At 34.4% G+C, this 117,217-nt stretch overlaps 3 protein-coding genes across 9 annotated transcripts; 1 reads left to right on the top strand and 2 right to left on the bottom strand.

Moving 5' to 3' along the window:
• Positions 1 to 3,920: 3,920 nt before the first annotated feature.
• LOC123548012 (G2/M phase-specific E3 ubiquitin-protein ligase-like) lies at positions 3,921 to 32,800 on the bottom strand. Its single transcript, XM_053524759.1, has 9 exons — positions 32,689 to 32,800; positions 23,356 to 23,441; positions 19,343 to 19,411; positions 18,708 to 18,844; positions 17,700 to 17,886; positions 16,967 to 17,077; positions 13,089 to 13,267; positions 10,646 to 10,866; positions 3,921 to 9,158 (listed from the first exon to the last, which is right to left on the bottom strand). The coding sequence occupies exons 6-9, from the start codon at positions 17,027 to 17,029 to the stop codon at positions 8,914 to 8,916; spliced, it is 708 nt and encodes a 235-aa protein (XP_053380734.1). The 5' UTR covers positions 17,030 to 17,077; positions 17,700 to 17,886; positions 18,708 to 18,844; positions 19,343 to 19,411; positions 23,356 to 23,441; positions 32,689 to 32,800; the 3' UTR covers positions 3,921 to 8,913.
• Positions 32,801 to 32,888: 88 nt separating this feature from the next.
• Positions 32,889 to 43,673, top strand: LOC123548025 (sulfhydryl oxidase 2-like). Of its 3 annotated transcripts, XM_053524757.1 has the most exons (5): positions 32,890 to 33,410; positions 34,083 to 34,221; positions 34,837 to 35,333; positions 37,111 to 37,137; positions 43,562 to 43,673. In XM_053524757.1, the coding sequence occupies exons 2-4, from the start codon at positions 34,086 to 34,088 to the stop codon at positions 37,114 to 37,116; spliced, it is 639 nt and encodes a 212-aa protein (XP_053380732.1). In that variant the 5' UTR covers positions 32,890 to 33,410; positions 34,083 to 34,085; the 3' UTR covers positions 37,117 to 37,137; positions 43,562 to 43,673. The 3 variants fall into 3 exon arrangements, with proteins under 3 accessions (XP_053380731.1, XP_053380732.1, XP_045191199.2); XM_045335264.2 differs by having other exon boundaries at positions 37,111 to 43,673; XM_053524756.1 differs by lacking the exons at positions 37,111 to 37,137; positions 43,562 to 43,673 and having other exon boundaries at positions 32,889 to 33,410; positions 34,837 to 37,078.
• A 30,318-nt stretch (positions 43,674 to 73,991) lies between these two features.
• Positions 73,992 to 113,772, bottom strand: LOC123546670 (sulfhydryl oxidase 2-like). Of its 5 annotated transcripts, XM_053524755.1 has the most exons (12): positions 113,487 to 113,772; positions 105,914 to 106,014; positions 101,356 to 101,504; positions 100,746 to 100,836; positions 94,714 to 94,850; positions 93,109 to 93,267; positions 84,465 to 84,594; positions 83,556 to 83,672; positions 80,854 to 80,992; positions 79,743 to 80,239; positions 79,294 to 79,320; positions 73,992 to 74,096 (listed from the first exon to the last, which is right to left on the bottom strand). In XM_053524755.1, exons 1-11 carry the CDS (start codon positions 113,737 to 113,739, stop codon positions 79,315 to 79,317), a joined length of 1,779 nt encoding a protein of 592 aa, XP_053380730.1. In that variant the 5' UTR covers positions 113,740 to 113,772; the 3' UTR covers positions 73,992 to 74,096; positions 79,294 to 79,314. The 5 variants fall into 5 exon arrangements, 4 of the variants coding, with proteins under 4 accessions (XP_053380730.1, XP_053380728.1, XP_053380729.1 ...); XR_008367379.1 differs by having other exon boundaries at positions 79,294 to 80,239; XM_053524753.1 differs by having other exon boundaries at positions 73,992 to 79,410.
• Positions 113,773 to 117,217: the final 3,445 nt, after the last annotated feature.

Genomic DNA, 117,217 nt, shown 5'->3' with positions numbered 1-117,217 from the left:
TGAACATTTAAAAAAAATAAATAAAAGGAATGGAAATATATATATGTATATATATTTATTTTTTAAGGGTGTGTGGGTGCGGGGGAACAGGAGAGGAAACAAAATTTCACATGTTGATTATAAATATTGATGGAAAATTAAAAATGAAAAACAAGAGGGTCATGATGACCCTGGATCGCTCACCAGAGTAATATGAGCTACATGTTTCTAATGTCAAACTGATGATTTTTAGAAATTTTTTGGAAAATTTTCCGATGTAAAATCAAGTAACCCCTGGGGCGGGGCCAATTTTACCCCGGGGTCATGATTTGAATAAAGTTTGTAGAAGTCTACTAGGAAATGTTACATATCAAATATCTAAGATCTAGGCCTTCTGGTTTATTTTTAGCAAATTTATGAAGATTTCCCTATGTACAATCAAGTAACCCCTGGGGCTGGGTCAATTTGACCCTGGGGGGTCAAGATTTGAACCAGTTTTGTAGAGGTCCACTAGGCAATGCTACATGTCAAATATCTAAGTTCTAGGCCTTCTGGTTTATTTTTAGAAAAATTTGAAGATTTTTCTATGTACAATCAAGTAACCCCATGGGGCGGGGTCAATTTGACCCCAGGGGTCATGATTTGAACAAATTTTGTAGAAGTCTACTAGGCAATGCTACATGTCAAATATCTAAGATCTAGGCCTTCCAGTTTATTTTTAGAAATGTTTTGAAGATTTTCCTATGTAAAATCAAGTGACCCCTGGAGCGGGGTCAATTTTGACCCAGGGGTCATGATTTGAACAAATTTTGTAGAGGTCCACTAGGCAATGCTACATGTGAAATATCTAAGCTCTAGGCCTTCTGGTTTATTTTAAGAAAATTTTTAATGATTTTCCTAAGTAAAATGAAGTGACCCCTGGGGCGGGGTCAATTTTGACCCCAGGGGTCATGATTTGAACAAATTTTGTAGAGGTCCACTAGGCTATGCTACATGTGAAATATCTAAGCTGTAGGCCTTCTGGTTTATTTTTAGAAAATTTTGAAGATTTTTCTATGTACAATGAAGTAACCCCATGGGGCGGGGTCATTTTGACCCTGGGGGTCATGATTTGAATAAATTTTGTAGAAGTCTATTAGGCAATGCTGCATGTCAAATACCTAAGATCTAGGCCTTCTGGTTTATTTTTAGAAAATTTTTGAAGATTTTCCTATGTAAAATCAAGTGACCCCTGAAGCGGGGTCAATTTTGACCCCAGGGGTCATGATTTGAACAAATTTTGTAGAGGTCCACTAGGCAATGCTACATGTGAAATATCTAAGCTCTAGGCCCTCTGGTTTATTTTTAGAAAATTTTTGAAGATTTTCCTATGTAAAATCAAGTGACCCCTGGGGCAGGGTCAATTTTGACCCTGGGGTCATGATTTGAACAAATTTTGTAGAGGTCTACTAGGCAATGCTACATGTGAAATATCTAAGCTGTAGGCCTTCTGGTTTATTTTTAAAAAAATTTTGAAGATTTTCCTATGTAAAATCAAGTGACCCATGGGGCAGGGTCAATTTTGACCCCAGGGTCATGATTTGAACAACTTTAGTAGAGGTCCACTAGGCAATGCTACAAGTCAAATATCTAAGCTCTAGGGCTTCTGGTTTTGAGAAGAAGATTTTTAAAGATTTTCCTATGTAAAATCAAGTGACCCCTGGGGTGGGGTCAATTTTGACCCCGGGGTCACCCTGGGTGACCAAGGCAAGTGGGCGACCAGGTGTGGACGCGCAACTTTACATGTTTATAATAAATGTTCACAGAAAAGAATGAAAGAAATTTAATGAAATTCTGCCAAATGGCAAGTTTGTTATGTACAAATACGTGGATTTTTAGACAATTAAAGGGCAATAACTCTGCAGTTACAAAAGAAATCCATACGAAATTGTGTGTGCACAACCACATTATAGTGCTCTAAATTCTGTTAAAGTTTCATAGTTATAGGTCAAATATATCAAAAGTTATGATGCAGAAATTGCCATATTTATAGTACCCTATATAGTTAACACTAGAAACTTCTAAGGGCCATAACTCTGGTGTTACTTGGGCAATCTGACTGAAACTTCACGGGCCGCAAGAACTCATAGTGATGAACACGTATATGAAGTTTTAAATAAATATTCCCAACCATTTCCTAGATATGGCTCCGGACGGACGGATGGACGGACGGACGGAAAGACAACACCAAAACTATATCCCTCCGACTTTCGTCGGGGGATAATAAAATGGGCATCTGTTCACAATAATCATAAACTTAGAACTGAAAACAATAAAACACCGCTGCAGTTGTGGTATGCTGGCGTTATTCAATAGGCGCGTCCCCAGTCCACTGCTATGAGGAATATATTCGACAGCAGACATGGATCTTTGGAAGAAAACAATGTTGACTGGGATTTATCAGATCCAGAAACAATACTAACCATTCCAAATATTGTGAATCCTTTAAATGAGGACAATTTTAGGCTATTGCAAGACAATATAAATGTACTTGGTGAGTCATCATCTTATGGAAAGGACATTTATGTAGAAGTATTCCAATTTATTATGAATGTGGCAGTGTAATAAATAGAATACAACATTTATTATCGAATGTAGTAGCTTCATATCATTTTGCCCTACTTGTTTAATAAATTGAATAATAAATGAGCACTTATGTCAGATCGTCACCCTCTCGATCTATATAGTTACGTGTATATCAACAAATCTAGTTTCCAGCCAATTTTGCACAATTTAATTCTTTGTCATGCTTTTCCTGGAACAACATGAATTCTGCACATCGTCTTGATGAGGTGATCATTTGACCAAAGTTTCATGAGAATTCTAAGGGTAAATCTTTGACCTTGAGCTGTGAACTTGACATTGAACTGACATGACTGACCCATGAACTATGCACATCGTCTTGATGAGGTGATCATTTGACCCACGCTTCATGAAAATCCTTCAAGGGGTTTAGGAGATACAGAATTCAAATCTTTGTCTTCGAGTTGACATGGCTGACTCATGAGTTCTTGATGAGGTGATCATTTGACCCAAGTTTGATGAACATCCTTTAATGGGTTTGAGTGGACATGAAACGGAAGGCTCAAACCTTTGACCCAAAGTTGTGACCTAGACCTTGAGCCGGCATGTCTGACTCACCAGTTCGGCACATGAGGTGGTCATTTGACCCAGGTGTTATAAAATTCCTTCAAGGGGTTTAAAAGATATAGAGCGGACACGAAACGGAAGGTTAAAACCTTTGACCTTGGGTTATGACCTTGGGTTGTGACCTTGACCCCACATGGCTGACTCATAAGTTCTGCACACTGTCTTGGATAGGTGATCATTTGATCCAGGTTTCATATGAATCATTTAAGGGGATTAGGAGATACAGAGCTGACACAAAATGGCTCAAACCTTTGACCCTAAGTTGTGACCTTGACCTTGAGCCAACTTGGCTGACTCATAAGTTCTGCACATTGCCTTAATGAGGTGATCATTTGACCAAAGTTTGATGAAAATCCTTCAATGAGTTTAGGAGAAACAGGGCGGACACAAAATGGAAGGCTCAAACTTTTGTCCTCGAGTTGTGACCTTGACCTTGAGCGGACATGGCTGACTTATGGGTTCTGCATATTGTCTTGATAAGGTGATCATTTGACACAAGTTTCATGATTATCCTTTAAGGGGTTTAGGAGATACAGAGCGGACACGAAATGGAAGGCTCAAACCTTTGACGTGGAGTTGTGACCTTGACCTTGAACCGACATGGCTGACTCATGGGTTCTGCACATCGTCTTGATGAGGTTATCATTTATGCTATATTTGAATTTAATAAATATCATTAGCCTATTTCCCAAGTCCCGCATGTTTTGTTACATTCACAATATTATATTCATAAATAAAGATAACACTTAACACTGAGTATTTTATGTTTTATTGAAACTAACTATTCTTAACTGGAATTAAACCCAAATGTTAATAACTGTAGAGAAACTTTAAGATCTAACAACATACAGGACAATACAAACAAAACCAGGTTTCTAAATGGGGACAGGGCTTTCTCCATAACTGGATAATACAAAATGCAGAGATCTCTGAACTCAATGTGATATGACAGTATGATCTTAAAAGGAAAACAAAGAATAATGAATACAAAATGCCATGTTCAAAATGTTTAATCATTGATGTATAACCTTGGCCTTTTCCCTGACATGCCTAATTTTGAAAAAATGTTAACATAAAAGTATTTGGAGTATTCATTTATTATAAGAAGCTGTGGCATCTAATATTGCATACTAAATGTATCACTTCACTTTTGCAAGATGTATCAACTGTCTTTAGGACATGAGCAAGGTTACTATGAAAACCACCCATGCATGTCACAGTTTTGAAATAAATTGATCTTTGACTCAGTGATCTTGATATATGGCAAGAGATCTGGACAAAAATGAATATCTTATGTCCCCCAAACCCCTGCAGTTATCTTAGCTAGGGTCTTGTTAATATGCGACAGAACAAAAATAATAGTCATCACATTTATGTCAAATATTGTCTGCATAAACAAACACAGTCATGTATTTAATAAACTAAAACACCGTGTGCCAGCTTTGAAAGCAAAAATATTGGTGGAACCAATAGATGCTCCCAAAAATAAATTCTGTTTGTGGAAGAAGGAAAATGTAAAATATATTTAGTGGTTAAATTATAAACAATGCATGAAGGCGAATTTGGAGATGAAAGATTTGTTATAATGGCTTTCAACAGGGTGGTATGTTACAAAGGAAACAAGAGCTTGTAGTACACGAAATGCCTCCCTTGATGCATTCAGTGATTGCACAAGGAACGGAAATATTTTGGTCACTGTACACTGAAGTTCTACAGCTCTTGGTCAATTTGACCTTAACCTTTCACTTATTGACCTCAAAATCAATAGGGATCATATGCCGGTGGTGATCAACCTCCCTATCAACTTTCGTGATCCTATGCCCAAGCATTCTTGAATTGTCATCTGGAAACTATTTAACTGTTCTGTGTCACTGTGACCTTGATCTTTGGCCTACTGATCTCAAAATCAATACAGGTCATCTGCTGGTCGTGACCAGCCTTCATATCAACTTTCATGATCCTAGGCCCAAGCGTTCTCGAGTCATCATCCGGAAACTGTTCTAGGTCACTGTGACCTTGATCTTTGACCTACTCATCTCTAAATCAATAGTGGTCATCTGCTTGTTCTGATCAATCTACCTGTCAACTTTATTGATCCTAGACCAAAGCCTTCTTGAAATATCATCCGGAAACAGATTTGTCTACATACCAACTGGCAGATCGACATCTGCAAAACAATATACCCCTCCTTTGAAGGGGCATAAAAATGAACTAAAAATGCTTTTGAAAAAAGAACAAGACTCATCCATGGGATATGATAAGAGGTGGTAAACAAGAGGGCCATGAAGGCCCTGTATCGCTCACCTGACCTATTGATTTAAAGATATCAACATTAACATTCTGAACAAGTTTCATTAAGATATGGTCATAAATGTGGTCTCTACAGTGTTAACTAGCTTTTCCTTTGATTTGAACCCGTGACCTAGTTTTTGACCCCACATGAACCAGATTCGAACTTGACCTAAAGATCATCAAGATTAACATTCTGATTAAGTTTCGTGAAGATACAGTCATAAATGTGGCATCTAGAGTGTTAACAAGCTTTTCCTTTGATTTGACCTAGTGACCTAGTTTTTGACCCCAACTGACCCAGATTCAAACCAGACCTTAAGACCATCAAGATTAACATTCTGACCAAGATTCATGAAGATATAATCATAAATGTGGCCTCTACAGTGTTAACAAGCTTTTCCTTTGGTATGACCTGGTGACCTAGTTTTTGACCCCCAGATGACGGAATATGTAATTCATCCAAGATTTTATTGAGTGTAACATTTTGACCAAGTTTCATTAAGATAGGTCTAAAATTGTGACCTCTAGAGTGTTAACAAGCTTTTCCTTTGATTTGACCTGGTGACCTAGTTTTGGAACCCAGATGACCCAATATCAAACTCATCCAAGATTTTATTAAGGGTAACATTGTGACCAAGTTTCATTAAGATTGGGCCAAAATTGTGACCTCTAGAGTGTTAACAGTCAAATTGTTGATGACGGACGGACGACGGGTGATAACAAAAGCTCACCTTTGAGCACTTTGTGCTCAGGTGAGCTTAAAAGGCAATTAAATTTATTATTGTATAAAGCTTCAACAACTTCTGTCATGTAGTGTGTGTTATGCTCTGAACAAGAAAATTAAACCAAGGGAAATAACTGATCGAGACATAATTAAACAAGGAAGGATTATGGGTCTTACACACTACACTCCCTCTCAATGTCAAATGAGTAAAATGACCCCAGTTACAACAAACTCCATCAAATAGCATTAGTTTTGCTCTTGATAAGAAAATCAAACTAAGGGAGATAATAAAAAAATAAACCAAGGACGAGTTATGGGTCTTTTGCAATGCACTCTATCATTGTATAAAACTTAATCAACAAATTTCATATAGTTTTTGAGGAATGCTCTCAACAAAAAATAAAACAAAGGGACAAATTAAAACAAGAGGGTCATGATGACCCTGAATCCCTCACCCGAGTGATATGAGCCACTTGTTTAAAATGGCAAAATGATGCTAAAGTATAAGGAAGTAGGTCATATTTATGGTCACTGAAAGACAGTTTTAAGATCGGTGTGTAAAACTGTACATGTCATCCAAATTTCAAGTCTGTATCTTAAAAACAAGAAATTTAAGTAGGTCAAGTTTACAGTCAGGTGTCCCCTAATCACTTGGGATCATCAGGTAATTATAATTAAACAGTCTAGGAAATATGATCTGAAAATTTTCAAAGTATTTATTCCTATATAACTCATATAACAAGTAGCTCTTTTCACGCCAGGGGAATAACTTGAACAATTCTGTTAGACATCCACTAGGCCATGCTTCATACCAAATATCAAAAGCCTATGCCTTGAACTTTCAGACAAGAATTTTTTCCCAATAGAAGTCTATGTACAATTTTGGACCCCAAGGCAGGGCCTCTTTTCACACCTGGGGCATACTTTGAACATTTTTGGTCGAGGACGACAAGGTAATGCAGTTTACAGCAAAAATATTTTTAAATTTTTTTTTCCCTATTCAAGTTTATGTAGAACTTGAGATTCTTTTCACCCCAGGGTTATATTTTGAACAATATTTGATAAAGGATCTCAAGACAATGCTAGATACCAAATATCAAAGGCCTAGGTCTTGTGGTTTTAGACAAGAAGATTTTAAAAGTTTCTTCCTATACAAATCCATGTAAAACTGGCCGGGGCCTCTTCTCACCCCAGGGAATTAATTTGAAGAATCTTTATAGAGGACCATTACATGATGTCACATGCCAAATATAAAAGCTCTACGCCTTGCGGTTTTGGGGAAGAATATTTTTAAAGTTTTTCATTTCGGTTGCCATGGCAACCAGAGTTTTGCATTGAATTCAATTCTTCGAACAATTTTGACAGGGGACCAACCAAGGATCATGTGTAATTCACCCCAGTAGTTTTCAAAATTTTTTTTTTTTGAAAATGTTGACGGATGGATGTCAGACATTGAGCGGTCACAAAAGCTCACCATGAGCAGCCTTTGGCTCAAATTTAATGAAAGAGTTACGGGTTTTACACAGAGCGTTTTCTCTCAAGGTCCTCTTATCATTGTATAATGTTTCAACAAATTCCTATTTATGATTCATAAGATTATAAACTGAAACAAATTTCACATTATTGACCCCTGTGACTCTGACCTTTGACCCAATGGAGGGTCTTCTACCCAAGCAGACCAACCACCATGCAAAATATGAAGTCTCTGTGATGAATGGTTAATAAGATTTTACATACCGAGGGGAAATAGTGTGGGGGCAGACGGGCAGACAGACAGGGCAAAAATAATATGTCTTCCCCAACTCTGAGGGGAGACATAATGTTGTGTTTGAAGAAGTAACAGTAGTTATTTTAAATGATTATCTCCAATATCCATGTTATCAAGTGCAGCAAATATGGTGTACTGTAATCCTGTTATATATGTTATTATAATGAGTAGTCATAACTCAGCACTAACTATAGACAGTTTAGACTCTTAGCCTCTGCACTCCTCCTAAATGACATCCATCAGTATATGAAGTTTGGAGTACTTATTTTAAATAACTTTTACAGAGGTAAACTGCTGACAAAAATTTAAGTATTAAAAATAAGGGGGCCATAACTCAAAAACTGCTATGGACAGTTATGACTCTTATGTACTACACTTCAGTGAGACTTTTGTAAATAAGAAGTTGATTGTCAATAACCTGTAGTTTTAGAAGTTTTACATTGTACAAAAGAATAAAAAAATAAAATAAAATAAAGTGCCAGAACTAAAACAACACAAGACATATAGTTATTTCTGTTGTGCACTGCAATCCAACTCAATGAGATATATATACTTATAGTTTGAAGTCAATTCCTTTCCAACATTTGGTGATATACTATTCCATTGTGGACAAAATGAAAACGCTGTAACTCAGAAATAACAAAGAGATAGTTATGATTCCTCCGCACTGCATTGCCCCCAATGAGATCTATCCACATAGCAGGTTTCAACTCAGTACCTCTTATAGTTTTACAGTTAAACTCTGGTACTGTCAAAATGACAGAATTCCAGATGGATAAGGCAACAACTACATGCTCCCATCAATTCCTGGAGCTTTTCACTTTTCCTCTCTAGTGTTGGTGAACAGTTACAAAGATAACATTTTCTAAACTTTATATATCACATACAATACAAGATATACTTTAAAATTGTTTTTATGGAAATTGCGACTTTTATAATTCTTGAAGTATACAATATTAGTTTATGCCATTCCAAATCCTGGCGAATTTAATATTCCAAAGTCCATGTTCTCTTTGAATTGTTCATAGCTGTTAACTGTTGGAAGCCGTAGGACCACTGAACACGTGTTTGCCTGTGGAAAATTCTTTTCACCACTGTCATAGACAAACTCTATTGATGGGTCTGGTGAAAATCCCAAATAGGGCACGTTGTTGCCTCCAGTCGCAAACACTAACACGTCTTCGAATGTCACTCCAACATTTCGTTCTGTAAAAATACAGCTTGTGAAAATAACCAAAGACAAATTTTAAAGGTACGCTAAATGGATTAATACGTGTAACAAGAGAGCTGCAAAAATAGAAATATCTTTCAAGAGAAAACCTTCAAAATTATTGGCAAATATTCAACTAAGGTATTTGGCTTATACAAGAATGTATTCTAGTTCATTTCACATTAGGGGCCACAAGGCTAAAAGAAAGATACTTCTACTTTTAGCCTTGTTACCCCTAATGTGTGATGAACTGGAACATTTTTGACTTGAGAATCACTAGACATACACCCAATATTTTGGCTTTAGAACTTGTTGACTTCTTTTAACAGTTTTGCTATCTGCAGCCCTTTGACCCCCAAATATGCAATGGAGTTTAGATAAAACCTGGCAAGTTTCACTTAAATCTGGCAACGATTTTTTTCCTTATATAAGTGGTGCTTAATATCGGACCCATTCACAACTGCAGACAGTATGTAACAATTTTCAAATTGGGTCCACCAGACCCATTCACAATTGGTGTAAAAACCTCTAACAAGAGGGTCATGATGACCCTGAAGCGCTCGCCTGAGTATATTGAACCACATGTTTCCAATGGCAAACTGATGCTAAAATATTAGAAGGTAGATCAGTAGGTCACATTTATGGTCACTGAAAGACAGTTTAAACATTGGTGTGCAAAACTGTATATGTCATCCAAATTTCAAGGCTGGATCTTAAAATAGAGTGGTCACAAGCCGAAGTTTACGCACAGACACACAGACGACGTAGACCTACAGACCTAGTTTTTGACTGCAGTTGACCCAGTTTCAAACTTGACCTAGATATCATCAAGATGAATATTCAGACCAACTTTCATACAGATCCCATGAAAAATATCGCCTCTACAGAGGTCACAAGATTTTTCTATTATTTGACCTACTGAACTATTTTTTGATGGCACGTGACCCGGTTTCGAACTTGAACTAGATATCAAGGTAAACATTCTGACCAATTTTCATGAAGATCCATTGAAAAATATGGCCTCTAGGGAGGTCACAAGGTTTTTCTATTTTTAGACCTACTGACCTAGCTTTTGAGTGGTTAAGGTCACTGACTTCAAATCACTTGCCCCTCATCGATGTGGGTTCCAGCCTCATTTTGAATTCTTCATGTGAGGAAGCCATCCAGCTGGCTTACGGAAGGTCGGTGGTTCTACCCAGGTGCCCACTCGTGATGAAATTATGCATTCCATCATTAAACATTTTGATTCACAAAGTATTACAACAGGGAAAAAATTCACAATTTTGAGAGAAATAATGCTAATTTTTACAATTTTTCCAGTACTGGATCCATTTTTTAACAATTTTGAGAAAAAAATCACTGTATGGTCTGGATTACTAGTGCAGTCAAACTTGGTCAAACAGATGGATTAACAATACATGTAAATAATATATCTCCCTAGGTACACAACAGAGAATGCATACATGACATTATAGCTATATACCCTCTATATCAAGCAGATAATCTCTCCAGTATGCAATGGTGCGTTCTTCCTCTCTCCTTTTGTTGCTTCCTATTTCTGAGTATTCAATTTTACTGAAGACAGCTTCCACCTGGTCTGCTGTCAAATTTGTTGTCTGACCTTGGCAGAAAACCTCACTGAATTGTGTACTGTGCTCTTTCATCAGGTCTAAAAGACCAAATGTCTGAAGACCTTGCCTCAGTCTGCAATAAAGACATTCCATCTACATATTCAACTGCCCCTCACTGGTACATTTGTCACAAATAAGGGGCAATAATTCAAATGTTTGCAGTCTTAAGGATGTACGAGCGTTTTTTCAGGATATCCGCCATTTTGAACAATGTTTCTCCGAATAGTGCTTTCTAACAAAAGTTTTGCCAAAAATTAATGATAGATAATTAAAATATGGCTAATAATGTACCATTTAAGCAAATAAATTTTACTTTTTGCGAAATTTTTTTTTTTAACCCTTATTTTTGGCAGGTATTTGCCTAAAATTGACGTAAGATTTACAATGGGGTAGGGTTAAGTAATGTCAAATATCTATTAAAGTAGATTAGATTTGGTTTTGAAATTTTCCTGACTGATACATATAATAATGAACTATAACTGAAATAAAAGTTTTCAAGATAGCACATTATATTATCTAGAAAACATATATCAAAACAAAAAGAACAAAAAATATCAAAATTCACCAATTTTTAACTGGTTTTTCTCAATAAATCTCTTAGATGCACGGTGACCCCAACTTTTTTTCTTTCCATTTTCAAGCATTTTTGTGGTTCATTAAAGCTGCAAAATATTTTGAAAATCTTAACGTCAGAATTTTTTTGTAGATGTAAATACGTTTTTTCCATTGACAATAAAGTGGGTGGGGTAATTATGTCAATATGTGCAAATGAAAGAGAATTGTTAGTGACATTTATGCTTATATAATACTGGCATCACCTTGTATTCATATTAACCTGTAACACCTGAAATCCCTATAACATTAAGTGGGATATTATATGTTTCATAAAGTATCATCATTTTTCTAATTTTACAAAATTTCAGAAATGCTTAAGCAGTGGGTGAAGAAAATGCCCTATAAAATTAAAACGAGTCCGGTGACCTATGTTTTTTCTTCTCTTGTTTGTCTTGGAAACAAATGTTCTTCAAGTTCACAAATTAAAGTATGAAAAAATTCTTTACGTTAGAAAAAATTCGCTCCTACATCCTTAAGTGGGGAATATAGCCTAAACTAACATTTTATGATAATTCTTTATGAAGTATTCAGTATTCTAGGCCATACACTATAAGCTGGCATCACAAACAAAAAATCTACTACTTTGGCTATTTCAAGGACCATAACTCTGTAATAAGCTCTAAAATTCTCAAGAAAAATGCAAAGTGCGCAAGTTCACAGCATGACAAAGACTCAAGCAATGTTTCATAAATTTACATCAAATACTTTTTGAGCTAGGCACATTATTAAGTGAAAATGTGCATTTTTGACTGTTTTATGGGCCATAAGTTTAAAAATAGGGGGTGGAGTCTGTCTAAAAATAAGAGGTGCGCAAATTTATATCATGATAAAGACTTATCCATTTATGTCATATACTCTTTGAGCTAGGTGCATCACAAGGTGAAAATGTGCATTTTTAACTATTTCTGGGGCAATAACTGTAGAAATAGGGGACGGAGGCAGGCAAAAAATAGGAGGTGAGCAAGTTCATATTATGATAAAGACTCATGCAAGGTTTCATTCATTTATATGAAATACTTTTTTGAGTTAGATACGTCCCAAGGTAAAAATGTGCATTTTTAACTATTTCAGAGGCCATAACTCTGAAAATAGGGGGCGGACCCAGATAAAAAAAATAGGAGGTGCACAAGTTCCTATCATGATAAAGACTCATGCAAGGTTTCATCAATTAAATCAAATACTTTTTGAGCTTGGCGCGTCACGAACTTCGGACAGACAAGACCAAATCTATATGCCCCCACCACTCACAATAAAAGACAATTATATAGACATATACAGATACATAGATTGGATCATTTTTATTTACAGTGAAAAACAGAGTACTGCTTAAGTATTCTCTTGCCCTAAATGTAAGCAAAGTGGTTTCGGCTACTACAAGCTATTGTGATTCAGCATTGTCTTGAATAGTTAATCTATTTTTTTATAAATAATTTTGCACAAAAGGTCAATAAACTTAACTAATAAATCAAGATTTCATAGATACTGGCTACTATTTGATTTTAAAGTAAGCTAACTTATCAACCCTAACATTACATGTACTTGCTTGCTCAATATAACATCTTTAAGGATAATGTGTGTGTGTGTTCAGGTTTAACATCTTTTTCAACAATTTTTCAGTCAAGATTGCAAGTTAATTGTAATGTACAAGTTTATGAAATTTATAAAAGATCTAGAACATACTGTTGAATAGCTGGAAGATTCCTCCCAATAACAATAAACCTGACTACATCATCTACCAGTTTGTTTCTTGAATTTTCACTAAAGGATATCACTGGTTTGTAGCAACCAGCTGACTCAAATAATACATAATTCTCATCCAGCATTTCTTGAATAGCATCACAGGAGGTGGCTTCAAGGAGCTAGTAAAAAAGAAAGAAAACAAAATTTAGATTGCGAAGTGTTATTACCTTATATCTGTCTCTTATTTTCTAGTTTATCTGAAAGTATTTGTCCCCTTTTAATACCATACAAATGTGCAACAATGTGTAATATTGTGCAATTCATACAGCAGGATATTTATCAAAATTTTAAACCAGTCTCAATATTCCATAATAAAAACCAAGACTATTCTAGGCAAATACCCTGACCTATAATAGCTCATATGGAAGCTACATTGTCTTCAGAGTCTCAGTGGGCAATTACTAAAAACTTGATCTGCATTCTTTCAAAACAAAACAAGATGTTCATGATGACCCTGAATCGCTCACCTGAGTAATGTGAGCCACATGTTCAAATGGCAAACTGTCACTACAATATTAGAAAGTAGGTTAGTAGGTCATATTCATATTACAGTTACAGCCCAGGTTGTCCTAAAGCTTGTGTGGACAAGTGAAATTTGACTAGAATTTACTATATAACTATCATACGGACAAGTACAAAATAGCAGTTGACAAAAAAGGACAAGCAAGTCAAAATCAGATTTCGCCGCCCCTACTTTTTGGGGGTGTTTTAGTGTTAACAGAGAGATTCTCGCGCTCATGTGCTGTTATAACATCTTTTTATACATGCGCGTTACGTGGTAAACCATAAACATATTACGGCACCAAAACAAATAATTCAAAAGGAAATGATGTCAGCGTGAAAAAACAACGTAGACATGGAAATTCAATGATGCTGAGGGACGCATAATAAGTGTTGATATTTAGATAAAATTTTTTTTATTTCATTATAATATCTAAACAAGAGGGCCATGATGGCCCTATATCGCTCACCTGTTATCATTGCACTTGAGGACAAGAAGGTCCTCAGAAAAAATATCTAAGTCCAAAGGACAGTAACAACAAAGGGAAGAAATTTAACCAAAAAGAAAAAAAAATTCTTACAAGGTACAGATATGTCAAAATACACCTAAAAATTGGAGGTACCATCCATGTTGTATCACAGAAATGTGGTCTCGGTTCTTCCCTATACTATATAATAATAAAAAAGTTACTAAATATAAGCTATTTATAGTAACGTAAAAGGAAAGTAATTAAAAAAAAAAAACTATTGTAAGTGAACAAAAGAAGGATCTGCCAAATAAATCTGTTGACATAAATGAAATTTCAGATCAGTATCTTCATTAGTTACGGAGATATACCCATTTTAATTTGAAATAAAGGGAGGTAATTTGACATAAAATCAGTCCATAGTTATCTATCCTGATTGGCTCCATCCAACTAATGACAATAATGAAATTTCAAATAAGTCCTATAAGTACTTACTGATATAAATCCATTTTGATTACAATCAGGGGAGGTAATCAGATATAAAAATAACTCTGAACCTACGCTTGGATCTGATTTGTCATGGAATCCAAGAATTATTGTTGTCGAAGTAATTTTGGAAGTTTGTATCCAATAAAACCATAAATGAAGTCTCTATATGGCTGCAAAAGCCAAAATAGCCAATTTTGGACCTTTAAGGGGCCATAACTCTGGAACCCATAAAGAAATCTGGCAAGTTCAAGAAAAGAACCAAGATCTTGTGGTGATACAAGTTGTGTGCAAGTTTGGTTAAAATCGAATCATAAATGAAGCTGCTATTGTGCAGACAAGGTCAAAATAGCTAATTTTGGCCCTTTCAGGGGCCATAACCCTGGAACCCATCATGGGATCTGGGTGGTTCAACTAAGGAATCAAGATCTTATGGTGACACAAGTTTTATGCAAGGTTGATTAAATTCAAATCATAAATGAAGATGTTATTGTGCAGACAATGTCAAAATAGCTAATTCTGGCCTTTTCAGGGGCCATAACTCTGGAACCCCTACTGGAATCTCGCCAGTTCAAGAAAGGAACCAGGATCTTATTGTGTTACAAGTTGTGTGCAAGTTTGGTTAAAATAAAATCATAAATGAAGCTGCTATTGTGCAGATAAGGTCAAAATAGCTAATTCTGGCCCTTTCAGGGGCCATAACTCTGGAACCCATAAAGGAATCTCGCCAGTTCAAGACAGGAAACAAGATGTTATGGTGATACAAGTTGTGTGACAGTTTGGTAAAAATCAAATCATAAATAAAGCTGCTATTGTGCAGACAAGGTCAAAATAGCTAATTTTGGCCCTTTCAGGGGCCATAACTCTGGAACCCGTAATGGGATCTGGCCAGTTCAAGAAAGGAATCAAGATCTTATGGTGATACAAGTTGTGTGCAAGTTTGGTTAAAATAAAATCATAAATGAAGCTGTTATCGTGCAGACAAAAAATTGTTAACGGACGCCCGCACGGACGGACTGACAACGGACGCACGGATGAAGGGTGATCACAAAAGCTCACCTTGTCACTATGTGACAGGTGAGCTAAAAATGTATGAAAAGTTTCATAGCTACAGCTTTTGTAGTTTTCAAGAAAAAAAAAACAACAATTGCTCCAGACTAGCTCTGACAGTCTTGAGAAAATTCGACTAGAATATGTTTAGTAGATTTTTTTCAAAATTAAGATGAGCTTAATATTAACAGATTAGCATTTACCACTAAATCTTAGCACAAGATTCTTCAAGATGAAAGAAACTACTATGAAAATAAAGGAAAATTACTATAAAGATTCGTCTCAATTCGGTGACAACATCAACATATTTTCTATCATATGTAATACTATGTCAACACATCACTGGCTAAATTATACAACTGTAGCCTTTTAGAATTCACTGACATGTATTATTATTTCCCACGTGCAAAATGTGCATATGTGAAAACAATATACACATGATCAAATGGGATTTATTTATTTACTGTAGTAGCAATATCGGGTTTCGGCCCCAGTTCTAGCAATCTTCTAGCAAATGAAGCTGCTGTTTTTAAATTTTTTAATTTAAAGAACAAGTTCTGTGCTGTACGTAGTGTCAGTATCAGATGAACAGGCTGGAGCTTGCAGTGAGTGAAATATGCAACCATCTGTAATACGAACAACATGTATATACAGTGTCTCTATGCAAATTATTCATTAGTTGCCGTAAGTTCTGTTTAGCAGGTGCAACCAGTATTTTAACCATCACATATTAATAAGAAATTGAAAAGTGGGATTATTTCAGAAGGGTTTGACTGAATTACAGTTAAAGATTGATCATATGTGGGGGCATAGGATGAGAAAAATACTAAAGTTCTCTATGCTTCTGAGCCATCCAAACATAGACATTATAATGAAAATGATCTCGAACAAAATGAATTGCCAGAGTGGGCCCGGATGCTTAAACCACTGATGCCTCAGCAAAAGGTGTTTCTCAGTAACTGGTCAGCTGGCAACTGAGAAATGGCCAGAAACCATTCGTTATTCTACTTTGATCATATAATAAACCTTAATACTCAAAGTCAACTCATGTGCAATTTTATCTGTAAGATTAGGCCAGCAATGCTTAAATTGCTTTTAATGAAACACGATACTTAATTTAAACAGATAAAGTTAAATACAACCTTTTAACTGAAAAAAAGGAGAAAAACTAAACTTTTGATTATAAGCTTTACCCTGTCATGTTTAAGGCATCTTTGTTCATGTTTTATTTCTAAATAGATATCTATACTTATTAATCCTGACAGTTAAAACTGTCCCTTCAGTGATTCCAACAACACATATAACTCGGTATACCTCACATAATCTTTTCTGATCTTGTAATGTTGCTTTAGGAAGCTCCTTCCTAGTCTGTTCCATGGTCAATCCTACAATATACTCTTTACAGATCTCTATCAGCTGCTGGGCCTGCAAGTGACAAGTTCAAAGCTCAGACAAGTGAGTAGATAAAATTGAACTGCACCATGAGAAAACCAACATAGTGCATTTGCGAACAGCATGGATCCAGACCGATCCATGCTGTTTGCTTTCAAAGCCTATTGCAATTAGAGAAACCATTAGCATACAGCATGGATCCTGACCTGACTGCTAGGATGCGCAGGCTGGTCTTGATCCATGCTGGTCGCAAATGCGGCTCAAATATGCATATGCATAAGTCCAATTACATATGAAACATGGAAAGAACTTTTTTCTGTTCAACACTTGTATTAACTAAGACAAAACTGAAAAAGTTTCGGAAAAAGCAATAAAAAACAGATACCTTACACATGTATAATCATACACTGCATTATTCCTATTGACTTCTTTATATAGTTATATAGATTCAGTATGCCCCTATATCCATTGTGTTAAGCATCAGTTATTATAAAGTTAGAATTATCATGCATGTATATTTTTTATGTCATGCATGTATAATTCTTTATGTAAGTCAAATATGTATATACTTTCTTCAAAGCTTTCCTGCTTGTATTCTTCCTTTTGTTTTTTAACCCCAAGAAATAATCAAAATATTGTTTTACATGATACTAACCTCAGCAATTTCTTGTTTAGTATCAACCACTAACAATGGTACACTGAGAAGAATAGATCTAAATTTGTCTGTAGCCTCGGCAAACTTGCCAGCTGTTGTAAGATTATACGCCACTTGTAACTGTTGTACCAAGTTGTTCAGTTTGAGGCCCACAGCTAAAACACCATTTCTACCACCTGCCTCCTTCCTGTAACATACATCATATTGTTCTGGTTTCAATGTTTGAATGAAGATACACAAACAGCTGACAATAAGTCAAATGTTTTTGTAAATGGGCATGAAGACATACTAGCTACACTGTCTACTAATGATGAACTATTTTAGCAACAGGCACTTGTATATAGTCTCAAACCCGACAAGTTGATAGTTTTCTTTATGTGTAGTCTGTACACATTCCTTACAACAAACACGGACATAAATGTATTTTTTGGTGTTCTTTGTACATATTTTGTGTCATTTTTTCGAGTCACACCGACACAGATAGCATTTAGAGTTTTGATATTGGAGGACAACCACAAATACCCATCAAGATATTATTTTGATCATGCTTGATGGCTATGCAAGGACTGAATGTATTATACCAGGTGAGACAAACTCACAACAGTGTGGGGCAAGTGATTTTAAGCCAACAATCGCAACAACCTGGCCAAATAGGCTTCCAAACCAGGAAAGATTAAGAACAAGAGCTGTCACTAATGGTGACAAATGCCCCCGCAGCACCTTGACCTTTGACCTGGTGACCCCAATATCAGTAAGGGTCGTGTACTCAAGTACTATCAGCATGTGAAGTTTGAAGGTCCTGGGTGCAGTAGTTCGCGAGTAAAGTGCCTTCATGCAAAAAGTTAACGTTGTGACGAACGAACGGACAGACAGTTGAAAACTAGAAGGGAGGCATAAAAAGGGAAAATGTTTCAATGTTATGAACATAAAAAAAGCATACCATTTTCTATGTTATGAACACAAAGGACCATAACAAGTTTCTCTGTAAGAAACACAAAAAGAGCATACCAGTTTCTATGTGGATATCCAAAGAGAGGCTATAAAGATGGTAACCCTTGGTAACATGTCCTACTTCTACTGTATGTCTGTAGGAAAAGTTGTTTGTATTCTTCAAAGTTCACCACGCCCACTTGGTCATGTAACAACTACAAAAGAAGACAATGCAAATGGTAGATGACTGTCAAACACATTATAAACTGGTTATCATAAATAACATTTGCTTACAGCATATTCTTTATTTACTCAACCATTACACATTTTGTATAAAGAAAGTAAGTGGATGAAATTGCTGAAGTCATGCCTTCATTTTAATAGCAAGTATATATGGTAAAATACTGTACTGTGATTTTCTCGTCAAAGTAAGGAGACTTTGCCTCAGATACAAAGCTTTCTATTTACCTTTACACTGCTAAATTTCTAAAATAGACTGGTCTAACATTCAATTTGGTCAGTACCACTTACTATTATAACGGGGTGTTCACTGAAAATCTACCGACTTAATAGCAATTAGTGCAGACAAATAACAGCCTGACTATTATTGGTCTGCACTGGTTGCAAAGACAGAATCACTTGCTGCCAGCAGGCTAAAAGTTTATTACATGACAGGGATAAGCACTGAATAAACAACAGGAGAAGGAACTCACCCTCATGGCAGTCTCGTATGATCCTGCCAACACATGATCCACTGGTAACTGTGAGTTGTTGCATCATACCTGAAATAATGAATAGCACATAGAGGATTCAGTGTTCTAGCTATGCCGTTCATACCAATGCAATTTAAGACAAAGATATTCCTAAATATACAGTACAGCAGAAAAACGAATACAGACTCTTTTAGTAAATTGCTTTAAAGCAGTAAGTGTCTTCATTAATTAATTTAATGTAGATACTGTATTCAGTGTGACCTTGACCTTTGATCAAGTGACCTCAAAATAAATAGGGGTCATCTACTCTGCATGTCCAATCATCCTATTAAGTTTCAACATTCTAGGTCAAGTGGTTCTCAAGTTATTCTCCAGAAATGATTTTACATGACCAGGCCCCTGTGACCTTGACCTTTAATAGACTGACCCCAAAATCAATAGGGATCATCTACTCTGCATGTTCAATCACCCTATGAAGTTTCAATATTCTGGGTCAAGTGGTTCTCAAGATACTGATCGGAAATTGTTTTCCATGTTCAGGCTCCTGTGACCTTAACCTTTAACAGAGTGACCCCAAAATCGATAGGGGTCATCTACTCTGAATGTTCAATCATCCTCTGAAGTTTCAACATTCTGGATCAAGAGGTTCTGAAGTTATTGATCAGAAATGGTTATCAATGTTCAGGCCCCTGTGACCTTGACCTTTAACAGAGTGACCCCAAAAACAATAGGGGTCATTTATTCTGTATGAACAATCATCCTATGAAGTTTCAACATTCTGGGTCAAGTGGTTCTCAAGTTACTGACTGGAAATGGTTTTCAATGTTCAGGCCCCTGTGACCTTGACCTTTAACGGAGTGACTCCAAAATCAATAGGGGTCATCTACTTTGCATGTACAATCATCCTATGAAGTTTCATCATTCTGGGTCAAGTGGTACTCAAGTTACTGATCAGAAATGGTTTTCAATGTTCAGGCCCCTGTGACCTTGACCTTTGATGGAGTGACCCTAAAAACAATAGAGGTCATCTACTCTACATGACCAATCATCCTATGAAGTTTCAACATTCTGGGTCAAGTGATTCTCTAGTTATTGATCGGAAATTGTTTTCAATGTTCAGGCCCCTGTGACCTTGACCTTTGACGGAGTGACTCCAAAATCAATAGGGGTCATCTACTCTTCATGACCAATCATCCTATGAAGTTTCAACATTCTGGGTCAAGTGGTTCTCTAGTTATTGATCGGAAATGGTTTTCAATTTTCAGGCCCCTGTGACCTTGACCTTTGACAGAGTGACCCCAAAAACAACAGGGATCATCTACTCTTCATGACCAATCATCCTATGAAGTTTCAACATTCTGGGTCAAGTGGTTCTCTAGTTATTGATCGGAAATGGTTTTCAATGTTCAGGCCCCTGTGACCTTGACCTTTGACGGAGTAACCCCAAAATCAATAGGGGTCATCTACTCTTCATGACCAATCATCCTATGAAGTTTCAACATTCTGGGTCAAGTGGTTCTCTAGTTATTGATCGGAAATGGTTTTCAATTTTCAGGCCCCTGTGACCTTGACCTTTGACAGAGTGACCCCAAAAACAATAGGGATCATCTACTCTTCATGACCAATCATCCTATGAAGTTTCAACATTCTGGGTCAAGTGGTTCTCTAGTTATTGATCGGAAATGGTTTTCAATGTTCAGGCCCCTGTGACCTTGACCTTTGACGGAGTGACCCCAAAATCAATAGGGGTCATCTACTCTTCATGACCGATCATCCTATGAAGGTCAAGTGGTTCTCTAGTTATTGATCTGAAATGGTTTTCAATGTTTAGGCTCCTGTGACCTTGACCTTTAATGGAGTGACTCCAAAATCAATAGGGGTCATCTACTTTGCATGTACAATCATCCTATGAAATTTCAACATTCTGGGTCAAGTGGTACTCAAGTTACTGATCAGAAATGGTTTTCAATGTTCAGGCCCCTGTGACCTTGACCTTTGACGGAGTAACCCCAAAATCAATAGGGGTCATCTACTCTTCATGACCAATCATCCTATGAAGTTTCAACATTCTGGGTCAAGTGGTTCTCTAGTTATTGATTGGAAATTGTTTTCAATATTCAGGCCCCTGTGACCTTGACCTTTGATGGAGTGACCCCAAAATCAATAGGGGTCATCTACTCTTCATGACCAATCATCCTATGAAGTTTCAACATTCTGGGTCAAGTGGTTCTCTAGTTATTAATCGGAAATGGTTTTCAATTTTCAGGCCCCTGTGACCTTGACCTTTGACGGAGTAACCCCAAAAACAATAGGGGTCATCTACTCTTCATGACCAATCATCCTATGAAGTTTCAACATTCTGGGTCAAGTGGTTCTCTAGTTATTGATCGGAAATGGTTTTCAATGTTCAGGCCCCTGTGACCTTGACCTTTGACGGAGTGACCCCAAAATCAATAGAGGTCATCTACTCTTCATGACCAATCATCCTATGAAGGTCAAGTGGTTCTCTAGTTATTGATCTGAAATGGTTTTCAATGTTCAGGCCCCTGTGACCTTGACCTTTGACGGAGTGACCCAAAAAACAATAGGGGTCGTCTACTCCAGCAGCCCCACAACCCTATGAAGTTTGAAGGTTCTAGGTCAAATGGTTCTCCAGTTATTGCTTGGAAATGAAGTGTGACGTACAGACGGACAGGGCAAAAACAATATGTCTCCCCCAGAGGTGGGGGGAGACATAATTACTGAAACATACAGTTACAAATGGCAATTACTGAAAATTACAGAAACATACAGTTTCAAATGGCAATTACTGAAACATACAGTTACACATTTATAAGAAATGAAAACTTCGATTTTCATAAGTATAGTACGGTTTTTTTATAATGAAAACATTCAGTTGATAACATTTATAGACACACCCACACTTTATGACCTTTACAAATACTTTAGGTTCTTTGAAGATTTGTACAAAATGTTTTAATAGCACTATATTTCAATGTCTTTAAGGCTGTTCTGGAGCCAAAATCTGTCCCCATTCCCCTCTCTAAAAGAATGTTTTCGCCATTTTGAACAAAAAGTGTTTTTTGAACATCTTCCAACCAAAACTCTTCAAAAATAATGAAATTTTCCCCTCCGAATGGGCCTGATTTCAATAGGCATAAGGATAACTTCTATAAAATATTCTGTCAATCTCCTACAACATTCTAATCAGCTCCATACTACAGACATGACTCCCTCATCATAAATAAAACATGCAAACTTCTCACTTTTAAATAATTAGACCAATCTGCAATAAATTATTTATTTGGGTTTTACGGCGCACCAACACAGTATAGGTTATATGGCGCCAAACAGGACTACAAATTTTGGTTCCACATCTCATTTACATAGAAATAAAAACATGAGGTACCAATCTGCAATAAAACTATGTAAAATAGAAGTAATGAAAATTGCTAATTTCTGGGAACATTATTCGCTAATTTCACATGTAAGAACAATCCTTTCGTGAAAAGTAACAAAATCAAATCAGAAAGAGTTCTAAATGAAGAAGAAATTTCATTTACAAAGACCAGGGCACATATTGACCAATATTCAGGCTGTTTAAGTCAGACTTTGCAGTGCCAAATATTTCAATTCTCAATAACTTTACTCGCAACCTCTACAAGACTTAAGGTAATGAACCTGTAATGACATTCCTCAATTTTCGCGTGATAACGTGTTCTCCTTAAGCTTTTTCAGCCTTCTCCATCTGCTAATGTAGTTCATATCAACAACCAGCTGGGATATGCCGAAATCGCAATAGAGGCAAACTAAATTGTACAGAACCTGCCATATGTCATTATGTGTCCATTACTCAAGATTCCAGAAGTCTGAGTCTAGATCTCAGACTTAATTAATGAAAACAGACCCTGATGTTGTTGCAGAAGTCTTTGCCTTGTAATATTATTTAGGTATCTGTGTGCTGAAACTGTTATTTTTTTGCCTGTCTTGTACAAAAAATTTCTAAAGCTTACCATGTTTACTGATGAGTGCTACATGAGACATATCATTGGACCAGATAACACTCTTCACCTTGGATATCTTCACACTTGCCAGACTCCTGTAGTTAAATAGAAAACATTCATCATCAGACCTTAATATCACCAAACTTTCACATGTATGTATGTATGTATACCAGATTTATATAGCGCCCTTTTCATGATAAACATGGTCAAAGGCGCTTTACATATAGCAAACGCAGCCACACGGCGCGAAATTAAATTTTGTGGTTTTTACCAATATGGCTATTTCAGGAATAAGGTCAGTAATTCGGTCGAAAATGTGCTTCCGTGGTGTAGTCGAAAGAAGTCCATAATAAATAGATCCTAATTTTCCCATTTTTTGCGCAAATTCGTGTAGAACGAGTGCTTTAATCACCATTTTTCACTACTAGAATACATTCTGCATGAAATAAGACGGTTTTCATGTTCATACAACCCACATGGCAAGTTTTGCAGATCGAAACCGGAAGTAGGTGTTTATTGCGCGGACGAGAGCAAATATGCGCCATTTTTAGGGTAGCAGACCACAACTGACTGGCATTTCACTAGGAACTACATAACCCCCTATTTTCTTTTCATTTTTTCGTTAATATGTGATAGAACTTCCATGAAAAATAGGTGTAGGAAAAAGTGATGTTCTCTAAAGACACATAAAAACGACCTGAAGTTGTCGTTTTTTATATGAAACAAAGAAGGATTTGAATTACTGACCTTTAACCTTCATGGGGATACGAATTTGTGGATGTCAAATTGTGAACATAAAATAAAATGGAAATTTTACTTGCTTGTTGGAATTTAATTTCGTGGATGGACTCAATCAAGAAATCCACGAAAAAGTAGTCCCCCAAGAAAATTAATGATTTTCGCAGTATCTAGCTCTAGTGGCATTCAAACTACTTCTGCATGTATTCTTATTGTGACATGACAAATAATTCACCATCCCCTTTCCAATATCTTACATTCTCGGTCTCTGCAAAAAACAGCCCCATTATAATTACTAAATGAAATGTTATACATAATTTAGTACCTTAAATTCCACTCTCAAAATGTAAACAACAAGATTATTGACAGCGTGACTCTCGTGTTACTGTAATTAACTTCATCATTAGAATATTGTTTTTCATTATGTATTAAAGAAATTAATTGCTTCTTCCAGTATCAAATTTTCACTTCTACTAGTCTTACGCACGTAAAGCAAAAACTTCACTGTAATTACGAAATCAATATCATGCTGGGCAGGATTGATTCTGCCTTCACTGTCAGTGTAGATCATGATCAGCCTGCACATCCATGCAGTCTGATCAAGATCTGCACTGTTTCCTATTTTGATTAGCACCCCTTAAGCAGTTAATGGTACTATCCAAATTGTAAGATGGACACATTCATTACAGAAATTTAGCAGGGTAAGGGTTAATGGGGAACTAATTTCCATGGATTTTGTTGTTACGTCAATGCAGGAAATCAAATTCCACTGGAAAAAAATATTTCCCACTCATTTTATCTTAAACAGATAAAAATCCACAAATTAATATCCCCACAAAATATTTACTGCAAAATCACTAATATTCGTGGGGGCAAAAATTCCTTGATGAAATTAAATCCCAACCTACATGTTAAACTCACATTAAGGTAGTTCTGCACATTCGGATCAAAATTTTTACTAAAATGTAGAATTTGATTAAACCCCGATTTTTCAAAACTTCAGATTATACCTAGAAAATTCAGCAAATAAAATAGGGTCGTGTGCTTGAATTTTTTGCTAGACTGATTTGAAAAAGTTCTAATAATGGGAGTCTATGGGAAAATCGCAATTTTCATAACATTTTTGCAAATATAGGGTAAACTGATCTTAAGTCGGACGCGATCGAGAGTCGGACGATTTTGACGGTCATTTTCATCTTAATATCGCTATAAGACCGCAAATAGCTTTTCAACAGCCAAAAAATAAACATCTCATTTGTTATGAGTTGCCTTTCTTTGTTACATGACACACTTCTGCTCTTTGCCTCAATGCAGAACGTAAACAGTACAAATCGCGGGATTTTTAAAAATCAATTCAGATGAAAATCAAGTTTCATTTGACTTTAACCTCGTTTATTTTCTGCCAGGAAGCATAACAGACACCTAACATGCAGCAAATAGACAGACATGGCATCAATACAAAGGAATAAATAATTCTTTCATCATACTACTTTGTTTTTCACAGGCTGTAGGCCCTAAAATGAAAGCTAGCAAATCGATTTAGACTCGGACAGAGAAAATATGCAATTTGATATAGAGACGGACAGTGTCCGACTCATTATCAACATCATATTCAAATCACATCTTTCTTTTGTAGTTATTTTATGTAGATAACTTTCATAATTAGCACTAATTTTCTAATTTGCAAACACGAATAGAAGAATAAAAAATAAATTACAGATCTACGTATATGTTACCATTTCCTTGAGGCCATACCAAATTGATTAGTAGTTCTTCGGAAAATTTTCAAAAAAAATAGGAGCGAGCGAGTGAAATTTTTTTTTTTTTTTTTTTTCTCAATTTTGATTTTTTCAGAGGCGGGTAGCTTTTACATGGAGCGAGCGGGTATTTTTTTTTTTTTTTTTGTAGTTATGATTATACATGAAATTAACATTTACAGTGTGACTAAGACAGTAGATAGCTTTTCTGTATGTTTTAAAGACTACATGAATGGTTTTGCAAATAAATTCTTGCTAAAACTCACTGAATCATTTCGTTTTTATTTTGTATTTATAATTACTGAGGGATGAGTGTCTTATTTTTAATTTTGATTGTTCTACATTAATCTGAAGGCGTGCCCATTTAACGGCAGAGGATGAGGAATATTTAAGACAAAACAGGCACCCAAGTGGAATAACATATCTTCTGAAACCCAGTTAGATGGCTTCGACACATGAGCAACTTTGTGCCCCTAGTGAAACTCCAAACAGTAGAAGTGAGGGGAAAGTAATAAATCACTTGACCAATGAGACCAAACGGAGTTGGGCACACAAATGCTTCGACATTGCTCGAATCCATTGGAATAATTTCTTAACAGATAAGCTTAGCTTTTAAAAGTTTTTGTGGTAGAGGTTCATTTCAGTCAAAAATGATAACAGACGGACAAAAAATGATCCCAGTATGGCCACTCTTTAAAAGTGTTATTTGTTGTGCTTTGACTGACCAAGAAATTTTGAGTTGGGAAGGTCTGTTTTTCAGATTCTTTCTTTCAATCAATTCACAGCCAATTAATATACAAACAGGGAAAATTGGGGTTACAATATGACAGAAATTATTTTTTATATCTACACAACTTATTTGAAAAGCTAAACATTTTTTAAAAATGAATATATGCATTTTGATAGAATATCTGACTGCCGTACTAAAGAAGTTACGTTCAAAACGATTTGGGCCCGAGACAATGTGATGGATCAGTCAGGATCTGTGAACAAACTTTTTTTTTCAAGAAAGCACTGGCTTTGGCTCTAGATCTAAAATATTTAACTAAACACACTGATAACAAATGGTTTGAAAACTTTATCTGAACAATATTTCTATGTTTAATCCAAATATTTTCAATCGGAATCCCCGTGACCGTGCAGGTATCGAGACAATACTCCTCTGGGACAATACACCCTTGGACTTTACTCCTCCAGGTCTTTACACCCTAGGACTTTACACCTCCCTTATTTATATACTATAGATATCTATTGTGTAGGCAGTAATAATTATTGATTATTTAAGTTGAAATTGATTTGATTATATAGAGGGAGTTTGTCACACTTACACTGAGTAATTGATAATTAAAAGTTAGGCATGTGGATATTAATCCACTGTTGATGTTAATGAAATAGATTGAAATTGTTTGGGAAATAAAAGTTAATTGGGTATTTTTGTAGGCTCTCAACACAAAATATTTAGCCAAATCTGACTGATATTTTCCAAATAGATTTTAATTCTTTTGTAAATGTTTTAAAAATGAATGCTGGTTCAAAATTCTGTCTTGTTGAAATTTGTTTTTTTTTTTCAGATTTATGTATTATTCAGCTTTCTGATTAATAACTCATTTTTTAACATATTTATTTATAAATATTATATTTTAATTAATAACTCATTATTAAACATTAATGTGAATTGTAATTGACCAATTTAGGATTATTTGTCAAATATTGTGAAGGTAGAAAGATTATATATTAAAAATGATAATTAAAAGGTGTTTGTCAATGCATTTTGTATCAGTCATTACATTTTATAAAACAATATTAAAATATTTTTTAATGTATTATGAAGTTATTTAATTTAAAAGATAATATACATATATTTGAGACAACATTTGTCTGTTTAAAAACTGATCTCATTGCTTTATGATATATATTGTCCAAAATAGAATAATTAATTCTAGAAAAATATATTGTCTTAAATTACATGTTAATATTATCTTTCACATTCCTGTGAAATTCCAATTCAAGCAAGTGTCACTGTTTGATAGTAATGTCACATTCCAGAGATGCTATTATGTCTAGCAATTAGTTAATTCCCACATATCACATGCCTATATTGTTTTATTAAAGTATACATGGAAAAAACTTAAAGAAGGAAAAGAACAATTTCACTTTTTTTAATAATTTTCATAATTTATCATTTCATTCTCATGTAACACTGTAACAAATTAACATATAAAAATGTACTTATATGTATATCTAATAATCAATCATGCACTTCACATCTTAGAAATTTTACTCATATTACTCATAGTCATTTTTAGCCAAGATATCCCAAAATACACAGTCCTAACAAATATATGTTTCTTAATTTATCTGAAGTGTTCGCTTTCTTAAAGTATGTATGCTGGACCTAGCCCAATAGTTTGTACGTGACGCCACACAGACTGTGCCCAGTGGAACGTGCATCCCTTGATCTGCAACCTCGGGAAAACGTCTCTGATTGCGCCCCAAGCAGCTGTAAAAATAATTATTTGAATAAGTCACCCATGTTATATATCAGTATATGGTTGCATAGAAATTATTATAGTAAATGTTATATTATATTCTTATACTCCAAATTTAAACAACTTGTGTTGTATTTCTAGCTTTATGACTTTTGGTTTTTAAATCATTATTACACTTACCAGCCAAAAAGTCGAGTCTCATAGACAGTTATGTAATTACCAGTTTAAAGTTACGTAGATAAAAGTGTTTAACACTTTTGAATATCAGTTATTCTATACACATGATACATGTACAGTACTATTATTTTTGAATGTGAGAGATTTTCTCTCCTCAGCAATGAATGATGTAGACAGTGGAACTTCAGACATAGAAACTTCTGTAATTTCTGGTGTATGATGGATAGGCTCATCAATGTCAATGCTCTCATTCAGTGGTTGGGGCTCTGGCTCAGGTTCTGGCTCTGGTTCTGACTCGGTTACTGGCTCAAATGGCATGTCATGCACGTTGACGGACTCATTGAGTGGATCACCCTCGGTGTCGCTGAACTGAACGTCCATGACCTCTTCCTCACGAAACATGTCTTCAGCTTCATGGTTGTGAGGCGCAGACTTACACGGATCGCAGAGAAAGTCGATGTCTCTGTCCTCCTCAACAATTTTCTTGTATTCATTACGTGAGACCCCTACAAAATAATTTAATTCTATTGTGACTTTGTTGACTTAAGGTGGTTAATCAGATTTTTGTCAACTAATGGATTTTCTAAGTCCAAAGGGGGGCATAATTTGCTCAAAATACATGCTAAGAGTTATAGAACTTGACCCAGTGAGGTTGGTAATTGACCTAGAAAAAGTAAAAATAAGTGTCAAATCTATATGCCTTTTAGTAATAGCTGTATGTACTTGCACGCAAAACGTTAACCAAAATAGTCGAGCTAAAAATTCATAAAAAGTAATAAATTATTCATTTCCAATAGTGATCTTACTCTGTAATATGTCTTTTTGTTCCTTACAAAAAATTTCTAACAGAATATATAATAACTGAAAAATATCAGCCACCTTTAACAAAATGTAAGATTCTCATTTCATGATGCACACGATAATATGAGGCAAATACAGTGTTTACCATTTTATCAGTGATACTGTCCGTAAGAATTGACCTGGCACACTTAATCTTCGCCAATATTTTCGGATGTTTTAGTTAATATACGCAATGACTGTATTTTCAAAATAGCATGTTACAACGGTTAAATATGACAAAATTCAGTAAATGGACCATAAAAATTACGATACGTTTGATCCGGTAAATTGTTAGTTTGCACATAAAACTAATAAAAACAGATCCGGTCAGACATCGGACTCGAACCCACAACCCTGAGGAAATAAATTCCACTTTTGTACAATAAAATCAATAATAACTCCCGAAAGAACTAAAAACTTAGTGGAAAAAAGGTAAATAAGGAAAATAATATAGGTATGTGCTTTATGTTATCAAATTAACAATTTAAAGAGACTGATGTAATGCGACGGAATGTGAGAATAAAATTAACTACTGTAAACCACATTTTCAGAAGTAGATAATGAACCATTTTCTTATTTCAGTAACAGTAAACAATGAAATGGAAATCTTTAAAGGTGGTCAATCACATTTAAACAACATTTAATGACATTTTTCTCTTGCGTTTCTAATGAATTTCATCTAAAAACATAATTTTTAAGGCAAATATTTTACAAATATATTACAATATGTCTAATATTTATACATTTCCTTAGGCAAAGTATGTTTATTAAATTTATACTTATGATAAAATAACTCTATCTTGGTTGGGCAACCAGGATAGGAAAACGAAATTTTAAAAATACCTCCAGTGAAAATCTAATTTGTATTAAGTGTTAAGTGAACATAAATGAGTGTAAATGATCAGATGCTAAATTTCTGAACAAATCCATTACATGGCCAAAATCTGATTATCCACCTTTAAAAAGCTGACTCAAGTTTTTATTTTCACACATATATGTTATAACTCATGTTGTCATGCATTATGACAGAGATCTATGAATTAAATTGAAATGGACAGTTTATTTAAGCAATCATTTTAGCACCTTATGATAATCCTATTACTGGAAAGGTGATTAAATTAACATAATCCTTATAATATTATATAGCAAAGTAGACATCTTGTGTTACACCTGAAACTCATCAAAGGATTGACAGTTGGTTATTTTTAAATAAAATAAATGAATAAATAAACAAACTAGTACCGGTAATCACAGAGTTTTGAAATCATAAAAGTATATTTTTGAATATTAAGTATCAGTAGGAAAAGAAAATTTCATTTATATTTTATTCCAAATAAGTATACATGTACTTCCTGCAAGGTAATATTTTTTTCAGTTAAACATAATGTCAAACATTTGTAGTGAAACAGATTCTGGAAATTTCCTGTCTTTAGTTTTGATTGAAAAAAATAGTGTAGACACATATAAAAATCAGACTCCGAGTCAGATTAAACATTTTTCCCATATCCCTGTCATATTCTTTGTTTCAAAACAACATTTAGATTGGAAACTGCTGAAGAAAAGTGCCAGTTTGATTCTGGTTTAAAAAGAAATGTCTTTTATACTAATGTAATTTAAAAGCACTTACCAGTGTTTCCGCATTTGATATGCTGCCATTTTCCACAGTTGTCACACGACAAGCCAAGATGACGTGTAGCAACAGTCTTAGAACAAAAAGCACACTTATTTGACATTGTAATCCAGTATAGAATAACAGTGTAACATAAATGAAATCTTAGAATAAGACATTATTCCAAGGTAGTCTTAACATATATACCCGGTCAGATAATTAGTGTGCATTGTTCCGATTATGAGTATATCACACAAAACATTTAATTCTTTTAATTTTTTTAATTGCAATCATCATCAAAGGATCAATTAACCTTTGAAATTCTTGTTACTATATTTGGGTGTGCAAAGTTGGTAATTATTGTGTTTATAAGATGCTAATGCTTTAAATATTATCAATCAGTGGTCATTAAAACATCAAAGATTCAGGTGTTAATGTTTCTTTTGTGATGATCAATTGATTAACATAACAATTATATTAAGGTTACTTTAATCTTGAACTTAGAAAAGTGTGACACAAATCATTATCACTTTTGTATTATTACATCTATAAAGTTTGATTTTTAAAATGGAAGTGGCTATTCCTACGGTCCCGTAAGAATAGCCTCACAGGCTATTCCTACGGCTCTCCCGTAAGAATAGTGAAAAGCCCGCAAGTGGCTATTCCTACGGCTCTAAAGACAGTTTTGTATGTCCATTTTGAATTGCACTGTACTTAATTAATTCAGATGGTATATTTCCGAAGAAATTGTTTACTTTTCACTATCACATCGAGAGAACAGGAATTGATATCGAATAATCAGGTCTAGGAAAGTGGTACATTTACAAATTATCTGTAAATTTACAAATAATCTATAAATTTACAGATTTTTCGATCTGTAAATTTACTGATTGTGTGTATGAAAATTGATGAAATTACATTTATCCCCAAAAACGCAGCTTGAAATTAATTGGTTTATTTACAGTATGCACAAATTAACATCATTTGTGAGTTTCAGCCATTTTTATTGACTTTGAATTTTTGGCATTTTCAAAAAAAAATAAAAGTCAACAGAAATGACTGAAAGTTACAATTGACCTTTATTAATCCGTACCATAAGTACATAAGTAGGCCTAAATCAATTAATTTCAAGCTGCAATTTTGAGTCCAAGTATGATTTTAGAAGTTTTCAAACATTTGATCTGTAAATTTATAGTCGAAAAATCTGTAAAATTATAGATTATCTGTAAATTTACAGATAATCTGTAAATATGCCACTTTCCAATACCTGATAATGGAAAAGGCTGTTCGAAAATATACGAGTTGAATTAATTAAGTACAATGCAATACAAGATGGACTTACAAAACTGTCTTTAGAGCCGTAGGAATAGCCACCTGCGGGCTATTTCACTATTCTTACGGCAGAGCCGTAGGAATAGCCTGTGAGGCTATTCTTACGGGACCGTAGGAATAGCCACTTCCTTTTAAAAAATAAACAAGATTTTATACTCATAATTTTGAATAAAATAATTAAATATATGAAAAAGTTGTAAAAATATATATATATAACCTTGGACTTTACACCTCCCTTTTGGAGGAGTAATGTCTCAGGTTTGGAAGGTGTAAAGTCCCAGGATGTATTGTCCCAGAGGAGTAAAGACCTGTATTCACCGTGCACGTCTTACAAGTCGGGCTTTGTTCTTTTCACTGTATAATTTGAACAATCGTAGAACGTGCATACTTCATCACCTACCGGCACATCGAAGGCCATGTGTGGCACTAGCACAGACACTCCAGGTTTAAAACAAATGATGAACAACACCATAACTCCTGACTTTTTGAGTTTGTGTCATCAGCTACATGTAGATCTATTACGAACGCATGGATTCCGATCAATATCACTTTAACGCATTAAAACAGCGATAAAACCTGTTTACCGTTATCATTCCGGACCGCGTAATCAGAAAAAAATTTTTTTTTTCGGCGATTTTTATGTACGTGCGGGCGGGTGAATTTTTTTTTCTTTTTCTCGGGAATGAAATCATTGATGCGGTAGTTCCGACGAACGACAAATCAATTTGATATGGCCTTACAGAACTTTTTTTTTTCTGGGACCAGACATGTAATTTTTTAAGTAGTACATACTGTAAAATAAGTAGTACTTGCAGAGGGCTAATTTTCATGGATTCATTGATTGAATTAGTCCATGAAGACAAGTGAAGTCCCAATAAACAAGTGATTTTATCTTTGAGAGTTAAAAATCATAATCCTATGAAATTATTATTTTGGTTAGAATCGCAAAATGTTGCCCAGGAAATTGAATGATTTCACAGTAATATTATACCTCATGTTTTACAGTACTTCCCAGGTAGAGAAGAAGTGTCAGACTATCTGTTTAAGGTATCAGCATGGTTACGTAGTGCTGGCTCAGAAATTACAGGGGATCAGTGGATCACTTCACTAGATGATAAACAGGTATGTCTACAACACAGTGAGATCAAACCAGTTCAGTTAGGGTACAATTTCTAGTCATGTATTCATCAAAACTTGGTCCAAAACTTGAACTTACACATTAGAATCCCACAGTTTCTTGTTACTCTGTTTTGTTTAAATTTTCACAGATTTTAATAAAATTTTACTGAAACATAAACATTAGAACTACAACAAAACGCATGTTCAGGTTCTTGATAAAGGAGCTTTTGGCTAATTGAATATTTGACAGGTTAAAGGTTCATTACAAAGCCTAAAAATGTTATAATTTGCTAATATCAACAGTTTTCAGTACACTGGATGTGTTAACTGGAAACTGACCCATAAATGACATGAACAATATGTACAACACTGTTGCAATTCAAACTGAAATAATGTTTTTCAGTTGTTTACAATTGTCAGACATCTTTAGATGAAGTAGGTGGGCCATCTAAACAAACGCACTCAATTGTTCATCATTTCTGACAATTGTATGATATTTGAAATGCATCCACCTTTATCGTAAGTGTATGAAACAAGGTACACAATATATTTACGAAATCTCTGGTAGAGTATGCAGTAATTGCATTTTGTTTATCTGTTAGTTTTCACTTTGATTTAAGATTGTAACTTTCGGAAACTTTACTCTCAAAAGAAGTTTATGCTTTCAAATTCCAGTCGATGGAAGAATTTCTCCCAGAGCGTATAGAGTGGGTTGGTTGCGCAGGAAGTGAGGCGCGGTTTAGAGGCTACCCGTGTGGAATGTGGACACTGTTCCACACTCTTACAGTAGCAGCATACCAGAAAGGAAGAGCAAGTGTGTATATTATTGTGTTTTAGTGATTTACAACTTTTATTTTTATAAAAAAAAATGGCAGAATACTGTGATAATGGTGGAATACTGATATAACATTGGTATTTTTGACTGTACAATTCATTTGTTAGGGACTAATTTTTTAGGTTGCATCAGTCCTGGAAATTGTATCCCAACAAACAAATAATCCGCATTCATTTTATCTTCAGAAGTTCAAATCCATGCATTCATTTCCCCACAAAGCAGCCACCAAAATCATAAAATTTCATACTAATGATATTAAATGATGTTGCAATATTTATTTTTGCCCATTGATACCTTCAGCTCTTTCAGACATTTTGTTATCTGCTCTAGCGTGTACAAAGAGAAAGCAGTCAAAACAATGGCAGGAAAGTGAGTTATGAGAAGTTTGTAAAACAATTTTTGTTAAATGGATCAATGTGAAAATGTTAAATCAACAAATAAATCCTGCAACATCCAAACTACAATTGTGATTTACAAACATTGCATTTGTGTTGAAAATATCAAGATTTCAGCATAGTGCACTCGAGAATTTGTTGAAGATTTTAAAAATAATGAAAAACACCCAAGCTTCTTATGTATGTTTTCCATTTTCAGATCCTAAAGATGTACCACTGGACGTCCTTAGTGCTATACAGGGCTACATGAAATATTTCTTCGGCTGTCAGATTTGTGTGGAACATTTTCTCAAAATGGTAGACTTCATTACTCCAGATGACAGAACACCAGAGGGCGCTGTAATGTGGTTGTGGCGAGCACACAACATGGCGAACAAGAGACTCCATGGCGACCAGTCTGAGGATCCTAAACATCCAAAGATCCAGTTTCCTTCTAAAAATCTGTGTCCAGAATGTCGTAATGGTGATAACTGGAGTAATGACAAAGTTTTAGAGTTTTTGCTTTCATTTTATGCGAGACTAAATATTGTGCCTGTAGCAGACGACAGTAATGAGGAGGAAGTAGGAAGAACCAGTAAGTCCGCAGATAATGACAGTAACAAGCTTGATTGGTGGGAATTGCAGCAGAGAAAGAATGATCTGGAAAAAATAAGGTCTTTAAGACAGCAGAAATCAGAAAAGCGGCAAAACAAGAAGGTAGAAAAGTTAGCAAAACTATCTGTGATAGATAAAAATATAGATCTGCATTATGGACATTTCAAAAATGATCGTAACAGAGGTTATAATGAGAATAAATCAATTATATTTGGATGGGGGTTTAGTAATTTAGATATGAGCATGTGCGTTACGTTTTACGTGTTATGTACACTTATGATAATGGTTTTATATTACCATTTCATTGTCAGGAGAAAATACAGACCCTGTTCAGTTTTTTGCTAAAGTTTTTATTTATTTTACAGTGACAAAGATATATACATTCTTAAATGACAAGATCAGCTTTTACTCTGAATTTTCTATTTTTTAGCTCGACTATTCGAAGAATAAGTAGAGCTATCCTACTCACCACGGCGTCGGCGTCGGCGTCGGCGTCACACCCTGGTTAAGTTTTTCGTACCAGTCCACATTTTGACAAAGTCTTTTGAGATAAAGCTTTGAAACTTTCAACACTTGTTTACAATCACCATGTCCAGCTATAGGCAAGAGTACATAACTCTGTCAAGCATTTTGACTGAATTATGGCCCCTTTTGACTTAGAAATCTTGGTTAAGTTTTTCGTACCTGTTCATATTTTGACTTACTCTTTTGAGATAAAGCTTTGAAACTTTCAACACTTGTTTACCATCACCATGTCCAGTTGTAGGCAAGAGTACATAACTCTGTCAAGCATTTTGACTGAATTATGGCCCCTTTTGACTTAGAAATCTTGGTTAAGTTTTTCGTACCAGTTTATAATATGACAAAGTCTTTTCTGATAAAGCTTTGAAACTTTCAACTCTTGTTTACCATCACCATGTCCAGTTGTAGGCAAGAGTACATAACTCCATCAAGCATTTTGGATGAATTATTGCCCCTTTTTGACTTAGAAATCTTGGTTAAGTTTTTCGTACCAGTCTATATTTTGACAAAGTCTTTTGAGATAAAGCTTTGAAACTTTCAACACTTGTTTACCATCACCATGTGCAGTTGTAGGCAAGAGTACATAACTCCATCAAGCATTTTGGCTGAATTATGGCCCCTTCTGACTTAGAAATCTTGGTTAAGTTTTTCGTACCAGTTTATATTTTGTGTAAAGTGTTTGACATATGGCTTTGAAACTTTTATATATTGTTCAGTATTATAGTCTCTATCAATAGGCAAGAGTACATAACTGTGTGTCGTCTTTTTTGGCTGAATTATGGCCCTTTTTGAACTTGGAAATTGGTTCTGTTTTCGTATATGTCCATGTTTTGTCAAGACTATTTGACATATGGCTTTTAAACTTTAAACACTTGTTTATCATTATGATTTCCATCTGTAGGGAAGAGTACATAACTCTGACAACTATTTTGGCTGAATTATGGACCGTTTTGGAGTTTTAAATTTTTGTCAAAACTATTTGAACTGTGGCTTTGAAACTTTTAACACTAGTATATCAACATGATTTCCATCTGTAGGCAAGTGTACATAACTCTGTCAACTATTTTGACTGAATTATGACCCTTTTTATATATAACTTAACATATTTGCCATCATGGTCAAACATTGCCATTTAGTGCAAGACTAATCGAAATCCACAAATACAGGAACATTTTTTGTTTAATCAATTTTTTTCTTTTGTCTAAAAATCAATGGAAATATTTTGACCCCATTCTTCAATCAATTCTTCGAATAGTCGAGCGCGCTGTCATCCGACAGCTCTTGTTTGTGATTGGTGGCATTATTACTCATACTGCTGGTATGTACTGAAAGCTGCCAATTTTTGTGTATATTTCAGATATAAATGTCCGAGCTTTACTTACATGTAATTATGCTTTAATATATTTTGCTTGTTTGGTAAATGGTTGTATTTTTCATTACTTGAATGTACAATGTAATTTGTACTCATTCTGTCTCATTTTATCTCACATATCTTTCATGACCATATCATTTATTTTTACCTTATTCTCTACAAGGAATGACGTCTCTCGTATCAAATGTTAAGTGGACCATGATCGTATAAAGCATTTTGAATCACTGTTAGGCATATCAACTACATTTGTGTGTTCGGATATGTAAAAACGGTTGTCCCGCTGTTTGAAGGGCAACATTAAGAACTGTTGCCCTTGACTTATCAGCCTCTTCTACAGTTCTAAAGTTGTCCCTGTTACCTCGGTGAAAATAGTTTTGACTGTTCTCAGAATACACATGAAATGAATAAATATTATTGATAGTGTATAATGAAATGTCATATTTAGCAAACTTTTATCAAAGTTATTTGTAAACAACATATTTAACTGTTACTAATAGTTTCTGTTAGTTGTTAACAGATTAATTGATGAAATTTAAATAAATACATGATAACTTGCTGAACTTACTACCAAAATTTTAGAATTTTTTTTGTGTTCTATTTAAGAAATAATATATCTCATCCAGTGATTTGTCGTTGAATAAATCATTGCTTGGAGTTCAGATGCGAAGGAATTATATCACGAGGGCGTAGCCCGAGTGATATAATAATACGCATCTGAACGACAAGCAATGATTTATTCAAGAGCAAATCACTAAATGAGATATATTATTTCGATTCTAACACGTTATAAAGGATTTTAAAGTACATCCTTAATGACATGCATTAAATATTTGCGCGTTTTCAATCGGTTTCTTTTCCAGCGCGCCGCTATGCCGCTTGACGCCATGACGTAATAATTGTGACGTCAGAGCAGTGATTTGTTGTATGATAATTCACTGCTTTCTTCCTTCTTTGTTTAATAGGAAAATGAATCGGATCGTGTTAGAATTTATGTTTTAAACTGTCGAAAGTGAAAATTCAGAAATATGTTTTATACAAATACCATTTAAGGTTGAGATCATTTTGTTACTATAGTAACAAACAGCTGAACACTTTAGGCGGCCTACTGTTTACATGTGTATTTCATTTCCATTTTACTTACATTCAGATTATAATCTACAACTAGTTATTTATTCTTTCTCTGTATTTTGTAATGTTTAAAATTGTATTTAAAATGTATAACTTAATTTGCATGTTTTTAAAAGTTTTAGCATGAAATTAAGCATTTCTTGATATTGCCAATGATGTTTGATTTCTCATGTAATTATATTCACATTGATTGAACAGACTCGTACTGAGCTTTTATTTTTGCTTGTGTTCTATGTTTCCAAACGCTCTACTTTAATACAGTAATACAGATTTTAATCTACACTCGAAATTATAAGTGTATTTGACTTGTAAGTTTTAAAATGACGTTGCTTGAAGGTTGAGCATTCCGGAGGTCACAATGCTCAAATGGCTGTTAATCATTTGTTTAAGGATGTCGCATCATCATAAGAGATATATGCAGTTTACCCACCACAATAGATTTCTTAAATAAATACTGCTGCAACTTTTATATTTCATCAGCATTCACAGAATAAAATATTAGAAAACTACTACATTTCCTATCTGTATATCCAGTAAAACATGTGTTCATTGTTTACCAAAACCATTGACTGTATAAAGAAATTTTCCAACTGTCTGTTGAAATCTATGTCAAACTGAAGAATGAACACTTGAAGATAATTTTGTAGGCTACAAGATTAATGAATAAATTCGTTATAAGTTTGTTTGTTTACCGGTATGTAACATCATGTGATAGGTGTTAACATTTATTATTTTGAAGAAAAAAATCAGTACACTGAGATAGGACTCGTAATTGGTGAAAACACATGTAGGTCTGTGTAAAATATTGTGTTTGTGAACATGGCTGTATGCTTGTTTAGTAAAATCTGTGTGCACATTCCTGGCTCTACACAAGTATTAAATGTTAAATGTTTTGTATGTGTATGTGTGCTTTTTTTTTGTTTCGTGTAATTTCAGTGTCCAGATCAAGGCCCATATTCAAAAATGTTTAAAGTCTGAAACTTTGACTTTAAAATGCTAAATGTACATTTTGCTCTGGCATTGTCAAACATGCATAGATGAGATGGAAATTACATTCTGCAGTTAATGATGACTCAGCAAAATTTCAGCAGTATGACTAAGCTATAGAGAAAGTTAACACTTCAAACGTTAATGAATACGAGCCCAGAAGATGAACTTAAGCGTTTTTTTTTATCTGCATAAAATATTTGTAGGAATGATATGATAGAAGTAGTTAGGTTGTAAGTTGTGATGTGAACATTTAAATATAGCATGTGTATAGATACGATAATTTCATTTTGGAACATTACAGAGCATAATTCCACTGTATGTGTTTGTTTTACGCTTTTTATGTATGTTTTGTTACTAGTCAAATGGTGCAATTATTTTAGAATATATCAAAATATACATATATGATATGTATAAATTTTAATATGACAAAATCATGTGAATTTTAAATGATACATGTTAAAGCTGATGTCATGTCGACTTACTATTAAGGGTCCAAGAAATAGTTCTACAATATATGGTCTACTATGTTACATTTAGGTATATTAGGATGAAATAGTCAATAGCATAAGTGTTTTCTGATTGATAACATTGACATGCAGATTTTGAGGAACATTTAACCTCTTCTTCATGTTTAAATCAATTAAAACATGCTTCTGTTATAATTTATTTCTTAAATATAGATTGTAGACAAATTGGTTAGTAACTTATTTTAATTACGAGCAGTAGAAAGTGAATACATTTTTTTCCCTGGTAGTTATAACACAGGAGTTAAGCAGTAGATTTAGGGATGTCAGAAAATTCTATGGATGATGACTGGTTATAACAGAGAACTTAATTCATCACCAGATCTAGAAGTATATATATCTAATCTCTTTTTAAAAAAATGTCTACCCATTAATGAATAGTATTGATGTTGATAATTTGTTATAAGCCAAGAATTACAGGGAAAATCACTCTGTATACTATGATTTTATTTTGTGCATAAAGTGTAAAATATTTTACTACACATTTTACAGACCAAAGATTTATGTTAAATACGACCCTTTACTTTTTACTAACAAATTCATAATTATCATATCAAAGTTCTTGCTCATATTTCTTAATTTTCCACTGAGCCAGAATATGAGCTGCTTTAAAACATTGAATTTGATTAATGAATACATTAGTAACTTTTATAAGATAGAAATTGTTTTGTTATTGTAACTTACAATTACGGTGTCAGAATCATGTTAATTTTGCATCTGGCATGGTTAAAGGTTATCTTGCAGTATCATGTTAGTTCTTGTGTATTATGACTTTGTAATTTTTCATTCCTATTTTATTGTTCTTCTATGCTATCGTGTTTTATTTTACATGTTTATATGACAAGTGTATTATTTGTTGTGATTATATACAGCATGGACCATCCTTACATAGCCAAGTTTGATTGATGATTGTAAACTGAATCATTCATGTACAGCATGCTTACAAGGCCAAGATTGTTTAATGATTGTAAACTGAATCATTCATGTACAGCATGCTTACAAGGCCAAGATTGTTTAATGATTGTTACATGAATCACTCATGTACAGCAAGCTTACAAGGCCAAGATTGTTTAATGATTGTTGTAGGAATCACTCATGAACAGCTTGCTTACAAGGCCAAGATTGTTTAATGATTGTGATATGAATCACTCATGTACAGCATGCTTACAAGGCCAAGATTGTTTAATGATTGTTACATGAATCACTCGTGTACAGCATGCTTACAAGGCCAAGATTATTTAATGATTGTTGTAGGAATCACTCATGAACAGCTTGCTTACAAGGCCAAGATTGTTTAATGATTGTGATATGAATCACTCATGTACAGCATGCTTACAAGGCCAAGATTGTTTAATGATTGTTACATGAATCACTCATGTACAGCATACTTACAAGGCCAAGATTGTTTAATGATTGTTACATGAATCAATCATGTACAGCAAGCTTACAAGGCCAAGATTGTTTAATGATTGTTACATGAATCACTCATGTACAGCATGCTTACAAGGCCAAGATTGTTTAATGATTGTGTATGAATCACTCATGTAAATCTTGTCAAATGCTGATCTTTACTTAAGCATGTAATTGCATATACTGTGGAGTCTTTTAATTGTGTTGGCTGAAAATTTCACGGTTTCAGTGAAAACCACTGCTCATAAGCGCATGAATTTGTTAATTCTAAATTTGATAAAAGAAATTTGAATTTTATTTGTTCATTAACTTTTAGGGATTCAGTTTCTCCGATTTATGCAACCCTGAAAATGAATCATCAGCAAATCAAGCCTTTAGCCTGTTGCCGGCAAGTGATTTTTGCCTATGCGACCAGTGCAGACCAAGATCAGCCTGCATGTCTGCTATTGTGTCAATAAATTTTCATTGAACACCCCTTCAAATAATAAATGGTACTGCCCAAATTGAATGATAGAGCAGTCCATTTTAGAATTTAGCAGGGTAAAGGTTTTAAATGATTTCACATCATATGCATTTTAATTGACTATGTTATTTTTAATTAATACAGTACTTTTATATAAAGTACTTGAAAATGTTCCTTAAATAAAATGTTTTCTAAACTGGTGCAAGTTTAAGCACACAACATATCAAACAATCAGACAATGTCTTACATTAGTGTAAGACGGGAAGCTCAAAGTGCTGTCTGCTCACATTCAATGCGAAATCCTTAACTTTTGTAGCTTTAAATAGATTTTGTGAGATTATAAATGTTCTGAAATTTTTCTGGAGTGTCTTTTTAGACAAAATGACTTATTTTTTCTTCGCGAAATAAGGACTTTGTAATAAAAAGATTTTTATTTTTTTAATGAATGAAAATACAAATGAAGGTTCTAAATGGACTATCCTCCGAAATAGTTTATGTTGCATACATTGTTTGTTATCAAATGTCATGCTGCCGTTTGTGAATGTTAAGGAGAGTTATTGTCATGTCAGCCCTTCTGCTTAGCTCAGTAGGAGAGCACAGATCTGTGGATCTCAGGGCCGAGAGTTCAGTTCTTGGGCGGGGCGCATGTTCTCAGTGAGGATTTGATAGAAGACATTGACATTGTTTCTGAAATCATTCGTCTTCCACCTCTGATTCATGTGGGGAAGTTGGTAGTTACTTGCGGAGAACAGGTTTGTACTGGTACAGAATCCAGGAACACTGTTTAGGTTAACAGCCAGCCGTTACATAACAAATACTGTTGAAAAACAGTGTTAAACCAAAAACAGACAAATAAATTATTGTCCATGTCGGCCAAATGCATGAGGATATATGGTGTTGAATTCATCGGCCTACTGTGTATAAAACAAGTTTTATCTGCGCTCTAAATATGTCTAAAGAAAAGATATGTTCACAGATTTTTGAGGAGTTTTTATTATCATTCTATGGAAGTATCTATCATGAATAGACTGATCAACAACAAAAATATTTTTGTTTTGAATAATTGTAGAATGAGATGTGACTCTTATGCAGTTGTGTCATAGCTGCATGTTTGTTCAATAGAATTTTGTTATGGATAAATTGTACACTTTTGTCACTCCATTCATTGAAAGGGATGGACAGAAGTTTAGTTCTCTGACAGTGCAGGTATTAGTATGCAAGACTCTTGGTAGTTGTGTAATTTGCAGGTTTGATTTTAGACTGTGTTATCAGTAACAAATAAATATGTCTATCTCCTACCTCGGGTCTTTACTGATTGGCTCTGATGCAAAACAGATATATAATCACCCAGTATTGATACAATCTCTAGGGAAAAATCACATACCCTCATGCTTCCATACTAGATTTATTGCTTACATTTACACATGTGTAGTCATATTATACTTTAATATTAGCCTAATTTATGGCTTAAATAACAATGTAAACAAGCTGAGTACAAAAACATAGAAAGATAGAGTTATTGAGTAACTTTTGGCCTAGTGAAAATATTTAATATGATTTATTGTATGTTTGTATTATTTATAGGTTAATTGGTTTAACCCATTTTCAACATAATTTAAGTTACTAAACTGAACAATTGTCAGTTAGCGTTCTGAGATTCTTTACCAGTACTCGTTTGTTCACTATATTTAAGTAATTGACAACTTCTTCACCTGTGTCCAAGGTGGAAGATGACTTACATGCTGTCATGGTAAATTAGCCCTGGAGAAGATATGCTGTGTCAGGGGATTGAACAGGCAACCTCCAGATACATAGTATTGTGTACCAAGTACAGCTGGCAGAGTTTTTGTTTGATTTATTAGATGCATCTCAATTAACATTCTACTTACAAAATTGTCAATTTTTTATTTTATTATTTCAGTGTACTGAGTTCTTCATAGATGTGAATAGCAGAACTTACACAATGTATTTGGAAAGACATGCTTCTGTTTATGTAAAATTTTTACATTCCAATACAAATATACTGCAAGACATTTATGTGTGTATTGTCTTTGTTTATTGTGTACATATATAGCGTCACTGTGGCAGTATTCAGTATACACCAGAAAATATCATTTATCTCACCCCTTTATGATAGCAGCCTGTGTAAGGTAAAAGAATCATTCAGTATATATTTAGATCTATCATACTGAATAAAAGCTGTTTACCTTACTGTCTTGTTAGTCATCCATATTTTAATCACATAAGCAATATCTGAAACATTAACTAAACTTATAGTTGTAGCATTCAAAGACTTGTTTCTGACTGGTCCAATGATTCTGTCCTGTTGCATAAAATTACTGACAATTTAGTCCCGTCCTTTCTCCAAGCTTATAAAACTGAGTTTGGGGACCAGTCTAAGACTGCTACGTTGCCATTGGTTAATTTCAAGACTGAGCTCAGAACCAGCCGATCAGATATTTGGGTTTTGAGACTGGTTTCCAAATTCTGTTTTATAACCTTTTACCCTGGACATTTGTTACAAGTAAATCATGATAGATCTAGGGTAGAATCTTTATTGTATAGCTGTATTAGATTCCTCCAGACTTTCATATTGCTGCAGTACAAGCAACTGGTGGAAGCAAAATGTATGTTTTATAGAAATTAGATATCAATAATTTTAAGTAAATTTCACCAGCTTTAGAACAAAGGGAAATATACTCGGTTACAGGTATTTGATATAATGCCACATTATACAATTTTACCAGACATCTTACAAAATACCAAAATTACTAAAATTGTCAGGACTTGTTTCTGCTAGACTAATAGATCTAGTACCTATTTCCATGAAATTGCTTTTCATGTAATTACTGCTTGGTCTTTCAAGACAGGTTTCCCTTATTTGAAGACCATTGAATGACTCCAACTGTAACCTTTAGCGATTGTCAATGTTCTAAGAGGAAATTACTGAATTCCAATACCAGATAACAACAAAAAAAGACTGTGCCATGGCGTTCTGTATTTTACCCTGAATTTTATCTGATATATGATTAAATTATTTTTATGATAAAAACAGGAAATTTTATAGAAATAAATGTGTTGTGCTGAAAAAAGTTTTGTTTTCTTCCGAAGTATAAGTTCAGTTTCTGGAAGTTATTGAAGATCCTGGTCCAGTGCTAAGATGCCAGACTACCATCTTAGGCTAAGAAGCAGTTGAAAGTTGTTACAATTGCAGTATCTTCTGTACTCGGCATTTTCAACACCTAAAATGGCTAAAATGTTCTGGATGAGTCACCCACATGTGTGAGCGACCTTTGGCAACTAAAAATGAACTGATGATGTTATTGAAGACACTTTGACCTTTACCTTTGTAGGGTTATACGCATGCGTATTCTTTCAGATTACCATAGATTCTCTTATTAACACCCTCTGCTGTTACTCATCACAATAGTTTCAAAGAAAATAAAGGTAATTAAGTTCATTAAATCATTAAGTGAATACCTGCTCTATGGGAGTGTTATAGAATCTAATTGTTAAAATTCATTCATTTAATTGGCTTTATAATCTATATTAACAAAAAAAGCAAAAAATAAAATGAGCCCCCCTTTTAGCAAAATGTAATGCTTCTAGGGGTGTTAATGAGGGTATATATGGTATTTATCTGAAAAAAAAGGAGTTCCTTGGCAATATACGAGGGGTGTTCGGAAAGTTTCGGGACAAGTGCTGATCATGGTCTGCACTTTTTGCTATTCAGTCAGTAAATTTTCAGTGAAGACCCCTTCGAATAATAAATGGTACTGCCCAAATTGAATGATGGACCAGTCTACTTGAGAAATTAAGCAGGGTAAAGGTTAAAGATGTGGACACAGAATACTGAAAAGTCTTTGAATTTGAACCTAGTCTTTGAAAACTGAAAACTCCTTGAAAATGACCAAAACTGTAAATAAAACAATTGAAAACATGTTTGAGTTTTGATTAAAAAGTTCTTGTATTTCACCCAAAACTTGTTGAAAATGTTTGGAAAAAGTAAATTTTTAAAAAGTGAAAATAGTAAGAAAGAAAATTATGCATTTTATCACTGTTTAGCAGAGTCTAGTATTTGCCACAGCACCGTTTTGTAAGTAGTTGATTTAAAGGGAATTCCTATAGTTTTTTATGCGCATCTTTCTGCGCAGCCGACACGTTCTATGGAAAACTGAAATGAAGTCAACATTTGTTGTAACATGTGACAGACAACCTTAAATATGAGGAATCTTGAATGAAATAACATTTTTTTATAAGTTTGATCAGTAATCAAATGTTTATACTGGTTTATGTTGTATTGACAAGTATCATGCCTGCCGGGTATCTTGCCATTTTTGTAGTTGTGTTTTCACATGCATTTTAGTACAAAGACAGTGTTGTTCATATAATGTACTCAACTATTCTTTTATTTTTTTAAGACAAATGACTTAGTACTGATAAGACAATATCACCTCTCAGATTATTTAGTATTCAATTATAGAAGGAATTAAGAATTTTAAAAACTTTTTTTAACTTCTAGCAGATATACATGTAATCAATCTGGTCAGGTTTGCGCCATTTTTCGTCCGAACAGGTGTCGTATTCAAGCGGTCTTTATATAAAATTTAACCTGGTGACCCATACATTTTTAGCCATTTTTATTCTCACAATACAATTATTCATACACATGAAAAATAGGAAAAAATTCTATGAAACAGTTTTTTCAAAATTTAAAAACATATTCTTCGCTATGGGTATTTTTCATTGAAAAAAGTTCACAAAAGTGAATAGGAAACAAGATTTATTTTTCATTTGTACCCATTATTGTAAGGATATAGTATTACAAATATGACTATGAAATCTAATAAGTATATAACAACCTTATTGTGCTGTCTTGATGTATATTTTGGTTGGTTTTTATAAAAAAGCAGAAAATTATGAAAATGTTGAAAAATCGCTGGAAGTTTCAGCAACTGTAGGTGTGTTTAACACAATTTTTCACAATAACAAGCCTGGTGACCCACTGTTTTTATTTGTTCACTGTTTTCACCACAAAATTTCCTATCATATATGTGAATTTGAAAAAATTCTATGAAAGGAAAAAAACTATAGGAATTCTCTTTAAGTTGTTGGAACATTTGAAGAAAAAAGACCTTAACAAAAGGTTACTAGTAAAAAAAATCCTAAAAAGTCCATGAAAAGTACCGGTACTTGAATTTTGTCTCTGATTATTGGTAGACCCATATATATTTACTGTATGCGATTTCAGCAATCCTCCGTTGTTTTGAAAAGCTTTTTATGATGGAGGTTTAGGTGTAATAGCAAACAAGCATAGGAAGTTGTCAATAGTCATTATGGGCCCACTCCCTTCACATACTAGTGTCACAACCATGCATCCTTGTATGACATCTGAACTGGTTTTGGGTATAGGAGTTGAGTGATCCAAATAAGCTTCAAGATTCTTTTAAGATATAGCAAAAATGAAATTGTAAAATCTGCTTCATAAATGCCTGTCTCTTGAAATATTTTTGTTGGTGTACCTGATTACAAGCAAAATGGTTGGTTACAAAACAAGTATAGGGATTGGGTTATGAAAACATGAAGGAGTGTTTTCCTGTCTGATTCAAACTTGGTTATTTCGCGATATGTAAAAAAGTAATCAGACGATATATTAAGACAAGAACTTGTGGTGATTGTCCTTTTTAGAGTAGTTATAGTATACAGCAGAGAAGTTTTATGGCTTGTGGGGGGAAATGGGTTTTTCTCTTTAAATATTTGTAAGAATTAATGTGGAAGAAATCTTACATTTTAACCTCCCTGTTTACCTAAAGAAAAAGAACACCTGTAAATATGTTCTCCTGACTAGTAATTGAGCCGCACCATGAGAAAACCAACATAGTGGCTTTGCGACCAGCATGGATCCAGACCAGCCTGCGCATCCGCGCAGTCTGGTCAGGATCCATGCTGTTCGCTAACGGTTTCTCTAATTGCAATAGGCTTTGAAAGCGAACAGCATGGATCCTGACCAGGATCCATGCTGGTCGCAAAGCCACTATGTTGGTTTTCTCATGGTGCGGCTCAATTATTTTTACAAACTGTTTAATCCTTCCATTTCCTTATAAGCATGCCACTTCTCTTCCTTCTGTATCTTTCCTTTACATACATTGACTTGTTGTTTGGTAAGGTTCTGTTATTTACACAACTTTCAGCCAACTGAGTGAGTATGATTTCTAGTTGAGGGAAATTTTCTCGTATGAAAACATACATAGTGTCTGAAGACGTTCATAGACTACCTTGTTATACCCCCACCAAACATGTTTGTAGGGGTGTTTATGTGTGTGCGTGTGGGGGGGAGGGGGGCGAATGATTATGTGAATGACTTCATATATTGTGTGTATGCAACATTGCAGAGAGTGCTGCTCTTGATACTATTGCACCGAGTTTGTTTATATGAAAATGAATGTTTTTTTATTTTCTTTCGATGTGCTGGTATTACAAACAGTGAATGTAAGTGCGTAAAATAACACACAGATTAAGTCTATTATGCAATTTTTAGGACTACCAACCTAATACAACATCAGTCTACTAATGTTTCTCTAACACTTATATACTTCTAGCTACTATACATATAATTCTTATGAATTAGTACTGGTAAAAACAGTATGGTTTTAGGTGTTTTTTAGTGCTTTGTGCAGCAACAAAATGACTTATTGATTTTTAATACTGGCTGAAAAATTACAAAATTATTTAGGTTAATCTGGAGATGAGACTCAGTGATAGTATATTATATAGATATCCCTGTCGTGTAAGGTATACAAAGAAATTTGGTCATTGATTTTGAAATAGTCATTTGGAAGACTTTGCAGTTTTATGGTTTTTAAATTGTTATTTGCTAAAACATATTGCAGGTGAAACATATAGAACTTGTGTTAAATGTTAACTGACTGTCAAAATACAAATAAATCTGTGAATACAGCGATATAAAGTTGTTAGTTTATTATAATTGCTGATTATGAACTTGTTGGTGTTATTGGAATATATGAGAAGTCTTAAACATATTTTACATTGATAATATATGGTGTCAAATAAAGATAAAAAAAAGCTTGTCAGGAACATTTCTTGAGTTGACCGACTTGCTACATACATGTAGAACTAAAAAACTGTTGACAAACGAAGTTAGATCAAAGAGACAAATTCAGTATACATTGCATATGTGCATTGAAAGATTACAGCCGAACAGATAACATATACCCTAACCGCTTCACCGGGTGATACTTGCTGACCTGTTTAGAGCTGTATAGTATAAAGTTGGAAAAACACTAAGTCAGAAGCTACGAAATGCAATCTTCATCATTAAGAAACAATGATAAGTCACTACACTTCTTGTCTTTTGGTTTCTTAGTGCTGAAGATTTCGCTTCATAACCTTTATCATATTCTTAAGTGACCCGTTCCAATTTTTTGTGTAAAATTGAATTTGTCTCAAAAATTGTTAAAACCTTTCTATGTGAACTGAAACTGACCTTTGGTATAAACTTTTCATCATACACAGTTTTGAAAATATCCCATTAAAGTATTAAAACAATGCTTGAAAAGGAGTAAAACATCAGTTAACAAAATGACTTCTTCTCATGAATTGGTTGATTGAACTTTATCAGACTTGATCTGTAGTATTATTATAAGGTCCTCCCCCATTTTGTTCAAATTAGGGACATGTTGCCCCTTTTAGGGGCAGCTATTTAAAAACTAAACATAGAAACACATTTAAACGACTGCTTGATGGATCTTCATCAAACTTGGTCTGTAGTGTCAAAACAAGGTCGTCTCTTATAATACAAATGTGGACACTTAAAATACCTCTTTTTGGGGGTCACAAGAGCTAAAAATAGAAATAACCTTTAAACAAACTCTTATAAAGTGCTTGATGGATCTTCATCAGACTTGGACTGTAGCATTCTTATAAAGTCATCTGTTAAATTCTTTGAATGAGAACACTTGGCCTCTCTAAGAGATCACTAAAGGTAAGAATACATTGTCAAGTAAATTTAACTTGAAACACTTGGTGAATCTTCTTTCAACTTATTCGATAGACACATTGGTTCCATATCAATAACTTGTGAATGCTTCAGCCTATAGTTGTCAAACTGTATAGGATAATTGCCAGTTGTCCGATAATGACCGTTGTTTTTGGGATAAGTAAACCAAATGTCACGGTGAAATTGAGGCTGCAAACGGTTTTCGAAATAAATAGAGAATGCTTGTGCCTACAGGATGGATTATGTTTGGTCATTGGAAGACCCCTATCAATTTTTGGATCATAAAGTTAAAGGTCACAATGACATAAAGACTGAGGATAGTGACTGATCAATAATTGGAGAATGCTTTGGCCTGAGATTATCATATTTGCTTGATGGATGCCTGTAATCAGTAGACATTTTAGCTCGACTATACGAAGTATATGGAGAGCTATCCTACTCATGTCGGCGTCGGCGTTGGCGTCTTTCCGCGTCCCCACCTTGGTTAAATTTTTTTACACTTTCTCTTTTTTCTCCTTACCTCTGTAATTACTTGATGGATTTGCTTTAAACTTAAAATAGTTATTCCTCATCATCACCCACATTATATGGCACAAGACCCATAACTCTGGTACTAATATTTAATGAATTATCCCCCCTTTTTACTTAGAATTTCAGGTTAAAGTTTTGATGCACTTTCACTCTATCTCAGTTATTACTAAATGGATTTGATTAAAACTTAAAATAGTTGTTCCACATTATCATTCACATCATATGACACAAAGGCCATAACTCTTGCACCAATATTTCATGAACTATCCACCCTTTTTACTTAAAATTTCAGGTTAAAGTTTTGATACACTTTCACTCTCAGTTATTACTAAATGGATTTGTTTCAAACTTAAAATAGTTGTTCCACCTTATCACCCACATCATATGACACAAGGTGCATAACTCTTGCACCAATATTTTTTATGAATTATGCCCCCTTTTACTTAGAATTTAAGGTTAATTTTGATGCATTTTCACTGTATCTCAATTATTACGAAATGGATTTGATTCAAACTTGACGTAGTTGTTCCACATCATCACCCACATCATATGACACAAGGTGCATAACTCTTGCACCAATATTTTATGAATTATGCCCCCTTTTCGCTTAGAATTATAATTATATGGTGTTTTGATACACTTTATCTTTACCTCTCTTATTACTTAATATTTTTGACACAGACTCAAGCTATTGTGCAATATCTTCATCCACTATTGGAGTCATTAAACACTTCAGTGACAGCTCCAGTTTCCTCAGTTGTGCCCAGTTTCACTATCCAGCATCGAAATAGTCAAGCGGACTGTCTCCTGTGACAGCTCTTGTTATTGTTTCTGGGTCAAGTTCACATCGACCTTGAGTTTGAAAATGGTTTCCATTAAATGACAGGAGAACGCTTTGTCACTAGATGACCTGTATTGATTTTGGGAGTAGTAGGTCAAAGATCAAGGATACAGTGAAATTGGGACTACAATGATTTTACTAATTTAACTTCTTTATTTAGGTCATAAGGTCAAAGTTCAAGGTCACAGCATAATTGAGACTTAAAAATTACACACCCGGTTACTTCTGAAGGATTCTACACGTTTAAAGATTCTGACCGTTGATCTTTTTAAGTTATATTTATAACTGTTTCTCGGCATGATCTAATTTGCTATTGCAAGATAGGCGGAAAGATGAAATTTAATCTTCAGGGATGAAATTTAATCTTCAGACATTATAGGAAATACCCTAGTTCTGTAGCTGACAGTTTAAGTCACGCACCTAGAAGGAAAACATTGGTCAGTTTGTTCAGTATAGTGGTCAAGTTTAGGATATATTGCCGTCGTGAACATCTGAACCCGACTCGTCCAGATCCCTGACTACGCATGTTTTTAAACTAAAATGTTTCTTCAGGGACTCTGCGTTCACTATATAGGACGTTTCTATTTTCCAGAAACTGAAATTTTAACCACACAAGGATGGCATGTTCTAATCTCTGGCCTGGCCTGGCCTGACCTGGCCCGATGAGCCCAATTTCCGACTGAGCCAGGCCAGGCCAGGCCAGGCCATAGATTTCAATTTCGTGAAAGTGATTTCTATAGCATCTTTAAAATCTGACCTTTGGAATAAGTTTGGATATTTCAGACATTATATAAATACATTTTGAACTCCCACTCTTTAAAATTATACACCTGGGAATAAGCCTGTAGCTAACATAACTATTATGTCTAATTTAAAGGTGATGCCTGATTAATTGTTATGACTATTATCAGGGGATCTCCACCTCAATTGACCTTACGCCAGTGTTGATTGACAGGTTCCAACTGACCAATCAGATAACAGAACTGATAAGCCTTGTTGTTAGCCGCCATTTTGTCCGTCAAACTTAGTGCCGGACTCGCCAGTCAAAGAATATAAGTACCACCGAAAAATCGTCCAAAATGGTAAAAAGGTGACGTTACAACACCTTTACATCAGACACAGGGAAGAGAGTGTAATACTAGAGCGCTTCCCTTTTCCAAATCCACTCTCAGACCTCGAATATTGTCAACGATGTATCAGGCTCTGTGGACGTCCTCAAGAATAGTTGATCTTAAAAATCTTATAAGAGTGTTTAAAAGCAAAGCAATCATTGTGTTATAACGTTTTAATTATTTCATTTAAATCAGTGTAAAATTCTATGAAAATCTTATTTAACAAAAGTGCCTAGTATTCTTTATTCAATAGTAAAAATATTCCATCAGTTACCAGAGTAACTGGTATGTACTGATAAAACACAAGTATTTGATGTTCTATATTATTTGAATGGCAACGTATAAAAATATTATGCTTTAATGTACCGGAAACATGATTTATGCATTTTTAAGGTTTACATCAATCTCCCACTGGTGTATGTTAAGTCATACCTGGGTGATAATACAACAAACAATAAACATGATAAAAAACTATGATTAATATAAGATTATTTTTAATGAGTCTAATCAACAATTTTCCAGGCGCTCAAAGTTTTGACTTAGCACTCGGTGTGTGCTTCCGTTCTAAATTTCATTTTAATAGACAGCGTAAACTTCGTCTAAAATTCCAGAAAAAATAGCATATTTCGTATAAAGAAGATATGTTCTTAAACAAAAAATTATACATTCATTCTGTATACTTTATAAAGAAATTTGGTAGGCTCAAACATTGTTTTAAGCTGCGATGCGCCGGTATATGTCTTGAAATATGAGTATGGACTATATCATCGCCTTGGACTATATCTTATTTATTTATCATTTACACGTTTTAATTCTAATAAGAGAACTTTCTTTACTTTTACTTAAAACACATCATGTCTAAGTATTAAACATTAAATGTTATGTATCTGAATAATGTTGAATAATGTTGAACAATGATATGAGCATCTTAAATGAGTTCCGGTATTTCGAAATCCGACGTTTCTTAAATGATACAAGTGACAATTTTTACATGTAAATTACCTTATTTAATTTATCTTATTATTTTGAAATAGGATTCAGAATCCACAGTCTGATTTCAACCTTAATTAATAAAAATCAATGTTCTAGTCTGCTTAATATAGTCATACCCTACATGATTTCCGGGAGATCGAAATTTGACGTTTCTATAATGAAAAAGAAACGGACAATTAAAAAAACCCCACAAAATCAGCTTTAATGGTTTCAGAGCTTGCCGTTTTTTTGCGTGTTTTCCGCTCGGCCCCCTGCCTTGTTTAGTTTTCCTCATACTCGGGTGCAGTTCCCGGCTTTTAACAACAACGTATCGTTGTTTTTTGTAGAATTTATGTTTCGCTACATAACATCCACTTATTAATGATTGTGTTTTGTCTTTTCACTTTAGAAATACGTGTGAATTGAGGTAACGGTACGCCGAAATCAACTAAAATGTCCGGCAAAATATTTCTGCCGTCGCCATTTGATTCCTTTGTTTGTCGGGCCTAGCATGAATTGTTCCCCCTGAAAACTGGTAGTCGTGGCTACAGGCTATCTGGCGTAAGGTCAATTGACCTTACGCCAGTGTTGATTGACAGGTTCCAACTGACCAATCAGATAACAGAACTGATAAGCCTTGTTGTTAGCCGCCATTTTGTCCGTCAAACTTAGTGCCGGACTCGCCAGTCAAAGAATATAAATACCACCGAAATATCGTCCAAAATGGTAAAAAGGTGACGTTACGACACCTTTACATCAGACACAGGGAAGAGAGTGTAATACTGGAGCGCTTCCCTTTTCCAAATCCACTCTCAGACCTCGAATATTGTCAACGATGTATCAGGCTCTGTGGACGTCCTCAAGAATAGTTGATCTTAAAAATCTTATGAGAGTGTTTAAAAGCAAAGCAATTCGACTTAGCACTCATTATGTTATAACGTTTTAATTATTTCATTTAAATCAGTGTAAAATTCTATGAAAATTAACTTTCTTATTTAACAAAAGTGACTAGTATTCTTTATTCAATAGTAAAAATATTCCATCAGTTACCAGAGTAAATGGTATGTACTGATAAGACACAAGTATTTGATGTTCTATATTATTTGAATGGTAACGTGTAAATATTATGCCTTAATGTACTGGAAACATGATTTATGCATTTTTTAAGGTTTACATCAATCTCCCACTGGTGTATGTTAAGTCATACCTGGGTGATAATACAACAAATAATAAACATGATAAAAAACTATGATTAATATAAGATTATTTTTAATGAGTCTAATCAACAATTTTCCAGGCGCTCAAAGTTTTGACTTAGCACTCGGTGTGTGCTTTCGTTCTAAATTTCATTTTAATAGACAGCGTAAACTTCGTCTAAAATTCCAGAAAAATAGCATATTTCGTATAAAGAAGATATGTTCTTAAACAAAAAATTATACATTCATTCTGTATACTTTATAAAGAAATTTGGTAGGCTCAAACATTGTTTTAAGCTGCGATGCGCCGGTATATGTCTTGAAATATGAGTATGGACTATATCATCGCCTTGGACTATATCTTATTTATTTATCATTTACACGTTTTAATTCTAATAAGAGAACTTTCTTTACTTATACTTAAAACACATCATGTCTAAGTATTAGACATTAAATGCTATGTATCTGAATAATGTTGAACAATGATATGAGCATCTTAAATGAGTTCCGGTATTTCGAAATCCGACGTTTCTTAAATGACACAAGTGACAATTTTTACATGTAAATTACCTTATTTAATTTATCTAATTATTTTGAAATAGGATTCAGAATCCACAGTCTTAATTAATAAAAATCAATGTTCTAGTCTGCTTAATATAGTCATACCCTACATGATTTCCGGGAGATCGAAATTTGACGTTTCTATAATGAAAAAGAAACGGACAATTAAAAAAACCAACAAAATCAGCTATAATGGTTTCAGAGATTTCCGTCTTTTTTACGTGTTTTCCGCTCGGACCCCTGCCTTGTTTAGTTTTCCTCATACTCGGGTGCAGTTCCTGGCTTTTAACAACAACGTATCGTTGTTTTTTGTAGAATTTATGTTTCGCTACAGAACATCCACTTATTAACGTGTTTTGTGTTTTGTCTTTTCACTTTAGAAATACGTGTGAATTGAGGTAGCGTACGCCGAAATCAACTAGAATGTCCGGCAAAATATTTCTGCCGTCGCCATTTGATTCCTTTGTTTGTCGGGCCTAGCATGAATTGTTCCCCCTGAAAACTGGTAGGCGTGGCTACAGGCTATCTGGCGTAAGGTCAATTGACCATTGACTGGTGGTTTGGTTTTCCCCAAATTGAATAACCTAACTAATTTTATCATTTTGCCTATTGAGGATTATTTAGTATTGTCCGAAATTATTGAACTAGCACTCAAGAATATATTTTGTATGCTTCCGTAAAAAAAAAATGTGCCCAAACATAAATAAAAATATAAATATTGAAAACCAAATAAAATATAAACATTTCTTTACTGCCAGGTCGTACATGCAGATAAAGTTGTGCTGACAAAACGTTCAGCTACCAATCTCGGGACTGTAAGTTCGAAACACCTGTTTGACCATTTTCTTTATCATTTTTTAAAAAATTTCCTCTGTAAACTTAGAATGCAGGAAAATTATCACTTATCGTGATTTATTGTTCATTTATTGAAAGAAATACACAAATATTTGACATTCTTCTACATACAAGTTATTACCATAAAATGTTGTAAGAATAAAACCAGTATCAATAAAATGACATTATATTGATTTAATGAAAACATTCTGAATTGAAATCGAACCCACGGTAACATGTGTGAAAGTCGGAGAACTTATCACTACGCCACTGTGCCATTGGTAAACTTTGCATCTTATTTTGGTCAATTTAGATATTTTCAGGTTACAAATATGATGTAAAATAAACAGTGGCACCTGTCAATACTAACGGACAACAACTTTCAATTTCTAAAATAATGCTACCTCCGTTCTAGAACCTGGGATAGTATGGTGTGGGGAAGCGATATATAAATTTTGTAGTTTAGGTTATACACATACTGAATATTTTTGTAAGATTGTTTTATATTGATCTAAGTATGTGGAAAAAAAATCATACAAAGTCTTGTGAAACAGGCTCAAGAGCATCTTTTAGCATGAAATATATCACTTAGAAATAACATAAACCAAATGCTCCATTATTTTTTTTGTGCAAGAAAAATATCAATAATCTAAAATGCCAACAATCGGACAATGAGTTAGAGGTCCCACAATTAATGAATATTATTTTCATTACTCTTCCATAAATTGAACATCAGCTTAACTAAACCAAACACATTAAAAGTTCAACTGAACAGTTAAAAGGTCAGCTAAGGATAGTAGGGACACAACCTGTAATTACAATTCCCAAAGAGATGTGTTCTCAGTGCATGTAAATATTCAGTTATATTGCAGCAGGTAAACTTATCAATGAAATTGGGATCCTGGAAAACCTGGGATGGGCTCATGGGATGGACTTGTGGGATGGGATGTGATGGGCTCAAGGACATGGGCTGAACTTATTTGCCCCTAAATTTTTCTCAGATTCTCGAGGGTTTCTTAAGGTGAACAGTTCTCTATAAAATAAATGGTACTCCTGGGAATTCATGCCATACTGCCAATAAGATCTGGTCGAGAGTAACAAAATGGGTTAATGTCTTATTCTATAGGCAAATAACAGTAACTACATTTTCTTATTATTGTTGTCATTATTATTGTTAATTCTCTTGATCCAGTCAGTAGTACACTTAATAAAACAGCAATAATTTTAAAGTAATATAATAATTATGAAAAATAAAAACACGTAGAACAGTAATAATTTTAAAGTAATATTATGAAAACTAAAAGATATATACTTCTTGCATATGTATTTATAAGTGATACCTTTATGAAATAAAAGTAAATTATATAGCTGAAAAAATGTATTTGAATATCAAAACAAAACATTTCGGGATAATGAAGAATTATGAAGATAAAGGTTAGAATTACATGTATATATGTCACATGGAGAAAAATGATGAATTTAGCAGCTGACCTCTAACAAGTCAGAGAACGAACCTACAACATTAATTTGTTAGATGAAAATTAATTTTGAGAGAAAATATGGAATGGAAAATAGTCGATTCTGAAAAAAAGTTACTGAAAATAAAAAGAAAACATTAATTGACAAATTTCAATATAAAAAGAGGACAGAAATGAATTTAATATATTAGACCTATTATAACATATGAAAAAGTGGATTCTCAAACATACGACAATTTTCAATTTATTGATTATAGATAAAATAAATAAATTTTGATGTTTACAATAACACAAAATGGACAATAAATGACCATATTTTGTTCCAGATAATTGCTTTTTAGTTCTACTTATCATTAAAAAGATGTTTACATTAACACCAATTGGACAATAAATGATTATATTTTGTTCAAAACAATTGCCCTTTTTTGCTTTACTTATGATAAAAAATGATGTTTACATTAACACCAAGTGGATAATAAATGATTATATTTTGTTCAAAATAATTGCTTTTTTTGCCTTACTTATGATAAAAAATACAGTCCATAATTTTTTCATTACTTATTTTGGAACCGTAGAAGTACATTCTAACAAGTTAGAGGACTTAAGTGTTGGTATTTTTTTTCTTTGTTTCCCTTCTTGGCAGCGAATACAGTCTCACTCTGGGAATTGTAATTACAGGTTGTGTCCCTGTTATCCTTAGCTGACCTCTTAATTGCCCGGTTGAACTTTTAATTCATGTTCCTCACTATATATTTCATTGACCTTGGGCCCACCATCCCATGACCTTCAGCCCATCCCATCCCATCCCATGAGCCCATCCCAAGAGCCCATCCCAGCTTTTCCAGGCTGCCAACTAAATGATAACTACCCATTTTTTCTGTAATCAAATTATTTAAAGTCAACTTTAACACTTGGTTTTAAAACTAATGGCTAATTTCATTGATAAGTTTACCTGCTGCAATATAACTGAATATTTACATGCACTGAGAACACATCTCTTTGGGAATTGTAATTACAGGTTGTGTCCCTACTATCCTTAGCTGACCTTTTAACTGTTCAGTTGAACTTTTAATGTGTTTGGTTTAGTTAAGCTGATGTTCAATTTATGGAAGAGTAATGAAAATAATATTCATTAATTGTGGGACCTCTAACTCATTGTCCGATTGTTGGCATTTTAGATTATTGATATTTTTCTTGCACAAAAAAAATAATGGAGCATTTGGTTTATGTTATTTCTAAGTGATATATTTCATGCTAAAAGATGCTCTTGAGCCTGTTTCACAAGACTTTGTATGATTTTTTTTCCACATACTTAGATCAATATAAAACAATCTTACAAAAATATTCAGTATGTGTATAACCTAAACTACAAAATTTATATATCGCTTCCCCGCACTATACTATCCCAGGTTCTAGAACGGAGGTAGCATTATTTTAGAAATTGAAAGTTGTTGTCCGTTAGTATTGACAGGTGCCACTGTTTATTTTACATCATATTTGTAACCTGAAAATATCTAAATTGACCAAAATAAGATGCAAAGTTTACCAATGGCACAGTGGCGTAGTGATAAGTTCTCCGACTTTCACACATGTTACCGTGGGTTCGATTTCAATTCAGAATGTTTTCATTAAATCAATATAATGTCATTTTATTGATACTGGTTTTATTCTTACAACATTTTATGGTAATAACTTGTATGTAGAAGAATGTCAAATATTTGTGTATTTCTTTCAATAAATGAACAATAAATCACGATAAGTGATAATTTTCCTGCATTCTAAGTTTACAGAGGAAATTTTTTAAAAAATGATAAAGAAAATGGTCAAACAGGTGTTTCGAACTTACAGTCCCGAGATTGGTAGCTGAACGTTTTGTCAGCACAGCTTTATCTGCATGTACGTCCTGGCAGTAAAGAAATGTTTATATTTTATTTGGTTTTCAATATTTATATTTTTATTTATGTTTGGGCACATTTTTTTTTACGGAAGCATACAAAATATATTCTTGAGTGCTAGTTCAATAATTTCGGACAATACTAAATAATCCTCAATAGGCAAAATGATAAAATTAGTTACGTTATTCAATTTGGGGAAAACCAAACCACCAGTCAAGAGGTGGAGATCCCCTGATAATAGTCATAACAATTAATCAGGCATCACCTTTAAATTAGACATAATAGTTATGTTAGCTACAGGCTTATTCCCAGGTGTATAATTTTAAAGAGTGGGAGTTCAAAATGTATTTATATAATGTCTGAAATATCCAAACTTATTCCAAAGGTCAGATTTTAAAGATGCTATAGAAATCACTTTCACGAAATTGAAATCTATGGCCTGGCCTGGCTCAGTCGGAAATTGGGCTCATCGGGCCAGGTCAGGCCAGGCCAGGCCAGAGATTAGAACATGCCATCCTTGTGTGGTTAAAATTTCAGTTTCTGGAAAATAGAAACGTCCTATATAGTGAACGCAGAGTCCCTGAAGAAACATTTTAGTTTAAAAACATGCGTAGTCAGGGATCTGGACGAGTCGGGTTCAGAAGTTCACGACGGCAATATATCCTAAACTTGACCACTATACTGAACAAACTGACCAATGTTTTCCTTCTAGGTGCGTGACTTAAACTGTCAACTACAGAACTAGGGTATTTCCTATAATGTCTGAAGATTAAATTTCATCCCTGAAGATTAAATTTCATCTTTCCGCCTATCTTGCAATAGCAAACTAGATCATGCCGAGAAACAGTTATAAATATAACTTAAAAAGATCAACGGTCAGAATCTTTAAACGTGTAGAATCCTTCAGAAGTAACCGGGTGTGTAATTTTTAAGTCTCAATTATGCTGTGACCTTGAACTTTGACCTTATGACCTAAATAAAGAAGTTAAATTAGTAAAATCATTGTAGTCCCAATTTCACTGTATCCTTGATCTTTGACCTACTACTCCCAAAATCAATACAGGTCATCTAGTGACAAAGCGTTCTCCTGTCATTTAATGGAAACCATTTTCAAACTCAAGGTCGATGTGAACTTGACCCAGAAACAATAACAAGAGCTGTCACAGGAGACAGTCCGCTCGACTATTTCGATGCTGGATAGTGAAACTGGGCACAACTGAGGAAACTGGAGCTGTCACTGAAGTGTTTAATGACTCCAATAGTGGATGAAGATATTGCACAATAGCTTGAGTCTGTGTCAAAAATATTAAGTAATAAGAGAGGTAAAGATAAAGTGTATCAAAACACCATATAATTATAATTCTAAGCGAAAAGGGGGCATAATTCATAAAATATTGGTGCAAGAGTTATGCACCTTGTGTCATATGATGTGGGTGATGATGTGGAACAACTACGTCAAGTTTGAATCAAATCCATTTCGTAATAATCGAGATACAGTGAAAATGCATCAAAATTAACCTTAAATTCTAAGTAAAAGGGGGCATAATTCATAAAAAATATTGGTGCAAGAGTTATGCACCTTGTGTCATATGATGTGGGTGATAAGGTGGAACAACTATTTTAAGTTTGAAACAAATCCATTTAGTAATAACTGAGAATGAAAGTGTATCAAAACTTTAACCTGAAATTCTAAGTAAAAAGGGTGGATAGTTCATGAAATATTGGTGCAAGAGTTATGGCCTTTGTGTCATATGATGTGAATGATAATGTGGAACAACTATTTTAAGTTTTAATCAAATCCATTTAGTAATAACTGAGATAGAGTGAAAGTGCATCAAAACTTTAACCTGAAATTCTAAGTAAAAAGGGGGGATAATTCATTAAATATTAGTACCAGAGTTATGGGTCTTGTGCCATATAATGTGGGTGATGATGAGGAATAACTATTTTAGGTTTAAAGCAAATCCATCAAGTAATTACAGAGGTAAGGAGAAAAAAGAGAAAGTGTAAAAAAATTTAACCAAGGTGGGGACGCGGAAAGACGCCAACGCCGACGCCGACATGAGTAGGATAGCTCTCCATATACTTCGTATAGTCGAGCTAAAATGTCTACTGATTACAGGCATCCATCAAGCAAATATGATAATCTCAGGCCAAAGCATTCTCCAATTATTGATCAGTCACTATCCTCAGTCTTTATGTCATTGTGACCTTTAACTTTATGATCCAAAAATTGATAGGGGTCTTCCAATGACCAAACATAATCCATCCTGTAGGCACAAGCATTCTCTATTTATTTCGAAAACCGTTTGCAGCCTCAATTTCACCGTGACATTTGGTTTACTTATCCCAAAAACAACGGTCATTATCGGACAACTGGCAATTATCCTATACAGTTTGACAACTATCGGCTGAAGCATTCACAAGTTATTGATATGGAACCAATGTGTCTATCGAATAAGTTGAAAGAAGATTCACCAAGTGGTTCAAGTTAAATTTACTTGACAATGTATTCTTACATTTAGTGATCTCTTAGAGCGGCTAAGTGTTCTCATTCAAAGAATTTAACAGATGACTTTATAAGAATGCTACAGTCCAAGTTTGATGAAGATCCATCAAGCACTTTATAAGAGTTTGTTTAAAGGTTATTTCTATTTTTAGCTCTTGTGACCCCAAAAAGAGGTAAAGTGTCCACATTTGTATTATAAGAGATGACCTTGTTATGATACTACTGACCAAGTTTGATGAAGATCCATCAAGCAGTCGTTTAAATGTGTTTCTATGTTTAAATAGCTGCCCCTAAAAGGGGCAACATGTCCCTGATTTGAACAAAATGGGGGAGAACCTTATAATAGTACTACAGACCAAGTCTGATAAAGTTCAATCAACCAATTCATGAGAAGAAGTCATTTTGTTAACTGATGTTTTACTCCTTTTCAAGCATTGTTTTAATACTTTAATGGGATATTTTCAAAACTGTGTATGATGAAATGTTTATACCAAAGGTCAGTTTCAGTTCACATAGAAAGGTTTTAACAATTTTTGAGACAAATTCAATTTTACACAAAAAATTGGAACGGGTCACTTAAGAATATGATAAAGGTTATGAAGCGAAATCTTCAGCACTAAGAAACCAAAAGACAAGAAGTGTAGTGTCTTATCGTTGTTTCTTAATGATGAAGATTGCATTTCGTAGCTAATCTGACTTAGTGTTTTTCCTACTTTATACTATACAGCTCTAAACAGGTCAGCAAGTATCACCCGGTGAAGCGGTTAGGGTATATATTATCTGTTCGGCTGTAATCTTTCGATGCACATGTGCAGTGTATACTGAATTTGTCTCTTTGATCTAACTTCGTTTTTCAACAGTATTTTAGTTCTACATGTATGTAGCAAGTCGGTCAACTCAAGAAATGTTCCTGTATTAACCTGATTTAACTTGTTCCCCACAAGTTTTTTTATCTTTATTTGACACCACATATTATCAATGTAAAATATGTTTAAGACTTCTCATATATTCCAATATATAACACCAACAAGTTCATAATCAGCAATTATGATAAACTAACAACTTTATATCGCTGTTTTCACAGATTTATTTGTATTTTGACAGTCAGTTAACATTTAACACAAGTTCTATATGTTTAACCTGCAATATATTTTAGCAAATAACTTAATTTAAAAACACAAAACCATAAAACTACAAAGTCTTCCAAATGGCTATTTCAAAATCAATGACCAAATTTCTTTGTATACCTTACACGACAGGGATACCTACATAATATACTATCACTCAGTCTCATCTCCAGATTAACCTAAATAATTTTGTAATTTTTCAGCCAGTATTAAAAATCAATAAGTCATTTTGTTGCTGCACAAAGCACTAAAAACACCTAAAACCATACTGTTTTTACCAGTACTAATTCATAAGAATTATATGTATAGTAGCTAGAAGTATATAAGTGTTAGAGAAACATTAGTAGACTGATGCTGTATTAGGTTGGTAGTCCTAAAAATTGCATAATAGACTTAATCTGTGTGTTATTTTACGCACTTACATTCACTGTTTGTAATACCACAACATAGAAAGAAAATAAAAAAAACATTTATTTTCATATAAACAAACTCGGTGCAATAATATCAAGAGCAGCACTCTCTGCAATGTTACATACACACAATATATGAACATTAGACACCCCCCCCCACCCACACACACCCCTACAAACATGTTTGGTGGGGGTATAACAAGGTAGTCTATGAACCTCTTCAGACACTATGTATGTTTTCATACGAGAAAATTTCCCTCAACTAGAAACAATACTCACTCAGTTGGCTGAAAGTTGTGTAAATAACAGAACCTTACCAAACAACAAGTCAATGTATGTAAAGGAAAGATACAGAAGGAAAGAGAAGTGGCATGCTTATAAGGAAATGGAAGGATTAAACAGTTTGTAAAAATAATTGAGCCGTGCCATGAGAAAACCAACATAGTGGCTTTGCGACCAGCATGGATCCAGACCAGCCTGCACATCCGCGCAGTCTGGTCAGGATCCATGCTGTTCGCTTTCAAAGCCTATTGCAATTAAAGAAACCGTTAGTGAACAGCATGGATCCTGACCAGACTGCGCGGATGCGCAGGCTGGTCTGGATCCATGCTGGTCGCAAAGCCACTATGTTGGTTTTCTCATGGTGCGGCTCAATTACTAGTCAGGAGAACATATTTACAGGTGTTCTTTTTCTTTAGGTAAACAGGGAGGTTTAAATATAAAATTTCTTTCACATTAATTCTTACAAATATTTAAAGAGAAAAAAAGGTAAAACCCATTTCCCCCCACAAGCCATAAAACTTCTCTGCTGTGTACTATAACTACTCTAAAAAGGACAATCATCACAAGTTCTTGTCTTAATATATTGTCTGATTACTTTTTTACATATCGCTAAATAACCAAGTTTGAATCAGACAGGAAAACACACCTTCATGTTTTCATAACCTAATCCCTATACTTGTTTTGTAACCAACCATTTTGCTTGTAATCAGGTACACCAACAAAAATATTTCAAGAGACAGGCATTTATGAAGCAGATTTTACAATTTCATTTTAGCTATATCTTAAAAGAATCTTGAAGCTTATTTGGATCACTCAACTCCTATAACCAAAACCAGTCCAGATGTCATACAAGGATGCATGGTTGTGACACTAGTATGTGAAGGGAGTGGGCCCATAATGACTATTGACAACTTCCTATGCTTGTTTGCTATTCCCCCTAAACCTCCATCATAAAAAGCCTTTCAAAACAACGGAGGATTGCTGAAATCGAATACAGTAAATATATATGGGTCTACCAATAATCAGAGACAAAATTCAAGTACCGGTACTTTTCATGGACTTTTTAGGGGTTTTAACCTTTTGTCAAGGTCTTTTTTCTTCAAACTATGTTTTTAAAATGTTCCAACAACTTAAATCAACTACTTACAAAACGGTACTGTGGGAAATATTAGAGTAAGACTCTGTTAAACAGTGATAAAATGCATAATTTTCTTTCTTATTATCTTCACTTTTTAAAAATTTACTTTTTCCAAACATTTTCAACAAGTTTTGGGTGAAATACAAGAACTTTTTAATCAAAACTCAAACACGTTTTCAATTGTTTTATTTACAGTTTTGGTCATTTTCAAGGAGTTTTCAGTTTTCAAAGACTAGGTTCAAATTCAAAGACTTTTCAGTATTCTGTGTCCACATCTTTAACCTTTACCCTGCTTAATTTCTCAAGTAGACTGGTCCATCATTCAATTTGGGCAGTACCATTTATTATTCGAAGGAGTCTTCACTGAAAATTTACTGACTGAATAGCAAAAAGTGCAGACCATGATCAGCACTTGTCCCGAAACTTTCCGAACACCCCTCGTATATTGCCAAGGAACTCCTTTTTTTCAGATAAATACCATATATTCCCTCATTAACACCCCTAGAAGCATTACATTTTGCAAAAAGGGGGGCTCATTTTATTTTTTGCTTTTTTTGTTAATATAGATAATAAAGCCAATTAAATGAATGAATTTTAACAATTAGATTCTATAACACTCCCATAGAGCAGGTATTCACTTAATGACTTAATGAACTTAATTACCTTTATTTTCTTTGAAACTATTGTGATGAGTAACAGCAGAGGGTGTTAATAAGAGAATCTATGGTAATCTGAAAGAATACGCATGCGTATAACCCTACAAAGGTAAAGGTCAAAGTGTCTTCAATAACATCATCAGTTCATTTTTAGTTGCCAAAGGTCGCTCACACATGTGGGTCACTCATCCAGAACATTTTAGCCATTTTAGGTGTTGAAAATGCCGAGTACAGAAGATACTGCAATTGTAACAACTTTCAACTGCTTCTTATAGTAGAGTGCCAATTTCGAAAGATCTAGACAGGCTGGACAAAAGTACCAAATTTTGTAAAACGGTAGCTTAGGACAATATAAGACTTTTGGCTGTAAGGGCCAAGGTCACAGCTCTTTGGAATTCTATTTTTAGAACATTCAAAATGGCCGCCATTAAAACAAATAGCTATTTTAGAAAAAGTTAGTTTTTATCTTATTCTTGATACATATTTATGTGTAAACTGATTAATACTTACTCTTAGGGTCAAGTGATGCATTTACATAAAGTTAGGTCATGCTACATAACAGTCTGTCTGTACATTCGTCTGTACGAATGTTAAAAATGTCTTCTTTTTTAAAACTATACGCTTTTACGTACATACACCATAAGCCCTGTAATGTGCTGCTTGATCTCGATTGGTCTAGAGGTGATAAATATGTGTAACGACTAATTTTTGTAGAAGATATGTTCCATTTTTGTTTCGTTCGTCCGTCTGTCTATCTGTCTCTCTGTCTATCGCAAAATCGTGTCCGCTCTGTATTTTAGTCATAACAAGACCACGGTAGCTTGGGACAATATAAGACATTTGACTGTAAGGGCCTAGGTCAAAACAGTAGCTTGAGAAAATATAAGACTTCTGACTGTAAGGGCCAAGGTCACAGCTCTTTGGAATTCTATTTTTAGAACATTTAAAATGGCCGCCATTAAAACAAATAACTATTTTAGAAAAATATAATTTTTATCTTATTCTTGATACATATTTATGTGCATACTTACTCTTAGGGTCAAGTGATACATTTGCATAAAGTTAGGCCATTCTACATATCGGTCTGTCTGTACATTCGTCCGTATGTACGTTAAAATGTCTTCTTTGTTAAGGTATTGGATCCGTAATAGGGTACCTCCTTTTTGAAGAGTATTCAATTTTTACCATAAACCTACTTTGACTGCAATTTTCAGGGGTGCGTAGGTTCAAGCCCCACTGGGACCCCAATTTTTTTTCCATATTTTCCTTTTTTTCTAGTAAGTTTTTACTTCTTTCAAGACTTATTATGGATGTTTTGTACAAAATTTGAAAATTTTCATTTTATAAGCGATTTCTTGCTGTTCAAAGTGAATTTACCTCTGAATCAGGAGGGGCAGAGTTAGACATCTTTAAAAATACTGAGTTACATATGGTAAAAGTTCTCTATTTTGCCTTCATTCTTTAGATTACATATTGTGGAAGAAATGCAAGTAGGTTTTACTTATGCCCCAAGGTTATTTTTGAATGAAGTCAGCAAAATTCAAAACAGACCTACAGGATTCGACTTTAATTTTTCAATGTTGGAGTTAGAATTCTGTCTCATTAAATCTGTTTACTTGAGGCACCCTAGAAAAAAATGATATTTACAGTTTTATTTTGTGTTTTATAATTGTTTGACAATAGTTTGATGTTTCTTTCATCAAAATTAATGCTGTAATGAATTCTCTGCAAACATTTTGGATAGTGGCCATCACATTGAAATTTGTCTCTATTTGAGCCTGAGGAAATTCCATTAATTACACAAAATTTACAAAAAACGGTACGGTAAAAGTTGTTTAAAATTTGCAACACGGTGCAAAACATGGTCAACTTTAAGAATATACCAAGCAAATGCCATTTTTAAAACATTACTATTAGGGGTCCAATACCTTAAAACCATACACTTTTACGTACATACATAATAAGCCCTGTAATATGCTGCTTGATCTCGATTGATCTAGAGGTCATAAATATGTTTAACCGACTAAAGTTTTGTAGAAGATATGTTCCATTTTGTTTCGTTCGTCCGTCTGTCTGTCTGTCTGTCTGTCTATCGCAAAATTGTGTCCGCTCTGTATTTGTAGTCATAATGAAACCATATGTGGAACGCAACATCAGTTTAATATTACTGTTGTACAGTGTAGATCAAATGATATAAAGGCAGCATTTCATGTCCGCTAGTGCCTCAGATAACATGCAGATGGCAATTCCATTCATCCTTCTATTGAAATAAAGCTATATTGGGAGACATGGTTCATTTTCATTTATGGTTCTTTTGCATCATATACATGTATCAAAATAATAAGCTTTGTTCTTTTGGTTTTGGTAGTTTTAGCATCGCATTAACACAACTCTAGGTCATACGGTGACTAAATAAGCTTTGTGATTAGCTTTGTAATTCCCATAATAGAACACATATTACATATATTTATATATATGTATCTTGAAAAGCTTTATTGTAATGGAAAGTTAAAACTCTTATTTAATGATTATGTCTTTATTTACTGGGTTCTTGTTATAATTTATCATTAAGAGGTGTTTACATAATTTATATGCACCCTTACTTCATCTTTTGCATGAACAAATAGTTGTCTCAAACAAATTTAACATTACTTGCAACTGAAAGCTTTGACCACACAGGACATTTTTCCTGTTCAAATCATCAAACCGACATCTTCTGGTGTGATACTATTCATGTTTATCCCGGTCACATATCACGCCAGAGCCTTCTGGTACTGGAACATTTTTGTTGGGATAAGTCACTCATCAAGAAACTATAGGTAAGGGAAGCGGTTGTCTAGAGGTTAAGGTATTGGCCGCTCAACCCAGAGTTTGATACCGACTTGGATCATAACCAAGCCTTCTCAAATGACACAAGTACTCGGTTTTCCAGGATTCGAGTGTGGTTCAGATAAGCTTCTAGCTTTCATCACAGTTGAGCTTAAAAATAAATTAGTATAAACTAAAAAGCTATAGTTATTCATATAGACAAGAGAGGAATAGATGTTTGTACATGCGTTTTTTGAACATAATGATTTATTTCTATTTTAAAATGCCTCTTCTTTTATATAGACATTCTCTTCTGAATGATGATTAAAAGCCAAAAGGAGATATAGATAGATATAGAATGCTGACATTTATCACTAAAAGCTCCCAAGTAATTATGCCATTTCACTACAAATTATATCACCAGAAGTATATGCACCTTTATGACATACTCCTTATGAATATATAAATGGAAATACTATGCAACAAAATTGTAAAGCATAATTAAACAGTCAAAGCATTGATTGCAGCATACATGCACTGCCTTTTAAATAGTTAGAAATTTCCCACTTAGATCAATGACATCAATTTCTTCTTAAACGACGACAACATGTCTTAATAGATTGAAAACAGTATATAGTATTTACACCAGCAATAAAAGAAATGGAATAAACTAGTTTCCCTTTATCTTCAATGCTAATTTAATATGTTTTCATCACACTGGATTAAAATGGCATTTGTTCGGGCAATAAGTTAATTTATTTCAGATATACTTAAATTAATGATTGATCTATGCATAAGTCATTTATAAGCATAGCATTCTTTCTCAGCATATAAAATACATAAGCTGTTATACAATTATCACCATTATATTGATTAATAAAGCAATTTGCAGTTAGTAATGTTATGAAATTATCTTACACCTAACTGTCTAACCTTGAAATAACCCCTAGAATGCAACAGCCCCGTTGACACATAGATACAAGAATGACAATCTCACCATTAAAAACTTTTGTCATCTACACAGTTGTTTTAGATAATATAGGTACATGTAGTAATTGGTGCTCTCTGTTTAAGACATTAAGAAATAGGTACAGGTATCAAACATGATTTGAATAGACATTAACAAAATGTTCCCCTCAACCATCTTTAACAGTTGTTCAATATGCCTAAAGTACTTTTCAATAGGATATTTTGTCACGTCTGTTTAGGTGAACTTCACTGTGTTAAAATTCCATAATGTTTTAACCCGATACAGCAACTCTCAAAAAAGAGAATATGCATGATAATTATATGGTTGGAAAAGCACTTCTTTCAGTGCTGCACATGTATTTATCCTTTTGCATAAAAGGGAGGTTATAAAAAAGAATGGACTCAGTAATACTTTATACTTTGTGAATCATACTTTAAGTACCTTTGAAAAATATATTATTAATAAAGTATCAAAAATAAGATTTAACAAGTTATTAATATATTTTATGTTTATAACAGAACATGCGGCAGTCACATAATAACCAAAGTCATTATGGCCCTATAAGCAGTTAAAACAAATCGTTTTTATACATTTTTGTTTTCATTTTTAACAGGGTATTTCAGGAACAGTCACTAGGATATTCCAAAAGTCAATAGGCATGTAACAATTTATAGAATAAATAATGTCAAAAATCTTAAAAAACCCTCAGATTTAGCCAAAACAGCTGTTCTGAAATATATATATGAATTTTGCGACGGACGGGCGGACAGACGGACGGAACAAATAATAACATGCTTCACCCAAAAATAGACAGACAGACAGAATTTTGTTTCAGCTGCACCAATACATAATTAAAGTCAAGCTGCACATTACGGGGCCCATCTTATAGTTATAATCACAAGTATACTGTTTATAAACAGCATTTTTGACATACAGACAGACGGATTTACAAACAGACGGACGTGAAAATTGACATCACTTCCTGCAAATGTATCACTTGACTCTAAGAGTAGGTATGAATCTGTTTACGCATAAATATGTATCAAGAATAAGATAAAAATTAATTTTTACTAAAATAGCTAATTGTTTTAATGGCGGCCATTTTGAATGTTCTAAAAATAGAATTCCAAAGAGCTGTGACCTTGGCCCTTACAGCCAAAAGTCTTGTGTTGGTCCAAACTACCTGTGTGCAAAATTTGGTACTTTTGTCCGGTTTGTCTAGATTTTTCAAATTTTATGAAGAATTGGAACTAAGCTATTAGCCTAAGATGGTAGTCTGGCATCTTAGCACTGGACCAGGATCTTCAATAACTTCCAGAAACTGAACTTATACTTTGGAAGAAAACAAAACTTTTTTCAGCACAACACATTTATTTCTATAAAATTTCCTGTTTTTATCATAAAAATAATTTAATCATATATCAGATAAAATTCAGGGTAAAATACAGAACGCCATGGCACAGTCTTTTTTTGTTGTTATCTGGTATTGGAATTCAGTAATTTCCTCATAGAACATTGACAATCGCTAAAGGTTACAGTTGGAGTCATTCAATGGTCTTCAAATAAGGGAAACCTGTCTTGAAAGATCAAGCAGTAATTACATGAAAAGCAATTTCATGGAAATAGGTACTAGATCTATTAGTCTAGCAGAAACAAGTCCTGACAATTTTGGTATTTTGTAGGATGTCTGGTAAAATTGTATAATGTGGCATTATATCAAATACCTGTAAGGCCTAACAAAAAAAATTGTTTCCAGTGACATGGCCAAAAAAAATAGGGTAGGTAGGTAGGCATTTTTTTTTTTTTTTTTTTTTTTTTTTTTTTTTTTAAACCTAACACCATCCTAGTTTCAAACAGGGAGATTATAAACCTTATAAACATGCATCCTATTGTTATGTTTGATTTACACCTGAATGTACAAAGACTTTGATGATGTTTTAGCAATATAAAATGCCATTTGATTGTGTATTTAAATATTATGAAATAAATATATGCTTTATGTTTGTGTTTTGTTGTTGTTGTTTTTTCATTTCCAGAGTAGCCCATCCGATTAGCTCAATAGGTAGAGCAGTCGATCTACGGATCAAGTGGTCATAGGATCGTTGTGTCCAATATCATTCATTCTCCGCTGCTAATTCATGTGGAGAAGTTGGCAATTACTTGCGGAGAACATGGTTTATATTTGATTAAACATGAAACTTGAATGAAATCTTGCTGTGGATTCTCTCTTTAAATAATAATTTTAATATTGAATATTATTCAACAACCAACATTTATATTTCAAACTAAAACCAAGTAAAAGCACACTGGCCAGGAATATGATTTGCATCTTTGATCTGCATTGAGATTAATACCATCACCCCCTACCCCAGTCTAAAATTCTGGATTAACTGGAAATGCTAGACAATGGAGTTTTGACTGGTATGCCCAAATTGTGAATTAATAAAGCTGCAAGTGGTTGTTCAACGTCTTACTACTATAAATCCAGGGTTTTCCCTAGGAAATTTATTTTGAGGGACATCATGTCCCCCCAAATTTATTTTTCTGGAAAAAAGAGACTATTTTGGGGGACATGTTAGGATTTGCTTGAATACTTTGATACTCTTTTGGGCTTTTAATAGTTTAAATCGATTGAAATTAACTTTTAATTAATTTGAAAAATTGTTTTTTTGGGAAAACTCATGCCCCCCTTTGCTAAGAAAAGGGGGACATGGACCTCGAAAAGTGGTAAATTTACCACCTTTTTTGGGGCTAGGGAAAACCCTGTAAATCCCATCTAAAACCTGACTTTTCAAGACTCTGCAGGCCTCGACCTTAACTTTTTTCAGCAGGTCCACCAACTGCTGAAATCTAGGAGAGCTGCTCAGACTTTAGTGGACCTCCAATTCTATCACATAAATTGTGATGTTGTAGACGTCATAACTTCATATGACTCAAAGAAACAGGACTTATTTCTAAAATAATTAAAAATGGAAGACTGTAGCAATCTGTTATCCCGAAAAATAATTATTTTGAAAAGTGTCCCAAAATATGGACACAATAATCATCATCCACCCGACGTCGACCCGTGTTGAAAGTGAAAAAAAAAAAAAAACATTAATAATTATCGGTAATTATTCTGATGATAAACTAAGTAATTAGCCTTGTTTTCATCATCAATTAACACCCCCTCAAAGAGCTAAAAGAAGTGTGTCGGTTATTATGGCATCTGAAGTGGAGATCAAAGCGGTTAGTTGCCCGAGATTGTCATGGCATTACGTCATGTTTTCGCGCCATGTGACACATCACTGTCTGATCGTACTTTCTCGATTCCTTAAATTGTCGAGAAGAAATCAATAAAAAAGTTTTTTCTTTATCTTTTTTTAAAAGCGAATGTGCAATATCCCGAATAAACTGACATGTAAATGTGTCGTGAACGATGATAGTGGATAGCCTACCTCTGTGACCTATTTGCCCTCAAGGAATTTACATTATTGTTTGAAAAGAATATCTAACAAAGTGTTGTGTCAAAAAATACATGTACTATGAATAATTTAAAACTTATTAAAATCCGCAACAACATCATACTGCTTTATTTTAAAACCACATTTCTATTTACGTTCACGAGGTCACGTAACCTATTCTGCCGTGCTAACAGAAATCTGTTTGCCAAAAATCGTTTTACTCCATGTATTTAAATTGCTGCCGCTTTTTCATTATTTAAGATTTTTTAATTGTGTTTTTTGTATATTCTGGTCAAGAGTCTGAATTTTATAAACATAGTATGTACCGTTTATTTACTTTAAGAAAGAAGTAAATAATCAAGATCGCGCTGTTTGAAATTTTACAAAACATTATATGAAAATCTGATCGTTTTTAAAGAATTTTGCCTACATTCCTGTCGATATCTTATTAAAATTGTTATAGAACTCAAACTGTATTAGTTCTCAAGCGGTGTTGAAAATTTGAAGCGATTACATTGAAAAATGAATGCACCACGCGCGTTTATTGTGTCAAAAGTAACCGCGATGTAAATAAGATATTACGATAGGGCGCACGTGTTTGTGGAATGGAAAATTACCAGCATGACGTTTTGATATTTTTACGATTCGCGGGTAAATTCCAGTCAATCCAGGTAATTTTGCCTGATGTATTAATTTCTCAATTTGGTAAAGTTACCACGTAAAAACCACTCGCCCGATCGGTGGAGTAGTCCATTCGTGCAAAGAGCTATAAAAATAATAATATACTTATTTGCAAAAATATGCGGCCCGATTTTACCGCTAAAAAAGTTTAGGGTCGGCGGTAAAAAAATAGGGTAGGTCGGGCCACCGGAAACAAACAATTTTTTTTTTACGCCTAACCGAGTATATTTCCCTTTGTTCTAAAGCTGGTGAAATTTACTTAAGATTATTGATATCTAATTTCTATAAAACATACATTTTGCTTCCACCAGTTGCTTGTACTGCAGCAATATGAAAGTCTGGAGGAATCTAATACAGCTATACAATAAAGATTCTACCCTAGATTTATCTATGATTTACTTGTAACAAATGTCCAGGGTAAAAGGTTATAAGACAGAATTTGGAAACCAGTCTCAAAACCCAAATATCTGATTGGCTGGTTCTGAGCTCAGTCTTGAAATTGACCAATGGCAATGTAGCAGTCTTAGACTGGTCCCCAAACTCAGTTTTATAAGCTTGGAGAAAGGACAGGACTAAATTGTCAGTAATTTTATGCAACAGGACAGAATCATTGGACCAGTCAGAAACAAGTCTTTGAATGCTACAACATTTAGTTTAGTTAATGTTTCAGATATTGCTTATGTGATTAAAATATGGATGACTAACAAGACAGTAAGGTAAACAGCTTTTATTCAGTACGATAGATCTAAAAATGTACTGAATGATTCTTTTACCTTACACAGGCTGCTATCATAAAGGGGTGAGATAAATGATATTTTCTGGTGTATACTGAATACTGCCACAGTGCCGCTATATATGTATACAATAAACAAAGACAATACACACATAAATGTCTTGCAGTATATTTGTATTGGAATGTAAAAATTTTACATAAACAGACTCATGTCTTTCCAAATACTTTGTGTAAGTTCTGCTATTCACATCTATGAAGTACGCTGAAATAATAAAATAAAAAGTGGACAATTTTGTAGAATGTTAATTGAGAGGTATATGGTAAATCATACAAATATCCTGCCAGCTGTACTTGGTACAGGTACACAATACTATGTATCTGGAGGTTGCATGTTTAATCCCCTGACACAGCATATCTTCTCCAGGGCTATTTTACCATGATAGCTTGTAACTCATCATCCACCTTGAACACAAGTGAAGAAGTTGTCAATTAGTTATGGTGAACAAGCGAGTACATTTTTGTACAGGTAAAGAATCTCAGAACATTAGTTAAACTAATTAACAGTTGTTAAGTTAAATAACTAAAGTACTGTTGAAAAAATTAAGTTAAACCAATTAAGATATAAACAATACTAACAAACAATAAATCATATTAAATATTCTTACTAGGCCAAAAGTTCCACATCCTGGCTAACTCATGCCACATGGCTTTAGCCTTACTGCGAAATTTCTTGTCATTGTCAAGATACATATACACAAACTTGTTTAATTATGTCTACTCAATGTGTTTACAATCGTCACTAAATTAGGCTAATATTAATGTATAATAGGAGTACACATGTGTAAATGTAAGCAATAAATCTAGTATGGAAGCACGAGGGTATGTGATTTTTTCCAGAAAATGTATCAATACTTGGGTCATTATATATCTGTTTTGCATCATAGCCAACCAGTAAAGACTTGAGGTAGGAGGAAGAGATGTTTATTTCTTTCTGATAACACAGTTTAAAATTAAACCTGTAAATTATACAACTACCAAGAGTCTGGCATAGTAATACCTGCTCTGTTAGAGAACTAAAAGTAACTGCCAACAACCCCACATAAATCAGAGGTGGAAAACGCATGATTTCAGACACAATGTCTTTTATCAAATCGTCACACTGAACATGCACTCTGCCCAGGGATCGAACTCATGACCCTGAGATCCACAGATCTGTGCTCTCCTACTGAGCTGAGCCAAAGGGCTGACATGACAATAACTCTCCTTAACATTCACAAACGGCGGCATGACATTTGATAACAAATAATGTAAACTATTTTGGAGGATAGTCCATTTAGAACCTTCATCTGTACTTTCATTGATTAAAAATCATTTTATTATAAAGTCCTTATTTTGAGGAGATCAAATGAATCATTTTGTCTGAAAAAGACTCTCCAGAAAAATTTCAGAACATTTATAATCTCAAAAAATCTAGTTAAAGCTACAAAAGTTAAGGATTTCGCATCAAATGTGAGCAGACAGCACTTTGAGCTATAGGTCTTACACTAATGTAAGACTTTGTCTGATTGTTTGATATGTGGTGTGCTTAAACTTGCACCAGTTCAGAAAACATTTTATTAAAGGAACATTTTCAAGTACTTTATAAAAGTACTGTATGAACTAAAAATAATACAGTCAATTAAAATGCATGTGCTGTGAAATCATTTAAAACCTTTACCCTGCTTAAATTTCTAAAATGGACTCATCTATCATTCAATTTGGGCAGTACCATTATTCGAAGGGGTGTTCACTGAAAATTCACTGACTGAACAACGAACACTGCAGACCATGATCAGCCAGCACAGACATGCAGATGCAGGCTGATCTTGGTCTGCACTGGTCGAAAAGGCAAAAATCACTTGCCGGCAACAGGCTAAAGGTTAGATTTGCTGATGATTCATTTTCAGGGTTGCATAAATCGATGAAATTGAATCCTTAAAAGTTAATGAACAAATAAAATTCAAATTTTTTTTAATTATCAAATCTAGAATTAACAAATTCATGCGCACATCAGCAGTGGTTTTCACTGAAACCGTGAAATTTTAAGTCAACACAATTAAATGATTTCAAAGTATATGCAATAACATGCTTAAATAAAGATCAGCATTTGACAAGATTTACACAGGTGGTTCATATCACAATCACTAAACAATTTTGGCCTTGTAAGCATGCTGTACATGATTGATTCATGTAACAACCATCAATCAAAACTGGCTATGTAAGCATACTCCATGCTGTATATGACTGATTCATGTAACAATCATCAATCAAGATTGGCTACGTAAGCATACTCCATGCTGTACATGATTGATTCATGTAATAATCATCAATCAAAATTGGCTAAGTAAGCATACTCCATGCTGTACATGATTGATTCATGTAACAATCATCAATCAAGATTGGCTATGTAAGCATACTCCATGCTGAACATGATTGATTCATGTAACAACCATCAATCAAAATTGGCTATGTAAGCATACTCCATGCTGTACATGATTGATTCATGTAACAACCATCAATAAAAATTGGCTATGTAAGCATACTCCATGCTGTACATGATTGATTCATGTAACAATCATCAATCAAGATTGGCTATGTAAGCATACTCCATGCTGAACATGATTGATTCATGTAACAATCATCAATCAAAATTGGCTATGTAAGCATACTCCATGCTGTATATAATCGCAACAAACAATACACTTGTCATATAAACATATAAAATAAAACACAAAAGCATATAAGAACAATGAAATGAGAATGAAAAATTACAAAGTCAGTAATACACAAGAACTAACATGATACTGCAAGATAACCTTTAACCACGCCAGATGCAAAATTAACATGATTTACAATAACAAAACAATTTCGACCTCATAAAAGTTAATAATGTATTCATCAGTCAAATTCAATGTTTAAAGCAGCTCATATCATGACTCAGTGGAGAATTAAGAAATATGAGCAAGAACTTTTACATGATAATTATGAATTTGTTATTAAAAATAAAGGGTTGTATTTAACACAAAACTTTGTTTGTAAATTGTGTAGTAAAATTCTTTACACTTTATGCACAGTATAAAATCATAACATTATACAGAGTGATTTTCCCTGTAATTCTTTGCTTATAACAAATTATCAACATCAGTACTATTCGTTTATGGGTAGACATTTTTTTTTTAAAGAGATTAGATTATATTGACTTCTAGATCTGGTGATGAATTAAGTTTAGTGTAAGTTCTCTGTTACAACCAGTCATCATTCTGCAATAAGTCTTTATAGAATTTTCTGACATTCTTGTACCTATTGCTTAACTGTTACAACTACCTGAGAAAAAATGTATTCACTTTCAACAGCCCGTAATTAAAATAAGTCACTAACTAATTTGTCTACAATCTATATTTAAGAAATAAAGTATAACAGAAGCGTGTTTTAATTGATTTAAACATGAAGAAGACGTTTAATGTCCCTCTAAATCATTCCATGCTTCCCATACAAGTAACTAATTCCGCAAGTCAATGTAATCAATTAAATAACGCTTTTGCTATCTACTATTTCATCCTAATATGTCTAATATGTAATACAGTAGTCCATATATTGTAGAACTATTTCTTGGACCCTTAATAGTAAGTCGACATGACATCAGCATTAACATGTATCATTTAAAATTCACATGATTTTGTCATATTAAAATTTATACATATCATATATGTATATTTTGATATATTCTAAAATAATTGCACCATTTGACTAGTAACAAAACATACATAAAAAGCGTAAAACAAACACATACAGTGGAATTATGCTTTGTAATGTTCCAAAATGAAATTATCATATCTATACACATGCTATATTTAAATGTTCACATCACAACTTACAACCTAACTACTTCTATCATATCATTCCTACAAATATTTTATGCAGATAAAAAAAAAACGCTTAAGCTCATCTTCTGGGCTCGTATTCATTAACGTTTGAAGTGTTAACTTTCTCTATAGCATAGTCATACTGCTGAAATTTTGACAAGTCATCATTAACTACAGAACGTAATTTCCATCTCATCTATGCATGTTTGACAATGCCAGAGCACAATGTACATTTAGCATTTTGAAGTCAAAGTTTCAGACTTTTAAACATTTTTGAATATGGGCCTTGATCTGGACACTGAAATTACACAAAACAAAAAAAAGCACACATACACATACAAAACATTTAGTATTTGTGTAGAGCCAGGAATGTGCACACAGATTTTACTAAACAAGCATACAGCCATGTTCACAAACACAATATTTTACACAGACCTACATGTGTTTCCAACAATTATGAGTCATATCTCAGTGTATTGATTTCTTTCTTCAAAATAATAAATGTTAACACCTATCACATGATGTTACATACCGGTAAACAAACAAACTTATAATGGATTTAATCTTGTAGCCTACAAAATTATCTTCAAGTTTTCATTCTTATGTTTGTCATATATTTCAACAGACAGTTGGGAAGTTATGACTCTGTTCAAGCAATGTGAATATAATAACATGAGAAATCAAACATGATTAGCAATATCAAGAATACTAAATTTCATGCTAAAACTTTTAAAAACATGCAAATTAAGTTATACATTTAAACATTACAAAATGCAGAGAAAGAATAAATAACTAATTCTAGATTATAATCTGAATGTAAGTAAAATGGAAATGAAATACACATGTAAACAGTAGGCCGCCTAAAGTGTTCAGCTGTTTGTTACTATAGAAACAAAATCATCTCGACCTTAAATGGTATTTGTATAAAACATATTTCTGAATTTTCACTTTCGACAGTTTAAAACATAAAATAGAACACAAAAAGAATTCTAAAATTTTGGGTATTAAGCTCAGCAAGTTATCATGTATTTATTTACATTTAATCAATTAATCTGTTAACAACAAACAGAAACTATTATTAACAGTTAAATACGTTGTTTACAAATAACTTTGATAAAAGCTTGCTAAATACGACACTTCATTATACACTATCAATAATATTCATTCATTTCATGTGTATTCGGAGAACAGTCTAAACTATTTCCACCAAGGTAACAGGGACAACTTCAGAACTGTAGACGAGGCTGATAAGTCAAGGGCACCAGTTCTTAATGTTGCCCCTCTAACAGTGGGACAACTGTTTTTACATATCCGAACACACAAATGTAGTTGATATGACTAACAGTGATTCAAAATGCTTTATACGATCATGGTCCACTTAACATTTGATACGAGAGACGTCATTCCTTGTAGAGAATAAGGTAAAAATAAATGATATGGTCATGAAAGATATGTGAGATAAAATGAGACAGAATGAGTATAGATTACATTGAACATTCCAGTAATGAAAAATACAACCATTTACCAAACAAGCAAAATGTATTAAAGCATAATTACACGTAAGTAAAGCTCGGACATTTATATCTGAAATATACACAAACATTGGCAGCTTTCAGTACATACCAGCACTACTTTCTTCAAGTTTATCAAATTCATTTTGAGTAATAATGCCACCTATCACAAAAATAGAAAATTCTGAGTAAAAGCTGATCTTGTCATTTAAGAATGTATATATCTCTGTCACTGTAAAATGAATAAAAATTTTAGCAAAAAACTGAACATGGTCTGTATTTTCTCCTGACAATGAAATGGTAATATAAAACCATTATCATAAGTGTACATAACACGTAAAACGTAACGCACATGCTCATATCTAAATTACTAAACCCCCATCCAAATATAATTGATTTATTCTCATTATAACCTCTGTTACGATCATTTTTGAAATGTCCGTAATGCAGATCTATATTTTTATCTATCACAGATAGTTTTGCTAACTTTTCTACCTTCTTGTTTTGCCGCTTTTCTGATTTCTGCTGTCTTAAAGATCTGATTTTTTCCAGATCATTCTTTCTCTGTTGCAATTCCCACCAATCAAGCTTGTTACTGTCATTATCTGCGGACTTACTGGTTCTTCCTACTTCCTCCTCATTACTGTCGTCTGCTACAGGCACAATATTTAGTCTCGCATAAAATGAAAGCAAAAACTCTAAAACTTTGTCGTTACTCCAATTATCACCATTACGACATTCTGGGCACAGCTTTTTAGAAGGAAACTGGATCTTTGGATGTTTCGGATCCTCAGATTGGTCGCCATGGAGTCTCTTGTTCGCCATGTTGTGTGCTCGCCACAACCACATTACAGCGCCCTCTGGTGTTCTGTCATCTGGAGTAATGAAGTCTACCATTTTGAGGAAATGTTCCACACAAATCTGACAGCCGAAGAAATATTTCATGTAGCCCTGTATAGCACTAAGGACGTCCAGTGGTACATCTTTAGGATCTGAAAATGGAAAACATACATAAGAAGCTTGGGTGTTTTTCATTATTTTTAAAATCTTCAACAAATTCTCGAGTGCACTATGCTGAAATCTAGATATTTTCAACACAAATGCAATGTTTGTAAATCACAATTGTAGTTTGGATGTTGCAGGATTTATTTGTTGATTTAACATTTTCACATTGATCCATTTAACAAAAATTGTTTTACAAACTTCTCATAACTCACTTTACTGCCATTGTTTTGACTGCTTTCTCTTTGTACACGCTAGAGCAGATAACAAAATGTCTGAAAGAGCTGAAGGTATCAATGGGCAAAAATAAATATTGCAACATCATTTAATATCATGAGTATGAAATTTTTTGATTTTGGTGGCTGCTTTGTGGGGAAATGAATGCATGGATTTGAACTTCTGAAGATAAAATGAATCCGGATTATCTGTTTGTTGGGATACAATATCCAGGACTGATGCAACCTCAAAAATTAGTCCCTAACAAACGATTTGTACTGTCAAAAATACCAACATTATATCAGTATTCCACCATTATCACAGTATTCTGCCATTTTTTTATAAAAAATAAAAGTTGTAAATCACTAAAACACAATAATATACACACTTGCTCTTCCTTTCTGGTATGCTGCTACTGTAAGAGTGTGGAACAGTGTCCACATTCCACATGGGTAGCCTCTAAACCGCGCCTCACTTCCTGCGCAACCAACCCACTCTATACGCTCTGGGAGAAATTCTTCCATCGACTGGAATTTGAAAGCATAAACTTCTTTTGGAGTAAAGTTTCCGAAAGTTACAATCTTAAATCAAAGTGAAAACTAACAGATAAACAAAATGCAATTATTGCATATTCTACCAGAGATTTTGTAAATATATTGTGTACCTTGTTTCATACACTTACGATAAAGGTGGATGCGTTTCAAATATCATACAATTGTCAGAAATGATGAAAAATTGAGTGCGTTTGTTTAGATGGCCCACCTACCTCATCTAAAGATGTTTGACAATTGTAAACAACTGAAAAACATTATTTCAGTTTGAATTGCAACAGTATTGTATTGTAAGAATTGTGTGGAAGATGAAAAACATGTAATACTTTACTGTCCGTTATATAAGCAGTTAAGAGATAAGTTATACAATGCTGCGAAAGATATTTTTGCCACAGATGAATGACTCTGATAAGTTTATATGGCTTTTCTCCAATAATGAAGTAGCTAGACACACTGCTGGAACCTGCTTTTATATTTTAAAATGTAGGAAAAGTATTTTATTTTGTAAATAGATATAATTTTCTTATCTGTAAATACCGTCCGTACCTTGTTCGTTTTAAAGAACTTTAAAAACAATATTTATAAATTCTGGTACATAATGTGACTAGGTTTTAGTTTATTTAAGTCTAGTGTAACTATTCACCCCTTTTTATAAAGAGTGATGTTTTAAGTCCGTGTTTTATATAAAGATCTGGAACATTGTTAATATGTATATATGTATTCTGTCTCTTATAGCTCTGTATAGAGCGGCATATGTACATTGTTGTTTTACTATGTGATTTAATATATGCTGTACATGTGATGAGACATAAATAAAATAAAACAAGAGTGCAAGAATGTCACAATATACGCCCGTCACAGCAAATTTCTTTACTCTAGCACCTGTATTTGCAAATGGAATTTTAATTTTGTGGTTGTTTAGTAATAACTAAGTGTTTTGTTTTCTAAGTCCACAAAAAAACTCCTTACCAGGTAGAGATACCTTAAAATACACCTAAAATTGGAAAGTAACATCTATGTTGTACCACAGAAAAGTGGTCTTGGTTTTTCCCTACAGTCAATTATAAAAAAGTTACAATATAAGTTATTTATAGTAACAACTAAGGAAGTTAATCTTAAAAAAAAAAAAAAAAAAAAAAAAAAAAAAAAAAAAAAAAAAAAAAAATTGTAAGTCCTCACAAAAATCTTTACCAGGTAGAGACTGGTCAAAATACACCTCAAAATTGGATGTAGCATGCATGTTGTACTACAGAAAAGTGGTCTCGATTTTTCCCTACGACTAGTAATGAAAAAGTTACAATATAAGCTATTTATAGTAACAACAAAGGGAAGTAATTCTAAAGAAGGGAACTGCGCATGACACTTCGTCTCATGATGGTGTATAATTGTGTCAAGTAACATCAAAATCCCTCCATGCATGAAGAAGAAATGCTTCGGACAAAGTCATTCTTGTATCTGACCTTTGGCCTCTAAGTGTGACCTTGACCTTAGACCTAGGGACCTGGTTCTTGCGCATGACACTACGTCTCGTGGTGGTATACATTTGTGCCAAGTTATATCAAAATCCCTCTAAGCATGAAGAAGAAATGCTCCGGACAAGGTTTTCATTCTTGTATCCTTTGACCTCTAAGTGTGACCTTGACCTTAGACCTAGAGACCTGGTTCTTGCGCATGACACTCCGCCTCATGGTGGTGAACATTTGTGCCAAGTTATATCAAAATCCCTCTATGCATGAAGAAGATATGCTCCGGACAAAGTTTTCATTCTTGTATCCTTTGACCTCCAAGTGTGACCTTGACCTTAGACCTAGGGACCTGGTTCTTGCGCATGACACTCCTTCTCATGATGATGAACAATTGTGCCAACTTTCATCAAAATCCCTCTATGGATGAAGAAGATATGCTCCGGACAAAGTCATTCTTGAATTTGACCTTTGACCTCTAAGTGTGACCTTGACCTTAGACCTAGGAACCTGGTTCTTGCGCATGACACTCCGTCTCATGATGGTGAACAACAGTGCCAAGTTTCATCAAAATCCCTTCATGCATGTAGAAGATATGCTCCGGACAAGGTCTGTGGACGCCGCCCGCCCGCCCGCCCGCCCGCCAACCCGCCTGCCCGCCCGCCCGCCAGGGGCGTTCCCATAATACGTCCCGTTTTTCAAACGGGCGTATAATAATAATAAAATAATGTCATTTATGGGTCAGTTTCCAGTTAACACATCCAGTGTACTGAAAACTGTTGATATTAGCAAATTATAACATTTTTAGGCTTTGTAATGAACCTGTAACCTGTCAAATATTCAATTAGCCAAAAGCTCCTTTATCAAGAACCTGAACATGCCTTTTGTTGTAGTTCTAATGTTTATGTTTCACTGAAATTTTATAAAAATCTGTGAAAATTTAAACAAAACAGAGTAACTAGAAAATTTGGGATTCTAGTGTGTAAGTTTAAGTTTTGGACCAAGTTTTGATGAATACATGACTAGAAATGGTACCCTAACTGAACTGGTTTGATCTCACTGTGTTGCAGACATACCTGTTTATCATCTAGCGCAGTGATCCACTGATCCCCTGTAATATCTGAGCCAGCACTTCGTAACCATGCTGATACCTTAAACAGATAGTCTGACACTTCTTCTCTACCAGGGAAGTACTGTAAAACAAGAGGTATAGTATTACTGTGAAATCATTCAATTTTCTGGGCAACATTTTGCGATTCTAACCAAAATAATCATTTCATAGGATTATGATTTTTAACTTTCAAAGATAAAATCACTTGTTTATTGGGACTTCACTTGTCTTCATGGACTAATTCAATCAATGAATCCATGAAAATTAGCCCTCTGCAAGTAATACTTATTTTACAGTATGTACTACTTAAAAAATTACATGTCTGGTCCCAGAAAAAAAAAAAGTTCTGTAATTTTTCAAATAGTGTCAAGGTTTTCACCACCCCACTGTCATGTTAAATCCTTTCCCATATAAAGAATTTTGAACTTATCTGTTGGTTCATTAAATTACCCTTTCCAAGCATTTGATAAATCATGTAACACTAGTCTGTTTATCTTATAATGTTTCTAAATTTCATTTAATTTAATAGTTCTTTGCAAGTATCAATTAAAAACATGCATCTTCATCCGCCACCAGTATGATGTAGAAGCAGGTTCTGTTTCCTTGCATAAAAATAGAAAAGCAAGTTGATAAATTATCAAATTAATTTTTTTTGTGTTTTTCAACAGTATTTCAGTTATGTAACGGTAATATCAAATTAAAGGAATCATACGTACTGGTATTTACAAAAAGCTACAAATTCAGGATAACTGAAACCACTCCTAACACTTAATCCACTGTAAAAAAATATATCTGCCGAAACCTTACGGGCAAGGATATCAACATCAACTGTAAAAACATTAACTGTGTTATTAGATGATCTGATGCTACAAACCTTAGCGAGCACGCTCATGAACTGTTTCAATGCTTTCAATTTCTCACCACCAATATCTCGGCAAATTGCAATCTCCTGTCTTAGGGAGTAATGTAAAGTTGATTCTAAATCCTTCATATATACTGCTGGCCTGAAATATAAAACTTCATTAAAAAGGGTATAAAACACACTATATTCTGCAAATACAATTAGAGAGTAACATTAAAATTTATCAATGATTACAATAATCATAACATTCAATAACTCTTAAATTTGCCATCCAAGAAAAATATTCCTGAAAATATTCCTGATAATTTATAATTATTTACTCTGTTTTCTTCCCCCTCACTTTCTTGGTACCTTCTTTTAACCCTTACCATGCTGGACATGATTGATTCTGCCTTTGCGACCAGTGTAGACCAAGATCAGCCAGCACATCCGTGCAGTCTGATCATGGTCTGCACTGTTCGCTCTTCAGTCAGTAAATTTTCAGTAAACACCCCTTCAAATGATAAATGGTACTGCCCAAAATGGAAGATGGACCAGTCCATTATTGAAATTTAGCATGGTAAGGGTTAATGAACAGATACTTAATAATAAACAAGTGAATGAAGTATTGCCATGTAATACAAAGTCTACTACTGGAAGGTGAATAATTATATCAACTGTAGTATAATCTAACGATACGATATTTGTCAATGACGTTATTTACAATATTGTGCTATGTATATAGTATACAACATGTTATGATGCAATATATGTATTAACATTTCATTTTTAAACTGGTGGGAAAATGTGAGTAATAGGAGAAAAATTATAATGAAATACTTCTAAAGGGAAGTTATTCTGCAGAAAATACACCCACATTCTTCCTTAATTGGGTCCATATGACACATCAGCTTGTTATGTTATTTGAATATCCAAGCATGGATGATAAAAGGTACAGACAGGACAAGAAAAGTGACCTAAAATATTTGACCTCCAATGTGACTTGACCTCTAGGTTAGGGATCTGAGTGTTGCGCACATTATGTTTATTTATTACGAGGAATATTTGTTTCAAGTAATATTAAAATGCCAAAATTGAAAGAAAAGTTATTGTGCAGACACAGAAGAACAGACACAGTTAACCTTTAACCTTCATAAGTGACCTTCACCTCTGACCTAGTGATTATTTGAGTTGCATATCATACATCATTCAGTGGAACATTTGTGCCAAAATCCCTTAATGGATGGCATAGTTGAGCAGACACATAGGCACAGTTAATTTTTGACACCAAAATTGTGACCTTGGGCTAGGGGTATGTGAGTTGTGCATCACACATTGTCTCTTAATTGGGAATATTTCTGCTAAATACTATCATAATCCCTCTGTTACTATCATAATCCCTCAACAGATGGTACAGTAACAGACAGGACACAAAACAGATTCTGTTAATACCATTATAACATTTGACCTACAAGTATGACCTTCACCTTTAAGCTATGGGTTTGGGTGTTATGCATAACACTTGGTCTATGGGAGCATTTGCACCAAGTAATACCAAAATCCTTTGATGGATGATTTACAGACCAAACAAGAACTAGAGCTATCACTAAAGGTGATGAATGTACCCCCCACATGCACTGACACAGTACATTGCAATTTGACGCACACAAGATTGCATAATTATGTGGACTGTATGTATATAGACTGTATGTATACAGTATAGTAACAAAAAACAAAGTCCCATAACTATGCAGAATATTCATCTAAAAGAACGTAACATGCACCATGCACAACTAGGGCTGGTACTGATCACTTGTGTGAAGTTTCATTAAATTGTGTGCAAGGGTTCGGAAGATTAGGCGCGCACAAGATTGCATATGCAGACTGTATGTACATAGTATGTTAACAAGAAACAAAGTCCCATAACTCTGCAAATTTTGTCGTTGAAAGAACCTAACATGCCCCATGCACAACTACTGTTATTACTGATCACTTGTGTGAAGTTTCATTAAATTGTGTCAAGGGGATGAGGAGAGATGGTGCGCACAAGATTGTGTCTATGTATATAGTATAGTAACAACAAGAGGACCATGATGGTCCTGAATCGCTCGCCTCTTCCCACATGATCCAGTTTTGAGTATGACGTCGTTTTTTCTATTATTTGACATAGTGATCTAGTTTTTGAGCTCATGTGACCCAGTTTTGAACTTGACCTAGATATTATCAAGATAAAAATTCTGACCATTTTTCATGAAGATCCATTGAAAAATATGGTCTCTAGAGAGGTCACAAGGTTTTTCTATTATTTGACCTATTGACCTAGTTTTTTAAAACACGTGACCCAGTTTCAAACTTGACCTAGATATCATCGAGGTGAACATTCTGACCAATTTTCATGAAGATCCATTCAAGGGTATGGCCTCTAGAGAGGTCAAAAGGTTTTTCTATTTCAAGACCTACTGACCTAGTTTTTGATCGCAGTTGACCCAGTTTCAAACTTGACCTAGATATCATCAAGAAAAACATTCAGACCAACTTTCGTACAGATCCCATGAAAAATATGGCCTCTAGAGAGGTCACGTTTTTTCATTATTTGACCTACTGACCTACTTTTTGATGGCATGTGACCCACTTTCGAACTTGACCTAGATATCATCAAGATGAACATTCTGACCAATTTTCATACAGATCCCATGGAAAATATGACCTCCAGGGAGGTCACAATAATTTTCTATTTTTAGATCTACTGACATAGTTTTGGACCGCAGTTGACCCAGTTTCGAATTTGACCTAGATATTATCAAGATGAACATTCAGACCAACTTTCATGCAGATCCCATGAAAAATATGACCTCTAGAGAGGTCACAAGGATTTTCTATCATTTGACCTACTGACCTAGTTTTTGACCGCAGTTGACCCGGTTTCAAACTTGACCTAGATATCATCAAGATGAACATTCAGACCAACTTTCATACAGATCCCATGAAAAATACGGCCTTTAGAGAGGTCACAAGGTTTTTCTATTATCTGACCTACTGACCTAGTTTTTGATAACACGTGACCCAGTTTCGAACTTGACCTAGATATCATCAAGGTGAACGTTCTGACCAATTTTCATGAAGATCCAATGAAATATATGGCCTCTAGAGAGGTCACAAGGTTTTTCTATTTTTAGACCTACTGACCTAGTTTTTGAAGGCACGTGACCCAGTTTCGAACTTGACCTAGATATCATCAAGGTGAACATTCTGACCAATTTTCATGAAGATCCATTGAAAATTATGGCCTCTAGAGAGGTCACAAGGATTTTCTATTATTTGACCTACTGACCTAGTTTTTGACCGCACATGACCCAGTTTCGAACTTGACCTAGATATCACCCAGATGAACATTCTGACCAACTTTAATAAAGATCCCATGAAAAATGTAACCTCTAGAGTGGTCACAAGCAAAAGTTTACGCACGCACGGACGGACGGACGCACGGACGACGGACGCTGCGCGATCACAAAAGCTCACCTTGTCACTATGTGACAGGTGAGCTAAAAAACAAAGTCCCGTAACTCTGCAAAAAAAATTTCTGAAAGAACCTAACATGCCCCATGCACAACTACTGTTGTTACTGATCACTTGTGTGAAGTTTCATTAAATTGTGTCAAGGGGATGAGGAGAGATGGTGCACACAAGATTGTGTCTATGTATATAGTATAGTAACAAAAAACAAAGTCCCATAACTCTGCAATTTTTTTTTCTGGAAGAACCTAACATGCCCCATGCACAACTACTGTTGTTACTGATCACTTGTGTGAAGTTTCATTAAATTGTGTCAAGGGGATGAGGAGAGATGGTGCGCACAAGATTGTGTCTACGGACGGACGGACGGACAGACAGACAGACAACCTGAAACCAGTATACCCCCCCTTACAACTTTGTTGTCGGAGGGTACAAAAGTGGTAAGTGGGTACAAAACAAGAGGACCATGATGGTCCTGAATCGCTCACCTCTTCCCACATGACCCAGTTTTGAGTATGACGTCGTTTTTTCTATTATTTGACATAGTGACCTAGTTTTTGAGCTTATGTGACCCAGTTTTGAACTTGACCTAGATATTATCAAGATAAAAATTCTGACCAATTTTCATGAAGATCCATTGAAAAATATGGTCTCTAGAGAGATCACAAGGTTTTTCTATTATTTGACCTATTGACCTAGTTTTCGAAGGTACGTGACCCTGTTTTGAACTTTACCTAGATATCATCAAGGCGAACATTCTCACTAATTTTCATGAAGATCTCATGAAAAATATGGCCTCTAGAGAGGTCACAAGGTTTTTCTATTTTTAGACCTACTGACCTAGTTTTTGACCGCACGTGACCCAGTTTCGAACTTGACCTAGATATCATCAAGGTGAACGTTCTGACCAATTTTCATGAAGATCCAATGAAATATATGGCCTCTAGAGAGGTCACAAGGTTTTTCTATTTTTAGACCTACTGACCTAGTTTTTGAAGGCACGTGACCCAGTTTCGAACTTGACCTAGATATCATCAAGGTGAACATTCTGACCAATTTTCATGAAGATCCATTGAAAATTATGGCCTCTAGAGAGGTCACAAGGATTTTCTATTATTTGACCTACTGACCTAGTTTTTGACCGCACATGACCCAGTTTCGAACTTGACCTAGATATCACCCAGATGAACATTCTGACCAACTTTAATAAAGATCCCATGAAAAATGTAACCTCTAGAGTGGTCACAAGCAAAAGTTTACGCACGCACGGACGGACGGACGCACGGACGACGGACGCTGCGCGATCACAAAAGCTCACCTTGTCACTATGTGACAGGTGAGCTAAAAAACAAAGTCCCGTAACTCTGCAAAAAAAATTTCTGAAAGAACCTAACATGCCCCATGCACAACTACTGTTGTTACTGATCACTTGTGTGAAGTTTCATTAAATTGTGTCAAGGGGATGAGGAGAGATGGTGCACACAAGATTGTGTCTATGTATATAGTATAGTAACAAAAAACAAAGTCCCATAACTTTGCAATTTTTTTTTCTGGAAGAACCTAACATGCCCCATGCACAACTACTGTTGTTACTGATCACTTGTGTGAAGTTTCATTAAATTGTGTCAAGGGGATGAGGAGAGATGGTGCGCACAAGATTGTGTCTACGGACGGACGGACGGACAGACAGACAGACAACCTGAAACCAGTATACCCCCCCTTACAACTTTGTTGTCGGAGGGTACAAAAGTGGTAAGTGGGTACAAAACAAGAGGACCATGATGGTCCTGAATCGCTCACCTCTTCCCACATGACCCAGTTTTGAGTATGACGTCGTTTTTTCTATTATTTGACATAGTGACCTAGTTTTTGAGCTTATGTGACCCAGTTTTGAACTTGACCTAGATATTATCAAGATAAAAATTCTGACCAATTTTCATGAAGATCCATTGAAAAATATGGTCTCTAGAGAGATCACAAGGTTTTTCTATTATTTGACCTATTGACCTAGTTTTCGAAGGTACGTGACCCTGTTTTGAACTTTACCTAGATATCATCAAGGCGAACATTCTCACTAATTTTCATGAAGATCTCATGAAAAATATGGCCTCTAGAGAGGTCACAAGGTTTTTCTATTTTTATACCTACTGGCCTAGTTTTTGACCGCACGTGACCCAGTTTCGAAAATGACCTAGATATCATCAAGGTGATCATTCAGATCAATTTTCATGAAGATCCATTGAAAAAAAAAATTGGCCACTAGAGAGGTCAAAAGATTTTTCTAATTTTAGACCTACTGACCTAGTTTTTGACCGCAGTTGACCCAGTTTCAAACTTGACCTAGATATCATCAAGATGAACATTCAGACCAACTTTCATACAGATCCCATGAAAAGTATGGCCTCTAGAGTGGTCACAAGTTTTTTTTTATTATTTGACCTACTGACCTAGTTTTTTAAGGCATGTGACCCAGTTTCAAACTTGACCTAGATATCATCAAGATGAACATCTAACTAATTTTCATGAAGATCCATTCAAGGGTATGGCCTCTAGAGAGGTCACAAGGTTTTTCTATTTTTAGACCTACTGACCTAGTTTTTGACCGCAGTTGACCCTGTTTCGAACTTGACCTAGATATCATCAAGATGAACATTCAGACCAACTTTCATACAGATCCCATGAAAAATATGGCCTCTAGAGAGGTCACAAGGTTTTTCTATTATTTCTACTGACCTAGTTTCTGATGGCACGTGACCCACTTTCGAATTTGACCTAGATATCATCAAGGTGAATGTTCTGACCAATTTTCATGAAGATCCATTCAAGGGTATGGCCTCTAGAGAGGTCACAAGGTTTTTCTATTTTTAGACCTACTGACCTAGTGTTTGACCGCAGTTGACCCTGTTTCGAACTTGACCTAGATATCATCAAGATGAACATTCAGACCAACTTTCATACAGATCCCATGAAAAATATGGCCTTTAGAGAGGTCACAAGGTTTTTCTTTTATTTGACCTACTGACCTAGTTTTTGATGGCACGTGACCCAGTTTTGAACTTTACCTAGATATCATCAAGATGAACATTCAGACCAACTTTCATACAGATCCCATGAAAAATATGGCCTCTAGAGAGGTCACAAGGTTTTTCTATTATTTCTACTGACCTAGTTTTTGATGGCACGTGACCCACTTTCGAACTTGACCTAGATATCATCAAGGTGAACGTTCTGACCAATTTTCATGAAGATCTCATGAAATATAAGGCCTCTAGAGAGGTCACAAGGTTTTTCTATTTTTAGACCTACTGACCTAGTTTTTGACCGCACGTGACCCACTTTCGAACTTGACCTAGATATCATCAAGGTGAACGTTCTGACCAATTTTCATGAAGATCTTGTGAAATATATGGCCTCTAGAGAGGTCAAGGTTTTTCTATTTTTAGACCTACTGACCTAGTTTTTGATGGCATGTGACCCAGTTTCGAACTTGACCTAGATATCATCAAGGTGAACATTCTGACCAATTTTCATGAAGATCTTGTGAAATATATGGCCTACAGAGAGGTCACAAGGTTTTTCTATTTTTAGACCTACTGACCTAGTTTTTGACCGCAGTTGACCCAGTTTCGAACTTGACCTAGATATCATCAAGATGAACATTCTGACCAACTTTCAAAAAGATCCCATGAAAAATGTGACCTCTAGAGTGGTCACAAGCAAGTTTACGCACGCACACACGGACGACGGACGCTGCGCGATCACAAAAGCTCACCTTGTCACTATGTGACAGGTGAGCTAAAAACCCTACTGACACCTTTGATCTCAAAGTGTGACCTTGACCTTTGACTAGGGTTCTTGGTGTTGGGCTTGACACTTCGTTTCATTATTGGAAACATTTGTGCCAAGCAATATCAAAATACCTTGATGGATAGAATCAAGAGGAACATGATGGCCCTAAATTGCTTACCTTACTAAAATGGGCAAATGATTTCTTAGTGGTGGACCTCTACACATTGCTATACACCAAATATCTATGCATCAGACCTTGAATTTGGCGGAAGACCACTACGCAATGTTTTAAGCCAAATATTCAGTATCTACGCTCAAAGATTTAGACAAGAAGATTTTTTAAAGTTTTTCCTTTATAAGTCTATGTAAAACAAGTGAACCCCTGAGCAGAGCTAATTTTGACCCAAGGAGCATGATTTGAACGAACTTGGCAGAGGACTATTACACAATGCTACATGCTAAATGTCTAAGTTCTGGGCCTTTTCAGTTTTAGAATAGAAGATTCAAAAACAATTTCCTATTCAAGTCCACGTAAAACAAGTTAAATCTAGGGCAGGGCAAATTTTAACTACAGGGGCATGACTTGAACAAACTTTGTAGAGGACAAAAACAAGTTAAATCTAGGGCAGGGCAAATTTTAACTACAAGGGCATGACTTGAACAAACTTTGTAGAGGACAACTACACAATGCTACGAGTCAAACATTTAAGCTCTGGTCTCATGTTTTTTTTCTAAAACAAGTGAACACCATGTACAGGGCCAATTTTACTCCAGGGGCATTACCTGAACAACTTTGGTAGCAGACCACAAGACAATGCCATATACATGCAAAATATCTAAGCTCTTGGTCTTGCAGTTTTGGTGAAGAAGACTGTTAAAAGTTTTCCCTTTTGGTTGCCATGGCAAATAGTATAATATATGGACTAGAATTCTTTGAACAACTTTGGTAGATGACCACGCAAGAAACATCCAGGTCAAGTTTCATAAATTTCTACCTAGTGGTTTCAGAGATGTTGTATAAATTGAAGTGTAGACAGAAGGACCGACAACAAATGATTAGAGATCACAATAGCTCACCCCGAGTAATTTGTGCTTAGGTGAGCTGAAAAGCCTTGTTGACCACCAAGTGTGACCTTAAGCTTTAAGCTAGGGGTCTGGGTTTTGCAAATGACATATTGGCTAATGATACGGAATATTTGTGCCAAGTAATATTTAAACTACTTAACAAATGACAGAGTAATGGACTGGAATAAAAGTGTGCATGGAAGTGTGGAATGACAGAATGACAGACAGAAAAGTGGAATCCTACAATCCCCATTACTGGTTTACAACCAGTAAGTGACCAGTAACTTCAATATTCTTATGACTGTCCTACCTTATCTGTTGATTATCAGCAACTGGTATCCCTTCCATTCTCTCCTCAATAGGCTGGTTCCTTGGCCTCTTATTCAAGAACTGGTCCCCAGCCTTTAGTTGAGCAGACGTCAGTAAGTTTTTCAAACCAGAAACCATACCATCTCTGCTGTTATCATCCCTATATAGAAAAGTTGTTAGTTTCCACAGAAAATTACAAATATGTCTTTTTTGAATCAAAATATACATGTTATTGATAGAGTATATATCTACCTTCAAAAACTGAGTGTTAAGAAATACTTTTATTGCTTACACAAACAAAATTAGATGGAAAAGAAATACAATGCACTATTAATGCAGGAATGCCTTTGAAAGCTACATCCTATTACAATAATAACTGCCTCTTTAATCCTTACCCTGCTATATTTCTATAATGGACTGGTCCATCTTTCAATTTGGACAGTACCACATATCATTCAAAGGGGTTTTCACTGAAAATTTACTGACTGAATAGCGAACAGTGCAGACCATGATCAGACTGCACGGATGTGCAGGCTGATCTTGGTCTGCACTGGTCGCAAAGGCAGAATCATCTGCCGCCAGCAGGCTAAGGGTTAATAATCTTTTCCCAGATGCAGGCCAGAAAGTTTTTTCTTGCACACTGGACTGGAATTTCAGGTGATTTCACCCATTCCGGCAATGCCAATCTGGCACCCCCTATACCAGACGACTCTCATGCTGTTAATGATGAAAACTATTCATGCATTAATTATATAGTTTATATAAAATTTGATAAAAATCAAATACCTTGATAGTTACTCTTTGTCCTTTATAGTATATTTCTCTATTCAAAGAATGTTATTTTACAGAAAAAATAACTCTATGCTACAAATGATAAAAGTAAACCGAAGCTTTGTTGTTGTACATCTTTGAAACGTTGTGACATCATTTCTGTGAAAGGACATTCGTTTTCAGTGTTGTGTTTGAGTACAAAAGAGTGCTACAAAGACAGTATTTGTGTTGCTTTATTTAAGAAATAATATATCTCATTTAGTGATTTGTCGTTGAATAAATCATTGTTTGAGTTCAGATGTGAAGGAATTATATCAAAAGGGCACAGCCTGAGTGATATAATAATACGCATCTGAAAGACAACAATTATTTTATTCAAGAGCAAATCACTAGATGAGATATATTATTTCGATTCTAACACGTTAACAAGGACTTTAAAGTACATCCTGGACGGCATTCATTAAATATTTGCCCGTTTTCAATTGGTTTCTTTTCCAGCGTGCCTCTATGCCGTTTGACGCTATGACGTAATAACTGTGACGTCAGAACAGTGAATTGTTGTATAATAATTCACTGTTTTCAGCCTTCTTTGTTTAATAGGAAAATGAATCGGATCGTGTAAGAATTATTTTTTATAATTAATTTTGTAAAACAAGAAATGTGAGAAAATTACCTTTCACTGGTTATAGATGATGATGGGAATATTCAGCTTTCAGGTATTTTATTTTGGCAGAAACTCGGCAGAGCTTTAATGCCACCAAAACAGTTACCCGTGAACAGGATATTCCCATCTACATCTGCAACTGGCAATAAATTATATATATGAATAACTTACTTGGCAATTTTGGTAAAAGTACCATCCCGGTTGATGAGGAACAGTGAAGGGAATTCTGAGATGCCAAATTTGAGTACAGATTCTTTCAACATTCTCCGCACCAACAGAGGTTTATAGCGGTACGTATCAAGTATCACCTGAAGAAAGAACATACATGTATTTAATAACACTTCAGTTGGCTCTTCTACCATGTCAATGAGGTAACTTCCTTCTACATATCGCATTGTACAGATTTTGTATTTCCACTGTGCATTTCTGTATAAAGTCTCTCATCTGAAACTCCTCAAACCCTCTTTATTAAGGGAAATAAATACAGTAAATTGGTGAGTGAACACGTTACACAGTCTGTCAGCCTTAATCCTATCTAATTTCTAGGGCGTTAACCATAAAATTGATGATGATGGATGATGGCACAAGATGCAACACAGCCACAGGATGGATACTGGGCAACTCAAATAGTATTGGAAGCTGAGAGCTAAAAAAGAGCTGTCGGAAGACAGCAACACTTCACTATTCAAAAAACTTGTCATAAAAAATTATTAAAAATGAAAATAAAGACATTAATTAACAAGTACAAAATGGGCAACAATTTCAGTTCATAGAACATTCCCCTTAAGGCTTAAGTGAGACTTTATAAGATAACAGATGACACCAAAAAATAACTTTCTAAAAGTTCTGAAACCTGTGCATGCATGTCCCATCATCAATGTGGACAAGTGTGTGAAGTTTCAATCTTATCCAATTAGTGAGTACTGAGACACCAGTTTACATACAAAGCTAATGTATAAAAATTTTAAGTCAGAAAAGGGGCATTATATTGTAAAACAAGAGCTGTCACAGGAGACAGCGCGCTCGACTATTTCGATGCTGGATAGTGAAACTGGGCACATTTGACGAAGCTGGAGCTGTCACTGGAGTGTTTAATGACGCAAACGTGGATAAAATATTGGATAATAGCTTGAGTCTATGTCAAAAGTATCAAGTAATAAGAGAGATAAGGATCAAGTGTTTCAAAACATTAAATATTAAGTATAATTCTTAGCAAAAGGGGGCATAATTCATGAAATATTGGTGCAACAGTGATGCACCTTGTGTCATGCTGAATCAAATCCATTTTGTAATAACTTGAGATATAGTGAAAATGCACCAAAATAAACCTTTAATTCTAAGTAAAAGGGGCATAATTCATGAAAAATTGGTGCCAGAGTTATGGACCTTGTGTCATATGATGTGGGTGATAAGGTGGAACAACTATTTTAAGTTTGAATCAAATCCATTCAGTAATAACTGAGTTAGAGTGAAAGTGCATCAAAACTTTAACCTGAAATTACAAGTAAAAAGGGGGATGATTCATGAAATAATGGTGCAAGAGTTATGGCCCTTGTGTCATATGATGTGAGTGATGATGTTGAACAACTATTTTAAGTCTGAATCAAATCCATTTAGAAATAACTGAGATAAAGTGAAAGTGCACCAAAACTTTAACCTGAAATTCTAAGTAGAAAGGGGGATAATTCATGAAATACTGGTGCCAGAGTTATGACTCTTGTGTCATATGATGTGAGTGATGATGTTGAACAACTATTTTAAGTCTGAATCAAATCCATTTAGAAATAACTGAGATAAAGTGAAAGTGCACCAAAACTTTAACCTGAAATTCTAAGTAGAAAGGGGGATAATTCATGAAATACTGGTGCCAAAGTTATGACCCTTGTGTCATATGATGTGAGTGATGATGTTGGACAACTATTTTAAGTTTGAATCAAATCCACTTAGTAATAATTGAAATAAAGTGAAATGGCACCAAAACTTTAACCTGAAATTCTAAGTAAAAAGGGGGATAATTCATGAAATATTGGTGCCAGAGTTATGACCCTTGTGCCATATGATGTCAGTGATGATGTTGAACAACTATTTTAAGTTTGAATCAAATCCATTCAGTAATAACTGAGATAAAGTGAAAGTGCACCAAAACTTTAACCTGAAATTCTAAGTAAAAAGGGGGGATAATTCATGATAAATAGCACCATGTACACATAGAGAAATAGCGCTTTCAAATTTGATCAAATATTTTACTAAACAAGAGGGCCAAAATGGCCCTATATTGCTCACCTGTTATCATTGCACTTAAGGACAAGAAGGTCAAAAAATCATAATCAAGATCAATCAAAAGAATTATGAGAAAATATAGTTGAAATTTTCTTAAAGTTACTTCAACTAAAATTATTTTCAAATTAGGCCAGTAGTTTCATGCCTGAAGGATTACATCAGAGGATGTTAGGAGCAAAATTCTGACTGATGAAGCCCAAAGGACAGGAACAATAAAGGGAAGAAATTAAAAATAAATCTAAGTCCTCAGAAAAAAATCTAAGTCCAACAAAGGGAAGAACTTAACCAAAATTCTTACAAGGTACAGATATGTCAAAATACACCTAAAATTGGAGGTACCATCCATGTTGTACCACAGAAAAGTGGTCTCAGTTTTTCCCTACAGCCAATAATAAAAAAGTTTCTTAAATAAGCTATTTATAGTAACATAAAAGGGAAGTCATTAAAAAAAATTATTGTAAGTGAACAAAAGGATCTGCCAAATAAAAACAAGAGCACTGCAATCGACGCAAATGCAGAGAAATATACACACAAAACAAAGTCATATGACCTTTGACCCCTAAGTGTGACCTTGACCTTGAAGTGAGCCATCCGAAACATGCGCTCTGCACATTGTTTCGATGAGGTGAACATTTGTGTCAGGTTTCTTTGAAATCCTTCAAGGGGTTCAAGAGCTACAGAGCGGAAGGGAAATTGCTAACCAACAGACATACAGACAGACGGACACCGAGGCGATAACATAACATGTCCCTTCGGGCGAATAAAAATGAAAAAAAAAAGAATCGAGATCTTATGGTGATACAAGTTGTGTGCAAGTTTGGTTAAAATCAAATCATAAATAAAGCTGCTATTGTGCAGACAAGGTCAAAATAGCTAATTTTGGTCCTTTCAGGGGCCATAACTCTGAAACCCATAATGGAATCTGGTTTAAGAAAGGAACCAGGACCTTATGGTGACATAAGTTTTGTGCAAGTTTGATTAAATTCAAATCATAAATGAAGCTGCTATTGTGCTGACAAGGTCAAAATAGCTAATTCTGGTCCTATCAGGGGCCATAACTCTGGAACCTATAATGGAATCTGGCCAGTTGAAGAAAGAAACCAAGAGCTTGTGGTGATACAAGTTGTGTGCAAGTTTGGTTAAAATCAAATCATAAATATGCCAATAAACAGTTCTATCATATCTTATCTATATTTTACAACAAGAGGGCCATGATGGCCCTATATCGCTCACCTGTTATCATTGCACTTGAGGACAAGAAGGTCCTCAGAAAAAATCCAAAGGACAGGAACAACAAAGGGAAGAAATTTAACCAAAAAGAAAAAAAAATCTTACAAGGTATAGATATGTTAAAATACACCTAAAAATTGGAGTACAATCCATGTTGTACCACAGAAAACTGGTCTCGTGTTTTCCCTACAGCCAATAATAAAAAAAGTTACTAAAAATAAGCTATTTATAGTAACGTAAAAGGGAAGTAATTAAAAAAAATAAATATTGTAAGTGGACAAAAGAAGGATCTGCCAAATAAATCTGTTGACATAAATGAAATTTCAGATCAGTATCTTCATTAGTTATGGAGATATAACAGTTTTAATTTGAAATAAAAGGAGGTAATTTGACATAAAATCAGTCCATAGTTATCTACCCTGATTGTCTCAGTCCAACTAATAACAATAATGAAAATTCAAATAAGTCCTGTAAGTACTTACTGATATAAATCCATTTTGATTACAATCAGGGGAGGTAATCAGATATAAAATAACTCTGGAACCTATGATTGGATCTGATTTGTCATGGAATCCAAGATTTCTTGTTGCTGAAGGTATTTTGGAAGTTTGTATCAAATAAAACCATAAATGAAGTCTCTATATGGCTGCAAAAGCCAAAATAGCCAATTTTGGACCTTCAAGGGGCCATAACTCTGGAATCCATGATGGAATCTGGCCAGTTGAAGAAAGGAAGCAAGATCTTGTGGTGATACAAGTTGTGTGCAAGTTTGGTTAAAATCAAATCATAAATGAAGCTGCTATTGTGCAGACAAGGTCATAATAGCTAATTTTGGCCCTTTCAGGGGCCATAACTCTGGAACCCATTATGGGATCTGGCCGGTTCAAGAAAGGAACCGAGATCTTATGGTGACACAAGTTTTGTGCCAGTTTGGTAAAAATCAAATTATAAATAAAGCTGCTATTGTGCAGACAAGGTCAGAAAAGCTAATTTTGGTCCTTTCAGGGGCCATAACTCTGGAACCCATAACGGGATCTGGCCAGTTCAAGAAAGGAACCATGATCTTATGGTGATACAAGTTGTGTGCAAGTTTGGTTAATCATAAATGAAACCACTATCGTGCAGACAAGAAATTGTTGACGGACGGACGCACGCACGGACACACGACGGACGAAGGGTGATCACAAAAGCTCACCTTGTCACTATGTGACAGGTGAGCTAATAAAAGATATATCAGTATCGAAACAATTTATAGCAAAACCGTGTTTTAACACTATTTATACACTTGGGTGGTTATATGTCGTACAAATAAATTCACTCGGGCTGTGCCCTCGTGAAATTTATTATTATTCCTGATGTATAACCACCTATCATGCATAAATAATCTTTTGCTATAAATTATTTCTTAATTCCATTCCCAAAAGCAGCTACTGAGATACTGGCTTACAGACAAGACTTAACCAAGCTGGGTAGCCTTTGCCGATGAATGGGTGTTAGTACAAAAGCTCTTCTATAAGAAAAATTTCAAACAGTCGAGCTAAAAAACAAAGGAAAGATATCTAAATGTGTAAAATACAATGTAAATGTTTTTAAAAATCCCTGGAGGGTATTTGAGATCTTACATGACTTAGTTACATAAAATATTCATTATTCATATCAAAAGATTCAACCATTGCAATGCGCTACTGTAAAATCATTAATACTAATATCTGTTGGTGACTAATTTTCATGGATTTAACAGTTATGTCAATCTACAAAAATAAAATCTACCGGTAATCAACAAATAAAATTCTTAATCATTTTATTTTCAGAAGTTGAAATCCATGAAATATTGGTGTTGGCCAAAACCACGAAATTTCATATCCACAAAATTAAATGTTTACAACAAAACCATTACATTACTTCTGGCTTGACAAGTTGCAGCTGTCACAAGATAAACTGAAAAATTCAAAATGAAACACCTGCCAGCTGGTTAAATTGCAAATAAAATAAACCTAGGGAACTTCCTTACAAGAAATGGGCATAAGATGGTTTTTATACATTGTATTGTGAAAACAATTAATTTTTTTGGCTTACAATTTTGCCAAAATAGCTTTTTTTTGTGGGGGCTTACATTCATGTATTTTAACGTTTAAAACTAAAATAAATAGAATTTTCTTTGTTGGTTGGGAACCCTTATCATGCTGAACATGATTGATTCTGCCTTTGTGACCAGTGTAGATCATGATCAGCCAGCACATTCATGCAGTCTGATCAAGATCTGCACTGTTCACCATTCAGTCAGTATGTTTTTGGTAAACACCCTTTTTAACAGTTAATGGTACTGTCCAAATTGAAAGATGGACAAGTTCATTATAGAAATTTAGCAGGGTATGGGTTAATATCAAAATACATGAACAATATCATAATTCACTATAAATATATATAATTTCACAGTATTTACCCAGCAATACAACTGAAGAAGTTCAAAACTTCAGTGAAAATAAAGATAAAATGGTAACCCTATACCGGAACATCCTTTGTCATGAATGCATAACTGAGGACAGTGATATCAAACACCTATCTAACAATATCAAATTTCACTATTTTGAAATGAAGTGTAAGTGACAGAAATATGAAGGCACATCTAGGATATTTTCCATTGTACATAATTTGCCAATAATCTTACATGTGTGTACCAGTACAAGACGTACCTGTCTACCGACATACGAGGTGGGTTCCTCAAACACAAATGCTACATGGTGGTGCTCATCCTTCGTTTCATTCCAGATATCCTGCATAGACCTGTAGAGTAGAAAAATTCATGTGAAATTGTTAGTCTATAAATTATAAACTTCATGCAATAATTTCGAAGTTACTACCACTCACTAAAATTGCTGAAATTTGAAATTCTACTGTATTTCTACTAAACTGCACGCCAGTTTTTACCTCTAATCAAAGCTGTTCCCTGGTGCAGACTGCTGGAGTCCTCTTTAAAATATTATTTATGTTTTAATGTCTTCAGATTACTAATGCCTTTATATAAGTTATTCAAAGTATAAAATCTTGTATGCAGAATCAGAGTAATTTCTAAAATTTGCAAGTTCAAGTCAAAAGCTTTTTCATCTTTCTACCAGCTTTATCATGTGGACTTTACATACACAACCATCATGTAAAATGTTGACAGTTATAATTTATAGCCAAATTTGACCATAAATAATTCAAAATATAATGATCATTAATCATTCCTTAAAAAGAAAATGGACAAACAAACTTGTATATATATAATCTATTATGTTTGTGAATCTGTATATCAAAGCTTACTGTATCGGAGACAGACGTGGCCAGGACTTTGGTGGTTTAAATAACGAAGTGTTTGAGACATAGTCAAGACATCTGTTTTCTATGGATGCTGTATCTTGGTCATGAAAGGTTCCCCCGGTATCAATCCCCTTGTAGCCTGGTGGAAACAACTGAAATGTAAAATTTATACACATCAAACAAGTAAAATTAAATCACATAACTGTTGTAACTATCCTTGCCAGTTCCAGAGCGTAAAATTTTGAAATTTAGTTTTTCAAAAAAATTAAATTATGCCATCATATAAATTCACTCATTTTACGACAACCAACCTTTTGAAAAGTCACAAAAATACAATAATACATAAATTTTAGAATTTACAAACTAGCGAAAAAGGTAATGAGGGAAGAAAATGACAACAAAAACAGAATAATGGCATTGTCATGCCCTATTGTAAAATGCATTTAATATGTGCATGAAATTTAAACATGTCCTAGTAAAAAATCAAAATCTGCACTTCCTTATTTCTATAAATTGTATATTTTCATTTTCTAAAAGGCATCTTTCATGTGTATTTCTGTGACTTTTAAAAAGGGGTTTTGGTAGTAAAATGAATATTAAAGTTATACTTTTGCGTAATTCAATACTGTTGGAATTTTGATATGTTAATATTGACAGATCAATCTAACTGTCCCCCTTAATTCAAGAAATGTACTTTCAGTAATTTTTAAACTATTTGCAAAATAGCAAATTACGGGTGAACTCATTCGGAATAAACTGATTTGTCATAGCTCCTGCACAACCTGGTGTTCATGTCACAAAAAACCTTGAAAGCTGGATGTTGTTTATGCAATAGCTCCTACACAATCCATAGTAACTGTCAACAGATCAGTTTCAAAACAAGCAAATTTAGCTTTCACAGGATTTCTCACCAAATCCTGAATTTTCATACGAAGCACAGACTGGTGAGTTGGAACCAAGTTGTAATGATAATGAAGCAAGAGATTGTTGTTTACCAAAGTATATTATCATCTCTACAGAAAAGTCATTATTCCACAGGTCCTTACACATCATTTAGAAAGGACACTGAATTTATGTTAATTCTACTAGGGTTATAACCTAGAGTACTATCAGTGTAACAGCCCAGTTTTTCCCCCCAGTCATTTTTTTCTCTGGGGAAGAAATCAACCGGTTGGGTTTTTCCCCAGGGAAAAAACTGACTGGGGGAAAATCTGACCATTACACTGGTACGTATATGCAACAGAGGCTCTTTACATTTTCAATAACTTTTATACAATAACAATAATTATTCAAGATCTGTAGACACTATTCTTAATGTAACCCACACTTTAGGTTTTGTTCTAGATTTCACCAGAAAGTCAAACAATTCCAATATGTCTCATGCTAAAATAGTTAAAATTATAGTCTTTTAAATTGCTATAAAATTAATATCTGTAAATGCTGGTTATTAGAAAGTTAACGCCAAATTTTTAAAAACGTTTTAGTTTTACTGGTACAGAATCCAGGAACGCTGGTTAGGTTAACTTCCCGCTGTTACATAACTAAAATACTGCTGAAAAAACACAAACAAAAAGCTATTATTTTGGTTAAATATCTATGATATCTGGGCAAGTATCTTGAGTTTTTCATATTAAGTCAGTCAGTATATGTGTTGTCTGAAAATAGAATTCAATTTAAAGTCAATTTTAAAAACATTACTTGTAAATGACTATTAAATAAATGCAAATGCTGGGAATAATAACCTGCTCTTCAGTCAAAATGGCTATTTTATTCAGCTATGACAATGGGTTACTTCCCCTGCAATCATGACACTTCAGCCGATGTTACTATGATTTTTATAAATTTTCTAGTAAAATACTGCCATAATTCTGAATATATATCATTCTGGTAACAAGAGTGCCAGAATGTCACAATATATGCCCGTCACAGCAAATTTCTTTACTCTAGCACCTGTATTTGCAGATGTAATTTTAATTTTGTGGTTGTTTAGTAATCATTGTAATTCTTTTGTTTTTCTAAGTCCACAAAAACACTCCTTACCAGGTAGAGATACCTTAAAATACACCTAAAATTAGAAAGTAACAACTATGTTGTACCACAGAAAACAGAAAAGTGGTTTTGGTTTTTCCCTACGGTCAATTATAAAAAGGTTACAATATAAGTTATTTATAGTAACAACTAAGGGAAGTTAATCTTTAAAAAAAAAAAAAAATTTAAGTCCACATAAAAATCCTTACCAGGTAGAGATTGGTCAAAATACACCTCAAAATTGGATGTAACATGCATGTTGTACTACAGAAAAGTGTCTCGATTTTTCCCTACGTCTAGTAATGAAAAAGTTACAATATAAGCTATTTATAGTAACAACAAAGGGAAGTAATTCTAAAGAAGGGAACTGCGCATGACACTTCGTCTCATGATGGTGTATAATTGTGCCAAGTTACATCAAAATCCCTCTATGCATGAAGAAGAATTGCTTCGGACAGTCATTCTTGTATCTGACCTTTGGCCTCTAAGTGTGACCTTGACCTTAGACCTAGGGACCTGGTTCTTGTGCATGACATCCGTCTTGTGGTGGTGAACATTTGTGCCAAGTTATATCAAAATCCCTCCATGCATGAAGAAGAAATGCTCCGGACAAAGTTTTCATTCTTGTATCCTTTGACCTCTAAGTGTGACCTTGACCTTAGACCTAGGGACCTGGTTCTTGCGCATGACACTCCGTCTCATGATGATGAACAATTGTGCCAACTTTCATCAAAATCCCTCTATGCATGAAGAAGATATGCTCCGGACAAAGTCATACTTGAATTTGACCTTTGACCTCTAAGTGTGACCTTGACCTTAGACCTAGGGACCTGGTTCTTGCGCATGACACTCCGTCTCATGATGGTGAACAACTGTGCCAAGTTTCATCAAAATCCCTCCATGCATGTAGAAGATATGCTCCAGACAAGGTCTGTGGATGCCGCCCGCCCGAACGCCCGCCCGCCCGCCAGGGGCGTTCCCATAATACGTCCCGTTTTTCAAACGGCGTATAAAAATGTTAAAGACATTTTATTTCAGGTATTTTTCACTGACAATAAAGTACTAACAAAATAATCCAGGTTACTGACAGTAAGCATTTATCTGACGATACACTGTCATATAAAAATCTTTAGTTTAAGGTACGCCCAGTATATTTTCTACGACTCTATTGAAAGAACTTTATACTAGTATTGTAAAATTAATAATGTCTGATCTTGCAGCTATTTTGGTGAGTGGCATGATTTTAATTTACAACAATGTAAATGTGTGCTACAGTGTTTCCCTCCCATCCAAATGTTTTCAGGTATGGGGTTAAGTTTTGTACAAAAATCTAAAACTATAATAGTTAGCTATTCTACGTCTATTTTTCTCTATGTACTTTTATATACAGCTTAACAATACTTTTTAACAGCATTTTGGCATGTTTTATACATGTATAAAGGAGTTTCTTCAACTAACACATTCCCCAGACTATGTGAATCTTTTTTTGTTTTACTTTATAGTTAAAATTGTTTATTATGAAAGGTCTTTCAAAATAGGCATACATTTGGAGACTGAGTCAATCAAGCTGGACTGTCTCACATGCTTATTATATTCAAAAACAAAAAGATAATTAATCAAGTCATTGTGTATACTATCAATTTACATAACTCAGTGTTGGCTGTCTTTTTATTCATTGTATCAAAATACATCTCATTATACTGTATTTGCAACTAAGTGGGAGTTTTACTGGTAGGCTTCTTTGTTTTTACCTGCCATGAATTAGTAATGAAGTTTTCCGTAAGGAACAGACCGACACAGACACAGGAAATTTGTGAAACTTTAATATTTAAGGGGCATTCTTGCATTTCAGTGATTCTCGCTGGTTCTTGCAGATTAAAATAAATTAATTCATGAATGTTTTGTACTCATCAGCAACTATAATCAATATTTTAGCGCTACAAATGATTTGTTAAATATTTCCAATATGCCTGAAAACAATTATACATTGCACACTTTACCAGGAGAAGCATATTAAAACAGCAAATTCAGAATAAAGTTCAATTTTATCAGATTTTTTATATATATCATATATCAATGTTTCCACAAAGCAGCATCCACTTCCTTTTGGACTGCACATAACTCTGCATGTAACCAAGGATTGGGAAAAGGGTCTACTCTATTGTTTACCTTAAAAGCCAGGAATCCCTTGATCCTGTGATGTCATAGCTCCTACATAACTGGGTACTAATGTCATTTGCTTCCCTTGAAAGCTGGGTCCAAGGAATCTTAAAATGTCATAGCTCCTACATAACTTGGTATTAATGTCATTTGCTTCCCTTGAAAGCTGAGTCCAAGGAATCTTAAAATGTCATAGCTCCTACATAACTTGGTATTAATGTCATTTGCTTCCCTTGAAAGCTGGGTCCAAGGAATCTTAAAATGTCATAGCTCCTACATAACTTGGTATTAATGTCATTTGCTTCCTTTGAAAGCTGGGAATCCCTTGATGCCATAGCTCCTACATAAGTCGGTATTAATGTCGTTTGCTTACCTTGAAAGCTGGGAATCCCGTAATGTCATAGCTCCTACATAACTCGGTATTATTGTCATTTGCACAGTCTACAGCTCCTACTCTAAAGACTGGCCACCAGTCTGAAAGTATAGTACATTTTTTTATGTAAAAATCAAATACATGTGTATCAATTACATACAAGAGGCCCAACTGAGCCTAAGTCACTCACCTGACCTTAACCATCTGACCTTTCTTCTAATTAGGTTTGGGGAAAGTCCTTTAAGCAGTTCATAAAAAAAAGTTTTTAAAGTTTTTTTTTCTATATTTTGCTGTGACGCCTCAAACCGTTAGAACAAAGTTAGAAGTTGTTTATTTTTTTTTCTAAGTTTAGCTCTTTTGTCCCCTAAAAAGGACCATGAAGAATGATTACAATGATACTACAGACTAAGTTTGAAAAAGATTCATCTAGCAGTTCCTGAAAAGATGTCATTTAAAGGGGTTTTTTTCTATTGTAAGCTCTAGCAGCCCCTAAAGAGGCCAAGTGAATCCATTTGAACAAATTTTGTAGAGGATCTTACAATGATGCTGCAGGCCAAGTCTTATGAAGATCCAGTCAACAGTTCATCAGAATAAGTAATTTAAAATCTTCTTTCTATTTTTAACTCTGGCAGCCCCTAAAAGGGTCAAACAACACCACTAAACATATTTGGGAGACAGCCTTACAATGATGCTGCAATGCTACAAACCAAGTTTGATGAAGATCCATCAAACCATTCATGAGATGTTATTTATAGGTATTTTTATTTTTAGCACTAGTGGCCCCTCAAAGGGGCCAAGCATCCCCATTTAAATAAAATTAAAAGGGGACCTACAATGATGCTACAGACTAAGTTTGATGATCCATCCAGTGGTTCATCAGAAGAGGTCATATAAAGGTATTTCTATTTTAGCTCTTGTGGCCCCTAAAAGGGACCCAGTGCCCCCATTTGAAAAAAAAATGGCGTAAGACCTTAAAATGATGTTTCCAAACAAGTTTGATGAAGATCCATCAATCTGTAAACTGTATATCTTTAATTAAGTCTAAAGTTGTTATGGATTGGTTGGAGAAAAAATGTATAGAAACCCATAAGATGATTGGATAAAAGGTAATGTTTACAATAATAAAATTTTTGTCAAAATCAAGCAATACAATGTTTTCTGTCATATTTGGAATATTTTACAAGTATCTGACTGAATGCATTACATTTTAATTGTCAGTTTAAAACAGTAGGTGTCAGTGGGTGTTTGACCTCTATACATGTATACCATTCAACAAAGGGTGTAGTTGCGTTTGAGGAGAATTGTCAAAAATTGGACTGGTTAGGCCTATATCAAAAAGTACAACTATACGAACACATTAACACCATACATGTATCACATAATTTAGTGGTAATATATACATATACATTGTATAAATAATTATTACATTTTGTACACGTATTAGCCAAAAGGGTTTCACAACATTTCAAATATTTGCATATGATATTCTTAGTATTTACATTTTGTATATCAACAAAATCATTGAAACAATAAATTGGAAATTAAGTAGTAAATGGGTTATTTGCAATAAAGAATGATCAAGTTTGTACCTAATTTGCATAAGTTTCAATTTTCTGTGTTTTAAAGGGTGGTTAATAAGATTTTGATAAAGTAATGGATTTGTTCAAAATTTTAACAACAGATCTATCATCTTTTACGCTTAGTTGTGCTCACTAAGTGCTACATAGTTAGATTTCCACTGCAAGAATTTTCAGACTGGATAATGGGCTATCATGATGCCCTATAAACAAATAACCCAGATGTAAAAATAACCCCAATGTAAATGGGAAAATTGGTTATCTTTTCATTTATTTCTACTGAATACTAAACCAATCATTGCAAATCAACTTGACGTTTTGTTTTAAAAATGAGCATGACTTTCATTTACAACTTCTGATCTAAAGGTGATCATTATGCTTTTAGAAACTGTCTAATATCTTCAGTCTGAAAAAATCAGACAAAAATGTCTTTACGAAGAATTCATGAAAATATTAATTGTTTGTTGTACAAACAGATGTGTCTTTTCAGTGCATCTGTGTGAAATTTCAGGTTCTGCATTCTTTCTGAACAAAGTATTAGCTGTGGTTCTGCATTCTTTCTGAACGAAGTATTAGCTGTGGTTCTGCATGCTTTCTGAACGAAGTATTAGCTGTGGTTCTGCATTCTTTCTGAACAAAGTATTAGCTGTGGTTCTGCATTCTTTCTGAACGAAGTATTAGCTGTGGTTCTGCATTCTTTCTGAACGAAGTATTAGCTGTGGTTCTGCATGCTTTCTGAACGAAGTATGCATTCTTTCTGAACGAAGTATTAGCTGTGGTTTTGCATGCTTTCTGTACGAAGTATTAGCTGTGGTTCTGCATTCTTTCTGAACGAAGTATTAGCTGTGGTTCTGCATGCTTCTGAACGAAGTATTAGCTGTGGTTCTGCATTCTTTCTGAACGAAGTATTAGCTGTGGTTCTGCATGCTTTCTGAACGAAGTATTAGCTGTGGTTCTGCATGCTTTCTGAACGAAGTATTAGCTGTGGTTCTGCATTCTTTCTGAACGAAGTATTAGCTGTGGTTCTGCATGCTTTCTGAACGAAGTATTAGCTGTGGTTCTGCATTCTTTCTGAACGAAGTATTAGCTGTGGTTCTGCATTCTTTCTGATCGAAGTATTAGCTGTGGTTCTGCATTCTTTCTGATCGAAGTATTAGCTGTGGTTCTGCATTCTTTCTGATCGAAGTATTAGCTGTGGTTCTGCATGCTTTCTGAACGAAGTATTAGCTGTGGTTCTGCATTCTTTCTGATCGAAGTATTAGCTGTGGTTCTGCATGCTTTCTGAACGAAGTATTAGCTGTGGTTTTGCATGCTTTCTGAACGAAGTATTAGCTGTGGTTCTGCATGCTTTCTGAACGAAGTATTAGCTGTGGTTCTGCATGCTTTCTGAATGAAGTATTAGCTGTTAAACAGGTATGGATGACAAAATATGACTTTCGGAATCTGTTATTGCTGCTATGGTTATTTTTCAATCTTGGGTATCTGTTCATTGGGCATCCAGATAGCAGGTTATCCAGTGTGATTTTTTTTAATTTGATTTTCCTATCTTATTGTTTTGTTTTTTTTTAAAAACTGGTTACCCAACCATGATAGAGCTATTTTAGCAGAAGCAAAAAGTTGATACCGGTAAACAAATATTGCCTAAGGGACAATATGAATATAAAAATTATTTATTCTATTTGTCAAAGATTTGCCTCAACAATTACACATTTAGCCAAAATTTATTTGAAATGCAACTTTGTATCATAACTATTATAACCTCCCTTTGCTTATCTTGGATGTGCTACAAAGATAGATTGCAAAATTATTAATTTGAAAGCCTAGACAAAATTTGTCTTCAGACTGTTGAAATATCCCAATATCTATTTAATGCAAATGTAAGACTGGAAATCATATCTAAATCAAAAGAAATGTTCTACTTTTTAAATAGCTCCATGTTATGGGGGGAGGGGTAATAATACAAATGTACCAAATTTAATGTATTTGACAAAATATTAAACAATTACATAGCTTGTGTGTACTTTGCAACAACTCACTAAATGTTAACATTAACAATTTCACAGTATTTTTCTTCAAGCATACATGTAAATGATCAATATACTGCATTTATCAATACAATGTAGATATATCCAGATATTCAAATAATCTTTGGTCTTTTGTAACAATGAGTGACTCTTAATGAATAATCAATTGTTTTTGTTAAGCTTTTGTTATCAAAGTTAATCAGAATAGAGCACACTTTTAAAAAGAACATGTCATTTTCATTTTATATTTAAGCTTTTTGTTTGTATCAATATATCAATGAGCATTTTTATACCATTTATTGGGAAATATCTGAGATGGTTTTTATTTCCTCAACTATTATTATTTTCTTGCATGCAAGACAGAATTTTCTCGTGTTTTTGCTGGTGCTAGAAAAACTTGTCTTAAAACCCATGGTGTAAGATGTGCTGCAATTTAAGAATGAATGCGTAAATTTATATGCTACCGGTACTTACTATAATAAAATAGCGCTCAAAAGGAAAAACATTTGTTTTACTTCATTTCATCTATTAATTAAAAAATACACTTATTACAGCATGCAAGAAAAAGAATCTATCACTAGTTGAAAATATGGATGAAAATATCTGGCTCACAGGTAACTATTTTGTGATAACTCGACAGAGCCTTGTTACTACCCTCAAGCCAGATATTTCCATCCGCACCTTCAACCAGTGAAAGATTCTTACAATAATACTACTGAATTAAACTCAAGTGTAAATATCAAACGACACTTATATCTTAAACAATCAGCATGTAATCTAGAATTCAGAACAGTATGTCAACTGATAAAATTGTCTTAAAAATGCAAAAAGGTGACATGAGTATACAATGTTTTGACGTGTTTGGAATATTTCGAGTCCAAAAAAGGACCATAAAACAGCCTGTATTCGGTGGTAAAAAATAGCAAAAAAATCACTGCTTGATATATATTTACAAAAACAGTTCAGCGAAAGCTTAACTTTTAACAATGCTAAGTTTAAACCCCAAATGAAGCAGGCAATATCAACAAAGCTCAGAATCTTGAATTCCAAGGTAAACATTTCTGGTTTAGCATGGACAGTCGAACAAAGTTCACACATGGATTGGATCCAGTCAAAGGCATGACAGATGTCATATTTATCTCCCCAGCATAAAGTCTAGGCTGAAACAGCTGGAAACAGTATCAATTTAAGTACATCACCTGATAGCACTGAACATTAGGTAGGATATCAGGGCAACCAGGAATTGTATGCGGTTTTATAGACATTTTTGGAGAAAACTGAGTAAGGAGCTTGTGTCCAGGCCCGGATCCAGGGCCCGGCCGAGGGGGCACATGCCCGCCCCCCCCCCCCCCAGTTGGCCGAAAAGTGACTTGTACTCATCAAAGATGCCCCTCAAAATTTAGACCCAGAAATGCACCAGAGGCCACCATTTCATACCTGTAGTTCAAAATTTCCAGGGGGAGATCCCCCTGACCCCCCAATCAAGACAGGAGTATCATACTCATCCAATACCTTAAAATTTAGACCTAAAATGCACCAGAGGCCACCATTGTATGCATGTACTTAAAAAAATTACAGGGGGAGTCAATCTGATCCGCACCTGACCCCTGTATCCCTACCTAACATGGGCAAAGGCGCCCCCTCGAATACCTTGCGCCTCGACGTTGATGTCTTCGTTCAAGACTGGTGCCCCCCCAGTCAAAAATTTCTGGATCCGGCCCTGTGTGTCAGTAAAAGAATGAGCATGATGCCTGTAAGAGAAGCAATTGCTGCAATGCCATATCAAAGCAGATCAATTCTGTTTGAATCTTTTAGAAAACAACTGTAACAGCAGTGATTTTTTTGGCCGTTTTTGGGGCCGAAATTCAGTCCCATTCCCCTGTCCCAAAAGTATGTTGTTTTCCCCTATTTCTGAAAAAAAATCACCTAAAAAAAACAAACAAAAATATAAACTTTTTTTTTACATATCCCAACCAACAAAACCCTTTCTAGATGTACATGATAATGTAAACTGTACCATTTAAAACATGAGACAATGTGCTTTTAAAATTTAAATCATTTTCTTTTTTAGTGCAATTTATGAAAAATATTGCTTTTACCATGAAGCAATTTCACCCCTATTTTAGTGGTTATGGCACAAGTTTCCCCTACATATGGGCCCTGCCACGGGTGCGACACCTTATGTACCAGTCACTTTATGTACCAGACACTTTATGTACCACTTTGACACTTAGTGTACCACCTATATATTATATAGTAATTGTATATCATTGTGTAGCACTGTGAATATGTGATAATTACTTGTGAAAACAACATTGATTTAATCAGCTACAGGCCCTTCCCCAGAATTTTTTTAAGGCGCTGGGGTAAAGTTTGCGTTGCGGGATAAGGGGTGGGTGCGGGAGGGGTTTCCCCTCCCGTGTTCGATTTTTTTTTTTCAAATCAAACCCAAATGGTGCTTTTTTAAGTATACCATATGCAAAAAAACACAACAACATGTATTTCATTACTTCTACATTTTCACATAATCATATATTATAACCATCAATATATCATATACACTACACAGATGTCCACTTCTTTTATAAGTATTTTCGAAGAACACACATGTCCTTCCACTTCTTTTGTACTAACACTAACAACACACTTTTTTTTCATATATGTGTCTGTCTTTGGCACTGTGCCATTCCTTTACTGCACCACTGAAATTAAAGTCATTCAATTTTTGTCCCTGCATGGTCTTTCCCAGGAACGATGGTTTGGTAACCTGCCCTAAATTTTGTTATTCCACTGAAACTTGTATCATCTGGTCTTTTCATGTTTAATACAAAAGCAAAGTGAAACAAAAATATCATAGTAGATAAAGTTTAATATTTAGAAATTAATAGCACATTAAACAATAGTAATTAAAACATCCTCGAAAAAGTTTGCTTCAGTTCATCCGGAAAAATGATTTCAAACTTCAAACAGTCAAAGAATCACTGGTCATTTTAATACAGTTGCCTTTCTCAGCTAATTATTACTCGATAACAATTTACTTACCCATGCATGCCGTCACCAACTGTTATCCCATTTCTTTGCATAGACTAATTATAATCCTGAACTAATTACATTCCAATCACTCCTGTTCCAATTAACCGCAAACTGTGAAAACACAGACTTTCATCAACACGTGTCGTATTTAAACCCTTATCAGTACACGATAAACAGCTAGCTACTCTGTGTATTCATAAACCTTACCTGAGGTATCTCACGGGGATGAAATCGCTTACTGATTTAAGACGCTGCGCTAATAATTGAGGCACCGCGCGGGATATTTAAGCGCAGCGGGAAGCTATATTTCGTGTTTTAAGCGCCGCGGTAGCGCGGCGCCTTATGCGGCTGGGGAAGGGCCTGAGCTAAAGTCCATAGAATGTTGTTTTCTATGAGAGTGTTAAATTTTACCTGATTAATAATGAAAATTAACTTTTAAATTTAGTAAAAAACATTTCAAGTAACAAAAAATATAACATTTTAATCAAATCAATACAAAAATGATTATCCACTATATACCATATATGTGGTACATAAGGTGTCCAAAGTGGTACATAAAGTGCTGGTACATAAAGTGTCTGGTACATAAGGTGACACATTCCCCTGCCACCATTCCCCCAAAACTTAAAAAAAAAAACAACATTGAACAGGAAAATACCTTATATGACCCCACTTTCCTTTTTGTTTCATGTCAATTATCAGACTATTCTTCTATACAAGGTAAAACTTGCAGTTTAATTTGGGTCTGGGTGTGTGACATCACTGTAAACACTGTAAATTTTGTACAGAACACAGAATTAAGTTTGTCTAGGCCTACCACTTCAAATATATCTGGATACAAGTACTATCCGAATTTATGAACAGTTACAAAGACAAAACACAATTTTTTGCCCTAAAAACTAGTTTATATTCAATAATCTAAACTTAATTGACACTAACCTTCATGTTTCAATCCAAATTCCTTCCAAGCAGGAGCAAATTTGATGCAATGCCCACACCAGCTGTTGTAAAACTCGACAATCCAAGCACTTTCAGATTTTATGACATTCTGTCGAAAATTTTGTTGATCCAATATAAAAACCGAACCTGACGGTTTATACAGACCTTCTGCTTTCACTTTACAATCAACGCAACCAAAGAAACACAACAAATGAACAAAAACAATGGAATAATTAGCCGGTATCCACTTCATTTTCCACGTTTCATTTTTCCTGTTGTTTACGAATACAACCTCCAATTGAAGAGCTGATCTATTTACCCCAATTAGCCCAAAACAACCATAACATATATATAAATAAAGTTATCGTTATTTTTGGAATACACAAACAATTTATATAACCAAAATTTTTTATTCTATTATTAACTGTACAGACAAAACCATTGTTTGAATATGAATTTGAGAAAATTGTTATGTAATTCTTTATTGCAATGCCATTTTGAATATGCATCATACTCTTGGTATAGTGGTATTTCTAAACTCCTGCGTAACAGACTACAAGTTACACAAAACAAAGTAGTCACAATTTATATATGTGTAATAGGAGCGGTAAAATGTGCAGCCCGATACAGGACTCGAACCTGTGACCTTCTTCTTGCAAGTCAGATGCTCTACCAACTGAGATAATCGGACAACCGATATCACAGACTAATTATATACATTATAAACACGTACACTGCTACATTCCTCCCCCCTTTTTTTCAACTCAGATTCTTTTGACTAACCCAGCCATTGCTTCACCCTAGCTCTAGGATTTCAAGGCTAGTCACCACACTCACGGCACCAATGTAATAGGAGCGGTAAAATATGCAGCCGAATACAGGACTCGAACCTGTGACCTTCTGCTTGCAAGTCAGATGCTCTACCAACTGAGCTAATCGGACAACCGATATCACAGACTAATTATATACATTATATACACTGCTACATATGGTTATGATTGTAGAACTTCTTTAAAAGTGTCAGATTTTTGCAATCTTGGTTGGCTAAATGTCGATAAAAGAGTAAAGCAGTTGAGGCTTAAACATGTTCATGAAACCTTTTATAATAAATGTCCATCATATCTACATGGAAATTTTACACTAGTTTCCAAGACTCACTCATATAACAGCAGAAACAGTGTAGGCAGCTGTAATTTCAAAACAGGTTGAAAAAAGACTTTATTTCTGGATATAAAAAAATGAACTGTTTATATAAACTTAAATCTAAACTGTAAAAACTTTATTATGTAACGATACCTAAGAAGATAGGTCAGGAAAGAAAGAAGCGAAATAGACGAAATGAGGTTAATAGGTCAGGAATGCCACATATTAGACACATGGAGTTTTAGGACTTTCATTAAAGCTATGTAGAAGGGTTAATATAGCAAAGAAACTGGGTTACAAAGCTATTATCACAGCTCTAAGTGTTCTAAAAATGAAAACCTACATATCAACTCTGTTTGTCTTCTGTATATATCTATGTACATGTAGAAATACTGAACTATTTAGTGTACTTGTAATGGAGGAATCACCATGTAACAGTGTATTTAGAATAACAGTGGTTATTGACCACATATTATTTAGAAGATCTGGGCACTCTCTTTTATAACTGGGGCAACTGAAAAAGAAATGATATGTATTTTCTACCTCACCATATACACATAATGGACTGTTTAGAATATTTTTTGAAAATAGATGTTCATTAAGAGAGCTACAGTGTGTCTTAGGTCTGCCATGAAGAATTTGGAATTTATGTTCACCTGCATAATATTGACATGGGACTTTCAGTACATCAGAATTAAGCCGTTTTTGAAGATGCTTAAAGATGGAAAATTTCTGTGTTCTGTATCAGCTGGTCCCAGTCACTGACAGTTGATAGCAGAAAGGAGTTAGCAAAGAATTGAGTGTGACAAGGCAGGTTTCTAGAATCACCTGTATTTCTAAGATTGTATACGGATATGTTTGTGCAACAGTTTCAGATACCAATGAAGAAAGATATTGGCCTTTTTTGTTATATACATTCGCTTGATATTTATGTTGTTGTTTTCATTTTACATAATTTCCACAATTCTTAGACAACATCGCTTTTTCCATCAACAATGCCATCATTATTTGAGAATTGATCTGAAAATAATCGTTTTAACGGCTTTTTTGTTATTATTTCTAGTAAGGTATATAATAATTTGTCATAGCGGCCCGCTGAACTTTCTAACGTGAAGTTAGGGACAACGTGACTACATAAACTTACAATTGCTGTCATAATGAATATCAGACGTTTCTGTTTATCATATACTGGGAAATATAACACGCATTCAGACCTACGGTCCTAAGGCCATTAAACAATTCTTCGGGCAACTGTTACTAAATCAAGTCAGGCAGTCAAGTATTAACCTCTGGTTAAAATGATACAGGCACTTAGTCCAAAGGTAGTAAGGCATATATCTAGACCAACCCCACTTACTTGCAGAACTAGCTTCCAAACTCACGGGGCATATTTTTGTTTCCAATATGGCGCAATATGTTAATACTAACATGACTACATGCATTAAAAAATAACAGAATGACTTGCAATCTCAACAAATTAAGCCGTGCAACTGTCAACTCGTTAGAAGTGACAATGAAACTGACCTTAATATTACAGTTGATCATTCGGCGAGATCTCTCACAATTAACATACAAACCTGACCAGTCGACAACCATTTCTTTGGTACCATATGATGGAATAAGCCAGTCATTCTTAAATGACCTTACTCGAAAAGTTGCAATAGATGACTGCCCTGTATGGGGTACCTCAAGGTTATGCCCTTGTCCCTTGTCCCTTTCTGTACTACATTTACGAGCTCACAGCTTCAACTCAAGTAAAGTCATGCTGTTTGCAGATGAATTCATAGTAAATATGACAGTAAAATCTTCAGCAAATTTCTAAATCTTACAAAATTAAAATGACCTCTGGATATATCCTCTTGAACAGCGGGACAGGAAAAGACTGGACTAGGGATAAAAAATTGACAAGTGATGAGCTGTTATACTCATACATATGTATGGTAATGACAGGCAAAAATTCCTCAGCTAGTAAAATTGAAATGATATATGCAGGCCACCGGCAAGCAAATTGTCAGTAACAACTACGAATACACTAAACAGTGATCTTCAGAACAACAGCGTTGTCATACTTCCTGTTTTAATGACATTCTACAAAATCGAATGCAACAAAGTACACGCATGCTACTTAAACCCTCAATCAGCATAATCTACATAACCTGTTTATGCGTTTTTTCCATTAATTCTGCGCCGCATCCCATCGGCATACTACAAAACATGGAGTGGAGTCGTGGAGTGAAGTCAAAATTGGAGTGGAGTCGTGGAGTGGAGTCAAATTTGGAGTGGAGTCGTTGAGTCAAAATTTTAAAATGTTGTATTAAGCCTGTGAAACTCCATCTAAATTCCTGTTAACAAAATAATTGATTTATTGCCCTTTAGAGAAAATGCGAGTCAGTATATATATAACATATTTCTGAAATAATAAATGTAGTGTCTATATCTATGTTCTAGTTCATGTATTTCTAACACCTACCATGTGGTTGATTAAATATTTGAAGGTTTAATTAGGGTATATTGGATGGTTGTTGCCCACATTAATTTTCATTTTAAGTGACAGGAGAAAGGTTGTGCATTATCATAGTGGTGTCAAT

Source organism: Mercenaria mercenaria, chromosome 15, assembly GCF_021730395.1.
Source record: "Mercenaria mercenaria strain notata chromosome 15, MADL_Memer_1, whole genome shotgun sequence".
In the NCBI taxonomy this organism is placed as follows: Eukaryota; Metazoa; Mollusca; class Bivalvia; order Venerida; family Veneridae; genus Mercenaria; species Mercenaria mercenaria.
This window is presented reverse-complemented; position numbering and strand designations above follow the sequence as displayed.

What these genes read in the sequence shown, in the direction of transcription:
- LOC123548012 (XM_053524759.1), bottom strand. Translation starts at nt 17,029, where the DNA reads ATGGAACAGACTAGGAAGGAGCTTCCTAAAGCAACATTACAAGATCAG. An exon ending in AATCTTCCAGCTATTCAACA is followed by an intron (nt 10,867 to 13,088) that starts GTATGTTCTAGA and finishes TCTTTATTGCAG; the next exon opens with ACTGAGGCAAGGTCTTCAGA. An exon ending in TTATCTGCTTGATATAGAGG is followed by an intron (nt 9,159 to 10,645) that starts GTATATAGCTAT and finishes GTATTTTTACAG; the next exon opens with AACGAAATGTTGGAGTGACA.
- LOC123548025 (XM_053524756.1), top strand. Translation starts at nt 34,086, where the DNA reads ATGGAAGAATTTCTCCCAGAGCGTATAGAGTGGGTTGGTTGCGCAGGA. An exon ending in ATACCAGAAAGGAAGAGCAA is followed by an intron (nt 34,222 to 34,836) that starts GTGTGTATATTA and finishes TTCCATTTTCAG; the next exon opens with ATCCTAAAGATGTACCACTG.
- LOC123546670 (XM_053524752.1), bottom strand. Translation starts at nt 113,739, where the DNA reads ATGAAGTGGATACCGGCTAATTATTCCATTGTTTTTGTTCATTTGTTG. An exon ending in TCATGAGCGTGCTCGCTAAG is followed by an intron (nt 83,673 to 84,464) that starts GTTTGTAGCATC and finishes CTTGTTTTACAG; the next exon opens with TACTTCCCTGGTAGAGAAGA. An exon ending in ATACCAGAAAGGAAGAGCAA is followed by an intron (nt 80,240 to 80,853) that starts GTGTGTATATTA and finishes TTCCATTTTCAG; the next exon opens with ATCCTAAAGATGTACCACTG.